At 41.7% G+C, this 113,555-nt stretch overlaps 1 protein-coding gene across 2 annotated transcripts; it reads left to right on the top strand.

The window, feature by feature from the left end:
* The first annotated feature begins 944 nt into the window (after positions 1–944).
* On the top strand, positions 945–112,389 carry Mboat2 (membrane bound O-acyltransferase domain containing 2). 2 transcript variants are annotated; one of them, XM_042680797.1, is made up of 13 exons: positions 945–1,057; positions 35,962–36,107; positions 42,704–42,781; positions 74,093–74,188; positions 84,563–84,618; positions 90,396–90,450; positions 96,124–96,307; positions 98,781–98,973; positions 103,629–103,732; positions 104,027–104,091; positions 105,214–105,346; positions 109,376–109,527; positions 111,119–112,389. In XM_042680797.1, exons 1-13 carry the CDS (start codon positions 983–985, stop codon positions 111,342–111,344), a joined length of 1,563 nt encoding a protein of 520 aa, XP_042536731.1. In that variant the 5' UTR covers positions 945–982; the 3' UTR covers positions 111,345–112,389. The 2 variants fall into 2 exon arrangements, with proteins under 2 accessions (XP_042536731.1, XP_042536732.1); XM_042680798.1 differs by lacking the exons at positions 945–1,057; positions 35,962–36,107; positions 42,704–42,781 and adding an exon at positions 46,328–46,370.
* Positions 112,390–113,555: the final 1,166 nt, after the last annotated feature.

Below are 113,555 nucleotides of genomic sequence, written 5' to 3'. Positions count from 1 at the left end.
TGCAAGGGGTGAAGAGATGCTCTCGGCAGAGGCGGGACAGACAGCTGGCCACCGGGACTGCCACTTCGACCCAGTGGAAGGACCTGTTTCCCTGCCGGCTCCCGGCAGGCCGCGTCGTCGGGCGTCGTCGAACCAGCCGGGCCTACGGGCTCCCGGGGGCCCAGGTCGGGCAGCAGGGGAGGGGCGGCCCCTTGGAACCCTTCCCAAGTTCGGGCTTCCCACACAGCAGGCCCGAGACAAAGGGACTTGTCGGCCAGGTCACTTCCCCGGTCTGCCGCCCTGCGCTCGCCAGCTCCCCGCTTTGTCCCCAACTTCCCGGGCGCTGGCCCCGCCGCAGCCCTCACAGCCCCTTTGTCTGGCTCCCACCCCACGCGCCTTTGTGGTCCCCGGACCCTCCCCGTGAGGGATGGGGCGCCGCCCACCCTCTGAGAGAAGAATGAAAGCGATGCTGGGGAAGTAGCCGCCCCCACACGCGCACCCCCGGGCCGGGAACGCGGCCCAGGCCGCCCGCGGGCGACGGCCCCACCCGCACCTCGGCCCCTCACTCGGGTCCTCGGCACGGAGGAGGGGCGCGGCGCGGCAGGCGTCCTCTGATTGGCTGAGGGCGACGGGGCGCCGCGCCGCGATTGGGCCGCGGGGCTGTCTGGCGCGCGAGCGCGCGAGGTGGGGAGGGGGCGGTGGAAGCTGCTGGAAGTTGTGGGGGAGCGGGGGATGCGCGGGGGCGGCGGCGCGGCGACGGCGGCAGGGACCGCGCGGCTGCGGGCGGAGGCGGCGGGCGCGGGCCTGCGGACGGGGGCGGGGGGGGGGGGTGGCGGCGGGGAGGGGCGAGCCGGGCGCCGCCCCCGGCCCCTCCCCGGCCCTCCCCGCGCCGCTCTCCGACCGCCGGCGGCCCAGGGGCGGGCGCGCCGCTGCATCCCCATCCTCCGCGTCGCCCGGCACGGCGCGAGCGGCGAGCGGGCGGGCGCAGCGCCGAGGCCTGGCCATGGCCACCACCAGCACCACCGGCTCCACCCTGCTGCAGCCCCTCAGCAACGCCGTGCAGCTGCCCATCGACCAGGTACCGGGGCTGCGCGCCCAGGCCGCCGCTGCCGGCGGCCGTGCCCCGGCCGGGGCGGGAGCGGAGGGTGGGGGCTGGGGCTGGGGCCGGGGCCGCGGCCGCTCTGCCCGCCGCCCGCCGGGCCGGGAGGGGGGCGGCGGGCTGTCATTGTCCCTCCCGCGGCTGGCGGCCTCCGTGCCGGGCGTGCTCGCCCAGCTTCCACCCCGCGTCCCCCCCATCGCGGCCCCGGGCGGGGGGGGGGGGGAGTGGGCGCGGGCGGCGGCGCGGGCGGCCGCCAGCCGGGACAAGCTCCCCGCACCGACGTGCGTGTGTGCGTGCGGTCGCTGCCCCCTGCCGCCCGGCGCTGGGAGCCACGGCGTCGCGGGCGCGGAGTGGACCCGGGCGCTGAACCCCCCCCTGCCCCTCCTGCCGCCCCCGGTGCCCGGGCGGAATGAGGGTGGGCTGGGTGCCCAGTGCCCCGGACTGCGGGGTGGATGGGGCTCCGCTCCGGGACAGTTCGAGCGTGGCTTCCACGAGAGGCGAGCCGTGCGCGGGGCGGACGGGGGTGGGGGGGCGGGAGGCCAGGCAGGAAAGTCGGAGCGGGCTCACGGCGCCGCGGTGGCCGGCGGCGAGCCCCCTCGCCCGCGGCGCCGCGCCTCGCCGGGTCCCCAGAGCGCCGTCCTCGCCGTCCGGGCGCGGCTGGCATTTAAACGTGTAAAGGGCCGCGGGGTTAGCCTCGAGCCTTGCGATACGAAGGGCTGCGCCATTTTCACCCGGAGGAGAAAGTTTGCTCGGATTTGGTCCTGCGTGAGAGGCGGGGGCCGCCGTGGGCGGGAGGGCCCCTCGCCCCGGCCCCGCAGGGAACCGCGTCGAGGTTGCGGGAAGGATGGTCCCCGGCGCGGCTCTGCCGGGAGGGGCTCGCGCCGCCGGGGGGGTGTCGCCCGGACGGCTCGGGACCCCGGGACCCCGTGCTAGCCGGCTTGTCCCGAGAGGCACGTCGAAGGAGTGTCATTAAGAAAGCTCCCAGCGTGGGTTCCGTTCCGTATTCATCCCGGCCACAGCTTTCGGCTCGTCCGGAAATAACTGATGCTCCCGAATCTTGAACCGCGGTTAGGAGTTAATGAAACGTCACTGCCAGGTGCCGCAGGTGCCGCGGGCAGTCACCCCGTCGTCCTCCCCGTCTGAACTGATCCGACCACACGGCTTGGGCTTCTCCGCTTCTCCGCACCCGCGCTGGTGCGCTAGCTGAAGCGCGTTACACCAGAGAGGCCGCGCCTGTGCCCCGCGCGTGGGGCCGACCCGGCCAACGCCTCCTCGCCGACACGCGCAAAGCAGGCAGCGGCTTAGACAAACCCTTCCTGTCTGTGAGGGAGGCGGGCATCGTTACTTCACCCACTTTTCTCTACCATGATGTTTTTAATTGTGAACGCTTCTAATTTTATGTAATGCTTACGCTTTTAAAAGCGATTTAATATGCAAGTGGCGCTGGGCTCAAGTGGTGGAGCGCCGCGCCTTGGGCTGAAGAGCTGAGGGACAGCGCCCAGGCCGAGTGCAGGCCCCATGACCGACCCCCAAAAAGAGGCTTAGTATGAACTCTTTGGTATACCTCAGTTGTCAAGAGAAAGTTCTTTCCTATGCTGAAAAGCGCAAGAGAGTCAAGGGAAAGTGATACTTCTTTTTTTTTTTTTTTTAATCTTCCAGCTAAAAATGGTCTTCATTTGATGTCTCGGACAAGCTTCATTCTCTTGCAACTACTCAAATCTGTTTAGACTTGAATTTGTATGGCCATTTGACCAATATTTTGGGTTGTTTTTCTGCTTTAAGCAAGTCTTAAGCGTTACTGGATTACTACCACATGAGCCTTAATTTTTTTTTTTTGGTGCTAAATTATTTCTTTAAAACATCAAAGACTTAGCCCTGTGCCAGTGGCTCATGCCTTTAATCCTAGCTCCTCAGGAGGCTGAGATCTGAGGATTGCGGTTCAAAGCCAGTCCAGGCAAGGAAGTCGGCGAGACTCTTATCTCCAATAAACCACTAGAAAACCGTAAGTGGCGCTGTGGCTCAAGTGGTAGAGTGCTCGCCTTGAGCTGAAAAGCTCAGGGACAGCGACCAGGACCAGAGGTTCAAGCCCAACGACCGACAAAAAAAAAAAAAATCAAAGACTTGACCCTTTTTATTAATGAAACTTGGAATAACCAAAAACTAGATGAATAGTTAGCCATTTTAAAATGGAGCTAAACAGAAAAATTTTATAAATGTAAGTAACTGAGTCCAAGTTGAGTGGAAACAAGAATTGATTGTACACAAATAGTGTGATTCAAGAGGAAAAAGACAAGGAAGTGAGAGGGAAAAATGATAACTTGTTAGTAGTTAATTTGACATATGCTAATTAACAATGTTTTGAAATTTAGGAAATTATAAAAGTAGTCATTTGAGGAAGAACTTTTGTGTCATAAGATCAAGTGGCGTATATAGTGTACAGTGAATAGTGCTAGAAATCACTGGCTTGTGTGGAACAGTGGGGTGCACCTTGCACGGCCAGGTAGCAGGGAAAGGAAAGGAATAAGGGTTGAGCAGTAAGGCTGAGGGAAGGAAGGAAGCAAAGATCTTATCTTGGACTCCAGGATTATTAAATCTTAATGAAGATTCCAGAGTGACCTTGAGTAGCCATAGTATTTTTCAGTAGGCTTGCAATTTAAGTAAATGTAGAAAATTTAGTATCGAGTAAGATCACCTGATGTTTTAAGATAACAAGTATCTAGCCTTCGGTGATTCCTTTTTCTAGGCCTTGCTTTCTGGAAATTTTATTTGTAGGGTGTGACTAAGTAAGAGCTGTAATCCCCATCCCAAAAGGATCAAAGTGGGATATATGTAGGCAAAATTATATTCTGGATTAGTTGCTGATATTGGTGGACTTTGAAGACTCCAAAGCAAGTACCAGAATGAAACAAGGAATAATGTCGCAGATAAGCCTTCTTTAAAAAAAATTAACATTATTAGTTGAGTGCTGGTGGCTCATGCCTGTATTTCTGGAGGCTGAGATCTGAGGATCTTGGTTAGAAGCCAGTTCAGATAGGACAGTTGAGAGGCTCTTATCTCCAATTAACCACAGAAAAGCTGGAAGTAGAGCTGTGGCTCAAGGAAGTGAAACTGTGGCTCAAGCACTAGCCTTGAGCAGAAAAGCTTAGGGATAGTACCCAGGATCTGAGTTCAAGTCCCAGGACTGGCATAAACACACACACACACACACACACACACACACACACACACACTATCATCATTGCATCTGTTACTTTTGATTTGCCTAGCTTGCTGCTCTTCCCCTTCTCTTTCTATTTTCTTCCTTTAGTTTGTATGATGATGTAATTACTAGTATGAAACGAGTAGATTACTATGGTGATGTGATATGAGGATGGCATACTAGACAGAGGGCTGATTAGGGGTGAGTTGTTGAACAGCTCTATTTTAAGACTGGGGTCATTGGTTTAGATAGAATATTCCCAACTCTTCGGGGCAGGGAGAGAGGGAAGAAGGAAATAATTGAAAGGTTTGGAGAAGAGTGAAGAGAATAGTGATTAAGTTGGAAGGACTGTTGTAAGTTACTAATGCCTCAACGCTGAATTCCATCTTACAGATGAAGGAATAAAGTGTAGCGCCTTTTAAAGAATAAACACACTTTTAGTGGAAATTGGTGATAAGTACAGTAAAACTAAGAATATTTTGATTTTGGAGTCTGGATTTGAATGTTTAGTTTAATTACAGGTTTCAAGGGTGGGTAACTTGTTTTCTTCTAATGGCCGTTTGGATATTTATAATAACATTTCAGGGCCATATGAAATTATCAGTACAGGCAGATATGGCTGGCAGCTAACAAGCAGCATGTGTTTCTGCCCCATTATGTGCCCGTCGTTTAAAAAATTTTTATTATCTTCAAGTAGTTGTACAAAGGAGTTGCCATTTAACAAAGTTGTTTTTGGATACAATGCATCTTGATCAGCGTCACTTCTTTCAACCTTCTCATCCATCCCTCCTTTACATTCCCCTTCCCTTACTCTTCTTCATTTTATGGAATAGATGTGGAGTTCTTGACTGTATTTTCCCATCTTCTCCTCTTCATTTGTCCAGTCCTCCCCTTGATCCCACTCCACCCTTTTCAAGTACCCACTTCCTGGTTTTGTTGAGCTTTGATTTTTGCCTTTCTAAGGAATTAGACTATTTGAGTTCTCCGTTGAATCTACCACACTTCATTTAATCCTTTTGTATACACTTGGATACTACCCATTGTATTAACTGGTAAGTGTACAAGCTAATTCTAGTTCCACTTAAAAGGGAAAACAAGCTGAGGGCCTTATATATCCTCAGGCTGGAGAGTGCCCTTAAGTCTTAGGATGCAAATACTCAGCTCTTTTGTCCCTTGACTGCTTTTATAACTATAATGAACATCAATCTCCATGGAGACAACTCTGTTCAAACAATTTGTGCAAGATTCCTTCCAATCAGGAAGGGATGTGTGGCTGGAATCACCCTATCCATTAACAGTTTTGGAAATGTCACTTCAATAAATGTTTCTTCCTGTGTGAAATATATATTGGGCTTAGATTTAAAATTCTGATTTTCTATTTAACTGGTAAGTTACTCTAGTTTTTTCTGGACTAATTTGGAGAGAATGTTAGTTAAAAGTTAGAGGAAGATCATGGGGACCAGGGTCTTGGTAAGACGTTCTGGAAGCCCTTCAGTTGCTCTCCATCCAGAAGAAAGGGTGGCATAGGCTCATTGACACCACATGTGGGTGGGAGGGTGGCGAGTGCTGAGTTTTACACACTGCCGATTGTTTGCATAGGGCTGAGATGCAGTCCACACCTAGGGAGGGTGGAAGGGAACAGCTTACACTGTCAGCAGGAGACTGCCTGGAAGCTGGTTGGCTATAGCAAAGGTGAAGGGCTGGGATAAGGAGTGTGTGTGCCACTGCAGATGGAAAGAGGGGCAGGGCCTACTCTGTATGTCAAGGAGGCTCAGTAAAGACTGCTTCCAGGGGCTTCAGCCAGGCAAGAGAAAGGAGGGCTGGAGTCTCCATAGTGGCCTTTGTAGTAACTCCATCCTAAGGCACGTGACTTGGCCCCTAGGTGCTGTGCAAGGGAGGAGGCAGGCAGGAGGCAGGCTGACCATGGTTGTGCAGAAGTGTGGTTCTGAGTAGCAGCAAGACCAGTGGACTCCACAGTTTGGATCAGATGGTGAAGTGCATTGATCTCACCGTTGATGGTGAGATAATGACTTCCTCCTGGCTGGAATGTTCTGGGTTGTCTTCTGATAATGAGGGAGAACAAAGGCACACAGCACTACCCCTGGGTGCAGCCACACGTGCCACAGTGATGAAAAGCCCACAGGCACAGCCAGGAGATAGAAAAGATGCAATGTTTACAGCAAGAAAAACACACCTGCAGTTCTCAAAACAGAGGGCCTCTCTAAACAAGCCGGGCTCTCAGCTGTGGGAGCACTTACAGCCTGGGAACTGCTTATAATCACAGCAACCTGGCTCACCACAAAAGGAGTGGGGCAAAGCACCTTGGATTATTAAAGTCATTAAAAAAGTTCAAAAAAAAGTTAGAGGAAGAAGGTGAACTAATGATTTTGGAGACATTTCTAATAGTAAAGAGTTTAGTTGAAAGGAATGGAGCAGGATCCCACCTGCTCTGAGAGTGCCCTTGCCGCAGCTCCCCCTGTGCCCCATTTGCCTTCACTCGCGATCAGGTGGTAGCGGAGTGGTGTAGCAGAGAGACATGATTAGGCTTGGAGACGTGCTGTGTCAGCCTTGGGCTCTGCGTTTTCTTTAAATCTTAGTTTCCTCATCTGTGCTAATAAGTAGTGTGCACCTGAGGGTCATTGTGAAGATTAAAACAATGACATCTGTGCAAAGTCTGGCTCCTATCAGATGTTTGACACATAGTTCCTCCTCCTGTATAAATTATGAAGCATTTGTATTTTGTTTTTTCCTTTGACAACATCTGTTCATATAAATTGCGTTTTCAGTCTTTGGGTTTTTCTTTTTATAGAAGGGGAAATAGAAAGCTTGGGTTTAGTTATAGGCCCACAAAGGGATCAAAGTAAGATTAAAATCTAGTTTTGAAGTTGAAGTTAAAAGTGGGTTTTCTGCCTCCTTTCTGCCTTGAGAGTTCTTTGTCTCCCTGACTTGAGGGCAGGTTTGGGAAAAAGCAGCAAGGGACAGTTTCCATGCCATGCACTCGATCTGAAGGAAGGAACGTCAAGAAGGTAACTGCAGATCCAGGCTGCGTGGCAATGGGGAGGGAACTATCACTTTTACTTGAGGAACTCTGCCAGCTTTCAGTGAGCAAGCCTGGGGCTTGTTGGGACCCTCTGGCTCTCTTCTCATTCTTGTGTCTGCCGCAGGGATCTCCTTCAGAGGACAGAGTGCTGCTTTGAGGAATGAAACGGAGAGCAGATACAGAGGGCCGTTTAAGTACTCCTGCAAATGATACACTTGCTGTGATATTACTCTTTTGTTTACCTGATGAACACAAGTGCAAGGCTCCAGGCAGGTTAAGATCTTTCCCAAAGCCAGGTACATGGGCATGATGAGCTGGGATTTGTTCCAGTCTCACAGCTTACATGATCAATTATGTAAACTTTTCTCAATACATTTCCCTACCAACTCTCTCCCTCTGATTAAGCAATTTTCTCTGAAATCCTCCTCCTTTTAGGGCTGGTCAGTCTTTTGCAACATGGAGCTAAATCCTGGGCTGTCTGAGGAAGCTCAGACAGAGGTGTCCTCTTGCCAGTCACTGGCCTTCTATTTTGGGCCTCTGATCTGTGTCTAGACATACATCTACTCTTAAGTATATATAATACTTGTGCTGTGGGCCCTGCACATTCCAGGTGTGCAGATAACTTGGAAGGCTTTCAAAGAGCTGCATTCTACATCCTCTGGAGCATTCTGTCATGAGGTCATGCTGGGAACAGACCGAGAGCAAAAGACAGCTGTACCCTGCCTGCCTCTCTCCTCAGTTTTGGACCCTCACCAGCCTGACACCCAGTTCTCCCTTTCTTGGGAGTGATTGGCAACATTCTCATGGGCTCCTGGTCAAATGTGGGTTTCCTCCCTAGGAAATCCACTCTAGGAGCAGTGCACACGGGTACTTCTTGAGTGCCCCAGGGACTTGACTGCCCTGTAGGTCAGGGCTCTGGGCAGTGGCCCCAAGCTTGTCATCCACTTTAAACTGCTCTTCTGGTCACACCTGTAGAGCATGATTGTTTTTATGTTTACAAGTCCTCTCACCAAGCTGGTGGTGTATCCCTTATGCTTAGACTGTGCCTGACTTGGAGTATATCTATCTAGAGGAGTGGCACTAGTATGTTGGTGGGCATAGGCTGGCTGGTTGCTGAGTTTTGTAAGTTTTATTTGCTTGTCTCTAAAATGGGTGGATCCTAACCTGGGAGTCCTGACTGCTAGGGTCCATAGCTGGGTCCAGGGTCTTTTCTAGTCAACCCTGCTTTTCCTCCTGGGACGGATAGTAGCTAGAGAGCTGGGATCTGGGAGTCCTGATTCAGGCGCTAGGAGCTGCTCTGTGCTGAAGCTACCCTGTTTTGGTGGTCAGGCTTTACTGAAGAACAGCACACAGATCTTTGTTAGGAAGAGGAAACCATATCTTCTCACGTGTTGCTAACAGCTGTTGTCTGTGAAACAGTGAGGAATTTTGAAAGGGGGGGGGTGTAAATGGCTGATTATCTGTGAAGAAATTAAGATAACTAAGATATTCTTAGCTAAAGGCACCTCTGGTGGAAAGATAGCTTTATCAGCATTTCAATCAACTGATTTAGATAAAAGAAGCCTTCAGATTATCCAGTTCCTTGTTCCTTTACAGAACAAAGGACTGCCATTTTTATTGTCCTGCCCCTTTCTACCTCAAGTAGTTGTTCTCACTATCCCTGTCAGAGCCTGGGCAGCCAGCTGATCCTCCCAGATTGGCTCAAAAGAGCAGTTGAGTTGGTGTCCTTGGGAGCCAGGAAGCCAGCAGGCTCCTCACTAGGTGGACAGCAGGTTTCTGATCAGCTTGTCTTGCTCTTGTCTAAGCATTAGATAGGTATCTACCACCCCAATGTAGTTTTTATTTTTTAAGTTTTTGGAAGTTTTCTTTGTTATACTATGCATTTGTGAAACATTAAGAGATATAGCTGATCCATAATTTAAGGTGTATTGACATTGTTCAGTTACATGTATGTCAAAATAGTTCCTTGCCTATGCAAACAAAATTCTAATTCCTTTTTGAACCTAAATTAGTGGCATAAATACTTACCTAAAAGACATCAAGTGACATTTATCCTGTTGAAACTGTCTGGGGAGAGGGCCTCCACCTTTTGTAAAACTGTTTCAAAACCATGTGTTTACTGGGTCTTCAACAAATAGTGATTAAACAGAATGTATCTAACCTAATGGTACTAAATTTCAAGATAAATGTAAAGATCAGCAGTGAAGGTTTAAGAAATTAACTATCAACAGAAGCTTAACAAAGATTAGCAATATATTATCCTTGTTTATTTTAGGGTGTTACTCATTTGACCATATACTGGGTTGATGAACCAGTTCAAATGCCCAGAGGCCATCTGGTGAGAATCAAAAGTGAGTATGAGCAGAGGTGCATTCCTTTTCTGTGGACTACACCAGGTCCATCTGGAGAGCCCATACTCACTTTGCTAATGATTGCTATAGAAGAATGTTAGCTTGGTGCTGCCTGAGGAAGCTGGAAAACTGGAATTTTTTTTTGTGAATGAAAGAATAGAATTTTAAATAATTGTGGCTGAAATCTCGTTTTCTCTTTTGGATCCCTAACAACTTATCTTTAGCTTATTGGCCACCAGGAATTAGGTATCAGTGTCTTGTTACTGCTTATGGTGGTCTGTCTAATATGAATGGTACTGTTCTGTTCAGGGGTTTGGGAACTTAAACGATTATAATCAGCCGGACACGCAAGGTCACAGAAAATGAATCTATGCAAAGGAGTTCCTTATATTTCATCATCTGGTCATTTCTTTAATTGGCCAAAAAAGCTTGCAGTTAATTTGTATCTCTGGTTCTTTTTCTTTTTTTTCTTTTTTTTTTTTTGATTGTGATTAAATGATTACATAATTTCAAAGTCACAAGTTCATTCTAACTTCCCTGGAGCAAATTGTCTACCACAGTCTGTAATATATAACAGTGTTCACATGTTATATACCATATTTGTGATCAGCAGCATGGGGATATTTAGTAGTGGTTCAGCCAGATGAGCGGGAGTTCTTTGTTTCTTAAGTCCTGTTAGTTTTATCGTATCACCTAACCTTTTGGATTTAGCATCCACTTATCAGGGAGACCATGTACCGTTTGTCTCTTCGTTCTTGGCTTACCTCGCTCAACATGATTCCTTCTAGCTCCATCCATTTCCCTGCAAATGCCATTATTTTGTCATTTCTAATGGCTGCATAATATTCCATTGTGTATAGATACCACAATTTTTGGATCCATTCATCTGTGGTGGGGCATCTAGGTTGTTGCCATATCCTGGCTATTGCGAACAGTGCTGCAATAAACATGGAGGTGCACGTGTCCTTGTATATTGGTTCCTGTTGTTCAGGGTAGATGCCTAGAAGTGGTATGACTGGGTCGTAAGGGAGGTCAATCTTTAGCTTTCTAAGGACCCTCCAGACTGCTTTCCAAAGTGGTTGTATAAGTGTACATTCCCACCAGCAGTGTAACAGGGTTCCTCTTTCTCCACATCCCCTCCAGCATTTGTCGATGGCTGATTTGTGGATGTGGGACATTCTGACTGGGGTAAGGTGGTATCTCAGGGTTGTCTTTATTTGCATTTCCTTCACCACCAGGGATGATGAACATTTCCTCATGTGTTTCTTTGCCATTTTTATTTCTTCATTTGAGAAGTCCCTCTTTAGTTCCCTTTCCCATTTAGTAATTGGTTTGTTAGGTTTGGGAGGGATTAGTTTCTTGAGTTCCCTGTATATACAGGATGTTAACCCCTTGTCTGATATATTGCTGGTAAATATTTTTTCCCAATTAGTTGGTTGTCTTTCTAGCTTAGTTGCGATAGATTTAGCTGTGCAGAAGCTTTTTATTTTAAGGTAGTCCCATTTGTCCAGTCTCTCTCCAACTTGTTGTGACCCTGGGACTCTGTTCAGGAAGTTCCTTCCTGTGCCTATTAGTTCAAGTGTCTCTCCTACTCTGTCCTGTAGTAGTTTCAGAGATTCAGGTTTAATGTTAAGGTCTTTAATCCATTTTGAGTTGATGTTGGTGCATGGTGATAGGCTGGGGTCCACTTTTAGTTTTCTGCATGTGGCTGCCCAGTTTTCCCAGCACCAGCGGTTGAAGAGGCTGTGTTTCTTCCATTGTATGTCTTTGGCTCCTTTGTCGAATATCAGCTGGCTGTAGGCCTGTGGATTTATATCTGGATCTTCTATTCTGTTCCATTGGTCTTCGGGTCTGTTTTTGTGCCAGTACCATGCTGTCTTTGTGATTATAGCTCTGTAGTAGAGTTTGAAGTTCGGCATGGATAGCCCTCCCATATTGTCTTTATCCCCTAGAATTGTTTTGGCTATTCTAGGTCTTTTGTTGTTCCATATAAATTTTTGGACTGTTTTCTGTATTTCAGTGATGTACGTCATTGGGATTTTAATAGGAATTGCATTGAATTTGTATATTAGTTTTGGAAGTATCACCATCTTTACTATATTAAGTCGGCCTATCCAGGAGCATGGGAGTTCTTTCCATTTCCTAGTGTCTTCTGCAATTTCTTTCTTTAACTTTTTATAGTTCTCATTAAATAGTTCTTTTACATCTTTGGTTAGGTTAATTCCTAAATATTTTATTTTTTGGGAGGTTATTGTGAATGGGGTTGCTCCCTTTATTTCCCTCTCTTCCTGTGCATTATCAGTGTATAGGAAGGCAACTGATTTTTGTGGGTTTATTTTGTATTCTGCTATTTTGCCGAAGTGACTTATGATTTCTAAAAGTTTGGGGATGGAGTTTTTGGGATCGTGGAGGTATAGTATCATGTCGTCTGCAAAAAGGGATAGTTTCACTTCTTCTTTCCCTATGCGGATCCCTTTAATGTCTTTTTCTTGCCTTATTGCCCTGGCTAAGGGTTCTAGGACTATGTTGAAGAGGAGTGGAGACAGTGGACATCCTTGCCTTGTTCCTGTTTTTAGGAGGATTGGTTGTAGCTTTTCCCCATTAAGTATAATATTGGCTATTGGTCTGTCATAAATGGCTTTTATTGTTTTTAGAAATGTTCCTTCTATTCCTATTTTCTCCAGAGCTCTCTGGTTCTTTTTATTTGGAGAAAGTCACATCTTGGACATGATCTTGAAAATTTAAAGTAGAAGGTTGGACTATTATACTACTATTTTTTTTTCTATGCAGTCATTTTTTTTTTTTTTTTTTGATGATCATGGGGCTCGAACTCAGGGTGTGGGTGTGGTCCCTGAACTTTTCTTCTCAAGGTTAGTGCTCTACTTTGAGCCACAAAGCCACTTCTGGTTTTGTGATGGTTAATTGATAAGAGTCTTGCAGACTTTCCTACCCAGGCTGGCTTTGAACGGTGAGTCTAAGATCTCTGGCTCCTCAGTAGCTAGGATTACAGGTGTGAGCCACCAGTGCCTGGCTCAGCCATTCTTATTAATTGGTTTAGCTTATGGATATGATATTGAAGAATAGGTCTAGCTGGTATGGAATAAAGTAATACTTTGGAAAGACCTTGATTGTCTTATAAATCCTGTCAGTATTTTCAGTTTTACTTGATTGTATATTGTTTTTTGGCGGGAATGTTTTATCGTGTGATAACTGTTCTGGCTTTAGAGTTGAAGCGTAATCCTCAGTCTGCTGCACTGTTTTTTTTTTCTTTTTTTTTTTTTTTAAAGGGATGTTTCTTTAATCAAGCTTAGTATTTTTTTTTCTGCTTATGTGGTGCTGAGGAATCGAACCCAGGGCTCATGCATATAAGGCAAGCGCTCTACCACTGAGCCACCTTCCCAGCCCCTGCTGCACTGTTTTAATACTAGGATGGACACAGCTGTTCACGTTAGCTGCTTCCTTAAAAGTGACGGAGACTTTTGGTGTCTGAGTAGAGACAAGAAGATGGAGAGGACAGTATGGAGAGGAACCCTTAGCACTTGGGGAAGTACTGTTAGCCAGTACTTGGAGAGGAGGTACCCTTAGTCAGTATTTGGGGAGGTACCCTTAGTGAGCCCTTGCTTTCTTTGGAGAGGACAGTGTGGGAAGTACCTTTAACACTTGAAGAGGTACCCTAACTCAGTTCTTGGTTTCTTTGGAGAGGACAGAGTGAGGAAGTACTCTTAGTCACTTAGTCAGTATTTGGAGGTACTCTTAGTACTTAGGGAATGCAGTTAGTCAGTATTGTTTTCTTTTTTTGGAGATAGTTAAGTGCTCCTTAGTAGAAAATTATAATCCTGGGTGCTGTAATTGTAGTCCCTCTATATTTCCTGCTTTCAGGCTGGTTACATCTTTACCTTTTGTTTTGGAAAATCTACTAAAGCCGCATAATAACTTGGTATCAAAGTATTGAGCTCCAGCCTTTCCATTAGATGTGAATAGTGATTCTGATGTACTAATGAAATTTGAAGAAAAGAATCTAGAATATTATTGAATTGTGTAAGATTTTTGAGACAAATTAATTAAAGGAATTACTTTCTGAAGACTATGTGTCTTTATAAAGTATGGGAAACATAAATGAATGGAGAAATATGAAGTCCCTAGAAGGTTTTGGCATAGACTCAGAGTTTTACTACATAAAATTGTAAAATCTATAATTTGCTTTTAAAGGAATATGGGATTGAGTTGGAAATGTTTGAGTAAGTTTAAAAAGCCCTATTTGGAATATTAAAGGTTAAAGAATGTTAGAACTATTGCAAGAAGGAAAAAAGAATACTAGAATAGTTCCAGAAAGCTGGTCTTGGATTGATTTTCTTTTTGTATTTACTGAAAGCAAGAATCTCTAGAAAATAATGAGCATATTCTATGACTTTTTTTGTGTGTGTGTGTGTGCCATTCCTGGGGGTTGAACTCAGAGCCCCAGTACTGTCCCTGAGCTTTGGTGCTCAAGGCTAGCACTCAAATACTTGAGCCATACCTCCACTTCTGGCTTTTTGGTTGTTAATTGGAGATAAGAGTCCCATGCCCAGCTGTCTTTGAACTGCAGACCGCACTCAGCCTCCTGAGTAGCTAGGATTATAGGCCTAAGCCACAGTGCCTAACAGTTTTTATGTAAACAGCACAAGTTGGTAGGTAGCTCTGCTCCACCTGGTTATACAGAGACCCATGTGTGTGTGTGGTTTTTTTTTTAGTGTGTGTGTGTGTGTGTGTGTGTGAAAATACAGTACAGAGGGGTTACAATTACATGGCAAGGTAATGAATACATTTCTTATCAAGCATTGTTGCCTCCTCCTTTGTTTCCCCTTCACATCACCCCCCTCCCCCAACACCTCCCCCCATGTGTTTTTCAACACATTTTATTAGTCTGGCCGATTCATTAAACAGATTGTTGTGTTCACATGGCTGTACGCATTTACATTCCCACTGCTCATGTGCAGAGAGGTCCTCTTTCTCTATGTCCTCACCAGCACTTGTTTTGTTATGTTGTTTTGATAGTGGATATTACTACTGGAGTGAGGTGATAATCTCATTGTGGTTTGATTTATGTTTCCCTGATGATTGGTGATGTTGAACATTTATAGTCCTCAAAACAATTAGATAGAACTACTATGTGATCCAGCAATCTTATTGCTGTGTAGTAGCATTTCATGAGATCAGTATATGGAAGAAACATTTCATATTCATGTTTATTGCAGCATTATTCACAATAGCCTCAAAAATTAAAAAAAGGAAACATCCAAATTGCCTATCAACTGATAAATGGGTAAAGAAAATACGGTTCTATATCCAAGGAAATACTGTTTAGGTATAAAAAGAATGAAAACCTGCTATTTGCAACAATGGATGGAATCAGGATTTAGTTGAAATAATCCACACACAGAAGGATATATACTGTGAGATATCACTCAGATGTGGAGTGTAAAAACTTTGATTTCATAGAAATTAAAAGTTGATGGTAGTTACTAGAGGCCAGCAAGAGAGGTGGGATGGAGGGAGAAGGAGAGGAGGAAGGAAAGAGAGATGGAGAAAGAGGAGGAGAATGAGTGAGACTAGTAACAGAGGTTGACACATGTGCTAAATTATATATAGGAGTTAGAAACTCTGGTTTGCTATTACACAGTAAGATGATTGTAGGTGGTGATAGTGGACTGTAACATTCAATGTTTTCACCATAAAGAAATGCTAAATAACCAGACCTAGTGGTATGTCATATCATATCATATGTGAATTCTAGCACTTGGGAGGCTGAGACAGGAAATCTTGAGGTCAGTCTGGAATATATATGTGTGTGTATATGTGTGTGTGTGTGGGGGGGGAGGGTTCTGATTTACTGAGCCAGGGTTGGGATCTATTTTTATGTTACTGCTTTACAGCTGATGTGAACACTAAAGAATTTTGGGAGTTTCCAGGCATCCATTTGGCCTTGTGACACCAAGACACAAAGCATAGCAAATAGCAGATATCTTTTATCTGTAAGTTAATCAATGAGGTGAAATTAGATATGCTTTTTTACTGGGGTAAGGTGGGATTCTCCTTTATAAGTATTGACTTATGTATACTTCCATTTGTTTTCATTGATGTAGTACAGTAGATAACTAAATTTACTTTGTATATTTTAGCCAATTAAGAATCTTATCCAGGGCTGGCTCAGTGGTAGAGCGCTTGCCTTGCATGCATGAGGCCCTGGGTTCGATTCCTCAGCACCACATAAGCAAAAAAAAAAAAAAAAGCCGGAAGTGGAGCTGTGGCTCAAGTGGTAGAGCGCTAGCCTTGAGCTGAAGAGCTGAGGGACAGCGCCAAGGCCCAGAATTCAGGTCCCATGACCGGACCAAAAAAAAAAAAAAAAAGAATCTTATCCAGATGCTGCTAGTGGCTCACACCTGTATTCTTTTTTTTTTTTTTTTTTTGGGTCTGGTCCTGGGGCCTGAACTCTGGGCTTGGGTGCTGTCCCTCAGCTCTTCAGCTCAAGGCTAGCGCTCTACCACTTGAGCCACAGTGCCACTTCTGGCTTTTTTTCTTTTTGCTTATGTGGTGCTGAGGAATGGAACCCAGGGCCTCATGCATGCAAGGCAAGCGCTCTACCACTGAGCCACCTTCCCAGCCCTCACACCTGTATTCTTAACTGAGATCTGAGGCTTGGAGTTTGAAGCCAGCCTGCGCAGGAAAGTCTGTGAGACTCTTATCTCCAATTAACCACCAAAAGAAACCAGAAGTGGAGGTGTGGCTCAAGTGGTAGAGCACCAACCTAGAGCAAAAAAGCTCAGGGCCAGCATGCAAGCCCTTGTTCACACTGGCACATACACAAAAAGGAATGTATTGCTTTTTTTGTTGTTGTTGCAAGTCCTGGGGCTTGAACTCAGGGCCTAGGCTGGGGCACTGTCCCTGAGCTTTTTTTGTTCAAGGCTAGTATTCTGTTGCTTGAGCTGCAGTGCCACTTTTGGCTTTTTCTATTTATGTGGTACTGAGCAATTGAACCCAGGGCTTCATGCATACTAGGAAAGCACTCTATGACTAAGCCATATTGCCAGCCCTATATTGCTTAATTGTATAAAATATGAAAATAGATGGATATAAAAAGTGTAAAAATCAACCTTTAATTTTTTAAAAGAATGTGTATATTTAGACAAGATTGGGCTCATACTGAATATATAATTTTTGGAAACTTTTGTTTAGAGAGTAATTTACAATTTTGTTAAATTGCTTCCTGAAAGGATAGGATTCCATTTCTCTGATGTATCCATTTATCCAAAGGTTGTTTCTAATTTTCTACCACCCTGACTTTGTACTACATTTCTTATATGCATCTTTGGTACATATACTTGGATGTCTTTGTTTTTTTTTTTGGAACAACATGGAAAAACACTGGTTTTTAGAGACTTCTGAGAATTTAGGATTTTCTTTTCAGCTAATACAACTTAACACAATATTCCTTTATTCCTCCTACTCACTCTACTTCTTGCCCGTTGGAAGTTTTCTGTTCCATGGGATCTGAATACATTCACAGGTGTGATAGGCTCCTGCCCCGCATAGTGGGCATTGGCTCCTGTCCAGGTGCGGTGCTTTCCCCAGGCCTGGGGTCTTCAGGGTCGGCCTGGATGGACTGGGCATTTCCTTTATTAAGTTGCTTGCAGCTCCCTCTGTTCCCCTCCGGCCTTGGCTGAGCTCAGTGATCTCTGTACTCGTGCTGGTCTGTGCTGGTTACTACAGCATTTCCCTTGTCCTGAGCCCTGTGGGTGCAGGTACTAGGTTTTGCTGCCTCTCTCTCTGAGGTGAGGCCTACCTCTGCAGGCGTTTGGCAGTGTTTGTATTGCATCTAAGTGTATAATGGTGAGATATTGTTCATGGTTAGAAATGTGGGACTAAGTTAATTTTTACTTAGAAAGCACTAAAGAATGTCAGTGCTCTGCTTATGGTGTTTGTAGGCTCTGACTTGTGCTCTGGGCTGGTTTCTCTTTGCAGTTCCTTGAGCATTGACAGAGACTTCCTGTAAAGGCTCCTTGGCCCTGGTGGAGCGGGCGCTGCTGCACAGGGAGTTAGGTGCTCACCGCAGTCTCGGCTCTGTTGCTGCCTGCTGCTGACTTGCCTTGAGCCATTCGTGACCAGGGGCTGTGGTCAGTGTGTACACACTCCATTTGGCCTTGGTCTTTTCTTAGCAAGTCCTCCTTGCTAAGATCCCTGCTCTTCCCTGATTTCTCACCTGTTTTGGAGAAGAAAGTAGAAATGAGCCCATTGTAAAGAAGTGAAGGCAGACATTTTGTGTGACTTGCACCCTGTCGCTCCCTTGCTTGGGGCCTCCAGGGAAGTCCTCTGCCGCGTCTCCTCCCGTTCCTTTGTCTTCTATTTCCCCAGCCCTGGCCCTCTCACACAGTTCCTTAACAAGGTCAAGCGTGTTCCCACCCCAGGGCCTTTTCACCTGCTATCCCTGCTGCTCGGGCACTTGGAAGACTTCCTCCTGTAGTGCAGCTTCCTCAGCACAGTGCCTCAGCGTGCCCATCTCAATACAGAGCCTCCTATATTCTACTCCTCTAGCCACACTTTAAAAAAATTGACCGGATACTGTGCTAGCTATTTTGATAGTAATGAATTCAAATACGTATTGTCTGTGCTGTTAGTAAAAAGCAGCCAGCCTCTGTGAGAGCAGGGCTTTGTGTTGTGTTTTCTTTTTACTGGTGTGCCTGCTGTGTTACACTGTAGGTGCTTGGTCAGCATTTATCTATGAGATTATATTGTTTATGGGCTATGAACGAGGTGATGTGGTTTATGTTAGGTCACATTTCATAAACCTAACTGAATATTCTTACTTGTTTTTGGTGCTAGTCCTGGGTCTTGGGCAATATCCCTGAGCTGCTTTGTCTCAAGGATAGCACAGACACTTGAGCCACAGAGCTACTTCACACTTTTTCTAAGTAGCTTATTGGAGATAAGAGTCTCATGTACTTTCCTGCCTGGTCTGGCTTCAAACCATGATCTTCAGATCTCAGCCCCTTGAGTAGCTAGGATTGCAGACATGAGCCACCAGGACTGAGCTAACTGGATATTTTTGATCATCAGCCCAATAACTTAGTTTAGCATTAGGGTCTCTTTTCTCTTTGGAGTTTCAACTGGAGATGACGGGATTATGCTCAGGGGTCCCTTTTTTTCCTGAAGGAACAGTGGGATCCAGTGTTGAGGATATAGCTTAGTTACAAGGAAGTCACTTAACTGCTCTAAGATGTAGGAGCCTCTGTTCTCTCACAAAGTGCAGATAGTCGTGATGTAGGAGTTTCAGGGTTTTAGTTAAACTCTCTTGCCTGATTTGGACTTAGGTGTGAGAGTGCTAAGTTGGATAGATAGGGATCCAGCTGGGCCAGAGAGTGTGACTAGATGTCTGCTACAGCCCAGCTCCTAAGACTTCACTCCTCAATGGCTGTGACTTGCCCAAACAGCTGAGCAGGGCATCTGCAGGCTTCCCCGGAAAAATTGGCATATACTGAAATGAACACTTTTTCAGGCCGCTGGGTCCAAAAAAGGCACGGTAGATTTAAGTCAGTCCTCAGATGGGGCAGCAGGGTGAGGGGTGGGATGGGGCGGGGAACCGTGATCTGGATCCTGGAAGTAAGTAAAACCTGGGCCCAGAAAACAGAGGGTGCTCCCCGACCAGTGCTTACTGTGGTGAGGGCCTCTGAGCAAGCTGCCTTGGGAAGAGGTCTGCAAGCAAGTTGGTACTAGGGAACTGTTAGCCAGTAGTATTTTTTCTGTGTATATATCACTACTTCCAGCATACTGGATTGTAATATTATTTTCTTGTTTCCTCATTGGACTAGAGTGTAAGTTCCTTGGGGGAGGAACTATTCATTATAGCTAATTTGGCTTATTAGTGAATAATTGTTGGAAATGAATGTCATTGTGGAAATAAGGTGGATTTTAGAGTCAGAAATGAAGAATTTTCCTTAAGTTCTTTTTAGACCAAGCAAGGATATGAAAAAGTAAATAGCAGCCGTGCACCAGTGGTTCACGCCTGTAATCCTAGCTACTCAGGAGGCTGAGATCTGAGCATGGCAGTTCAAAGCCAGCCTAGGTAGGAAAGTCTGTGAGAGAGACTCTTATCTTCAATAAACCACTAGAAAACCAAAAGTGGCATTGTAGCTCAAGCAGTGGAGCGCTGGCCTTGAGCTGAAGAGCTCCCCTTGAGCTGAAAAGCGTAGGGACAGCTCCAGTCCCAGAGTTCAAGCCCCATGACCAACAACAGCAACAACAAAAATAAATAACAAGAACCGCAAGTGGACTAGTACACATAGATAGTTAAAGGTTTTAACAACAGCAATTAAAATAGTTTCTGCTTAAAGAGCAGCTTCAAACAAAATAACCATATCAGGAGTATTCCCGCTGATAGGTATTTTACTGTGGAAGAAACTAGTGTTTAATGTAAGAATTCCTATATTGATAGATCCTTTTTTTTTTTTTTTGGGGGGAGGGGGGTCCGGTCGTGGGCCTGAACTCTGGGCCTGGGCGCTGTCCCTCAGCTCTTCAGCTCAAGGCTAGCACTCTACCACTTGAGCCACAGTGCCACTTCCGACTTTTTTTTTCTGCTTATGTGGTGCTGAGGAATCGAACCCAGGGCCTCAGGCATGCAAGGCAAGCGCTCTACCACTGAGCCACCTTCCCAGCCCCATTGATAGATCCTTATTATCAAGAGTGAGGCAGATGTTGGTGGCTCATGTCTGTAATCGTAGCTGCTCAGGAGGCTGAGATATGAGGATTGCATTTTGAAGCTAGCACTAGCAAGAAAGTCCTTGAGACTCTTATCTCCAGTAAACTATTCAGAAAAAGCCTGAAGTGGCACTATGGCTAAAGTGGTAGAGCGCTAGCCTTTAGCACAAAGAGGCTCAGGGACAGTGCCCAGGCCCTGAGTTCAAGCTCTAGTAAAATACTCAGTCTAAATACATACTAATCTTAAACATGCTTCAGCAACAGATGCTACTATAGGTAGACACTAACCTTTTACTTTTTATCTCCTCTGCCAGGCATCTTTTTTTTGTGGGTGTCAATACTGGACTACATACAAGTCTAATCCGTGGCCTGTCTCCCTGTCTGACCAAGAGTCCCATCAGTGGCCTGTCTCCGTGACTGACCAGGAGTCCCATCAGTGGCCTGCTTTCCTGTATAATACTGTAGCCATGGAGGAATTTAGAATTTAAGCTGTTGAGAAAAGAAATAGGAAAATTTAATCCCCTCTCCACCCCCAGAGCTGTGAGCACATATTCTGAATTTCAGGGACAGCCAGCGTACCAGCGCATCACACCTGCTCCTCCCTCAAGGGAAGCCAGTGGAGAGTGGGAGGCTGCTGAGCGAGTGCGCCTTGACGGGGCTGCCGGCTGTCTCCTGGGCTGGTGGGAGCGGCCCTGTCTACCTCTTCCTGCATCCTCCAACCTCTGGGAATAGTTGGCTCTCTTGTCTTGACCCCTCTCATTTTGATAATGAAGATAGAGAGATGATAAGATTTATTATTTATTTACTTATTCTTTGACTCCGTAATGGGAACTAAAAAAGTATCTGGCAGTCCTTCAGCGTTGCATAGCATTTGACCATAATCATTGACAACTTAAAATTGCCATGTAGAAGTTGACTTGTTGTTTAGAAAATAGAATTTTAGTTTGTATTATTAGAATTTTTTGTTTTCTTGCTTTTCCCTCCCTCCCCCATAGTTCTTTATTTTTAGAACTTTCTTGTACCAGTACATTCTCCATTTTCTGAGGAGTTGATTTCAAAATCAGATTTTCAGGAGAATAAATACAACCACATACACTTTTTGAGGATAATGTAAGCTACTCCCACACTTGAAATTCAAGAAAATTTCAGGCTCCTATGTTCTTCTTTTAGATCTCATTCTAGAGGATTGGCTTCTGGAATATTGGGCTTATTACCTTGCCTTTCTTCAGTGTTAACCTCAGTTGTATGTGTGTTGTTCTAAAAAGCACAAAATATGCCACTCTAGCTAGTTTTCAACATGTAGTTTAGTAGTAGTAAGTATTCGTATTGCTGTACAACAGATTTCTGGAACTTTTTCTTCTTGCAGAATGAAACTGTGTAACCTTTAAATGACTCACTCCAGGGAACTTTTTTTTTTTTTTTTTTTGCTGGTTCTGGGGCTTGAACTCAAGGCTGGGTGCTGTCACCTGAGCCTCTTTGTGCTCAAGGCTAGCGCTCTACCACTTGCGCCACAGTGCCACTTCTGTGGCTTTTTCTACATAGTTTATTGGAGATAAGAGTCTCACAGACTTTTCTGTCCGGGCTAGCCTCAAAATGCAATCCTCAGATCTCAGCCTCCTGAGTAGCTAGGATTACAGACTTGAGCCACTGGGCACCTGGGCAGAAAATATTGACTTTTTGTTTCTATGAAGTCAGCTATTGTAGATACCTAATATAAGCAGAAACCTATAGTGTTTGTCTTTTCTGACTAACTAACTATATATATTTAGCATGATATATAAAAGTTCATGTTGTCAAATGTGTCAGAATAGCCTTTCTTTTAAAGGCTGAATAAGATTCCATTGCATGAAGTTCTTGTTTAATGTGATTGAAATTGAAAACCTTTTGTTCATGATTTTTAAGTTTTTCTTCCTAGTTTACAAAGTTTTTAATTTTTTTTTTTGTCATGGGGCTTGAACTCTGGGCTTGGGCACTATCCTTGGGCTCTTCAGCTCCAGGCGAGAGCTCTACTGCTTGAGCCACAGTGCCACTTCTGGTTTTCTAGTGGTTTATTGGAGATAAGACTCTCACGGACTTTCCTGTGCAGGCTGGCTTTGAACCGCGATGCTCAGATCTCAGCCTCCTGAGTAGCTACCGGTGCCCGGCTCGAAGTTTTTAATTTCTGAGACCATAAGTTTATCCTCCTATGTTGCCTTTAAAATAAAATAACTGATTTTAAAGCAGTGTTATACTTAGCGGAAAGTTAAAATACAGGTTAGAGAACTTTTTTTGTGGGGGGGGGTCTAGTCATGGGGCCTGAACTCTGGGCCTGGGCGCTGTCCCTCAGCTCTTCAGCTCAAGGCTAGTGCTCTACCACTTGAGCCACAGCGCCACTTCCGGCTTTTTTCGTTTTGCTTATGTGGTGCTGAGGAATGGAACCCAGGGCCTCAGGTATGCAAGGCAAGCACTCTACCACTGAGCCACCTTCCCAGCCCTAGAGAACTACTTTTTTACCTGAACTACTTGCTGACTTGATGCTCATCACTTCTCATAACCCTGTCTTAGGCAGGGCCACCCCCATGCTTATATTACATCAAAGACAGGGTCACACCCACTGGCCTATTATGTCATAGACAGGGCCATACCCACTTTTGTATTATGTCATACACATGGCCACACATACTCTCATATAAGTCAGACAGGGCCACACCCACCCTTGTAGTGCATCATAGACAGGCTCCCACCCACTCTCATATCACATCCGTGATAAGAGTTTTACCCACTTTCATATTATGTTATAGATAGGGCTACACCACTTTTAGATAGGGCTTCGTATTACATTATGGACAGGAATACCCACTTTTGTATTATATCATAGGGTTGTGCCCACTTTCATATTATAGAACTATGGCATAAGTAGGTCATTAAAGGAAGCAGTAACTTGGTCAATGCCGGACCGAGGATTTATATTTCTGTTTCGTTAGTGGTAGTGAGCTGCTACTTTAGATTGGTGGTTGTTGGCCTGCTGTGATACAGTGGATGGAGTTTGTATGAGATACTGTGCACAGAAAACACATTATTTATTACATGTGGTTCAGGAAAATGGATTGTGTCTGTACTTTTTTCTTGCATTGTCTGTAGTATTAGGTTATATATGTATGGACTGTATTTTATTTTGATTTATATTGTATTTATTTCAGTAAAACCAGGTGCCAGGGGCTCACGCCTATAATCCTAGCTACTCAGGAGGCTGAGATCTGAGGATCAGCGTTCAAATCCAGCCCAGACAAGGAAAGTCTGTGAGACTCTTATCTCCAAACCAAAGCCACTCGAAAACCGGAAGTGGGGATGTGGCTCAAGTGGTAGAGTGCTCGCCTTGAGCTGAAGAGCTGAGGGACAGCGCCCAAGCCCAGAGTTCAAGCCCCATGACCGACCAAAAAAAAAAAAAGTTGGAAATATGAAATATGTTCTATTGTGTATTTGTTTTTTTCATGCTGGGGCTTGAACTTACAGCCTAGGCAATGTCCCTTAGTTTTTTTGTTCAAGGCTTGTGCTCTACCACTTGGGCCACCACTTCTGTTTTTTTGTTTTGTTTTGGTGGTTAGTTGGAGATAAGAGTTGTACGGACTTTTCTGCCCAGGCTGGCTTCAAACCTCGATTTTCAGATCTCAGCCTCCTGAACTGCTAGGATTGCAGGCATTAACTTGTATTCTTAATAGTTGACTCTGCTTGACTTTAAGCAGTCTCTTGAGACATTGTTCCCTCCCTTTGTTTTCAGTGAATTAATAGCACAGGTGGAATCTGGTACTTTACTCAGGGGTAGGAATGAATGTCTACATGACTAAAACTTGCTCCTAGGCAAGTTCAGTCTAAAGAGGAAGTCAGAGTCATAGACATACATGACAGTGCTTTGCTAAATTCTGCATAGCAGATAATTTTTTTTGATGCTGGTCCCAGGGTTTGAGCTCAGTGCCTGGGCTCTGTCTGTGTTCTTTATTGCTCTAGGCTGGTGTTGTACCACTCGAACCTCAGCTCCACTTCTGGTGGGTTTTGTTGTTGTTTTTTTTTGAATAGTTTATTGGAAGTAAGAGTCTCATGGACTTTCCTGCCCAGGCTGGCTTCAAACTGCAGTCTTCAGATCTTAGCCTCCTAAGTAGCTGGGATTATAGGTGTGAACCACTGGTGCCTGCCTTAAAACTTTTTGCAAGCCTTAAAAGTATGTACAAAAGTTCCCAGATTTCTCACTTGAGTTACCGACTGCAAGTAACCCTGTTAAAATATGGGAGTTAGGACGAAAATCTGGTTTCATGGGATGATGAGCTTGGTTGGTGTACAGGTGGAACAGAAAATTCTGATCAGTTTGGATGTGTCCAGTTTGAACTTTGTGCAGAGTATATAATCTATAGATTACTGATATAATATACTCTGGTAGTTCAAGAAAAAATATGTTCTGTATGTTGTAGGTTTGAACATTAGATCATAGTTATTGAATTAAATGTCATGATTGCTCTAGCAGAAGTGTTTATTTTCTGCTTGAAAAAGTTTTATTAAAATGCTATAGGACCTATGGCATTATCCTAGAAGTGCTTGGAAATGCTATATTCTTCTTTTTAATTTAATTTAATTTTATTGTAAATGTGATGTACAGAGGGGTTACAGTTACATAAATAAGGTAATAAGTACATTTTTTGTTGAACATTGTTACCCCCTCCTGCTTGTATTCTTTAAATTCAGTGAGATCAAACTAACATTGAAGATCTAGTGTTATAGAAATGAAATAATTAGGGCTAGGAAGGTGGCTCAGTGGTAGAGTGCTTGCCTTGCATGCATGAGAGGCCCTGGGTTCGATTCCTCAGCACCACATAAGCAAAAAAAAAAAAAAAAGCCAGAAGTGGCACTGTGGCTCAAGTGGTAGAACGCTAGCCTTGAGCTAAAGAGTTGAGGGACAGCGCCCAGGCCCAGAGTTCAGGCCCCACGACTGGACCCCCCTCCCAAAAAAAAAAAAAAAAAAAAAAAAGGAAAAATGAAATAATTACTATCTTAATACTGATGCTGGTTGCATTCATAAATTTGAAACCAAACACATAATAAATGACGGTGTTGGACGATATAAACAGAGTGAAACACCTTGAGAAGTGAGTCAGCCAGCCTGCTGCGCATTCTTCCGGAGGTTTTCTTTTCTTCGGTCAGTTGTGGGGCTTGAACTCTGGGCTTGGGCGCTGACCCTGTGCTCTTCAGATCAAGGTGAGTGCTTATGGCTTGAGCCACATAGCCACTTCCACTTCCGAGTGGTTTATTGGAGATAAGAGTCTTACAGACTTTCCTGCCCTAGCTGGCTTGGAAACCCGATCCTCAGATCTCAGCCTCCTGAGTAGATAGGATTACAGGCATGAGCCACCGGCACCCAGCTCTATATTAATTTTTTTTATGGTACTGAAGTTTGAACTCTGGGCTTATCCTTGTTAAGCAGATGCTCCACCACTTGGGCTATGTCTGCAACACTTCTTGTTTTAGTTTTCGTGTTGAGTCTCATATTCTTGGCCTGGGCAAGGTTTAGACCATGATCCTAACTTCCTATTTTGTTTCATAGGTGGGGTTATGTGTGTGCAAGGTTTGTTTTTGAGTTGGGGTCTTGCTAGTTTTGCCTATGCTGGCCTTGAACTATGATCCTCTCAATCTCTACCACTTGAGTAACTGGGATTACAAGCATGAGTCACTGTGCTCAGTATCTTTATTAATTTTAAAATCAAGCAAGGAAAAGGCTATTGATATTTTTGTTGAACAGGTGTGTGCGTGCGTGCGTATGTGTGTGTGACTAGAGATTGAACCCAGGGCCTACCACTGAGTTACATCCCAATTCTTTTTTGAAATTTAATTTAAAGACAGGATCTTGCTATGCTGCCCACACTGGCCTTGAATATCAGATCTTACCACAGCTTCCTGATATTCATGGTTTTTTTTTTTGTTTTGCTGTTTGACAATACTGGGAATTGAACTCAATGCCCTGAGCTTGCGAGGAAGGAATTGCACTGCTTGAGCCACTCCACCAACACCTTTTTGTTTTGGTTATTGATGGCCTTGCTTTAGGCCTGAGCTGTGATCCCTCTTCTGTGCTGGGGCTGAGGTGCATACCACCATGCCCAGCCACTGGTTAAGATGGAGTTGTTGTGAACTGTTTTCACTGGTCTGGGCTGCAGTCTCCTGATCTCATCCTCTCAAGGAGCTAGGATTACAGGCTCAAGTCACCTGTTCACTTTCTTCCTGTATTATTTAAAAATTTACTATGTGTATTTGTATTTCCCAGCCATGGGACTTGAACTCAGGGGGCCTGGGGACTGTCCCTGAGGTTTTCTGTTGAATGCTAGTGCTTTACCACTTGAGCCACACCTCCTATTCTGGCTTTTGGTCATTAATTGGTGATAAGAGAGTCTTATGGACTTTCCTGCCTAGGCTGGCTTCAAACTGATCCTCAGATCTCAGCTTCCTATGTAGCTAAGATTATAGCCAGGAGCTACTGGCACCCAGCTGTATATGTATTTCCCAGATTTTCAGTACTTTATATTTCTTGTTGCTTCTGTACATGGGATTTTGATATTCTATTATATCTTGTTACCAGGTAAAGATTGGTAAGTGGTTAATGATACTAATACCTAAGAGCAGTGGGTTTCTAAAGCCATTGTGCTACTTGATGTGTTTTCTTTCTCGATTGCTTGCAGTTGTTCTGAGCTGGTCCAGATCCTCTGAAGAGCTTTAGGGAACACTCAAAGAGTTAAAGCTACTTACATTGCCAACAAGAGCTGTATCTCTATAGTAGAGTAGTATTTATTTAAGTCTGAAAGTAAATCTTCATGGAATATTGTTTTTTTGTTGTTGTTGTTACTTCAGGTTTTCCAAAATCATTTGAAAATTACAAGTGTTTGAAGTTGATGAATGTGATACTTTGTGAGTCTATATTGAGTCTATATTGTGTAGACATAGTCTTAAGTGGCATTGGCTCTGACACTTGGTACACAGAAAACCTGTCAAGTTTTATTTCTATGTTTCCTAATAGACTACTTCAATTAGCAATTCCAAACTAGAAGTTTGGAAGCTATTCTGACACTGAATTCAGACACACTGTTTAAAGTATAGTGTTTAGTCAATGATGAGGTCATCTCTGAATGCTACTGACATTATTTGTAACATTTATTTCTAACTTGAAGTGAAAGTATTGCTTAAGAAGGAGTCTTAAACTATGAGTGAATGCTGAAGGCAATGGGTTCTTAATTTGAGAGCAATAATGTATGAGTAGGAATGGTGCTTCATATTTAGGACTTGTTGAAGATTTTAAGCTCAGTTTTCTGAGGAAAAAGAACAGTTTATTGTTTTGATACCAGGATCAGTGAAACATGATGTAAGGCCTTACTTTAACCATTGAAATCCCATTAGTGTTGAGACAACATAGAAAGTTCGTTTTCTCACTCTCTGAAGGAACACATTTGAAAGAAGAATTGGACTCTTTTTTTACCCTGCTTACCAAAGAAAATATTTAATTAAGATAAGCTTTTTTGTTGAGACTTTTTCCTTTCCCTTTGTAGTTCCTTAGAGCTTTTTACGGATTCTGAATATGTTTCCAATGTCAGAGCAAGTAATGAATTCTTAAGCAATGTTCTGTTTTCCACATACAGTTAATGTAGGATCCAATTGTGATGTTAATAAAATAATTTTGCTATTGTAGCATGAAGAAAATGTTAGATTACAGTACAGAAATGCAAGCTTTTCTTAGTAGTATACAGACCAATGTGGAAACAAACGATATGAAGTTGATGCATATAACATTAGCTAAATTGGACTGACCTAGAATGGACCAGGTGCTCTTCAGGTTTCCAGGAATTAGCCTCTGAGAAGGTGATGAGAAGGTTTATATCGGTACAGACACTGCAAACCAGGCTAGTTCCTCCAGTACCAGATACTGTGTTTCACACATAGAGTTTGGTCAGGAATCGTGTCTGTCCTTGAGCAGCTCATAACAGAGGGCAGGTGACAGATAGGACACCAGATGCTGTGGAGGAAAGAGGTGCAGGCACTGTGGGACCACAGTGAGGAGCACCTGTCTTGGTTTGGGGGCTGAGTAGAGGCAAGGTGATCAGCAAGGAGGTTCCAGAGGAAGGGACAGTGAGGCTGAGTGGTAGGTCTCAGAAATGAGAAGTAGACAAAGATAGCGTTGGGAGCACTGATAATTTGACTTACATAAGAAATAGATTGAGATACAAGTTTACTGCCAAAAGTGGACATTTCAGATTTTTCTGATTTCTCTCACTCAGCGATATACTCTTACTTGCATTATTTCCTCTTTTGTTTTGTTTTTTAAATAGCCCAGGAGTTACACAGATACATGTCTGTAGACTACAGTTGTATATATGGTGTCAGAAGCAAAAGCCAGAGAGTACACACCCCCAAAAGAAAATCTCTCCTAGAAGAAACTATGCACAAAGATGGAAGGCCAAGGATTCACTACAGCGCTGCCTACAAACAGTCTATCAAACAATGGGTTCCTTAAAAAAGTTAATGAGGAAAATTTAGTCCAGGAGACACATGAAAAATGCCTGGCTAGTTATCAGAGAAATAAACTAAAAATCGTGAGATAACATTATTTTTCACTCATTGTCTTGGTAAAATTACAAGCCTGACAGTACTAGTTGCTACCACAGAGCAGTGGGGTCCTGCTGCTGCGTGGGAGGGAGGCAGTACAAGCTAAGCTGCCTGCCAGAGCAGAGAGCACTGTCCGAACAGGTACCGGCCCTGGAAGTACTCTCCAGCTATTCACACAACAATGCTGTGCACAGGTTAGTAAATAAGGCAGAATTACAGTTACCACCTGTGTTAGAAAGAATTGCAGCAGCTTTCATTCAACGTTCGGCCATTTTAAACAAGTTGAATATTCACAGCAATGCCGTGTAAAATATGCCAGAGGTGAAAGTGAAGACGCGAAGGCTAGCATTTGTGGGATTGGCAGGGCAGACTGCTGGAAAGGAAGGATTCTCACGGGAGGTTTCATTGTATACACAGGGTTGGAAATACTAGAACAGTTCAAGTCCATGTCTTTCTCCAATTCCTTTCTTCCTAAAGGGGCCAGGTCTAATGGGTTGATGTCTAGATTTTCTGGGCTGGAGCATATGGAAGCTCAGGAGCCTGTGCTCTGGAGCCTGGGCTCTGGAGTAATGGTGCCTGTGTGGATCACCCAGCTCTCTTGAAAGCCCGTCACATAGCACTGTGCCTGCCACATACCAGGTGATTGCTGAGTGCTGACAGAGACGTATGGTGTATGTTCTTAGACAGAATGGAGACTGTATCAGTGTCAAGCATGTAGTCACTGCATAGCGGGCTCATCATAACCAGATCAAATACACTTTAAATGAATGTATGTATACACACATTGACTTGCCTCCTGTCTTATAGTTTATGCTTGTTACTTTAACCATATATCTTGATTTTCCAAATGACCATAATATATAGATCCATACCATTCTTCTTACTGCATTAAAATCATTTTACTGGAGTTCCTTTTGTGACTTGTACATTAGTTTCTTTCATGATGTTTTTCCTTTTTCTATTGGTTTTAGAAGTTCTTTGTATATGTTTGTATATGTATAGAAAGGACCTTTCACTTATGTAGTCTAGACTTAAACTCTTGAGTCTCCTGCCCCAGGCTCCAAAGTAGCTGGAGTTACAGGTGTCCCCAACATGCCAGGTTTGAGTACATTTTTACTACTAACCTTTCATTTTGTAGCTCATGGGTATATATTTCTTCTACATTGTCACAATATTTTTATCAAATTTTGTTGTATCATTTTAAGTTTTGTATAGGAAATCTGTTTTTAAATTATTACTTATAGGACATAAGATCATGCAATCTTACATTTTTATCTAGGCTATATTTATCCATGTATGTATATGCATATGTATTATTAGTTGTATCAAGTCAGGATAAGATAGGCTTTACTGCAGTAAGCCACCCCCGATCCTTCTTAATCACTGTTTAATCTCATGAGGCCACTGTTTTGCCTCACATCTGGAATGTTGCAGGCAAAAGGTACACCTGAAGATGCTCATTCCCGCAGCTGAGGGCTCTGGCCCAGAAGTAACACACAGTCCTTCTCACAAGGCACAGCCACTGAGGGGAAAAGTAGCTTCTTATTGACGGGATTAGCTTATCCGTCTTATGGTTGAGAGAGAATAGAGAACATTGTTCAGATTTTATTGGACGTAGATATGTGTAAATTGTTGTGCCTTTTAGCCCAGCTTTCTTTTGGGGTAGGTCATAGTCTTCCCATAGATATGTAAAAGTTCTTTATTAAGTGACTTTCATATCATGTCTTGAAAACATTTCCCCCACTTTTCACTGTTCTTTTGCCATTCTCTTTCATTTTGCCATATATAGTTTTAAAATTTACCACTTTTCTTTATGATTGTCTGCGTTTTAGCTTTTATAAGTTTTCAAAAAATGTGCAGCTGATGAAAAGTCTTCTTTTGAATAGCATGAGGTAGATTATAAGTAAATCTCAAAATAGCTAAGATTATATTTGTGTGTGCATTCGAGCATGAGTGAGAGAGAGAAAGTGTGTGTGTGTGTGCGCGGCGCGCGCATGCATGCGCGCATATGCTAGTATACTGGGGCTTGGACCTAGGGCCTCCTGCTTGGCTTTTTAAAAAAAATTTTTTTAATTATTAAAAAAAAAATTATGTTGGTTGTGGGCCCTGAATTCTGGGCCTGGGCGCTGTCCTTCAGCTCTTTAGCTTAAGGCTACCACTTGAGCCACAGCACCACTTCTGGCCTTTTCTGCTTATATGGTGCTAAGTAATCAAACCCAGGGCCTCATGCATGCTAGACAAGCACTGTACTACTGAGCCACCTTCCCAGCCCCTGCTTGGCTTTTTTACTCAAGGCTGACACTCTAATCACTTGAGCCATGTCTCCATTTTCTCTGTTACTTGAAGAAAAGAATTTCATAGATTTGTCTGCCAAAGCTGACTTTGAATTATGATCCTTAAATCTCAGCTCCCTGAGAAGCTAGGTTTACAAGCATGAGCCACCAGTTCTCAGCAATAGCTAAACTTTTTCATCTTTGGTCAGTCCTTCTGTGTTCTTCCTGCTCTCTAAACCTACTTCCGAATTACTAAAGGTAATTTATTTGAAGGCACATCACCTTACATCCAGGTAACTTTAGTAAGATACAGTCACCCCCTGGGATCCAGGAGCAGGGAATGGGTTCCAGGACCCTTCTCAGATGCCAAGATCCGTGAATGCCTAAGTCCCACATATAAAGTAACAATACGTGCAGATAACGTAGTTACCTTCTTGTACATTTAAAAATCCTCTTTTGAATGACTTAAATACATAATACAATGTAAATAATATGCATATCATTGTTATGCTATATTGTTTAGGGAATAGTGATGAGAAAACAGTCTCGACATATTCATCTTTCTGTTGGTTGCATCTCTCAGTGTGGAATCTACAGATAAGGAGGGCTAACTGTGTTTTCAAGAAGATAGTTTTGTCTAAACACATTTCCACAAAGAAGAAAGTTGGCCTGCAGCAAGCCAAATATCCTAGTGGATATAAGATTTTTTAGATGGCCTTTATTAGCTCTATGAAGCAGCATATGGTGATATTTTTCTGAAATAGGATGGAAGTGTCGGGCAGGTAACAGAATCTCTTTCAGAACCTTGCCTTTAGCATTTGTGTTTGATCTGAGGTGGGCTGTGGAAGTAGAGGCTGGTTCCATAAGGTTTGGGTTCTAGTCTGGGTACCACCCCTTGCTATATGTGACCTTGGTCTTAGTGCCTAGGTTGGTTGAGTAAAATGGGGGAGCAGCCTCCTGTCCTAAGGACTGAGACAGTTGGTGTGAAGTACCCCGCCCATGACGGGTAGTCATGACTGGTATCTGTGTTCATGTTCAGGACAGCATCTCCTGTTACATCTTCGGAGACACAAGTCACCTGTGTGCTTGTTCTCCAGGATTCTGTGCTTCTGCAGCCTACCCTACCCGTGAGAGAATAAGTACTATGTGGCTTCCATTTGGAAAAGCTTTATATTCTGGGCCTTTCTCAAGAGCTATTTGAATATCTGGATGTGTGTCTTCTAGTCTTTTCTAGCAAAGTAACAGACAGTCTGGACTTCTTCATCACGGTGTCTACAAGTCCTTTTTGTTCTTTTTGGTTGGTTGTGTGGCTTGAACTTAGTGCCTGGACAAAAGTCCCTGAGCTTCTTCAGCTCAAGGTGAGCGCTCTACCACTTTGAGCCACCATGCCACTTCTAGTTTTCTCACCGTTATTTGGAGATAAGAGTCTCATGGACTTTACTGCCTGGGCTGGCTTTGAGCCATGATCCTCAGATCTCAGCCTCCTGAGTAGCTAGGATTACAGGTGTGAGCCACCAGCATCCAGCTGCTTCTGCTTCCTCCTCTTCTTCTTCCTCCTCCTCCCTGCCTCCTTTCCTCCATCCCTGTTTGTTTGTTTGTTTGTTTCTTTCTTTCTTCTCTCTCTCCTTCCTTCCTTCCTTCCTTCCTCCCTTCCTTCCTTCCTTCCTTCCTTCCTTTCTTTTTTCTTTCTTTCTTGCTTTCTTTCTCTCACTTTCTTTCCCTTCCTTCCTTCCTTCCTTTCTTTCTTTTTTTCTTGCTTTCTTTCTCTCTCACTTTCTTTCCCTTCCTTCCTTCCTTCCTTCCTTCCTTCCTTCCTTCCTTCCTTCCTTCCTTCCTTCCTTCCTTCCTTCCTTCCTTCCTTCCTTCCTTCCTTTTCTTCCTTCCTTCCTTCCTTCCTTCCTTCCTTCCTTCCTTCCTTCCTTCCTTTCTTTCTTTCTTTCTTTCTTTCTTTCTTTCTTTCTTTCTTTCTTTCTTTCTTTCTTTCTTTCTTTCTTTCTTTCTTTCTTTCTTTCTTTCTTTCTCTTGTGCTGCTGCTTCTTCCCAGAGTTCCCACCGTGTGGTCTGTCCATTTCTTGTCCTTTATTGGTCAATTCTAAGGCCACTTCTGTTCCAGGGATGCCATTGGGGCTTCCCTCTGGCAGGGGAGGCACTGTCCTCCCTGAGCTTCTGGAGCTGGAGCTCCTAGTTGTGACTCAGACTCACTGTGTTTTCTGAGTACCATCCTTTCTCCTGCACAGTTAGCCTGGCAATTAGTGAGGGAGAAATGTGGGTTATTCTTACTCTGTATGGTTTTAGTCAGGTCCCCTAAATACCAAGACTGTTAGCTTGTCTATAAAATCTGGCTCTGGGGAGTTTCAACTACTCTTATTGGTTACCAATAAGGCTGGAATCACTATATTAGGTGCAGCTTGATTCAGTGCCTTATAACATCTGTCAGTGACCATTCTTGAACAGCAGACACCTGCCAACCTCCCCACCAGGTCTGCTCACTCCCTGACACTTGACTTGATGGTGGGTGTGAGCATCACAGATCTTGATTTTCTGTGGTTTTCTTAAAGCTATGTCCCTGATTCCCAGATTTGCAACTCCAGTCCTGTTTTTCTGAGCCACATTTGGAGCGTGCACACGTGGCCTTCTGCAGACTCCCACACCAGGCATACCTGAGACAGAATTTACTTTTCCTTAAACTGTTTTTGTTTCCCTTACTTGGTTCACAGTGCAGCCCTCCATCCGCAGTCGTCTGCATTTTCCGTTCCCTCAGCCATGGTGGCTGTTTGGATTGGTTTGTTCCACCCTCCTCCCAGCAGCCCCAGGCTTCCTGTTCTACACATGCTACTCCTGCTCCTTCTTTTGCAGAGAGAGGGTGGTCACAACATTTTCCTGTTTGACAAATACCAGTGCTTTTTTTTTTTATCACTATAAAATAACTGCACAGCATAGGAAGCTCCTGGTGAACCTCCCCACTCTCACGTCACCTACCGTGCTGTGCTCGTCTGTGTCTTCACACCTGAGTCCTCCCCCTTAGAATGCGTCCCCTTATTTTCCAGCACCCTAGTTCCAGTGACTTGAGCTTTACAAGAACCTATATTATGCTCTTTTAATACAAACTTCAGTGTCAGGGATTTTGATTCCATGTCTGGAGTGAGGCCTGATTTCATTTTCTTGACCTGAAAGACAACAATATTGAGAATGAGTGATTACAGAAATAAAATTCTCTGACATTAGTCCAAGGAGATGTCTATAATAATCATACTGTACTTTTCATCATATAAATCTACAGCCATGGGAGGCACAGAGGATGAAGAGGGGAAGGGAAAGAGAAGCTAGTCAGATGGTGCTGGAGTCTTGCTAGGACAGGAACAGGAAGCCAGTTAGTGTGTCAGCCGTTAAAGATGTCACTCTGTAACGTCACCCTCAGGCTCCTTCCTTCTGCTGCTCCTAAAACATTTTGGTGAAAACTTTTAAAAAGAAAACTTTTCATGTTGATTTAATTTCTTATGTGTGTATTTTTACTTTTCTGTTCAATTCTGAACCAAACCTGGGTTACTTCTGGGACTAAATTTTCAAGAGTTCCCATATTTTGCTTTACAGATTGAGACATTTGAAAGTTTTTAAGCTAAATGAAACTATGCAGGTGTGAATAGCTATTAGTGTCAAGAATACAAATTTCCCTGATCTATTTACTTCTGGCTTAATTAAAAGAATCTCTTGGGAACCGTTGGGGAGAGAACAAGTGCTCAAAGTATTCGAAAAGTCATTTTGCTTGTGCTGAGTGTGGTTCGGAGAACAGTGGTCTCTTAGACAACACACTACAATGGCCAACTGTTTTTTCCTTGTACTGCAAGACAAGAACCTACTTGTTTGTGCCTTTAGGAAAAGGTACCTTTTATAGATTTTCAGACACATTTTTCTTCTTTCGGTGAGACTATGCCTCACAGAAGAGAGATGGAGATTTTCCTTCAGCCTCCACAGACACCCTTGCTGTCAGCCATGTCTGTGGAGAAGGAGCAGCCACAGGGTGTGTGCACTCTGCCAGTGGAGACTGCCTGTAACTTGGTGAGGGCGTCAGCTGATGACCCTGGTCGACTGGGTCTCTCTCCCCATGCACCCCTGCTTTCTGAGGGAAGCCTCCTTTGTAGTCATTCATCCTTACCATCCCTCTACGACTCTGGAGCCCATGGTTCACAGTGGTGATGTTAGATCACACCATGCCCTCAGCGCTCCACAGTTCTGTGGCCCTGGGACCTTCCTTAGCTTTGGGAGGTCTGGGGTAGCTCCACCCTGTACATTGTGCATTGTGAGACACTTCGAGCTCTTCTTTTTCACCTGCTCTAGGGGCTCTTGAGTCATTCAGATAGGTTCCTCTATTCCTTAAAAGCTTAGGGTGTCCTGTGCTTTCCATCTCTGTTATCCACTGTTGTCCAGGTTCTTTGTCCAGGTGCTTCTCTCCACTTCCCCCATGTGGAGACACCTGAGCCCTGCCAGGAGGTAGTTTGAGTGGTCTAGCACTTTGAACTTGAGGTTCATCCACGGGAAGGCTGCTTATTGTTGCTTTGTTTTTGGGATACTAGAGATCTTGATTTTATGTAATCATGGTGTTTTTGTCCTTATAATTTAAATGTAACAGCAAATGAAAAGTTTTAAGTGTGTTGCTAATACAAAATTTTAATTTTTCTTTACAGGTCAACTTTGTAGTGTGCCAACTCTTTGCCTTGTTAGCAGCCATTTGGTTTCGAACTTATCTACATGCAAGCAAAACTAGTTCTTTTATAAGACACATAGTTGCTACCCTTTTGGGCCTTTATCTTGCATTTTTTTGCTTTGGATGGTAAGTAATTATTTGATCATGTTTAAATGAAGACTTACTGGGATAGATTTGAGAACTGAGTGTGTAGAAATAACGAATATAGGGTTTTATTCTTATAAAGTAGTCTCTCATGGCTAACTTTAATTTTTAAATACAAGAACAAGAGAAGAGGAATGAGTTCTGTCTTTAGTTTGTTCTTGGAGAGGAATTTACTATTTATAATTTATGAAGAGGGCAGTTAAAAAGCATATGTAAATATGTTTTAATCTGTCATGCATAATTCTTTTTATCTATTCTGCATTTTTTCTAGCGTGATAAACCCCATTTTAAATGTTTTTGTTAACCAATAACAAAAACAGACATTGGTTGCATGTTTGCCAGATAATTAGTTTTTTATACAATTGGCTCTGTGTGTGTGTGTGTGTGTGTGTGTGTATGTGTATGTGTGTGTGCGTGTGTGTGCACGCGCACGCGCGTGCAGGCATGTATGCATGTGTGTGCATGTGCTAATACTGGGGCTTCAATTCAGGGCCTAGACACTGTGTCTTAGATTTTTCACCCAAGGTTAGTACTCTACCATGTTAACCACAGCTCCTCTTCTAGCTTTTTTAATGGTTAATTGGAGATTAGAGACTCATAGACTTTTCTGCCCAGTCTGGCTTCTGACTGTGATCCTCAGATCTCAGCCTCCTGAGTAGCTAGGATGGGATAGTGTGAGCCACCAGCACCCAGCTGCAATTGGCTTTCTTTTTCTTTTGAGGAAAAAAAAAATTTTTTTTTTTTTGGGTCCGGTCGTGGGGCCTGAGCTCTGGGCCTGGGCGCTGTCCCTCAGCTCTTCAGCTCAAGGCTAGCACTCTACCACTTGAGCCACAGCGCCACTTCCGGCTTTTTTTTTCTTTTTGCTTATGTGGTGCTGAGGAATGGAACCCAAGGCCTCATGCATGCAAGGCAAGCGCTCTACCACTGAGCTACCTTCCCAGCCCCTGAGAAAAAAAAATTTTTTTAATATCTTTTTGTTCTAGTTCTTGATTATTTTATTATCAATCATATAATTGTACTTTCTTGAATTGTTCTTTAGTATTAAAATAAGCAACTAATAATTAAAGTGTTTTGGTCTGCAGTTGGCTTTTAAGAATGTGGTAAACTCAGTTTTTATATTCTACCATTTCTTTGCAAAAATAAAATTTGTTTTTGAGAAAAATTAGTTAAGATGGAACACTTTTACTTGTGATCTTCCCATGAGATTGCATGTCATTCCCTCAGCCTCTTCCTCATCAGGCTGACAGGATAGAAATACTGACCTTCTGAGGTTGGGAATGTCTTAGTGGTAGAGTGCTTGCCTTGTATGCATGAGGCCCTGGGTTCGAGTCCTCAGTACCACATAAGCAGAAAAGGCTGGAAGTGGCTCTGTGGCTCAAGTGATAGAGCTCTAACCTTGAGCTGAAGTGCTGAGGGACAGCGCCCAGGCCCAGAGTTCAGTCCCCACAACCAACCAAAAAGAAAAGAAAAGAAAAGAAAAAGAAATACTGACCTTCCTGTTAGGTAGCTGTGGTGGTGTCTGATAGAAGGAGGCCGGACAGGAAGGAGCACACTCTTGGCAAATGAACATAAACTCAGTGGAAGGGCTCTTTGTGACTTCTGAGTTTTCCTTTGTCTGTGTGCTGCAGTGTTTGTGAGGACTCGTTGGCCTGTCCTGTGGGCTGATGTTTGACATGAGAGAGTTAAATGTACTTGCTTGGTCTGTGCTTTGGTAGTTTCTGTTATAGAGTAATAGAATCTCTGTGTGGGTCCTAGGTTGATAGTTTTAGTTCTTATGAGGACTGGGTAGCATTAGTGGTTTTTAATCTACTTTTTGCCTCTGGAAATTGAAAATGTTTCCTGGATAGTCATGAAAAATCAATTAAGATAGATTCTGTAGATAGGTAGGGACCAGCAGGAGGGGGTTGGTCTAGTGGGGAGGATAAAGGAAGGTGAATACTGTGGAAACTATTTGCATCGATGAAAATGAAATATTGGGGACAGGAGAAGAGTCCTTGTGATAGAGGGGGTGAGATTGATTAGAATATGATGTAAGCATGTGTGGAGATACAACAATGAAATCCCCTCCAGTATAATTAATTTAAGCCAAATAAATAATCAGTTGAGGATAATTTATTATGTGTCTACTCCATTGTTACCAGCATTCTTTTCAGGTATAGATTGCCACTGGTAGGAGTGTGTGGTGTTGAGGTTTGACAGACCTGAGTGTAGTCTTTGTCATATTCTTGACCACATCAAGTTTATGTCATTAGTGAGTTTTTTTTTTAGCTTTCTATTAAAACATGTTGTCTGGGGTAGTAGATATTTTTTTCAAACACAAAAGTACAGAGAATGATATGATGAACCTTCATAGCCTGTTATCCAGCTTCAACAATAACTGTTATTATATCATTCTTATTTTGTCCTTTTTCTGGCTTCATTTTAAAGCATATCTGTCTCAGTCTACACATTCTCTAATAAACAACTTTGCTATTGAGCATGTGTTTGTAGCATGGTTTTCTAAGGGGTGGAGAAGGCTTGTGTTCAGATTGGCTAGCAGTCCTACTTCACTTTGTGGTCTGTGGAAAAGGAGAGAGCCCCTCAGAGGTGAGGATGGTTTTCTTTACTAGTTATCCTTTAGTGAGCAGTTCTTTCTCATAAAATATTCTTAGATGCCTGTAACGTGGCATCCAACAGTAATGTTGAGTAGTCTTAAATATTTCAAGTTGTGTAGTAGCATTTATTTTTTCTTTTTGCTGGTCCTAGGGCTTGAACTCTGGGTCTGGGTGCTGTCCCTTGGCTTTTGTCCTCAAGGCTAACGTTCTATAGTTCCAAATCTGGCTTTTTGGTAATTAATTGGAGATAAGAGTCTCATGGACTTTCCTGCTGGGCTGGCTTTGAACCACAATCCTCAGATCTCAGCCTCCTGAGTAGCTAAGATTACAGAAAGAGCTACTGGTAACCAGCAATACAAGTTACTTTTTTTGTTGTTGTTGCCCATGGGTGTCTCTACTCAGCTTTTTTGCTTAAGGCTGTTGTTCTACCACTTTGAGCCACAGTTTCATATCCAATTTTTTTTTCAGGTGGGTAATTGGAGATAAGAGACTTACGGCCTTTTTTGCCTGGGGTGGCTTCAAACCAGGATCTCAACCTCCCGAGTAGTTAGGATTATAGACATGAGCCACCAGTGCCCAGATACCAGTTACTTTTAACTGAAAACCAATTTAAATTTATATATAGGGTAATGAAATAAAACATAGACTTAGAAGTCAGAAAGAGCTGGATTGGGTCAAGGTCCCTTGCTTTGACAGCTATGTGACTTTGAATTATAATTTAACCTCTGGAATTTACCTTCCTCATCTGTAACATGGAACCAGAATTATTGTGAGGACTAGAAGCCCTCACACTACAGAAAGCATGGCATAGAAACTAGTCATCCTCAGCAGGGATTGTTATTCAGGCCCAGCTGTCTGTTACAGTTTTGGGACCAAAAGTGTTTCAGATTTTGGAGTGTTTCAAACTTTGGAGTATTTGCATAGATCTAACTGGTTCTGTATTTTTTTTTCATAAACCTGCAATCAAGAATTCTCCAAAATCCAAAACATCTGGGGTGGATTTGTGGGTCAGGGATGCTTAAGCCATTGCCATCCTCTGGTTGGTGATCCAGGTTGAAGTGGAATCTGAAGTAAAAGCCTTGTGTCTGCTGAGCTTGCTTGCTCGGCTGGCAATCTACCTTTGTTCCACACCTCCAACCTGGGCTTTCGCTAGTTATTTTAGAAATGAAGTCTAGTTGACTACTCTGTCCTAGCTGGCCTTGAATCACTGTCCTCTAGACCTGAGCCTTGTGAATATCTATGATTGCAGGTGTGTGTCACTGGCACCTGTCTTCAGAATGGATATTTTTGTGTTTATCCAATCTTTCTGTTTTTCTTTTTTTTCTTTTTGGAAGTATTAGAACTTGAAATCGGGGGCCTTTATACTTGCTTGGCAAGTGCTGTAGCACTGGAGCCAAAGACAGCTCTTTGTGGCTTGAATCATTTTTCAGGGACAGTTTTGAGTGTTTGCCTGGGACTGGATTCAGATCATGATCCTCTTACCTACAGCCTCCTGAGTAGTAACTGCCTCATAGGTACATCCACTCTACCCAACTTATTGACTGAGATGGGGTCTTATCAACTTTTTGCTGGAGCTGCCCTCAAACCTGGATTCTCCTGACCTCCACCTCCCATGCAGCTGTGATCACTCACATAAACCACTACACGGAAGCTCAGTGTTTTTCATATAGTATTGAAGAAGCTACTGCTAGTGCATCTCTTTCTAGGCTGCAAGCTCTCTGAGGATAGAGACTGTTCCATGTACTGTCCAGTTGAGTAATTTTTCAGAAAACTCATTCACTAGTAAGGGGTGTAGCTCAGCAGTACAGTGCTTGACTGACATGTAGTAGGCCTTGGGTTTGACCTCCCAGCCCTGCCAAAAACAAAACAGAAAAATGCAGATATTCAGTAGAGATTGGTTGAACAATTAGTAGGAGCTTTTGAACTTTTAAAAACTTGTGCATTATTTTGCTAGAAATACATTTTATATCTATCTGTAGTGTGACTTAAAATACAGCATAAATAAAATGTATTATCTGAAAAATGACCTTTTGGGACAAGCATTTTTATTTTTTAAGTCTTAAGCAGTTTGGAAGATTGTGATATACATTTTACCATATCCCACCCCTTGAAGAACTGGCCAGTGATACATTGGCCAGAAACAGCTGGAGTTTTTATGTCAGTCAGGATATGTGATCTTAGCAACTGTGAAACAGTGTGGGTTAGATAGAATGTATCTTAAAAGCCTGTTTAAGATTTGTTTTAATAGTACTTAATAGTTGGGTGCTTTTTGTGACAAACAGCCCAGTGAACATTTTTCATGAGTTTTCTCATAACCCTGAAACAGTTTCAGTGGCTATTATGTATTTATGCTGTCCATATTTCTAATTAGGACAGGCTGAATAGCTTAGTACAAGAAAGTTGAAAGCTCAGTGCTGTAACTGAATAGAAAAGTAACTTGATGCTTGATGTGGAGGTCAACAAAACAGAGCTGACTGCAGAGCAGGTCAGTACTGATAAACTTGCATTATCACAGGGGCAGAGGCTTATCTGACAGCCAGCTGCCTGAATGTTGCCCTGCCTCCGGAAGATGGCCAGGCACGCCCTCCGAGGCAGTGCTGCTTGCTGGAGAAGCAAACTGCAGCTTCAGAGTGGTCCTGGTCCTTGGCTTATAATCCTTGGCTTATAGTGACATTTTACTCATCCTGAAAGAAAAATTCCCCAGCAGCACTCAATCATGTTTTCATTTTGTAAGATAAGTAACTTTTATGAGTTCTAACCCATTTTCAGAGTCCTTAAAGAAATATCCATCAGTCCCCCTTTCCATGTTCACATGTGTTAGTGAATTGTTAGTGTTAGAGCAGTGAAGAGGAGGTAATTTTCAAAAGTATTTTAATCATGAGGAATTTGTTTTCAAAGCATCTTTCTGTTTCCGTTTGTGCGTGTATAAGGTTTTCTGCGTCCTCCTAGCCCTCTGATTATAGCAGCACTCTAGTTAAGTGTGGTTTTCTCAATGTGTGTGTGTGTGTGTGTGTGTGTGTGTGTAGTACAGACAAACTTCTCTGTCTAATAGTGAAGCAGATTTCTTCTGTGAATCTGCTTTGGAGTGTATTACTCCTTGTTTATGATGTGTCTGGAGTATAAAAATACAGCTTATTTATAATGTCAAAAATTTAAACAACTGGGGTTTGTTAAACCTGGAGGTGCTGGTTATTACATAATGAGTAAGTTAAAAAGTTATTTTAACTATAGGTTAAGACCCTTATTAATAAACTGTGTATAATGATTTGAAATTTTTATCATAAACTGTGCCATCAAAGTTAGAAAGAAAATTGAGAGCATATATCTCCCCCTACCCCCAATTATAATTGCAGTGATAATTCAGATTGATTTTAGTCCCTGAGATTCAAATTGTACTTTGCCTAAATTTTGTGAAGTATTTAATGTTTGATTTCTATACCAAAATATTAGAAAGTACTGTCATAAGTTAGAATGTTGTTATGGACCTACAATACAGAAAGTTAAGAAATGACTAGATTTATGTTATAGTTTGAGGATAGATTTGAATATTTCTTAGAAAATTGTAATACTTAGTTCTTTTTGTTGTTCTTTGAGTAATACTCAAAATATAAAAGCAGATTATAAAGCACGTATAGGAAAAGTTTGGAGAAATAGCAGGTATTCTGTCAGAGCTTTTCTGAAATCCATGTTTCTTGCTTTTTTTCTAAGTCATTGTTTCTTGAGTTATGAAGAAAGCTGTAATCCTTGAACCACATAATCCCACACTGCTTTTGTGTTGCTAGGTGATGTGGATTCCCTGGGCACAGCTTGGGGTTGGTTTTATTTGTCTAGCTCTTAGGGCCTGTGGTATGAGACGCCTTCTCCAGGTGTTCCCTGCTTTTGAACATAGGAATGTTTTGGCTAATACTAAATACTTTTTATCTTCAATTATTGGAACCTGATATTTGTGACTTCTTCTTACCATACTCTTCTTGCCTTTTCTAGGTATGCCTTACATTTTCTTGTACAAAGTGGGATTTCCTACTGCATCATGATTGTGATAGGAGTGGAGAGCATGCACAAGTGAGTGTTCAGCTTGTTCACATGTACATGTGCATTGCATTTTAATAGCGTGTTACTTATTACACTCAAACATAGTTATGGGTTATAATAGTTTCTTAAGGAACTGCCATTAATATAAACACTTGATATACATCATTCCTCTGCTTACTTAAACTTTTCAATCACAGTACTGCTGACATTTTAGGATGGATATTCTTTGATGTTCAGGACTGATTGGATATTATGAGATATTTAGTAGCGTTCCTGGTTTCTACCCATTGGATGTTCTAGCATCTACAGCTCCCCCGAATTGTGACAACCAGAAGTGTTTCTAGATGGTTTTAGATGTCACTTGAGGGCAGGATTGCTTGTAATTAATAACTACAGGCTTAGTCCATAGATGATATCAGTGGAGATATGGACTGAAGTGAATATACTGGAGAGAGGTTTAGAAGGAATGAGTGCGATAGGTAGCACAGGAAAGTGTCGAGGATATACCAGGTTCTCCACTTGAACAGTGAAGGAGACACAGCCCTGTTTCCTGAGGTAAGAAATTTGTTGAGCAGATAGAGCATTTTAGGTGGGTATTCAGTCCCTAACACAGTAATTTTCTGAGTAAATGAATGTTGACTTTAAGGTAGCTGTGAGTTGCATAATAGAAGCTGATACCTAGTTAGACAGGTGGTAGGAAATAGGTAGCTGGTCTGGACATGCAAATTTGGGAGCAGGGTTATAAAAAAAGATACTTGCTTGAAACTCAAGGACAGAGTGTACAGCATTCTAAATATTACTGACATGTGATACTTGACAAAACATTATTTCTGAATTCTGAAACACATGGCTATAAGAGTTTTACATAAGGAATCAGATCCATTACTAGAAGCTGGACTGTGATGCCCATTGGTGATAGCATTAGATGTGCCCACTCGGGAGAATGGAGCGAGCTTGTGCTTCTGACTTCCTCCTTTCTCACTTTTGTGTCTTTATTTGTGTCTTCTGTCTTTTGATATTATTGGCCACCTCCTCTGTGGTGCTGTGCTTTCATGTTAGTTGGGCTTCCCTAGAGGAACAGAGGTACATGTGGGTCATAAGAAGGATTAATAGAGTGGCTTATACTGTTGGAGGCAGGATAGTCCTTCAGTGACTGTCTGCATGCTGGAGAAACAGGGAATCCTCGTATCTTCTTAGTCTAAGAAGCTAGAAGCTTCAGAACAAGGAGGACCCATTGATGCAGCCTTTGTCCAAAGTTGCAGAGCTGGAAGTTGCCTGGAGAATCACTGGTGAGAGACTGTGTTGACTGAAGAAGCTGGACTGTGATGCCCATAGGTGATAGCATTAGATGTGCTCACTCGGGAGAATGGAGCGAGCTTGTGCTTCTGACTTCCTCCTTTCTCACTTTTGTTCCATCAGTGTCCCTAGCCTACGGACAGTGTTATCCACATTCAGTGTTTAGTATAACTAGAGAACTGAATGATAATAGTGATAACTTATAATTAGACGCCAAATAATATGATGATTATAATTATTTTGGGATAGAGATATTATTATTGAGGTAAAGAGATAGGCATTATTATAATTATTTTTGTGCCAGTCTTGGGGCTTGAACTTGGGACTCAGGCACTGTCCCTGAACCACTTGAACCATAGCTCCACATCCAGCTTTTTGTGGTTATTGTAGATAATCTGCCTAGGCTGTCTTTGAACTGCGATCCTCGGATCTTAGCCTCCTGAGTAGCTAGGACTACAGGAGGAAATGTGAATGGGGCACCCCAGGGGAAGCTGGGTGTGGTTAGTCTTAAATAATTAAACACATCCTGACCTGTAGTCTAGTAACAGTGTTCCAGAAGGGATGAAAGCCCATTCCATACCAGTGCTATTTATACTACCACAGAGTGTAACAACCTGTGGCTATGTGCTTCTATAAACCTGGGCACATCCTCGGTATGGAGTATTACTGAACTAGGAATATGTTACAACATGAATGAATCTCACAAACTACATGTGAAATGAAAGAAGCCAGACACAAAATACTGCAGTGTGTGTGGTCCCATTTATATGATATTTCTATAAAAGGAAAGCGAGTGATAGTAGACCAGAGATTGCTGGGTGCTGGGCTGGAGATAGGAATGAGGCTGCACATAGGAATGAGGAAATTTGGGGGGATAATGGAAGGATTCTAAACCTGGAGCCTGACTGGCAATGAACTAAGATCACTGGATTGTGAACTTAAACTAGGTGAATTCTACAACATGTAAATTTATGCCTTATATAAAGCTGCTAAAAATAAGGTAAACTTTTTTTCCAGTCCTGTGGCTTGAACTCTCAGTGCCTGGGCACTGTCCCTGAGCTTCTTTGGCTCAAGGCTAGCACTCTGCCACGTGAGCCACAGCTCCACTTCTGGCTTTTTCTGTTTATGTGATACTGAGGAATTGAACCCAGGGCTTCATGCATGCTAGGCAGGCACTCTACCACTAAGCTGCATTTCCAGCCCCGTAAGATGAACTTTATAAACGTTAATACAATAAGGAAGATCAATGTTCAAATGAAAAGTTTTTAAAGTTGGTTCAAGGATTTTAAGCAAATACATGGATGTTCATAACCAACCACCGTTTTCAGTGTTAAAAGAATAAAGGGTCAGAAAGAATCTTGACTCTGAAAGGAAGGAAGCTTCCATATCAAAGGTGACTGGTGATCACTCCCTTTCAACACTTGAGTGTTGAAAGGGAGCAGGTTTGCTCTGTCTTTGGATTACTGAGGTAGAATTTGCTGCCATTAGTTGAAATGTGAAAGTGCATATGTTTGTCTCAAGGAAGAACACCATTAGTAATGGTGAGAATGTTTGATAATGTGGTGTGTAGAATATTGTGCATGATCTTGGAGATGATTAAATACGTGCCTAGAGGACCATTGATTCAGATTCTGTAGGAGATAGTACTGGCTGATTGTACATTTTCTTTGCATGGCAACACTTGACAAGCCACAGTGGAATTGTTGGAGCCCCAGAATGTGTGATATTTATGAATGAATTTTCCCCTTACATCCATACAATCTGTCAGTTGTGGGGCCTGAATTCTGAGCCTGGCGCTGTCCCTCAGCTCTTCAGTTCAAGGCTAGTGCTCTACCGCTTGAGCCACAGTGCCACTTCTGGCTTTTTCTGCTCATGTGGTACTGAGGAATCAAACCCAGGGTCTCATGCATGCAAGGCAAGCACTCTACCAATGAGCCACCTTCCCAGCTCCAACTTCTTTGTTCTCAGTACTGACTTTCTCCCTTTTATCTGCTTTGTTTCTCTGGATAGTAGTATCACCTTAATGCTTTCTGCCTCCCCACAGAATCTGGGGAAAGGAGAGATTGCTGGCTTGGCATCTGCTGAAGGCCTTACCACTTCAGAGGACTGGTGCCTGGCTTTATGAATGGACAGCTCCAGCCAGGCACTGCAGCCAGATGATGGTGACTTCAATCAGCATCTCTTTCAGTAACTTTGTTTCATTTGCCTCAAACTCATCCACATTATTTATCACAGGTAGTTTGTCCTTTATCTTGTGTGAAATAAAGAAATAATAGATATCAGCAGACATGAGAATCTTTCTGGAGAGGTAGGCTGAGAAAAAGTAAGTTGCTCTCCTTCTTCAGGTTTTGACAACATCTGTTTTAGAACTGTCTCCAAGTTTATATTCAGTTTATATTCATTGACTCTCATTCATATACTCCCTCCCTCCCTCCTTCCCTCCTTCTACCCCCGCCATGTGTCATGCATTCTGGACAGCAGCTGCAGGCCTTCTGGGGCCCATGAAGTGCCAGGCCCAAAATGTGTTTGTCCTGGTTCTCTCTCTGAAGTGGCGCTTGCTTGTGTCAGCTCAGGACCTGAAGGGAGCCTCCCGTTTATCCATCTGTCACTAGACACTTTCCCCTCTGCTGTGCCCTGGGGTCAGTTCCATCTGATGCCATCCTGTCAGTTTCTTTGACTTCAGTCCCTCACAGGACATCTGATGCTGGGGAGAGGGACTGACCATGGGGTTTGCCTGACGACCAGATTTGCTCAGGCTTCAGACTAGCAGGTTTTGCATAAGGCATAGTGGGGGACAGGTGCACTCCATCAAGGTGAAGAGAAGAGTTGAGGTTGATTTTCTGAACTGCACTTGTCAACCTCAATCTAATGCAAGGTCACTTCCTGGTTTTTTGGCAGAAAGGAGTCCTATAAGGACTGTTTATTGGTTTCTTGACTCATGCTTATATTAATTTTATTTTTTTGACCAAACTTCCACTTTGTTCTGGACCCTGTCCTGCAGCTTCTTTCCTCAAGGACTTGGGCTGGTGAAAAGTGTGTGAAGTCTCCCCCAGTCCTGGGGCCTGAACTCAGGGTCTGGGCACTGCCCCTGGGCTTCTTTTGCTCAAAGCTAGAGCTCTACCACTTGAACCACAGTACCACGTTTGGCTTTTTCTGTGTATGTGGTACTGAGGAATTGAACGCATGCCTTCATGTATGCTAGGCAAGCACTCTACCACCAAGCCACCTTCCCAGCCCTGAAGTCTGTTTTAATGTCATGTGCCAGGAGCTCTGATGAGTGGCGAGTTTGTAGGAGTAACCCACCTAGCAGCAAGACCTTCCTGGACAACATGGTATGTGAATTTGAGTCAAGGGCCCTAGCTAGCTGAAGAGGTAGCATGGATACCATGCATGGTACAGTCAGCTTGCTAGATAGGGGGAATGGAAGGATGGTGAGGAGGATGGCTGCGTGAGGGCAGGAGAGGAGACCCAGCGCCTTCCCCTCCTTGGTTCTTTGTTCTTTTGAAGCAGTCTTTCTATATGGCTGGCTCAGTCTAGCCTTAAACTTATGATCCTACCTCATTCTCCTGAGCGCTGGGATTATAGTTATGTATTACACGCCTGACTTTACATTCTTTTTTATATCTAGCATTTACCTAGTATATATGATTTAGAATGAATGTGTCATAAAACTATGATCTGGTTATGAGAATAATCCCTATGTGTTGGAATGCTTTCATTAATATATGATGAGACTAGCCATCAAGTGTATTTCCCCCTAAAATCTCCCCCTCTCCATCCCCTGTCCCGTCCCCCCCCCCCCAACCTGTGCCTGCAGTCCTCCTTCCTCTACCTCCCAAGTCACCAGGGTACCTGTATGTAACACTGTGCCCTTCTCCTGGCTTACTTTTCCATCTCAAGGGGACAGCAGAGTGCCTGGCACGTGGAGGGTACTCAATAAGTATTTGACCAAATAGTCAGCGTAGGGTGAAGTCTGCTTTCTTCATCCTCTGCCAATCTCTCTTCCTCGTTCTCATGGCCCAGCTGGAGAGCATTCTGTCTCCTCCTTCGACAGGCTTTCCCCTCTCTGCCTTCGGTCTAGAGTGTTCTTCCTCTCCACTTCTTTCTTTCTTGCTGATCTTTGAGATACATGTTGCTTGAGCCTTCAAATTACGCCATAGCAGTCATACCTTGCTTAATTTGTTTTCTGGGTATGATACAGTACTAGGAGTTGTGTTCTCAGTATTCATCACTGAAGGAAAGAAGGGGCAAAGTGCTTGACTGTGTCAGGTGTCCTGGAGCTCCTGCTGTTTGGCCAGTTTTTACCTCCCTCCCCTGAGCCACTGGGCCCTAGGAGGAATGTCATTAGCCACCACTTACTCCCTGTCTCCTCCCACTCCTGAGCGTGTCTCCTTTAATGGGATGCCTAGTGCTACACTGCCATCCCTGTTCTCAGAGATGAGCCCAGCCCCCACTCTTCCATCTCTGTTTCAGGGATAATGATGAGTTCCACCCCCTCCACACTTGTATCTCTTTCTCAGGGCTAAGGATTGGTTCCCCCCCCCCCACTTCTATCTCTGTGTGACATGAGGACGGAGTCCCCTGCCCCTCTGCCTCTGATCTCAGACATTAGGCTGGGGTCCCCTGCCCCTCTGCCTCTGATCTCAGGGATGAGGACGGGGTCCCCTGCCCCTCTGCCTCTGATCTCAGACATTAGGACGGGGTCCCCTGCCCCTCTGCCTCTGTTCTCAGGAATGAAGATAGGATCATGGGGTACCCCTTTCCACCTTATTGTAGAAGAGGGAGGGAAGAGGCATATGCTTCAGGCACACCCGTTAGCCTTAGAACAGCATTTTCCCCAGAGAAAGGGCACCATGAGTCTGGGTTTTGGTATTCTAATGTGCTAAATAATTCCTTTGTGCATGGGTGTGGGAACCAAACAGCCTTCTTGTATTTCATTTTTTTGTTTTTTAATTTTTCTGTGGGAATAAATAACCTCACATTTTTAAAATAGCAAGAGAACTGCTATTATTCATATAAATAGAAATGTGGAATGGTTAAAACAAAGAATGGGAAAGCCCACTAGCCTTGAGCTGTTAAGCTAAAATATTTTCTTTATAACTGGAGGTTTTCAAAGAACAATTCATGACCTCAAGAAAAGAACATAACTCTGTAAGAGTTCACAGTAAAATTGCACATGTCTCTTGTGTTGCCACATTGTGTATCGTGTATTTTGTAAGAGGATTTTAAACCTCCCATCATGTGGTTCAGCACCCATCTCCCCTAATTTGGACCAGCCTCATTGTGCACCACAGGTTCAGATCTCAGCAGTAATGGTGATGCCAGCCATCCCTGCTCTCAGAAACAGTGAGCTGGGAATGTTAGCAAGTCATCCAGACAGCAGCTAGCAGTGATGCTGGGATTCTGTGATAACTGAAAGAGACTGACTCTGTCACTTCATGGAGCTTAAGCCAGGCTGCCGCCACAGTGTGATCACTGAGGGCTGAGAAGGAGGGGCAGCTGACTGAGAGGAAATCAAGCTGTGTGTCAGCCACTGACTGGTAGGATGAAGCAGTTTGAAACATTATGCAAAAGTGCCATTATTTTAAAACATTGGGAAGTATTAATGAGATATTTTCCTCAGAAGTCTGTTAATAAACTTGGTGGCAGAGTAGAACCCAAGAAAATATCAAATTCAACCTGTGACCTCCATCAGGTAACCTTAGTGGCTGATTTTGTGAGCCCTGATTTGGAATGAGACACATATGAATTGAATTCATATAGCTTTGGGACTTTGACCTTGTGGGGCTTGGTTGTATTATTTCAGTCTCTAAGCTGAGTAGCACAGTGCTTATATACATTACGTGGTGGGAGTCAAGGGAAACTTTTATTCGTATAAAGGATTTGGACACCAAGGAGAGGTATTTAAACTCTATGAGATTTCAAGGATCACTGTTCTTGGTGATGTTATGTCAGAGCCTATAAACATTGAACCTGTAGACTTTACCTCCATGAACTGAGCTTACTTTGGTTCAGAATCTGAACTCTTGGCAGAATAGTTGACTCACCTTTCTTCCAGTGAGTTCAGTAAGTGGGATTGTCGGCTCTCTTTCATGCTACTAGGTGAATATTTGTGGCTTTTACTTTTGAACCTTGTTTTGAAAATCTGGTTGTTGTTGTTTGTTTGTTTGTTTGTTTTTGGCTGGATTTTAGTCCTGGTAGTAAAGAGATTTCCAGGCAGTTTGTTCATTCAGGCCATGTTCCTAGATCCCATGCTGTCTGGGACTGTTTGTGTGGCTTTGTGGGAATGCTCTCTGCCTTTCTTCTTACTTTCTGCTTCCTGAGCTCACCATAGAGCAGCAGAAAAGAGGTGAAGGCAAAGTGGAATGGAGTTAGGGAACGAAGAGGCAGCTTTAGCTGATGTGACCTAAGTCTCATTCTACCATATCTGGAAGGGGAGACAGTACCAGGATCCACTTTCATATTTTCTGCCGGTTCTAACATGCCTCCTACACCGTGGCTTCCTAGATTGAAAAGCAAATACATTGCCTCTACTAGGAGTGAAACATAGTTTTGGAATTGCTACCTGGTCATCAGAAGCTGCAAGCAATTTGAGGAATTGTCCCATGAAGTGGCTTCCTAGATTGAAAAACAAATACATTGCTTCTACTAGGAGTGAAACATAGTTTTGGAATTGCTGCCTGGTCATCAGAAGCTGCAAGCCATTTGAGGAATTGTCCTATGAAGCTGATGAGTAGTAGTTAGTTGCTCAGCAGGAACTCCATGGGGAAGATATTAATTTCTCTAGGGAGTTCTGTGACTTCATGAGTGATTAAAAAGTAGCAGGAGGGAAAGTAGACAAGATTTTTTTTTTCTTTATGGACCATATTCCAAAGTGATATGGGATTGCTGGATTTCAGTAGAAAACTATAATTCTGAACTCTTAAAGTGACTTTTAATATTACTGTATTCTCGTAATAATTCATGTTTCAATAGTTACTTTGTACCAGTCATTGAGCTAAGCCCAGTGACTGTCACTTTGCCTAAGCCACAGCCCACAAGGATGGGGCTGATACATTCGTTTCACTAATACATTCATTTCCCTAGAGTAGAGGCTCTAGGGTTTGAAATAGATGGATCTAATTTCACCTGAGCTCATTCTTTTTTTTTTTAACCATTGTACCATATTATTTTTAAGCATGAACTGTTAAAATTACACGAATGTGTCATTGACTAAGTACCATACACCCTGGGCCCTGTCCCTGAGCTCCTTTTGCTCAGTGCTAGCACTCTACCACTTGAGCCACAGTGCCACTTCAACTTTTGTGAGTAGTTTTTTGGAAATAAGAGTATCATGGACTTTCCTGCCCAGGTTTGCTTTGAACTGCCATCCTCAGATCTTTGTTTCCTGAGTAGCTAGGATTACAAGCATGAGCTACCCACCCTTATGTAGTACTTTAATGTTAGTTGACTAAAAATATTACTTTAAAACACTTTTAGATAAATTACCTTCTGGGAAAAATAGTGACTTTTGTTGTTATTAACTTAATAAACAGCCCTTTTTGTTTTATTTTTTGAGACATGGTCTCTCTGGGTATTCCAGGCTATTCTGAAACCTGGGATGTGCATGTCTCTGCCTCCTAAATGCTGTAATTACAGGCAGGCGCCACTATGTCCAGCTAAAACAATATTTACATAGAGAATATTTATGGAAAGAGATAAAGTGACATAGCGGGAAATTTAACGACTAAGAACTGTCTGTGCTTCACCTTCCTAAGGTTGACTCAACATTTGTACAGCATTTGATATAGTACCTAGCATATAGTAACCCTTTGGTAAGAGGGTTGATCTTTTGCTGCTGTTGTTTCTCTCCTGATACCTTAGGTGCATTATTTCCCTGCGGCTCATTTGTTCATTGTTTTTGCACTGGCCCTCACATTACAAGCTGGTCCTCTGACCTCTGTTTAGTCCTGTGCCCTGCTGCCCAGGTGTTCTTTTTGGTGTCTGTGTGATCTTGCCTCTCTAGGGCTTTAAACTCTGGACTGGCTCCTGTTGAGGGCCCCAGCCTGCCTTTCCACTCTGTTTCTAGCATGGCTCCTCAGCCTTGTGGTCATAATGAGCCATTTGTAGTTGCATACACATTGCTACTGTTTTACACTTGGTTTCTTTGTGCCTCCACGTGAGTTCATGCTGTCTTTCCTAGCCCTGTCCATCTGTGACCCTGTTTGAAGTCCTTTCTCCCTTCCCAGGGGAGTGGATCTTTGCTGCTTACAAAGCTGGGTATGTTCCCATTCTATGCTGAATGATCTGCACTTGCTCTCAGGGTCAGCTAGCCCCTATCTCCACACTACCTTCTCATCCTTACATCATTAGCTTGATCACTGCGTTCCTATTGCCTAGCTTCTTTTCTAGCCTCAGTTTCCCAATTTGTTAGTTGGGAGTGGTAATAATACCTCCTAGGATGGTAGTGAAAATGAAAGAAGACACTATCTCATTAAATACAAGATGACCTTGATTTTTTTTAGCTGTATCACAAAAAATGATCAAACACCATCAGTTGTATGGCGTTCTTAATTTCACTGTTGTTAAAATGGAAAAATATGTGTGAGGCTGAGTGGTGTGCCACCTGTGTAGCAGAGTCTGCCTCCTGGGCTTGCATGAGTCCTGTACCATGTTACCTCCCTAGGACCTCGTCCTTATTACAGTGGTAAATGATTAAAATACATGTTTGAAGCCAAGGGAAAGAAGAACTCTACACCTACACCCATGCTCATCATTTTCCTAGTACATAATTCTTCCGTGCTCTGGTTTCTGAGAGGCTCTCCCTAGCTCAGCATGTGGTGTCTTTTTCTTCTTCCCACCTCCTGGATCATTTGCAATATGAACCAAATAAAATGTGGGCTGCAAAGGACTGAAACTCATGCAGTCTTTCTGGTTGCCCTTGCCTTTAGGATTTAATGTTGTTATTTTAATTTTTTGTTGTTATTATAGAGGTGATGTACAGAGAGTTACAGTTCTATGTCAGGTGTACGTACATTTCATTTTCTTTTTTTGATAAAGGAAGTATTTTTTTTTTCCCCAGAGAAGTAGCAATGCAAATAGCCTGAAATCTAATGTGTCTTTGTGCATAAATGTCTCTTGTGGTAATTGTCAGATGTAATGTGGTCTTCTTCCTGATCCTCATCTCAAATTACCCAGGACCTCATGAATATTGGGTGTATACTCTACAACTTCAGACACATCCCAGTTGGATGTAGTTTGTTTTGGCAAAACTGAGGTTTAACTCAATGTCTTGCTTACTTGCCTTGCTTGTAGGACTGGTGCTCTACCACTTGAGCCACGCCCCAGCCCTATCTTTGGTTGGCCATTTTGTACTTTTCTGCCTAGGGTAGCCTTAAACTTTGATCCTCTAAATCTCAGCCTCCCTAGTAGCTAAGAATTTCAGGCATGAGAGCCTCATGCTCAGTTGAATATAGCTTTTGTTCTTGTCAGTTCTGGGGCTTGAACTCAAGGCCTGGGCTCTGTCCTTGAGCTCTTTTGCTCTTAACACTTGAGCTATAGCACACTTGCAGTTTTCTGGTGGTTAATTGGAGCTAGGAGTCTCACAGACGTTCTTGCCCGAGGTAGCTTCAAACTCCTCAAATCTCAGTCCCCTGAGTTGCTAGGATTACAGATGTGAGCCACTAGCGCCTGGCAGGCAAGTGTAGTTTTTGGTGATGCTAAAAGCTTTAACTTTTGTACCTGTATGTTGAGATACTAGAGGCTGCTATTCAAATGATATTTTTAGATTATAGCCAATGGTCTTGAGTCTTGATCTAAACTATGATATATTATTATTGTATGTTACTGTTTTATCATCTGAAGGACAAATAATCTTATTTAAGGCCAACAGCTAATTTTATTTGTGAACTGGAATCAACTTTGAAAAATTTCTTTGTAAACAATTCAATGACTTTATTACATTACTCATCTAGGTGTGGGAATGAAGAAATGTTCCATTTCTAAAACAAAGCAAAGCACTGAACAACAGCTAGGTAGCTTGTTTCATTTCTTCATCTGGAGACAAAGGGACTTGAGAAAAGAATCTATTGACTTCAAGTGTTAGTGTCATATTGTGTCTTGTATAGTGAATATAGCTAAGCTCCTTTCTTTTTTCTAATGGCTAGGGGTTTGTAAAAGAACAAAATCCCTTTTGGCTTTTATTACTTGTGTAAGTCCTAAAATCCCTTTGTTCTTATGAGGAAACACCTGGTCAGAATAACCCAGCAAGCCATTGACTTCCTAGGGATAGCAGTTTTTGTTAAGGGACTGTAAGATGATATGCAGATCTCCAGGAAAGATTCAAGTGTGTCAGTAAATACCAGAATCAGTCCATCTATTCAGGGAAAAGTACTGATACCTGTTCATCAGCAGTTTTGTAGATACATTTTCCCATTCAGAAGGTGGATTTTTCACTCTGTTGATTATTTTCTTATGCAGGAGGTTTTTTTTTTTCACTTTGATGAAATCCCATTGTCTGTTTTTGCTTTTGTTGCTTTGCTTTTGAGGATCTTAAAAAAAATAAAAATAGAACTGTCATATGACCCAGAGTCCCATTACTAAGTATATATCCAAAGGAAATAAACATCAATCTGTCAACTATCAGCCAGCCTCTGGTTGCTCATTTCTGTAATCATAGCTACTTAGTAGGCTGAGGTCTGAAACCATTCCAGACAGAAAAGACCATAAGAGGGGCTGGGAAGGTGGCTCAGTGGTAAAGTGCTTGCCTTGCATGCATGAGACACTGGGTTCCATTCCTCAGCACCACATAAGCAAAAAGAAAAAAGCTGGAAGTGACGCTGTGGCTCAAGTGGTAGAGCGCTCGCCTTGAGCTGAAGAGCTGAGGGACAGCGCCCAGGCCCAGAGTTCAGGCCCCACGACCGGATCCAAAAAGAAAAAAAAGAAAAGACCATAAGACTCTTATCTCAGATTATACAGAAAAAAGCTGAAAGTAACAAGTATGGCTCAAGTGGTAGAGTTCCAGCCTTAAGCAAAAAAGCCAAGTGAGAGTGCAAGTCCTTGAATTTAAGCTTCAGTCATAGCATGCAAGTGTACACACACACACACACACACACACACACACACACACCTATCCAATATATGTTAGATTACTGCAGCTATTCATGATAGCCAGATGTGAAATCAACATGTTAATCAACAGATGAGTGGTTACAGAAACTGTGGGATATATAAGCAATGCAATACTATTCATTTATAAGAAAGATTGAAGTATCCTACAATTTGTGGGAAGCTCATCTCAAACACAGAGAATAGAAGAATGGGTAGTAAAAGCTGAGGATGGGGGGCGGGTGGGAAGAGATTGTACAAGTTACACAGGAGAAGTAAATTCTGGTGTTCTGTTGCTCAATAGGGGTATGTTGAATATTTCAAAAGAGTGGGAAAAGAAGATTTGGAAATGTTTTTACCACAAAGAAATAATAAATGTATGAGGTGATAAATATTGCTATATTTAGCAATAATTTTGATGTGATTATAAACCAAATGTATAAGCATACCAAAGCATCATACTATGCCTCCTGAATAAGTAATTATTCAGTGTCAAATAAAAACAAAGTATCGTGTGATCCTGGAGAGACTTTAGTTACCCTTCAGAAGACAGCAGCACTCTAGAGTGACTGGGAACCAAAGAAGGGCCTCTGAATCTCTGGAGATGGCTGGACATTCTTACAACTGCAAAGCAAGTGAAGATGGCTGGGCAGTCTCACAATGGCAAAGCAAGTGGGCTTGAGTTTTTCTACTAGTGTAGCAAACTCAGAGATGGGTTTCCACCTGTAGACCTTGGTTTCCTCTCCCTCTTGGCATCTGGCAGTCTTCATACCTCTTGTGTAAGTTTCTGACCTGCAGGATCTTTGGTGGGACTTGGCTTATCTCCCCCAGAAGTGGTATATCCATGCTATGCTATAAAAACCGTTCTACTTGACAGGTTTTTTTTTTTTTTTAAGATATTGGTTAGAAAAGTTGGTACATTTTCTTTTCCAGAAAATATCTCTAAAGCTGCATCAACTCATCCAAACCATTTGGGGGCAGGTCAGGCCATGCATGTGGTGTCTTCATTGTCAGAGGTGATTGGCTGGACTTGGAGTAGAGGGCAGAAAGTGTACACTGGCTGAGCCTTGGTTCCTACGTTTCACAGGGAGAGCCTTAAGACTGCCATCTCCACACAACACTTGGGACTGCAGGAGTCTGAGAGGCTCCAGTGGGGGAGAGTAAGAGCTGAGCTGACTTGAAAAGGTTGGAACTCTGGATGAGCGCCTACCACGCAGATCCTTCCCGGAGGCAGGCCCCTTACTGGCTTGAAGTATTCAAACACAGCTCTTTACTTGCAGACATAGGGCAACCTCCAGAGGAAGGCTCAAAAGTAAAAGACTTCAAAGCACTGAGCAGACCTCAGCTGCCATGTACTCTGGGTGTGATATTCAGCAGATTACCTTCAAGTTAAGAAACAAAACCCAGCACAGAGTCAGAATACAGAATAACTACACTAGATAATCCAACATAGTCAGCTATAGATATAGATAAAGATGGAGATAGAGGTGTATATGCACATACACACATATGTGTGTGTAAATATGTGAGAAATAGGTTGAGAAAAAGCTGTCTATTGTCCATTAAACTTTTTAGATTGCATGGACATTGGATTTACTAAAAATATGAAAACAGCTGTTATAAATACATTCAGAGGCCAAGTGCTGGTGTAATCCTGTAATCCTATTCAGGAGGCTGAAATCTGAGGACCACTGTTCAAAGCCAACCTGTGAGACTCTTGAGAGCTTGTTTGGAGGTTCTAGCAGGGGAGCGCAGCTACTCTTATCCCTTGACCAGACTGGTCCTCCTCTATGGGGGATGGTCGTCCTTTTCGACCAAGCCCAGCACGCAGCTTCGGGAGGGATGTACATGGAGCGGTGAGGGAAGATGGGGACACCCGCCTCGCCAGCCAGATCAGCCCAATCAACCCTGACCATCAGTGGGTGACAGATGTCGCAGCCAGATCACCCTTACATCTGCTGTGAGATTCTTTATCTCCAGTTAGCCAGCAAAAAGCTGGAAGTGGAGCTGTGGCTCAAATAGTAGAATGACAGTCTTGAGCAAAAGAGCTCAGGGACAGCACTCATGCCCAGAGTTCAAGGCCTAGGACTAGTCTCCCCCACCCCCCCCCCCCCAAAAAAAAAATTAAAGACAGCAGTCCCCCCATATCTGTAGTTTTACCTTTGGAGGTCTTAGTTACTTGCTCTGATCTAAAATATTGAATGGTAAATTCCGAAAATCATTCCTTGTCTGAACTCGTGCTCCTTTCTGAATCGTGTGGTGCAGTCTGGTTCCGTGCTGTCTCCACACTATGGTGGAATCGGCTTTCTCCAGAGTGTCTACACCTTGCTACCCACCTTGCTACTCACCTAAGGGCTGCTCTGGTTGTCAGAGTGGCTGTTGTGGCATTGCGGGGCTTGAGCTCAAATTGAAGTAATGGCCCCAGAGTATAAGAATGAATGATGCTGGCAGTTTGGATATGTCAAAGAGAAACCATAGTGTACTTCTTTAAGGAAAAGGTAAAAATGGTTTTACTTAATAAGGAAAGAAAAATAATTGTGTGCTGAGATTGCCAAGATATATGATAAGAACAAATCTTTATGGAATTGTGAGGAGGAAAGAAAAGTTATACTAGCTTTTCTATTATACCTCAACTTGAAAAAATTAAGACAGAAAAACATTGTGTTTTTATGTATAGGAAAATATTTTATGTGTGTAGAATATGATGTGTGTATATATATTACTTTCTAGGGTTTTAGGCATGCACTAGTAGTCTTTGTATCTTCATTGGATGAAGGGAGCTGACTATATGTGCTTCTAGTGAAAGACTCAGTCTATTTAATAACTCAGCCTCCTGAGTGCTGACTGTATTTTAATGGCTGGGATACTTCCTGAGCAATGCATTGTTTCTGTAAGCAGCGTGTACTTCACAGGCCAGTCACTTGATGTGGCACTGAAAACAGGAGAGCTATGGTGCTACTGCCAGTGTCACTGGCAGGCTTAGAGGCTTTTGTGTACAGAAGGAGTACGCTTTGAAGTGCTGAACTGCATGGTGTTGAACATGTATAAGTTGGTAACTTCATCATTTCCTATCATTATGTAGGACTGTGTACTACACATAATTCTGTTGCTAGACTTTCTGTGACTAGCAGCTCAGCAGGGTTGTTTACACAAGCACCACTGCAAGCACCACAAATACCGAGGAAGTCTCATACTAGACATTATTATGGCTGCAGTGTCTCAAGAGTATAGGAGTTTTTTAGCTCTATATCATGGGACCATTTTTTCATGCACTCTGGTTTTGACCAAAACATCAGTGTCTGTGATGCTTCACTGTGCGCGAGTGAGCGCACACACACACATACACACACACACACGCACGCACGCACGCACGCAGAAGAGGAAGTTTGTAGTTTTTTTCCTGAGAAGGTAACTAGTGATTTTTAGGTAATAGAAATTGTTTCTTTAGTTTCTTATTTTTTCTATCTCCAGTACTTCAGAATAAAAAGCAGTTATTTAAAATGTATACTATACTTTCTTTGTTTAGCAAAGCCTAAGGGATCTGATTAAAGGTTTCTTTTCCACACTGCTTCCCTTCTTCCTCCAAGCAACCAAAATCCTTTCTGCTGAGAAAAAATATATACACAAGTTTATTTAGAGGGTTAAGTTTTGAACCTAGTATTTAAAACGAATGAGGCATAAAGACTAGTAACTATCATGCTCTATATTAATGCAATAGCTGATGCATTTTGTGCAAAGAACTACGTGGTAAGTGTTTGGAGCTTGATTTCAGCTCTGACATTGAACAGAGAAGGCAGATCCCAGAGGAATGGGTATAATTATGACCCAGTGACATTGAGGAAAAACTAAGAAGAAGAAGGCCATGGCTAGTATTAGGGCTGGAGTTTATCCACCTCGTGTTAGAGTATTTTTGTCATATTCTCTAAAAATAGCCAGTTTGTATCCTCCTGAGCCTAAGGTTCAATATGAATCCTAGGTTTGTACTCATACTCTCAATTATGGTCAAGTTATTTGTGTCTTATTAGAGGTAAAATCCATGGCAGGCAAAGGCTTTCCTGTTCTTTTCCATTCAGTTTTTAGTAATTTAAGTATTCCTTACTAAAAATATATTACTTCTGACTTGAAGTACAGCTTCTTCATATGTCTTTACCATAGGACTATATTGGTTTCAGGTAGACCTAAGTTTAATGTGTCTATCTCTTGGCTTACATGATCATATAAGAAGGTTCTGCAGAAAGGCAGGTAATTTTAAAAATGCTTTAATCAAAAATTTCTCCTATAGTGGTAAAGATAGGTCACAGTTCATCATGCTATTCTTTATTGTGCAGATACAAAGAACAGATGGTTTGTGAACAAATTGTGTGTCTATGTGTCCATCTGGGAGGTGAAAAGGGCTGCAGGTAGTGCTCATGGAGCTACAGCAGATGTGCAACCATCACCCCTTCTACTGTCTCTTTGTTCTAGGAATTTTCCTCTCCTGAGCTCTCCCTGCACAGGGGCATTCCAGACTCGGGCTTTTAATCCCAGCAGTCTCTTCCTGTGTTGTGTCTTGCTGTTTTTCACCAAATCTGTGGGAAACACAGGACCCTGTGGTAATCTGTCCCATCTTCCTGCACTTGTTTCTGCACTCTCTGCCACCTGAGCCATGCCTCCAGCGTAGCTTTTTTGTTGGTTATTAATAGAGACAGTCTTATGGATCTACTCAGGAGTGGGCCACTTGTGGGTGCTGACCATGTTTTCATGATGTGCAATGTTTTGCTCTTTGAATTGTAAAAACTGTGCATTTGAGATTGTCATAAAAATACAGAAGGGGATAGCTTTTTTAGGGATGGTGATTCCAAATAGCAGCATGCATGCAGGCAGGCTTAGGACACATTCAGACAGTATCAAAGAATAATCCCTCAGATATATTGCACAGAGTCATTTGTGAACCTGGCAAACTTCATTAATCACAAATGCTTTTAATAAGAAATGAATAATTTTAAGCAATCATCTTTTTAGTCTTTGATGGTTTTACTAAAGATTCTATTTCGAGATATACTCAGAAACAGAATGTTCAATTTGTTTCTTTTATTTCATTCATTCCTACGTCAATAAATTCTTTTTATGTCTACTAATTACATTTTTAGTAACATGGTTCATATTTTTAGAGTAAAACATTTTGCATAGTACATATTTACCATTTTAGCAAATTATTGTCATATATGTCGCATAGTTATTCTGTTCTAAAGATTCTGTGACTTATTTATTGAGTACTTTTCAATCCAGTGCCACTTTTGGGGTTAAATCCAGTAGATTCCCATAATACCTTTCTGCCCCTTACTGCCACTGCTACAATATTTACTGCTTTTTGATTTACATAGTTTGAAGCTTATATTTATTGCTATTCTGTATTTATGGTTATTGCTATTGGCTCATGCTTGCAACCCTAGCTACTCAGGAGACTGAGACCTATAGAATTGCAGTTTGAACTCAGCCCAGAAGAAATGGCTAATACCTGTAATCCTAGCTACTCAGACCCATAGAATTGCAGTTTGAACTCAAGACCAGGAGAAAGATCTACTAGACTACAACTCCAAGTAACTAGCAAAATACTGGACTGGAAATGTGGTAGGACTGTGAGCAAGCCAGTCAAGTGAGAGTATAATTCCCTGAAACAAAGCCTTGGTACAAACAAGAAAAGAAAAAAGGAAAAGAAATAGAAGAAGGAAAGGAAAGAATGGAGAGAGGGAGGGAGGAAGGAGCTAGCATGTGGTAGCATGTGCCTGTATCCAAGCTTACAAGGAAGATTGAACTTAGACAATCAGTGGATCGGGCTGGGAAGGTAGCTCAGTGGTAGAGCACTTGCCTTGCATGCCTGAGGCCCTGGGTTTGATTCCTCAGCACCACGTAAGCAAAAAGAAAAAAGCTGTAAGTGGCACTGTGGCTCAAGTGGTAGAGCGCTAGCCTTGAGCTGAAGAGCTGAGGGACAGCGCCCAGGCCCAGAGTTCAGGCCTCACGACCGGACCCCCCCCCCCCCCCCAAAAAAAAAAAAAAAAATCAGTGGATCCATGAAGTTTGAGACCAGCTTGAGCAAGACATTTTCTCAAAACAGACAGATATAGTAGGACTAGCTAGATTGGATGAACTATAGTTTTACTTACTTAGTTTTAAATATTTTCTAGAAATAGAAATGTGTAACTGCATAGAAATTTTAGACTGGATTTTGAGAGGACTGCCCTTAAGATGTAGATTTGGAGTTACTTACTTAGAGATTAGACTACCGAGTATAAAATTAGCTAACTACAATAAAGCTTGTGTGCCAAGAGGTTAGGAGTGAGGTTTCACCATAATAAGTTGAATAAAACTTAACCTTCTCTTAAAGTTTTTTTTTTCTCTCTTAAAGTTTTTATAAGGCACTAGCAATTTTAACTTTTCTTTTCTGTTTACTGTGTCCACTGAGCAGTTCTAAAGAGACAGAAGGACAAAAAGGGAGGAAACAGATGAGACCCAGGATAGTTCAGCAAGAAGCATGAAGGAGGGGTAACAAGTACAACAAGAAATGTACTCACTAGCCTGGCACTGGTGGCTCATGCCTGTAATCCTATCTACTCAGGAGGCTGAGATCTGAGGATCATGGTTCAAAGCCAGCCCGGGCAGGAAAGTCCGTGAGACTCTTATATCCAATAAACCACTAGAAAGCCAGAAGTGGCGCTGTGGCTCCAGCAGTAGAGCACTCGCCTTGAGCTGAAGAGCGCAGGGACAGAGCCCAAGCCCAGAGTTCAAGCCCCACAACCAACGCCCCCCCCCAAAAAAAAAAAGAAATGTACTTACGATCTTATGTAACTGTAACCCCTCTGTACATCACCTTGACAGTAAAAAAATAAAAAAAGAAGCAATAAAACAAAACCAAAGTTATCTTAAAAATAGAATGAAGCAAATCTAGCACAGATTGGAAATCATAACCAACTTGAGATGGCATTTCAGTACTTCCTGAAAACTGCTGAAATTTCAGTGGTCTGCTTGAGTGACGGGTGCTGTGTGTGTTGTAAAGCTTCTCAGAGTACTGAGTTTCTCTAGTAAATCTGAATTTATTGATTGTTATAAAAATTGAAGTGTACATAAATGTATACCAATTATTTATAAAGACAAAAGAAAAGATTTATTCTAGGGCATTCTTAAACTTGGATTTCACTGAGTGTGTGGTGGGTAGCAAGTTTGAGCAATGTGTGTATGTAGTGAACAGCAGACCAGCGTGAAAGGGAGGTCCCTGCTACACTGCTCCTAGTGGGGATTTGCTTCCAGGGGGATTACTCAATTTAGGGAATTTTTTTTGTACATAGATTTGAATATTGGTATGAGTGGCATGTGATATGAGAGATGAAGATTAATTTGGAAATTGGGTGTGGAGATTGGATGATCATTAAGATAGATTTAAAATGATGTTAGTATTTCAGGCACAGCAGTGTTAAGGTAGAAGAAACTATAGGAGGAGAGAGGGGAAAAGTTTTCATAAATTCAAGTTATTTTTTTGCTTATTGGCAAGTTTGAGATGCTAAGCTGAAATGTAAAATGACTGGTTTAGGAAACATGTCCAAGCTAGAGAGACAGATCTGAGAGCTATCATTAATGATCAGGTGTTTTAAATCATAGGACTGTTAAAATCCTCCCAGAAGTGAATGGAATTACAGAATCCCCAAATAAGAAAGAATCTGCAAAGGGATTCTGTAAAATTTAATAAATACGAAATAGTTGATTATTTTTTAGTCATCTTTACTTAGGTATAGCTGACCTAAAACAAAATAAAGTTACCTAGCCCATGAGTTTAAAAAATGTAAAACAATGTAATTGCTGCCCACATCTAGATAATGGGACATTTCTCTGATGCTAGAAAGACCCTTTGTGTCCCTTTGTGGCTGACCCACCTGTCCTCTGCAGCCAGCAGCTCTCTTCTGTCACAGTTCTGTCTGTTCTGGAATTTCATACAACTGTATCATAGAGTATCCAGTCTCCCCGTCCTTTAGCATTATATTTTAAAAATGCATCCATATTGTATTTATCAAATTTGTTCCTTGTGTTGTTGGACAGTCTACTGTTGTGTGCATATACTACAATTTATGTATCCTATTAATGAACATTTAGTTTATTTCAGTTTTGGCATTTAGGAAAAACTTCTAGAACACTTTTTTTAAGTTTGAAGACATTTTAATTTTCCTCATATCCCTGGACACAGGTCTAGCCATGTGGAACCCTGTGCCGTACCTTCTTCAACATTCTTTTTTTTTTTTCTTTTGGTCCGGTCGCGGGGCCTGAACTCTGGGCCTGGGTGCTGTCCCTCAGCTCTTCAGCTCAAGGCTAGCGCTCTACCACTTGAGCCACAGCGCCACTTCCGGCTTTTTTCTTTTTGCTTATGTGGTGCCGAGGAATCGAACCCAGGGCCTCAGGCATGCAAGGCAAGTGCTCTACCACTGAGCCACCTTCCCAGCCCCTTCTTCAACATTCTTGTAGGAGTCTTTTTTGTGGATATGTTTCCTTTTCTTGTATAAGTATATACAAGAAGAATTGTAAAAGCATAGGATAAAAGTATTTTAGTTGAACCAGGTGCTAGTGGTTCACACTATAATTCTGGCTACTCAGGAGGTTAATATCTGCAAGATCACAGTTCAAAGCCAGCCTAGGAAGAAAAATCTGTGAAACTCCATCTCTAAAATAAAAATTAAAAAAAAAAAAAAAAACTGGGCTAGAGGTGTGGCTTAAGTGATGGAGCTCTAAACCAAGTGAGTTTGAGGCCCTGAGCTTAAACTTCAGTATCACATAATAATAGTAGAAGTAGTAGTAGTAGTAGTAGTAGTAGTAATATAGGCATAAAATCACACACATACATTGTAAATATATGTGTATCTTAGGCACACCGCAAATCATGATACTTTCTCCATAACTTTAATGTTCTCTCTTGCAGGGTAGGAATACCAGTTGATGTACCACATGGGTTTTGTTTTTGTAGATTTTTCTTTCATATACTAATTGCATAAAACAATGAGTTTCACTGTGATATTCCCATAATTATATATTTATATATGTATATATTACTTCCCAAGTCATCCCTCTTTAGACTAAAGAGCCCAGAAATAAAGGCACAGATACATGGTGCTATTATGGTTTGCATCTGAAATGTGTCCCAAAGGCCATGTATTAAAGACGTGGTTCCCTAAGTAGCAGTGTTGGGAGGTGGAGGCCTAGTGAGAGGGGCTGTGGAGGCCTAGTGAGAGGGGGCTGTGGGGACCCAGCCCTCCTCCTCCTCCTCCCCTCCAACTTACTAGATGTGTTTTCCACTATGTCCCGATGCTTTCCTCCACAGGCCAAAAGCAGTGAGGCCTGTTGATCATAGGTAGAAACCCCCAGAAGTGTGAGGCAGAAGCTTCTATTTTTCTGATCTTATGACATTACCACTCTTAATCTTAAAATCAGATAATATAATTCCTCTATTTTCCCTTTAAAAGAATATACAAAGACACTTGAAACAAAAGTACATAAGCAAAAATCTTGGAAAGCATAGATTGAAAGGGGGAAATTAAAGAGAAAGTTAAATTAGTATTCAGATATTCAGACCTTTTGTGCAAGTGTACCTGACTTTAGATGGAAAGTAACTTCTTTTTTTTTTTTTTTTTTTGGTTGGTTGTGGGGCTTGAACTCTGGGCCTGGGCGCTGTCCCTCATCTCTTCAGCTTAAGGCTAGTGCTCTACCACTTGAGACATAGCACCACTTTGGGTTTTCTCATGGTTAATTGGAAATAAGAGTCTTACAGACTTTCCTGCCCAGGCTGGCTTTGAACTGCGATCCTCAGATCTCAACCTCCTGAGTAGCTAGGATTATAGGTGTGAACCACCTGTGCCCGGCTAACTTTTTTTTTTCAGTCATGGGGCTTGAACTCAGAACCTAGGTGCTGTTTCTGAGGGTTTTTTTGCTCAAGGCTAACACTCTATTATTTTGAGCCACAGCTCCACTTCCAAGTTTTACATCATTAATTGGAGATAAGAGTCTCATAGACTTGCCTGGGCTGGCTTCGAATCTCAGCCCTCAGATTATCACCTCCTGAGTAGCTAGGATTACAGGTGTGAGCCACCAGCACCTGGTGGGAGTAACTTTCTAAAGATCACACATGTTACATGATGGAGTGTTACTTACATCTAAGCTTGAGAATTTCAGAAAACTAACAGTTTAATTTGAGTACAGCACATTAGAACAAATATTCATTTGTTAGGTTTTGCTTTTTATTTCTTAACACAATTTTGAACCTTTCAAGGATGTTTTCCTTGTTTGAGAAGAATTTTTTCAGTTTTGTCAGCTTCTCTAGTTCATTAATTCCAGTAGACTCCGAGCACCTTGTATTTCCCTGAACAATTTCTACTCTGATACCTAAATGAATAGATATTTGCAATATAGTTTCACTTTTGGAAATGAGGCAGTGATTCAGCGTTTTTTAATGAATAAGAAAAAAATGTTCTGTTGTGGAGTTACACATGGTTGTGGCACTTACACCCATGGCAGCAGCACACTAAGCTTCCCAAGCGCTCTGTGTTGTGCTTTACTCCCCAGTTCTGTCATGTGACTCATAAGCCAGTCAGGTACAAGGAGGCTGGCAGCTCCTCGCTGGCGTCACACTAATGAGTGTCCATGGGTGCTGAGTCCACGGCCTGCTGTGTGAGAGAGCACACAGAGTGATAGGGCAGTTAGTCAAGTCTAGTTCAGGTCTGTCTGGATTTCATTTGCATGTACATTATTGTATTTGAGGGCATTCAATGAGACTTACACAGTGACCTTAGCACTGAACATAGTATTGTGTTGTACAAATATTTGTCTCATGTCTACTTGGACTAGTGATGTAAAACTCACCATATGTAAAAATCTAAAACTTTCAAAATAAAAAACTCTAGTGATGTAAAAATCACAGGCTTTCCCTAACATGCCTCCCTGTAGACTTAGGGCTTTTGGTTGGAGATAGAAAAGAAACTTACCACCTGCAACTTTTTCTGGTGTTACAGTTGTCCAGAGCTAGTGTTAGAGTTCAACAATGTCAGTAAAGAAGCAGGTTCCTGCCAGGCATGATGGTGAATAGCTGGAATCCTAGCTGTTTAAGAAGTAGAGGCAGAAGGATCATGAGTTCAAGAACAGTCTGGCAAGGTTAGTAAAAGAAAACTCACAACAACAAAAAACAACATGGTTTGGAGCCTGGCTCAAGTAGTAAGGTCCTGCAGCTCAGTTCCCAGTAAGAACAACACCACCAGCAACACACATGCGCACGCACGCATGCGCGCGGGCACACACACACACACACACACCCCTAGCATTGGTGGGCGCGCGTACACACACACACACACACACACACACACACACACACACACACACACGTGTTCCTTGTCTGCTATGCCATCCTCAGCCTGTTTCTTACATCGTATGTGGGGATGATGACTGCAGCAACCATCAGACCCATGTGCAAGACCAAATGAAAGCATGACAGAAGTGTGGGAAGTCACACTGTCTTGCTCCATGCCCTACTCACTGCTTTTGTTCAGGAACAGCTAGCATCATGCAATAGTAATATGTGACAGATGCAATTCCACCACTTGTTGTTTTATTTGTTTGTGTTTTTTTGTGAATATATAAGCGTGCACATGCATATGTTGGTACAAAGGCTTTAACTTGGATTTATTGCTCATAGCTGGTGCTCTACCACTTGAGCCACATTTCTAGTCCAACAATTGTTATTTTTAATAATTTATGTAGTATATCTAAAATATCACTTAAAAAGTGTATTTTTTGTTTTGTTTTCATACTTAGTCTTGAAAATCTGGGGTATATTTCCTAGTTACAGAATATTTTGGTTCAGCCACATTTTAGGAACCCATAGAGGTTTTTCAGCTTGGCAGTAAATGTTTAACAACGAACTACTTTCTGGGGAAAATGTCCATGTAAATAAGCAGCCAGCCTTCCTTATCAGTGAGTTCAATACCTGTAGATCCAGCCAACTGAATAGGAAGTACTTGAAAATAATTACATCTGTACTGAACAAATGGTGTCTTTCTATGTCATTGTTCCCTAAGTAATATAGTACAATGATTATTTGCATAGCATTTGCATTGTTAGGTTATTAAAAGCAATGTTGAACTGATTTACAGTATACAGGAGAATGAGTGGGTTATGTACAAATACTGTGCTAGTTTCTATAAGGGACTTGAACACATGGATTTGAGTATCTGGGGATTCTGTAATCAATCCCCCAGGAAAACTGAGAGTCAGTGGTATATATGTTTATTATAAAACTTGTAAACTTAGTAGATTTGTAGTACCTAACTTTAAAATGAATAAAATATGTACTTCTCTATTGTAAATTCCATGTACACAGTTGATTTCAACAAAATTTTTGACTTTTGCCAAATTTTTGTAGCTACTTTGGTTACATCTCAACTGTGATGTGATGAAATCAACTACAAGTGCTTAGGCACTGTCTGACTCAGTAATGTCATTGGGGAATTAATGCAGTTTCAATATGAAAGCTGGTTGATATTTTTGTTTATGTTAATGAAATGATTATTGGTTTTCTTGTTGCTATTTATAATATAATGGCTACAGTTGTGACACTTTAAAGTTTCGTGTGCGTTATTACTGTTTTTATCATCACTTTAATTCTAAATTAAGGTCAGGGAACTTTTTCTATACAGGGCCAATGGAATATATTTTCTGCTTCCAGGGCCTCACTGTTATTGCAGCTGTAAGGCAAAAGCATCCATAGACTACAAACATACAAATGGGCATCATTTAGACAAATAAGAATTTATTGACAAAAATAGACAGTGGGTGAGATTTGGTCTACAGGCTCTCGTTCAGAATCTTGGTTAAGTGGTCAGATTTTTAGTTTGTCAATTTCAATCATGTAAGGACTTCTACAATGACAAGATTTATTGTTTTTTGCAATGGATTTTTCTTTAATATTAATGTTTTTATATTGGTATTTTTCTTTACTGTAATGGATTTGTTTCATTGTTTATGTTCAAATGTGCATATAATGTACTTTGATCACCCCTCAATTACCCCTTCCACCAATCCTTTCTTCCCAAATAGTCCTTCTCTAATGTGTTTGTGTATGCACATCACTTTTACTAGATTTTTTTTTTTTAGCTAATGGCTAGTGCTCTACCACATGAGCCATACCTTCAGACTATTTTTGCTAGTTACTTGGAGCCAAGAGTTGAGGATTTGTATGCCTGGGCTGGCTTTGATCTATGATCATCAGACCTAAGCCTCCATAGTAGCTAGGATTAGAGACAGAGTCCCCTAGTATTGTCTTTTTAAAAAATCTAGATACCAACTATGAGAAAAAAAAAAGTGTGATATTTATGTGAGTCTGGTTTTTTTCACTTAACATGGTGAGCTTCAGTTTCATTTTCCTGAAAGTGACATAATTTAATTCATTATAGCTAAGTAAAACTCCACTGTTTATTGTAAATCACATTTTCTTTATCTACTCATCTGTTGGTGGTCACTTAGCTGATTTTATAACTTGGCAATTGTGAACAGTGCTCCACTAAAAATTAAAATATCTATTGAAGGACAAATTATATTTTTTAATACTATACCTAGGAGTGGTATAGCTGGATTCACATATTAGTTTTATTTATAGTTCATTCAAGAACCATTGTACTGATTTCCATAGTGGGTGGACTAATTTCCATTCCTACCAACATTGTACGAGGAGTTAGATTCCATGTACATTTGTTACATACTCATTTCTTTACCCATCTTTCCCAGCACTTACTATAACCATTCCAACTGGGATGATACCACACTATAATTTTTATTTACACTTTTGTGAGGTTAAAGATATTGAACATTTGTTTCATGAATTCATTGGCCATTTGTACTTCTTTTGAGAAACGTCTGTTCCATTCATGTGTTCACTTACTGATTGGATTATTTATTCTCTTTTGAGTGTTTTACTATAGGTTTTGGATATCAGTCCTCAGTTGTATGTATAGCTGGCTATGGTTTTTTTTCCCCATTCTGTAAACTGTCCCTTCATTCTAGTAATTTTACCTTTGCTGTGCAGCAGCTTTTTAAATTTGATGTAATCCTGTTTGTCAGTTCTTGCTACTATTTTCTGAGTAGTTGTAGTTCTTCAGAAAGTCATTGCCTATGTCTGTAGCTTGATGTGTTTTCTCTGCAGTGTGGTACATTTGAAAGCTACTATACTAACTGAAGGCCATGAATGAATTGGGAAGAAGTTGGGAAGAAATGCTTTGTAGTTCAGCAACACAACATTGTATAGTATTTCTATCATAACGAGACTAGTCTTTATATTCCACAGCTTTTTCATATTTGTAATAAATGAAAGAAAGTAAAATGGGCAGTTCAAAGAGTATGTGCAAATCCCAATGTGTATTGCAAAATCACCCACTCAATATAGACTTGAAAATTTCAGCTTTACCCACCATGTTTGAGACAATCTGTGTCCCCTGGCCAGTATGGGTATCGTCTACTTTTAAACTTTTTCTGTTGTATGCACACAAATATTGTCGTTCTGATCTGCTTTCTCCTATCACTCTTGGTTATTCCTTGCCCAAATCTCATTTTTCTAAATGAATTGGCTGTTATAATTTTTTCCATAATTTGTTCATTGATTTTTCTCATCTGCTTTCCACTTGAATTCATAATCTTTCTTACTGATTGGTGTAATTTTCTGTTTGGGATTATTTTTCTTTTTTAGTATATGTAGTAAATTCTGATAAAAGTTTTTGTTTTGTCATATAGAAGTATCTGTTTATGTCATAAGTATTTGTCAGACTTCATCTTTAAGGCACTTGTAACTTTTTTGTGCTTATGAGGTTATCTCAACTCCAGGATTTTGAGATCATTTCTCCTTGTATTCTTTTTTTTTGTCGGTCATGGGGCTTGAACTCTGGGCCTGGGCGCTGTCCCTCAGCTCTTCAGCTCAAAGCGAGCGCTCTACCACTTGAGCTACAGTGCCACTTCCAATTTTCTGGTGGTTTATTGGAGATAGGAGTTTCACGGTCTCTTCTGCCCGGGCTGGCTTTGAACCGCGATCCTCAGATCTCAGCCTCCTGAGTAGCTAGGATTACAGGCGTGTGCCACCAGCGCCCGGCTTCTCCTTGTATTCTTCATGGTATCATTTTTGATATCTGACTAGATTTTTTTTTTTTTCTTGCTGGTTCTGGGGCTTGAACTCGGGGCCTGGATGCTGTCCTTGAGCTTCTTTTGCGTAAGTCTAGCACTCTACCACTTGAACCAGAGCTCTACTTCCAGCTTTTTTGGGCTTAATTGGAGATAAGAATCTCATGAACTTTCTTTCCCAGGTTGGCTTTAAACTGTGATCCTCAAATCTCAGCCTCTTGAGTTAGCAGCTAGGATTACAAGTGTGAGCTACTGGTGCCAAACTGACTAAATACTAGATACTTTTTACATGTATGTCTGATGTTACCTGGAAAATTATTTCTGAAGTGAGAGATGATTTTAACCTCATTTAACCTCATTCATCTTCTCACTGACATAATATGTCAGTGTTATAATAAACCTCCCATTTTGAACTGTCTCCTATATGGTTAATCTTTTGATCTATTTTTGAAGTCCCCCTGACAGTTTTCTATCTATCAGAATGGAGAAAGTCTTCTTCATCATATTTATTTCGCTTTCTAGGTGTTAAAAAATTGTGTGCTTAGACTCCACCAACAATATTGTTAGGATTTTGATTGGGCATATGATGCTAGAGTTAGAGATCAACTTTAAGAGACTGGGTTTTAATATTTGAGTTTCCAGTTGCAAACCTCTTTTCCATTCAACACTTTTTATCTGCTTACTTTACTGATTCCTGAAGGCTGAGAAGGCATTGTTTAATGTTAAGTATCCTTTTTCTGCCGGTGGCTTACCCCTGTAATCCTAGCTACTCAGGAGGCTGAGATCTGTGAGACTCTTATCTCCAATAAACCACTCTAAAACCAGAGTGCTCACCTTGAGCTGAAGAGCTCAGGGACAGCGCAATTTGATTTTATTTAACTTGATTTAAAAATGATTTGGATATCTTATTTTAAAATAACAGTTTCAGTGTGCTTCACTTTTATCAGGAATTATTCCAGTCTGTTGCAGCAAAGAAAATCACCTCAGTGTAAGGGCTGCCAAAAGGAGATCACCACATGGTTCGGGCAGAAAAGATTTTATTGGGAGGGCCAAACCACAGGGCCTTGCTCAGTAGGAACTAATGGCAGAAGGAGAGAGTATATAGGGGAGAGAAGGAGGTGTGACTGGAGCTGAGGAAGTGAGCTCCCAGCCTGGGAGACCTCCCCCTGACCCACAGGGGCCAGAGCCCAGTTACCTGGCTATTACAGGGGCTGGGTGGGGACTTCTAGGGAGGGCCATGTGGAGTTTTGCACAGAGAGAACAAAGCAGGAAGGGGTCTATGTACATGAACAGAAAACAGGGAAGGGATCATTTTTCCTGGGCAGACCTAACACTCAGATTTCCTGAGAGAATAGTTGATTGTCAGGGTCTGTGTGTATCCTGGGCTCAGCCATGCAGTTTTACTTGGGGGTCTTTTTTTTTTTTTGCCAGTTGTGGGGCCTGAACTCTGGGCCTGGGCACTGTCCCTCAGCTCTTCAGCTCAAGGCTAGTGCTCTATTACTTGAGCCAGAGTGCCACTTCCGGCTTTTTATGTGGTGCTGAGGAATCGAACCCAGGGCCTCATGCATGCAAGGCAAGCGCTCTACCACTGAGCTACCTTCCCAGCACTTACTTGGGGGTCTTATGTATGTTTGCTGTTAAATGGTGCCTGAATCTGCAGTCTGTTTTTGGCACCCAAAATGCTTGTTACAGTAGCACCCCACATAGAGTTACCAGCTTGGGTTCTGTTATGTCACAACATCAGAATACAGTGGCTGATATACTGCGTTGTTATCTTGCTTATGATTTTGTGGCTCAGGAACTCAGAAAGGGTTCTGGTGGGTCTTTAGATGTCAGTTTCTTCACTAACACATGGAAGGACTGATGCTTCTTGGTATGCACTACCCACACAGCACTGTCTCTGTCTTCGTCTCTCTACACACGATCTCTTTGTTCTTCAGAGTCTCCCCATACAGTGGTCTCAGGTCACACTTCTTTCATGACAGTCAGCTTCCAGAAAGCAAGAAGTAGAAACTTCCAGGCCACACCTAACATTAACAAATTGTTGCTTTGGAATAACCTGATGACTGGCACAGTTAGAAGGCCAGCCTGGATTCAAAGGGTGTGTAGAAGTAGGCTCTTCTTGTTTGGGAAGTAGGTCAGTGTGCAGAAGAGCCTATATCATGGGAATACTGTTGTGAACATCTTAGGAAATACAGACTTCCCCATGATATTTAGAAATGATTCCTTCTGGTTTGCCTATAATTTTCTGAATACATCTGCACATGTATACTGTTTTGTCAGGTGCTGTGATTATGAAAATATTCACTTGGTTTACCATTTGAATCAGGAAGCTTTCCTCCCTTACCCTTTGTTCAAAGTTTTTAAGAATGTTTTCGTAAAACCACCTGAGCTGCCTACATGACAAGCTTACGATTTTAGTTTAAACAAATATATTGTTTTCCCTTTGATGTTTTATGTATAGAAAGTCCTCCAATTTGAGAACATTTTAATATAGTTCTATTTGGTATGATTTTATATTTTATCTTCTATTCATTTAAAATCATTGTAGCATGAGATCAAGGCATACTACAACTACCTTCCTTTCTACCCAAGTTGGCCAGTAATGCACCTCTCCCCAGCAATCCCCCTCTCCCCAGCAATCCCCCTCTCCCCAGCAATCCCCCTCTCCCCAGCAATCCCCCTCTCCCCAGCAATCCCCCTCTCCCCAGCAATCCCCCTCTCCCCAGCAATCTCCCTCTCTCCAGTAATCCCCCTCTCCCCAGCAATCCACCTCCCTAGCAATCCACCTCCCCAGCAATCCACCTCCCCAGCAATCCCCCTCTCCCCAGCAATCCCCCTCTCCCCAGCAATCCCCCTCTCCCCAGCAATCCCCCTCTCCCCAGCAATCCCTCTCCCCAGCAATCCCCCTCTCCCCAGCAATCCCCCTCTCCCCAGCAATCCCCCTCTCCCCAGCAATCCCCCTCTCCCCAGCAATCCCCCTCTCCCCAGCAATCTACCTCCCCAGCAATCCCCCTCTCCCCAGCAATCCCCCTCTCCCCAGCAATCTACCTCGCCAGTAATCACCTGTCCTCAGCAATCTACTTCCCCAGCAATCAGCCTCTCCCCAGGGATCTACCTCTCCCCAGGGATCTACCTCTCCCTAGGGATTATCCTTTCCCCAGCCAGCTACCTCTACCCAGTAGTTTGCACTGCAGCTTTTATCTCATATAATGTTCCAAATCCTATAGTATGTTTCTAGGTTCCTATTGTCTTACTGAAATATAAATTATTTTTTCCATATTATGTTTTCATTATTATTTATACTATTTCAAACATATTGTTTCTGGAAGACACTAAAATAGGTCTGTGATGTGTAAGTACTGCCTGATGCAAGTGTGTGTCACAAGGGAATGCATGACAACCTGCTTTTCAAAGTTCAAAATACATTGTCAAAGGATTGCTCATATCGAAGCTATGGGATTGTTAGCATATAGCTGAGCCAGGTATTTTCATGGTAAATTTGGTTTTCTGGTAAGCAACAATTGAAACCCAGGTACCAAAAATCACATTGTTATGCATGTAATCAGGACTTAAAAATGTGCAATTTGATGTATGGATATCTTTTTAAAAAATTGAACAAAGGCAATAGTTAAGTAAATGAGGTGGTATTTATTAAATCAAGTTATTTGTAGAGTAAATCAAGCAGTATTTAATTACTAAGCCATATTATTTAGTTATTAAATAACTTGAAACTGAATGACTTACCAAACGAATCTCTTAGTTTCACTAACCCAGTTTTCATTTGGTTTTCAGATGCTGTTTTGTGTTTGCTTTAGGATATCTCACCGTGTGCCAAATTACTAGAGTCTATATCTTTGATTATGGACAGTATTCTGCTGACTTTTCAGGGTAAGATTAAAACTTTGATTAAATGACTGTGTTATCTATTCAAACAGATGGTTAAAAGGCAAAATATAGTTTTATTTAGTATTTCCAGTGAAAAGGCATTAAGCATTCTCGCTGAAAATTGCTTTGTGAAGTTTTTCTTATGATAGGTCATTTATAATACTACAAAAGTCACAAAAAAACTTGTGCTCATAATTTGTCTTATTTCTAAGTATATAGCAATGAAAATTTTCATCTGACATTCTGGTATCAAAAACATTTTTTCTAATTCTGGTAGAAATTTCTACAAGCATTTGTATGAAAAGGCAGTCCTCCTCAAACCTTCATTCTTGCTATTGATGCTTCTTCCCTCCCTTCCTCTCTCTTTTCTTTCTTCTTTTCCTTCCCCCTTTCTCTCCTTCCTTTCCTCCTTTTTTCCTTCCCTCCTATCCCGTCTTAGCATTGCTAAATCTCATTCTGTAACAAAGCTCATAGAGTGTCTGTTATGGATAACTGTGGCAAGGCACATATGAACTAACTTGCTCCCATCTTTGTAAGAGACATGTGTTAACACCTTGGAGCCAGGTGGGCAGTTGAGGCTTTTATTCCTTTTTTGTTCATCATATCAAGTCTGTTAGCTTTCCCCATTGAACAGGCTGCAGAAGACTTGCCTTTATGTCAGTCTTGAGCATTCTGGGCAGCCTCAGAATGAGTAGTCCATCTAATTTGGGGATAAATTACATTTTTCAGTAGGAAAAAAAACTGTACAAAATAATACCTCTTTAAAACATGTTCAACCATAAAATGGACTAAAGTTACATGAGAAAAAATTAGCTCATATAAGAACAAAAATTTTAGAAAATGGAATATCTTTTTCTCCCTAGTGAGATAAAAATGAATTTTATTACAGAGATTTAAAAAGTAGGCTTGGATGAAAGGAAGTTGCATCCAAAACCAACAACAAATGTATAAAACCAAGCCAAAACAAAAGGAATATAGTATACTAGAAAACCTAGTTAATCAAATTATCACAGTTTGAGTGAATTTGAGACACACACCTGGAATGCAGGGATGGAAACAGATACTGACAACTCAGCATACAACAGTGCATGTTCCTGAAGAACTACTGGACAGAACCAATGCATACGGGGTCACTGCAAAAATCCTTAGTGAATTTGAGGAGGCAGCCAGGTCATGTGTTGTTGTAGTGTAATGATGTTGGAAACTAGTTGTGGAAGTTTAAAAGTGTCACACTCACTGGGAAACCTAACTGTCCTGGGAATAGCAACCATATTGGTAGTGTTCCATTGGTTTTCCTCAGTGCTTAGCCCATAGGGGCACTACTTACTGAATCAGTAACAGTAATTCAATTAAAAAAGGATGATTAAAAACACATTGGGGAAAAAACAGACAACACAAATAGGAAAACCTGAGCTGTGGTTCGCAAGAGGTATTTCCCAAGATACAAATTCATAATTTTCAAAAGCTGTGTATAATACATGAGATGTGTAAGCAGTTAATATAAAATACAAACCAAAAGAACATTCTGAAGTCAGTTTGTAACTGTTGATAACAGAAACATTACTATTAGCAACTAGGAGTTTGTGATATTGCAGTCATGAGATTTGAAAGTAAACTTTGGACCTGAGAGTTCTGTACTCGATATAGGCAGGTGGTGGAGGAGCCATGTGGCTGTGAGTCCCTCTAGTCTTAACTTTATCCACATCTTTCTTTAGTTTATATGTTGGGGTTTAGCATGCTGTTTCATTGTCAGGTAACTTAGGGGGCAAGTAGGGTTGAGATAGATAGGGTGGGAGGAAGATAGAAGTGGTGACACCGATCAAGATGTAACCCTTCTGTACAGTATTTTCACAAGAAAAAGAAAAAGAAAACATAGAAAAGATGTATTGTACTCATAAATTGACACATTGAATTGAAGCCTTTTTGCACAATTACTTGAAGATAAAAAATATTCTTTCTTGAAAAAAGTGTGTTTTGCTTTGTTCTTTTAAACTACCAGATATAAAAACGCAAAATGTAGCATAATGAAATTGAATTGATTACACAACTGTAAAGGTTGGTACGAACACAAGTTTGTGAGTCTTGTTCAGTTGGATCTTTGTCATCAACTTTTAATGTCATTCATCTGCTATCCCAAACTCCTGTCATTCTCTAGTTCTTTAGGTAACATCATTCTGTATTAGTTAGGCATTGGCTAACTGATGCTAAAATAGCCTTATAATTTCAGCAAGTCAATATTTAATGACCAAGGAACCTTGCTTCTTGTGGGTTTACCTCCTTCAAGCTCTCTAGAATCTTCTTGAGTCAGCTGACCGAGGGAGGGCCCGGGCTGCTGAGTGGAAGCAGAGGGAGCATATGCCTGCTCATGACTCTGCTCACATTCCGTTGGAAAAGACCCTTACACTGGGCAAAAACTAGAGCAGAGTTTAAATCAAGAGCATAATGCCTTTTAAAAAATGGAGTTATAGCCGTTTAAGCCAGGCACTGGTGGCTCACGCCTGTAATCCTAGCTACTCAGGAGGCTGAGATCTGAGAATCACGGCTCAAAGCCAGCCGGGCAGGAAAGCCCATGAGACTCTTATCTCCAATAAACCACTAGAAAACCGGAAGTGGTGCTGTGGCTCAAGCAGTAGAGCACTCACCTTGAGCTGAAGAGCACAAGGACAGCACCCAAGCCCAGAGTTTTCAAGCCTCACAACCGACAAAAAGAAAAAATAAATCCAGTTATAGAACCGCACCTGTAATTCTAGCTACTGAGGAGGCTGAGATCTGAGGATCACAATTCAAAACCAGCCCAAGCAGTAAAGTCCCTGAGCTGCTGGTAGAACAGCAGCTTTGATCAAAAAGCCAAGTGAGAATACAGGTTCTGAGTTCAAGCCCTACACCCCCCCCCCCACACACACACACACACATACACAAAATTTAAGATTTCTCTTAAGTATTTAAATGTAATCTTGTTGCTGTTGTTGTTGGTCATGGGGCTTGAACTCGGCCTGGGCACTGTCCCTAAGCTCTTCAGCACAAGGCAAGTGCTCTACCACTTGAGCCACAGCACCGCGTATGGTTTTCTATGGGTTAATTAGAGGTAAGAGTTTCATAGCCTTTCCTGCCCAGGCTGGCTTTGAACCATGATCCTCAAATCTCAGCTTCCTGAGTAGCTAGGATTACAGGCGTGAGCCACCAGTGCCTGGCTTAAACATAATTTTAGACATTTAAATATGTGAAAGGAAAATAGTGTGGCATTTTAAAGATAGAAAACCTATTTCTAATACTCCCAGCTTAATGTATAATCTTTATCCTTTAGAAGGAAGTATTTGACCAATGTAAATGAACTGGTGGAGATTAGACACAGGGATGAATCAGCTGAAGAAGGTGCCCCAGGCAAAATGAAGTTAAAGCGCTCACTGTTTATTTTTATTTATTTTATTTGTCTTTTTTATTGTCAAGGAGGTTACAGTTACATAAGTATGGTAATAATGTCAGACTTGTTACCTCTTGCTCACTCTTTTTAAAATGAACACAGGTGGGAATGTAAATTAGTACAACCACTATGGGAGTCAATGTGGATAGTCTTCAAAAACACTAAAAACAGAACAACCCTATGACCCAACAGTACCCTTGGTGAGCGTTTATCCAAATATTCTCAAGTCAGAATAGAATAAAGACCCTAGTACACCTGTGTTTATTGCAATACTATTCATAATAGTCCAGGTGTGGAAACAGCCCAGATACCCTACAACTGAGGGAAAAAATGTGCTGTCTGTATACCATGACATTTTTATTCATCTATTAAGAATAATATTTGGGTAGAACTGAAAAAATTCATATTGAATTAATTAAGTCAGGCTTTGAGAAACAAGGGGCATATGCTTTCTCTCATATGGCCAAGTTAGACCTAAAAGAAAACATACATAAACGTACATAGAGGGGGATGTGTGTGTGCACTTGGTGAAACTGACTGCAGTATGTCTACTCAGGGATGGTTTCCATAATGTAACCCCTTTGAACAATTAACAGATAGCTTAACAAAATGAATGCTAGGAAGTGAAAATGGCAAGGATATGGGGAGGGATGAATGAAGAGAGGAAAGGAATACTCAGTGTACATACATGAAAATGGAAGTAGGAAACTTGAGCTGGGGTAGATTGCCGGAGGACAGTGGTCAAGGCAGAGATGCACTGTACACATAAATGGGTATGTCAAGTTGAAACACCTTTGTATAACCATTTGAAGGTAATTTAAAAAATGAAATGGACCCACAAAAGAAAGAGTCACTCGTGGGCATATGCTCCCTTGATGAAGCCCTCAGGCATGGGGACCCTTAAATACATTCTCAAACATGAGCAGAAAAGGTCCTTAGGATCCTTAAGTAGGTTAGTATTGCAGCTAGTCAATGAAATAATTCATCCTTGGTGCTTAGCTGTCCCATGCACTAAGGCTGGAAAGCACAGGAAATGAAGCCCAGCCTTTCATTAATGAGCCAGCATGAAATCGGTTTTGTATAGGACTGATTTACTTTCACAAGGTATGGAAAAGCTGTGTGTGTGTGTGTGTGTGTTCAAATATATTTTGTTAGGTTCAGGATATTGATTAAATAAAAGGGATTCTCCTTAATAGCAGTTTTTCTATTTTCAAGAAGGTAAAAAACCCAAAGTTTTTTTTTATTTTTATTTTATTTTTTATTGATTTTTTTGGGGGGTCAGGTCATGGGGCCGAACTCTGGGCCTGGGCGCTGTCCCTCAGCTCTTCAGCTCAAGGCTAGCGCTCTACCACTTGAGCCACAGCGCCACTTCTGGCTTTTTTTCTTTTTGCTTATGTGGTACTGGGGAATCGAACCCAGGGCCTCATGCATGCAAGGCAAGTGCTCTACCACTGAGCCACCTTCCCAGCCCCAAACCCAAGGTTTTATAAGCCTGGTGCATGTCTATAATCCTAGCTACTCAGGCGGTCGAGATCTGAGAATCTAGATTCAAAGCCAGCTTGGGAAAGAAAGTCCATGAGACTTACTTCAGTTACTACCAAAAAGCCAGAAGTAATACTGTGGCTCAAGTACTACAGCACCAGCTTTGAACAAAAAAGCTCAGAGACACTATCAAAGCTCTGAGTTCAAGCCCCAGTATTAGCACAAAATAAAATAAAATTGTTAGATAACCACATTTACTTCAGAAAAGAGATGCAGGAGATGTTTAAAACCAGTAACTTTCCTTCATATAAGCATATAAGTTAGTATAAGATAAAAGACTTGAATTTCAAAAGTAAAAAACTATGACAGGAACTAAACTGTAAAACCTTACTATAGGAAATGGAACAGTAGTAACTTGAGAAGCAACTGGTTACTTAGATAGTAGAATTTGGTCTTTTAAAGTTGCAATTCCATTCAAGTTAACCTGTCTATTCTAGAATAGGTTTTTTAGAATATGCTTGAGAATAGTGAATTCAACACAAATATATGAAAATGTTACTACTATACTAAGGTTTTCTAAAATATGGAACCTTTGAAGAAATAGACTAATCAAGGAAGCTGGAGATTTAGAAGCAGATTTTTATAGAAAAACAATGGTAGGATTATAACTCATTGGTGAAACCCTGACCAATTCTTTGAGAAATGTAATGGGGCAGTAGATAGAGCAAAGAAATGTAAATCCTTGTGTCACATGTGTAAAACTAGGTTGTAATGGTAGGCTAGAGTAGTTCTGTCAGAAACATAATGAGTTCTTAATGGGGATATGTGATGTCAACCAAAAAGAAATCCATGTGAAATAGTTTTCCATTCAAATCAAGACTGTATCTTAGCGCTAAGTAGATAGCTTAGAAGGTGCCAGTAGTCATGTGTGTCCCCTCAGCTGAGATAATCATGGGCAGTGCAGGTTGCAGGGTGCCTGCATAGGTAATAGTTCTTTAAGCATAAACTGTTGGTCTAAAAACAAAGATACAATTGTCATTTGAAGTCCAGAGTTTAATTTTGAACATCTGTCCAGTGAGTCATGAAGGCCTTTGTTGTTCTTCATAGTCTTCCTCTCACATTCTTGTCCAGTAATCATGTAGTAAAATAGAGATGTGCAATTTATTCAGCCACCCACAAACTTCAAGTTTCATTCCTCCTAGTTCATCCTGCAGGGAATGTCTCCCAACCCTTTGAGGTACCTGCATCTAACTCCAGGAAACATGCTATGTAGCTGCTGCTAGTGTGGTTCAAGTTACCATGTGTAAACAGACCTGGATCTGTTTATGATGTGCTTTGTCTGTCCCCCACCTCACCCTTGCCTTTTCTTCTGAATTTCTGTATGCTCACTGAGCAATGTACCCTACGTCTATCAGAAACACGCAGTGCCCTCCTCACTGTGGCCACCGAGTCCTCAACCGTGTGTCTGTCCCACTTCTTAGCCTGTCTTCTCTGGACTTTCTTCTTCAGCACTTTGACTCACCCTATTCTTTCTTTTTTTTTTTTTTTTTTTTTTTATTGTAAAGCTACTATACAGAGGGTCACAGTTACATGAGTGAGGTTATGAGTACACTTCTCACCCTATTCTTTCTTCAGAGCACCCTTGCAACTATATTTGTGTGTTCAAGCCCTGAATCTTAAAGGCTCAGAGTACATGATTTGTTTAGAGTCCTTCCTCAGCAAATTCAGTGTATATTTTCCCTCTTCTCTACACATTTATTCAGAAATCTTATTTGTTTCATCTAACAATTATTTATGTAGTTACAGTGCCCCTTTATCCATGGCAGATATAATTCAAGAGCCACAAGGAATGCCTGAAACCACCACAGTTCAAACACTATTTATATCGTGTGGAGTTTTTTGAATATGTAAATAGCTACAGTAAACTTGCATATTCACTTAAACAACTTAAGATTTCTCTTTGGCATATCTAGGAAATGCCAGCATCACTACTCTTGCACTCAGGGCCATTATCAAATGAAATAAAGGTCATTCAAGCATGAGCAGCATGGTACTGTGACAGTTGATCTGATAGCAGGTGCCTTTTGAAGGCCAGTGGATACAGTGCATGATGTATGGGAATTGCTGGACAAAGCAATGATTTGTGACCCAGGTGGGGCAGAATGGATATGCATAAGATTTTATCATGCTACTCAACCGTAGCACACAGTGTAAACTTAGGAATTTGTTATTTCTGGAATTTTCCATTTAATGTTTTGACTATGGTTGAGTGTGGGTAACTACTCAAGAAAATAAAGCAATGGCAGAGAGTGTCTTCAGAAAGAGTGCTTCCCTTTTAACTATTGTGTCTCTCAGTGCCATGTGCTTCTGAGCAGCTCCAGCATTTATGAGGGGAAGGTGTGGAGGTGAGAGGGGACTGCTCTTAGCAGCACCTGCTATGTCGCCCACGATGCATACGGTATTTGTCACAGTGCCATTTTGTTGGCTTCACGTAGTCGCACTGTTACCTCCATGTTATAGGTAGAACTGCTTTGAAAAATGGAAAGTAACTCCCTACTCTTCCACCAGGGTACATGGTAGAGCCAGGGTTTGTGTTTGGGCCAGCTGTCTGTTCTGTCCCCTGACCTCTATTGTCTGATCGCCACTATGCACTGAGGACACTATGCTGAGCTGCTGGTGTTCTGTTTCCCTGTTGCTTTTGTCCATTTCTAGGCAGAAAGTCCAGAGTTTTTATTAAAAAGTCTTCCCTTCCGATGAGCATTAGCTGTTCTCTATACTTTCTGCATTCTTAGCCATCTCATGGAAGAAAGTATTTGCGATACCAGTGAGTAGAGTGATGTCCTGTGAAAGGAAGAGGAAGTGTCACCTGAGGCACTGCCTCCCTCAGTGGAGGTTCTGAAGCCTGCTCCCCACTCCCGACCCTGCCCACTCAACTCCTTGCCTCCCCCTGGGGGACAGGAGATGGTCTCGGTGCTGGCAGGTGAGGTCAGCCTTCCTGGAGACTTAGGAGGGAATTGGATACAGGAGTGCCATTCATTACAAGGTCAGCAGAGTTGAGGTGTCGGTAATGGTGTGAATCACTCTGAAGTGAGATGTCCTGTTAAAACACACTGCAGCCAGACTCATTGGAACCAAGTGAATGTATGGGTTAATGACCATCCCTAACTAGAAAGAAAATGACAAAAAGATAACATATATTTGTAAACCAAGCAGTACTTGGAGTGCAGACCCTGTGCCAGGTTCTGAAGGCTCAGACAAATGAGGCAGTGTTCCTGCTGCTGAGGAGCTTGAGGCATTTTGGGGTGACCAAAAAGCAAACAGTTGGTTGTAGTACAGTATGGTGATTACTGTTTGATGAGAATGGACAGAGTAGCAGATTTTGACTAGACACCTACAGATTCCGTCAGGAACAGGCAGCTCAGTTACTCGCCCTGGGACTTTGTAAAGAGGGTGATACTGGCTGGATGCTAGGTCCTCAGGAGGTATCTTACCTCAGTAGACACAAAGGAGTGAGAACGAAATGAAGAGCGAGCCTGTGCGTGGACTCGGGACCGCAGAGCTGCTCCAGTAGGCCTCCTGGACAATGCAGCACTTAGGTTGAGGCCTGAAGAAGGTGTGGTGCTCTGCAGATGAGATCCAGGAAGAACAGGCAGAGTGAAGCAAAGCAGCACCTGCAGAGTCTGGAGCCTGGTGTCTGCTCCCGGCCACCTCCCCAGCTCAGGCTCCTTTAGGGGTTGGGGCTCTCTTGGAATCAGCACCGTGCCTTTCTTCCTCTCAGCCCACTGCACTGTCCTAACAAGTTTTGTGTCCTTTGAGCCCAAAGAAAAAGTTGCATGGATGTGAGGGGCACAGTAAAGACACTGAAAACAAGCACATATCTGCATTTCTAAAACGTCTTCACTTAGTATGACTAACAGCTTAATATGTCATTGTGGTAAGTTTAATAACTATTGTATCAGTTTTAATGAGATGTGCATGGCAATTCAAGTTAGAACTACAGGAGATGTTATAATTCACTGATAAGCTAAACTATAAAGTATTAGGCAGGGGAAGAAACATGGCCCTCCCTGATCCCACACCAGGGAAGTGAAGGATGTAGGGCATTTTTATAATCCTTCAGGGTGTGGAGGCAGAAACACCAGGCAACCAGGGGTTCCTGGCAGATTTGGGGGACTAAGTTGTCTGAGAAGGGATTTCCTTGGAGTGAGTAGTGTAAATAGAAGAATCGGCTTTAAGGGAACCAAGAGAAATCTCTGGAAATTTTAAGAGCAGCCCTCCTGTGACCTTGCCTGTTTGGGGGCATGTGAGAAGCAGACTTGCACATCTGCTTCCCAGTGGTGAGATGTTGAAAACAAGCTCTGGTAGCCCTAAGCTGACACTGAGAATCCATGCCTTCCTTGACTCCTGGCAAGACCACTGTTTTGCCAAAGGCAATGTTGGACGGTGTGATTGGTGGGAGACCACAATAGATCTGCCCTTCGTGACCAGGCTGCACAGTTAGGGTGTGGAAGGAGGCACCCATGTGACCTGCTCCGAGCATGCAAAGTGCGCATTCTGCCTTTAGAGAAAACATGACTCCCCACTTTTCTTGCCGTTTTAAGAATTAACCTGTTGGTTGTTCTTTCATCCATCTGTAAACTGAGGCGACAAAGGATAAAATGAAATGCATCCTGGGGCTTTATATAGTCTATATTTTTTCTTCCAAGTTACCCATTCAGTTAGAGTAATTTAAAAAATAGGAAGAAAGCTGGGAGCCAGTAGCTCACACCTGTAATCCTAGCTACTCAGGAGGCTGAGATCTGAGGATTGCGGTTCAAAGCCAGCCTGGGCAGAAAAGTCCATGAGACTCTTATTTCCAATAAACCACCAGAAACCTGGAAGTGGCGCTGTGGCTCAAGTGGTAGAGCGCTCGCCGTGAGCTGAAGAGCGCAGGGACAGAGCCCAAGCCCAGAGTTCAAGCCCCACAACCGACCAAAAAAAAAAGGGGGGGGGGGGGAGAAAATGCTGCCTTTTTTTTTTTCCCCTTGACACATTCTTTTCAAGTTCTCTTTTCTTGAAAATATACCAGGGTTCCTGGGCTGCAGGTGGCTGACCTGGCATGCCCTGTTTTCAGGATAGGGAGGCAGCACTCTCCCCTTCCCTTTCTCCCTGTTTCCCTATCCTGTCTGGCTCCCCACGCTTACACTTCTCACCCAGTGTCTTCTATTTCCTACCTGTCCCCCTTTTCCCAGGCATTTTACTGTTCATCCTTGTGGCAAAAGGCAGTGGTATCTCAGAAGAAGTGCTCATCAGTTGGGTCCTGGGCTTGACTGATGACAAAGCCTCGGATACCTGTCTCTGAAACCTCTGGATGGTCTTCTTTTAGGAATTTATTGATTTTGTTGGCATATAAGCTGAACAAAGACTTTTTTTCATATGTAACAGTATTTTTAAACTTTTTTCACTTAAAATATTTAATTTTTGTCTTATCACAGCCCAATGATGATCATTACCCAGAAGATCACTAGTTTGGCTTATGAAATTCATGATGGTAAGAATTCTGAAACTAATTTTTCATTGCTCAAAATAATCCTACTCAAAAAATCTTTTGCTTGAAATAGTATCATAACAGTTCTCTGTAGAGCAAGAAAAGGGATGGAGCAAGGTAAGGAAAACGTTTAGCTTTGCTTAGGTTATTAAAGTGTGCTTGTCATTTATAAGATTATTTCTTTGTTACTTTGTATGTTCCCCCTCCCCCCCACAGTATAACCCCTGCTTTCATTGTATTTGATGTCGGTATAATTTGTGGAGGGGAAGGGAAAAAACAAATTGTTTAAATAGGGATACAGGTGGACCCATTGCAACAATGAGATGTACAAGTCGTTATGTCAAAAATGAACTTCACAACTTTGGTGGGGGGGACAGGGAGGATTGGGGGGAGGATGGGAAGGGGAAACAAAGGAGGAGGCTACAATGCTTGATAAGAAATTACTCATCTTGCCCATGAAATTGTAACCCCTCTGTACAGTATTTTCACAACAAAAAAAATAAAGTGTGCTTGTTTCCCCTCAGTCTTCTATCTTTTTTGAAAAATAATTATTATCTTTAGTTCAAAAGTGGGGTTTTAATTCAACCTATAAATTTATGAGTGCAATGCATTTTGATCAGTTTCACCACTTCCATTGTTTTCCCTTATTAGTCGCAACTACATTTATCTTGATTTTTAATTTGATCCAATGACAAAAGATAAAATAGTATGATCTGATCATGTAACCCACATTTGTGGCAATTTGAAATATAAAAGAAATACACTTTCAGCCAGGTGCTGGTAGCTTATACCTACCTATAATGCTATCTACTCAAGAGACTGAATGCTGAAGATTGCTGTTTGAAGCTAGCCCAGGCAGAAAAATCCATGAGACTCTTATCCTGAGTTAAGCACCAAAAAAGCCAGAAGTGGCCCAAGTGATAGAGTGCTAGAGGGCAGTGCATAGACCTTGAGCTCAAGCCCCATGACTAGAACACGATGAAAAAACGTAATAGACTTTTGTCCTAAATCAAATTTCATTAATTCCTATCTCATCTGCTGTAAATTTGTATTCATCTTCCTCCTCCCCTGTATATTCACAATGCACATATTTGCATTTACAAAGATCTTTTTAGTATAAATATGTATAACTATCTTTAGTGAGTAGACCCCTTACTCTAACAATTAGGAAATGCCAACCACCGGGATTCTGAGTCTTGAGATTCAGGCTCTTGTTTCTTCAAAAATGGAAAGAATATCCCTGCTAGGGTTGTCTGTGTAGACCCACGTGCCCCATCCTGTGCCTACTTCCTGGTCAGATTTCCTCACCCATATTCAGAAGACCAGCCTTGACTTCTGGAGAAAAAGTAAACAACTTTCCATTTTCACTACTGACAACCAAAATAATTTTGGAGCAGGAAATTGATTTCTTTTAAATACCTTTGATGGTTGTTTAGTCAAATGTGCATGTTCAACAGCAATTGTGTTTCTGCCCTTCAAAAACTAGAGCACCTGCACAGAAGACAAATTCTCCCTAGAGATGTGGCATGGGCAGGGACTGTGCAGGTAGACTCAGGCTCCAGGGTGCTTCCCCAAGTAAGCCCACCATTTGATCCACTTTGTAGGGTCTTTGTATGAATTACAATTGGCATATCATGTCTCATAGTTCTTACATCCTGAAAAATGAAGTGGACAGAACTCCACCAAGTATGGTATAGTTATATGGCTCATACTTTCTCATTCTGTCAGATGCTGCCAGTGAGAATGTACAGTTGTATTTAGGTGCTAAGACTTCTGTGTTATGCTGATGATGGCTCAAGTAGGAGAATATAGGGAAGTCATGGCTCAGGGATACAATTTTGCCTATTAGTCTAGAAGCATCTGATGACATAGAGCACTTCAGATATATATTAGCTGTCTAATGTCTGAATTGTTCTGAATGCTTTAGTTTTTCAAGATGTTTCCTCCCCCATCCTGGTATCAGACATCCTGCTGGCCATACCCCATACCACCTTCTACTTCATACTGCAGGCTGGAATGGAGGAATGGTTCCTTATCTGTTAGGGGGACCCTAAGCCCATCCCTGGTTTGGTAATTTACAGGATTCCGCATGCAGTACTATTCGCTAGTAAGATTAATTAACATAAAAGTTCCAAGCAAAATTAGTAAGATAGAAATGCCTCTAGTGAAGTACAGAAGAACCAAGCACATGTTTCCAAGAGTCCTCTCCTAGTGCAGCACAGAAAATGCTCTGATTCCTTCAGCAACTAGTGTGACAGCACTTGTGAAGGACTAACTGCCAGGGAAGTCATTTGAGACTCAGCACTCAGGGCTGTCACCTGGAGGCTGGTCACCACACTTCTAGGCTCACAGAAGGAAAGCAGGGGTTCTGAATAATCATACTTTGGCATAGACAGTCTGGGTACAAGGAACTGTATCTCTGTTGAGACTGTGGGACCTTCTGATGCCCACCTTGTCAGGTGCAGCAACGCTGCAGAGCCCATTGGATCTGGGCCTCTGCTGTAGCTATTTCTCAGCTATCAGGCCAGCAGCAGCATTCATTCCACAGCATCAGGAGCAGGTGTCCTTCTGTAGTAGGAAAATTCTAGGCAATATTTGAGACACTTCATCCCTCTCACAGAATTGAGTCTTTCTTTCTACCTTTTTAATTTTAAACTGTATATGCAAGATCTTTGGGAGATCACTATAGCAGCCTGGGTGTGTTTGGTGATTATGAAATCTGACTTGTCTCACCAGCAGCCTTGCTGGATGCTGATACCTCATGTGGAAATAGGAAAAGTCTTTTCTCATCCATCATATGCTAAACTATATATACTGTCTTGGTTAGTGTTCTTGCTTTTAAAAAATGCTATCTTGACCTTAATCTGTTGTAAGTCATTCTGTTTATAAGTACCCAGATTTTGAACTGAGAAGGAAGACTGCTTGTTGTACTTGTACACTTTCCACACCAAATTGTTTTATGACAGTCTGTCTCTTAAGCTGTATGTCTAATTGTCCTTGGCTAGTTTTCAGTTCTAACATCATCATAACCTCTCTGGCCCAAATGTCAGACTATACTGACATAAGTAGTCTACCTTAAACCAAACACTTAGAAATGCTGAATTAATGCCCAACAAAATGTATATATACCAAAGTTTGACAACATGGATTTGGCTATTAACAAGGCTCTTTCCTAACAAAAGGAAGAGACACAGACTCAGACATATATATGCACACCAAGAGAGACATACACACATAGACATACAGCACACACATAATGTATTGATTTTTTAAAGTTACTTATGGTCATCATTTCCAAAGAAAGCCCTTTGTTTTGTGGGCAGAGTAGATAGCAGTGTCTGTCGTAGAGTTGTCTGGAGTATAGCATTCCTCTCTGTGGACTCCCTCTTGATCATGTGCTTCCTTTCCCTTCTCTTCAGTATTTTTTTACCTGCTTTCCTCTTCTGACTACAAAGAAGTAGACCTTGCTCATTGAAGAGACTTTGGATAGTACAAATAAATACAAAAAAAAAAGTGACAAGTCCTCTGTGTTTCCAGTTCTCCTCAGAGCCATACTTACTAAAGCTCAACTTCTTCCTTCATCTTCTTCCAAGATCTGGCTATCTATTTACATAATTGTCAAAAGTAGATACATAATTATTTTTCTTTTCCCTAGTTGTTGTATGTATAGGCAATTAAATTTTTTGTTATTGTGTATATGCTTGTCATACCCTTATCATAAGTTTCAAGTCAGACCTCTATATTATTATTTCCTTAGTTTAGATTACTAAGGTTAGGAGACAGAAAGATTTTCTCAAGTCTTTGCTGTACTGGTTTATAGAAAAATCATATAGGCTGGGTGCCGGTGGCTCACGCCTGTAATCCTAGCTACTCAGGAGGCTGAGATCTGAGAATCGCGGTTCAAAGCCAGCCTGGGCAGAAAAGACCGTGAGACTCCTATCTCCAATAAACCACTAGAAAACCGGAAGTGGCGCTGTAGCTCAAGTGGTAGAGCGCTCGCCTTGAGCTGAAGAGCTGAGGGACAGCGCCCAGGCCCAGAGTTCAAGCCCCATGACTGACAAAAAAAAAAAAAGAAAAATCATATAAATTCCTCTTAGTAGCTCATTAATATATATTCTTTCTTCCTACTAGACTATAAGTTACAGAAGTAGTAGGAATTTCTTAAGGCAATAATAATTTTCTTCCTCTTTTGGTAATGTGTGTATTGTACATAAAAATGTGTATATGTTGTCTAATACCGAGACCATGCTATATGAATAAGAGCCTTTAAAAATTCTGTGTACTATAAGTGAAAAATACCATCCTCTTAGTCTGCGTTTCTCTATTTACTGGGGTTCTTTTGCAGGGAAGGATGGAGACGGTGAACAGCTGCGGCTGATCTGCTCCCTAGGTAGCCTAGTCTGGCCTCAAACTCGGTCTTTTTGCATCAGCCTTCTAGAAATTGTTTTACTAATTAGTCTTTTTTCATTATTCATCATGAAATTAATATTTTATGTATCAATTAGATACTTGTATTTTATGACTTGTTTATGTTTTCTGTTTCTTCTCGGTGCTTCTTAATTGCTTTCATTGTGATTAGGGAGGAATATTTACGTTTTATTTGCTATAAATATTTTCTAATTGTGTTATTTGCTTTAAATTTAGTCTCTCTTTAGTCTCTAAGATGAATTTAGGGTTTACTTTTTAAAAAGCATATGGGTGTAGTAAGTGTGATCATAGTAATATGTCTTGTGTGGGAGGAAAAGGCAAATTCATGGACAAAGATGATATATTTGAAGTTAGTTTTCATTCACTGGAGTCATGGAAGAGAGAGAGATTGTTCCTTGCTTTACCTTGAGTAAATAAGTGAGTTATTTACCTTTTTTTTTTTTTTTTGGTTATGGGGCTTGAACTCAGGGCCTGGGCATTATTGAGCTTTTTTGCTCAAGGCTAATGCTCTACCTCTTTGAGCAACAACCCCACTTCTGATTTTTGAGTCATTAATTGGAGATAAGAGTTTCATGGGGACTTTTCTGCCCAGACTGTTGAACTGTGATCCTCAATTTCAGCCTTCTGAGTAGCGACAGTTACAGATGTGAGTCACCAGTGATTCATTGAGTTAGTTATTTAAATCATCCATTAATTGAAACTTTTAAATGCCTCTTTTTGGCAGGTCATAATTTTTACAAGTAAGGATAATTTTTTAAAGTACTAGCATTTGGAAAGTTTTATTAAATAGTTTTCATTTTAAAGATGAATACATTTCTTCTTGGACAGTGTTATCCCTTCCCTCACTTTCTCCCAGTTTTTCACTCCCATTTCTGTCCACATGTTGTATAGTTCATTTTCAACATAGTATTCAGTAAGTACCACTGCTGCATTTGTTCACCTTTCGTCATTCCATTTCTGTGGAGTTTTCTTTTCTTTTTTGGTCTGAGATTGGGACTCGAACTCAGTACCTGATGCTTTTACTCATTGGCTAGTGTACCACCAGCTGAGCCACGCCTCTAACCCTTTGGAAAATTTTCTGTAAAATAATTTCCTTTAGAGATAAATGAGATTCGTGGCTTTGTTTTTCCTGTAATGTGATATTTACGTACACAGACTTGGACATGTCACATTACATGATGGTCCTTTACATGATTTAGTCCGTTTTGCCCTGAAAAGAAGAGTGGTCATTAGATCAGAATTGGAAATATAGCATGAATTTCAAAGAGGAATATGATGAAAATGTGAATGGAAAAGATGTCATTCTTGTGAGAAATCATACCTGATAAGAGCACTTGTTTTCTGTTTCTCAGGAATGTTTCGAAAAGATGAAGAACTGACTCCAACACAGAAGGGTTTAGCCGTAAGGTATGTGTCTTTGCATCATGTCTTGCTATGGTTTAAGCACATATTACTCTTGTGGATGAGGCTTCTTGGTCCTTCCAGATCATGCCCTGGATCATGCTGGGCTAGGCATCCCTTTTAAGACTTGCTCACACCTTGCCTGTGTGCTGGAACAGTGTGCACCTTCTGTGGACCACAAGGCTTTCTGCTAGATTTTTTTGCGACAAGGCTCTGAGTTCCTTAAAAATAGGAAAGTAGTATGTCTACCAAGTAGTAATTATTAGTACCAGCAGCTTCCATTTCTGGACCAATAATGTGATAGCAGGGATTGGGCGAGGATGTGTCACGTTAACTTATCTATGTCTGTTAGTACATAGACATGATATTTTTGAAATAATGAAAAACTACTCAGATAATGATTATGCTTATTCGAGGAATTTTATCTGGGATAGGTTTCTGTTTCGTTGGCTATAGGTACTCGAAAGAGTCACCTAAGGAATGGCTTAATTTCTTGACAAAGTCTTGTCAATAGAATTAGAAATTAAAATACACAGCTGCTAGAAAAATGCAAGTGACATTGTGACTACCTATGTCAAGTGTTCACCTTTGATCCCAGGTAGCTTATCCTGGGGATATTCTTCTATTTTTCCCATCTTTAAGAATATTGTGTTTACATATTCTCTTTAGCGTGTCTTCACACATATAGGTAACCGTCCATTCGAATATACTTAACTGATGAAAAGTTAATTTGACCTGGTTCTCTCTTCCCTCGGAGTCCTTGGTCCATACAGCCCCCAATCACTTACAGTCACTCAGCTCAGTTTTCCCTTTTCCCACTTGGCAAATTCCCAGACCTAATTCAATTAATTTGTTACTTACTTGAACTGTAGAAGAAACCTGATGCAAAGACAGTCTTGATGGCTCAAATCATTTTTAATTTGTATCCCCAATTTAAAAATTACATTCCTGCTGAGGATTGTCGGCTCATGCCTGTAATCCTAACTACTCTGCGGTTTGAAGCTAGACCAGGCAGGAAAGTCTGTGAGAATTATTGCCAATTAGTCCCTAAAAAGCTGGAAGTGGAGCTGTGGCTCAAGTGCTATAATGACAACCTTGAATGAGAATACTAAGGGACAGGCCCTGAGTTCAAGCCCCAGTACAGGCACACACATTAAAAAAAGTATTTTCTTTAATATTATTTTCTTAGTTCTCTATCTTACCAGACTGTATATCCTCCTTTCATAATGGTAGCAAATTTTAGTTTTTGGAGAGAATAAGAATAACTGCTTCATTCTGTAACCACAAAGTCTCCCAAACTGCCTCAATCGTTACAAATACTTTCTTTCCTAGTACTGAGTTAATACTCATAGTCCAATAGTCCATAGTCCAATATAAGGGCAACTTTTTACTTCACTGAATGTGATTTCTTTTTTTCCTTCCCTCTGCTGCTGCTGGATCACTTTCTCCAAAATAAAGAAAAATCCTGCTTTACTGTGTGTTCTCGTCTAGACACTCCCTTCTGTGTAACAGCCCCACTTCTCTCTCCACGGCCTTTTCTCTCCTTCTCCCTTCTTCTTCCCTGTAGGCAGATTGTTGTTTCCACTCTCAAGTTTCCCTTAAGCTCAGCAGATTTCAGCCCTCCAGTGTTGGCCAGTTGATCATTCAACAATGAGGAGAAGTCATCATTTGCCTTCCAGGATGCTGGAATCTTTTGGTTCCCTTCTTCTCCCACCCACCACCCATTCTTACTCTGTCTCCTTTGCCTCACCTCCACACTATTGGTGAACCCGAGCTCAGACCTGGACTTTTCAATGTTCTCATGTGTTGCCATACAAATCCAGTGGCTTCAAATGCTGTGTTCACATGTTTGACATTGCCTAAATTTATGTTCCTACCTAGATTGCTCCTTAGCTCCAGCCTCATATATCCCTAATCATTTCATTTTTTTTGCGTTGATACTGACAGGTATGTCTAAAACAGATCTCTTGATTTCTGCTTCCATCTTCCTCCCTACCCTTCTGCTTCCATCTTCCTCCCTACCCATCTAATATATTTCTCTGCAGTATCACTTCCTGGGTTAATAATTATACTATTCATCACCTTCTCACTACAAATCCAGTCTCTAGTAAATCTAGCTGGTCTTCCTTTCCAGCAGTTCTAATCTGACCACATCTCTCTATTCCCACTCTAGTCTCTGTCCAGACCCTCATTTTACTCACTGCTTTCATGATCATTCTCCTTGTTTTTCCCTCCTGCCTTCTATAACCTACTTTAGCAGCCAGGGATCCTTTGAATATGCCTTGGATTATTTGTGTATTCTAATTCCTTGATTAAAAAAAAACAAAAACCATGCCTTTCCACGTAATTTAAAATTTCAAACCTTGGATAATTGCATGTAATAACCACCAAGAGCTCAGAGTTCTAGACTCTTCTTCACTCATCCTATTTTTGTTTTCCTTTTTGAGACAGTGTCTTACTCTTTATCCCAGGTTAACCTGGATCTTTGCCTCCCTAGTGCTGAGACTTTAGTGTTTGTCCCTATGATTAACAACCCACTCTTAACTATACAGACAACTCTATCAGAAAAGTACTCCCTCTCTACAGTCAATTTCTATCCCTTTGCCCTGCCTTGATATTCTTTATAATATATCTTAACCATTGGATGTTACATAATATATTGGTTGTTCTTACACTTAACTCCCAAATAGAAAGTCATTGGGAACAGAAACTTTGGTTTATTTTCATGTTCCCTTCAACTAAATAGTGGTTTAACACTGGGAGTGTCTTCGTACATGAGACATATACACTGCATGGAGACATTTTCAGTGGTCAAAACAGGGAAGAGATGCTGCTACTGACAGCTAGTGCCAGAGGCTCATGAATCCTCCATAAGTCCTGCAGTGTACCAGAGAGGCCCCTGCCACGAAGAATTATTGGCCCAAATGTCAGTAATATTACAAAAAAAAAGAATATTACAGTAGACTTAAGGTCTCATTTTTACTGGCCAATACTATATCTATTGACCAAAGTGCTTACAATGAGTTGCTTGGTATGACAGTTGAGCAGAAAATTATGTCACCAGATTTCTTAGATAAGAATTATCTCAGCTAGGGGCCAGTTGTTCACACCTGTAGTCTTAGATATTCAGAAGGCTGAGATATGAGGATTGCAGTTCAAAGCCAGCTTGGGCAGGAAAGTCCATGAGACTCTGACCTCCAGTTAACTAGCAAAAAGGCAGAATGGAGCTGAGACTCAAATGATAGAACTCAAGCGAAGTGCTAGTTTCAAGCAAAAAGCTCAGGGGTAGCACCCAGGCCCTGAGTTCAAGCCCCAGGACTAGCACACACACAAAAAAGTTTTCTCCAGGGGCATACACAAATAGAGGGAAGAATAGTAAACAAATACAGTCATTGTATTCAATGTACGTTATATAAAAACTGACTACATAACTTGGGTAAGTATGGGAAGGGGAAAATGGGAGAGAAGGATGGAAGAGGTTTATACTAATGTTTTGTACTTATTACCTAATTTATGGAATTGAAAACTCTGTTCAGCTACTTAATACTAACAGAGCTATCTCCTGTCCTTGCAAATTGTGATACACAGTTTGACTTGGTAAGATGGAGCTGTGCTGTGACAAGCTGACATTGTGTGGGGTCTGTGGTGTTGGAAATGAAGCTCTTTGCTAGAGTGCAAGGAGTTCTGTGATTGCAAGGTGCTTGTCTTGATATCCAGCGCACAGAGAAAGCTTCCTGCTCTGGGTTATTTACATAGGAGGAACTAAATAAGAAAATCTGCCAAAAACACTTTCCCTCCTCAATTTGATATCCAAAGGGAAATAATTAGGATTTAAGACCCTTAAGTATAGGAAAAACACTTCTAGAAAAGTTAGAAAAGGAGTGTTAGCAGAGTGTTTCCCCAGCTAGTTCCAGAAGGAGGGGGGGTACACAGTGTTGTTTTCCTGTTATCTTTACATGAAGGTGATACCTAGTATATAAGGATGTCCGTTTAGGGCTGGGAAGGTGGCTCAGTGGTAGAGCGCTTGCCTTGCATGCCTGAGGCCCTGGGTTCGATTCCTCAGCACCACATAAGCAAAAAGAAAAAAGCTGGAAGTGGTGCTGTGGCTCAAGTGGTAGAGTGCTAGCCTTGAGCTGAAGAGCTGAGGGACAGTGCTCAGGCCCAGAGTTCAGGCCCCACAACTGGACCCCCCCCCCCCAAAAAAAAGGATGTCCCGTTGGCTTTTATCCATACATAGTGTGTTTTTAGGGAGTTAGCATTGTATTTAGAGAGGAAGAAGCATGTTCAAGAAGGCTGCTTACCATCTCAGGTTCTTTTGTCACTTGTGGTTATTGACCAAAAATGCTTAGTCAACATTAGGGGGCTGTGTGCCATGGGGCCAGTCTTCAAGGTAGCAGGATCACAAATGTTTTGAGCCATCCTTTCTTCTTTCCATCTCAGACCCTACCTCCGATCTGCGAGCAACCTCATGGCTCTGCTGCCAGCATCTGTGCAGCTGCTGTCCCTCCTACCCCAAGGCAGTCAGCCCTGCTGGGAATGCTGCTGCTCTGTCCACATGTGGGCTCAAGTGAGGCCTCTGCAGCACACATGCCTTTAGACTTTACTGTGGTTTTTAAACTCATGAAGAACAAAATCTACCATTCCTTCCATGGTTTCTGAGGCCCCACATTATCTCACTTCAGCTCTCTTTTGCCTGCGTCTGTCCAAGATCAGTCCGATCCAGTCTTGTTGCTGCTTTGGTGCCAGTCAGCCTCAGCCTCTGCCCAGTATCCTCACCACTGACATCATACAACTTCTCATGTCCTACTGGTCTCTGGCCTGCCCTGTCTCACTGGGGGCCTTCTCCAACCTGTTAATATAATAAAACACCTTTTCCTTATAGCACTTAACATCTCTGAAAATATTTATGTTGTAAATATATCTGTGTGGTTCATTGATTGTTCTTTGTAACTGATATGTAAGATGGATAAATGCAGAGTTTCTGTTTTATTATGTCTGCAGGCCCTGGACCTGGCCAGACATGTGGTTGGTGCACACATGTGTGATCAAATAACTGGGAAATGACTGGTAATAGAGGGTTCTCCATGGCGTGTCACAGCTATGTTAGACATCTTCCATCATAAAATCTTAGTAAAAACTGTAGTTGCTTATACAGGTCTTAACATTTTCTATTTTGGCAGCTATGGGGTTTGAACTAAGGGTCTCACACTACCACTTGAGCTGTGTCTTCAGTCCTTTTATGCTTTACTTGTTTTTTAGTTAGGATCTTGACCTTTGGCCTAGGGCTGGCCTTAAACCATGATCCTCCTATCTCTGCCCACACTGGAACTGGAATTACAAGCATAAACTGCCATGCCCAGCTTGTTCTTTGAGAGAGTCTTTCTGCCTCAGCTAGCCTCAAACCACACTCTTCCTGTCTACACCCCCTAAATAGCTGGAATATAATTGTGAGCCACTGTGCTTGGCTCTTTATAAAGGTCTTTGTATTCTCTTACTGAAAACTGTTGTTGAGCATTACTATGTCCCTGTCTTTGTGAATCTTATGTATGTATACCAATGAAAAGTATGGCTTGTTTTCTTTTAGAAATATGAAGGCAGTGCAGTACATGGCATTTTCTCATGAAAGTTTCTGGAACCTGCTGTCACATGTCACAAAAGTTGCATGTCTTTCCATTGCAGGCGTATGCCCAGCCTTCTGGAGTATGTAAGTTACAACTGCAACTTCATGGGCATCCTGGCAGGCCCGCTGTGCTCTTACAAAGACTACATTACTTTCATTGAAGGCAAGTCACTCCACATGCCACAGTCAGGTGAAAATGGAAGAGAAGAGGTGCAGCATGAAAGAACAGAGCCCTCTCCAAATGTAAGACCCTAGGTTTAACTCAAGAACTCACTCATTTATTTAAACATGGGAATGTTGTCATGTTTTGAATTGCCCTGTCTCTTTGTAACTCTTTTTCAAGATAAATGACTGCACCCTAAACCTAGTAGCAATGCCTAGTAGAAATGCAATCATGATTAAAGACTTAAGAATAGGTTACGTAGAAGAGCCTTGTGCTAGATTTCTCCATGAGACGAATGCTGTGCGTGATGAGCTGTCTCACACCCAGCCAGCCCTCCTCATGGACTCGGCCAGGCCGCTTGTCCTGGCTTTTTCCTAACCTGCACCTGTGGAGACTGGGTCTCTTTCCTTCCCTACCTGCCCTCTCTTCTTCTCAGTTGTTTCTGGCTGAAATTTTACTCCTCTGAAGGCTTCCTTCACATGTCATCTTGTCCACATTTCTATAGTCAGCTGCAGTCCTGATAGCTTGCTCGAGGCTAGCCCTTCCCTCATGCCAGGTCATTTCAAAGCTCTGCGTGCAGCGGAGAGGCAGGTGCTGCCCTCACCATTTGTCAGGAGGACAATGACTTAGAGGCTCTGTGGTTTGAGCAGGCTTCCTCAGGGTGGCAGGAGAAGAATGGGAACTCAGACCCAGGCAGTGCGGCTCTGGAGACTGTGCTCAATCACTTCACAATTGAACACAGCACATTTGTTCTTCCTTTGAGATGCTGCTTCATAAGGCAGACTGAGGAAACTTCCCAGAGGCTGCTCCTGCTGCAGTTGGTCTGCTGCAGTCTAGATACCCAGGAGAAATAGGAAGCAAGGCAGGAAGTCTGTGAGGTGGAGACCAGGGCTGTGTGTTTCTCCTGAATGAGGACTAGGCAAAGTTTCACGTCCTTTCTTTGGCACACCCGCCATTTTCCATTTGTATAGGCAGTGAAGAGTGAATGAAGAAGAGTGTGTCCATTTGCAAAAGCTGTTGCATCACCTTTTGTACTGTACGGTTCATTGTGTCTTGTATTGGGGTGTTTTTGTCATGCTTTCCATTATCAGTTAAGTGTTCCTGGAGAAGTTACCATGTCAAATTAGGTTGTAGTTCAGGCTTGAAGTCAGTGTCTCTCTCTTCCATTGACAGTTTTTTTGTATGTGCAGACTGAGAAATAAACTTTTGCTGGGGGGCGTGGGGGGACAGTACTATGATTTGAACTTAGGGACTAGAGTTTGCTAAGCAGGTTCCCTACCACTTGAGCCCCTTTCTTCTGGACTCAGCCCTTCAGAGGTCTTACTGCTATAACAGAAAGTTGAAGATCCTGTAGTCAGCCCTCTGCTTCCAAGATTCTGCATCCACAGATTCAACCAGCCACAGACCAAAGGGACTTTAAGAATTGTATCTGTGCTGAATATGTCCAGGCTTTTTGTTGTCATTATCCTTTAAACAATAAAATATAACAGGTATTGACATAGTTTTTACATTGTATTAGATATTACAACTAAGCTAGGGATTATTTAAAGTATTTGAGGATGTGCTTATTAGCTTAAATGCAACTACTACACCATTTTGTAGAAGGGACTTGAACATCTGCTAGGTATTTCAGAGGAGGCCTAGAACTAGTCCTAGTAGATACCAAGGAACAAATGGATCTGACTCTTACTGTTGAGCCTTTCTCATAGCACTGTTACATAAAGTATTAATATATGGATGTTCCTTTATAAATTTAATTTAGTTAAATTGACTATGTGTCCTTTAGGGCACACTCTAAATCCAGTATACTTCCTATCTTTCCATCCATGGCCCTATATGATCTCTTCTAAGCACAAATATACCACGAGTGTGAAAATACCAGCACCATGAGCTGGTAATTGACTCTCATCACAATATTGTAGTGTTGCAACGAATGATCTCTTCTTTCCATCAATCCTTCATGCAAACTTTAGTCTTCTCAGGCATGCAGCTTTTCAGTGTTCTTGTTAGGTTTTGGTGGGGAGGGCATGGGGTTGAATTACTAGATCTTGCTCGTGCTAGGCAAGCTCTCTACCACTTGAACCATACCTCCAACCCTTAGTTTGATCCTTCTTGAAAGCTGAACTCAAGACCTTTTAGAGTTAAAGGGACATGTATTGTTTATTGCAAAAACAATGTCCATGAAATGTCTAGCATTTAAAAACACAGAAAAAGAACAGAATATGAATGTATGTTACATAGCATACGTTAAACTCGATTTTCATTTGAAAATCATGAAATCCACTACCAAAATTTTTCTGTGTATTCGTTTCTATGTACACTTATCCCTTGCTTGTGTTTGCTTTAGATTTTTATTCTCTGAAAGTTCTCCATACACAGTCTGAGTAAGTTGTAGATAGCTTAATAATGTTTCTGCCATGGGGTTGTGGAGGATCTGAACTGCTGGTGCAAGGTAGCTGTCCATTTTTGGTCTAATAGTCAGTAAGAACAACCTGTGCAGAGTACTAAAGGGAATGCAGATGAAGCTCACGACTTGTGTCTTGACTTTTTTAGCCGGCAGTCATTCAGAAGCTCATAGTCTGTGGACTTTCTTTATTATTTCACTTGACCATCTCCAACTTGTTACCCGTGGAGTACAACATTGATGAGCATTTTCAAGCCACAGCTTCATGGCCAACCAAAGTTACCTATCTATATGTCTCTCTTTTGGCTGCCAGACCTAAATACTATTTCGCATGGACTTTAGGTAAGTAATGTAAGTAGACTTATGCTGTTTGTGTTGAGTTGTATCTTAACTTGTAGGAGATCATATAAATAATTTTTTTTTTCCAGTGGTGTGGTCTCCATGTGTTACCCAGGTTGGCCTCAAATTCTGGGCTCAGCCAATCCCCCAGACTCTACCTTTCCAGTAGCCAGTAGTTGGTGCTATTGGCATGCCACCCACCAAGCTTGAGAGTGCCCCCTTGAGGATACAGAGTTAAACACCAATTAGAAAAATTAGTGTTACTCATGTAGAACTAAAAGTTTGTGTGTAAGGACAACCAAAAAACTAGATCAAGGCCCATTTTATTGTAAGATAAAAATCAAGGAATCGTTGAAATGACAATGTATTTATTGAATGCTTGTTGTGCTAGATTCTATTGTAGGAAGAATAGCCACTAATATATGTAACATATATCCTACCCTCATGACACTTGAAATTTAGTTTAATTGGGGCTGGGAAGGTGGCTCAATGGTAGAGTGCTTGCCTTGCATGCATGAGGCCCTGGGTTTGATTCCTCAGCATCACATAAGCAAAAAGAAAAAAGCCAGAAGTGGCGCTGTGGCTCAAGTGGTAGAGCACTATCCTTAAGCTGAAGAGCTGAGGGACAGCACCCAGGCCCAGAGTTCAGGCCCCACGACCGGATCCCTCCCCCCCAAAAAATAGTTTAATTGTATTAAAATTACCATATGATAACTTGTTTATTACTATATTATCAAATTACTATATGATAAACTTTTTTTTTTTTTTTTGTCGGTCATGGGGCTTGAACTCTGGGCCTGGGCACCTGTCCCTCAGCTTTTCAGTTCAAGGCCAGTGCTCTACCACTTGAGCTATAGTGCCACTTCCGGTTTTCTGGTGGTTTATTGGAGATAAAAGTCTTAAAGTTTTTCCTGCCTGGGCTGGCTTTGAACCATGATCCTCAGATCTCAGCCTTCTGAGTAGCTAGGATGACAGATGTGATCCACCGGTGCCCGGCCTTAACTTTTAACCATAGTATAAACTATGATCAGTGTCTTATCCATTCACTGTAGAGGGGGTTGTCAGTGATACCTAGTAGGAGGAGGATTAGGGGGAAACGGACATTCTGTTGAGCCTTCATGATTGAATTTCAGTGTATGGAAAATAGTTTACATCCATGATCAAATAAGATTGAACAAATAAGATCGGAAGTCAATAGTTTTTGCCACAGATATGAAAGAAGGAAGGAACCAGGAAGGAGACAGGTCACTCCCAACCCCTTTGCTGACTGCTAAATAAGCTTCATGAGGCTTCAGTTGACCAGTGCCTTAGACTTTGAGTAGTAAATCTAGCTGCATCTTGAGGGATGGACTAAAGTTAAATGTCACTTCATGGGAGAATTGAATCCTCCTTTACATGTGCCTGCTTCCCTTAGAAGCGTCTTTATTCTTCAGATTCTGTCTTGTTTTCCTTGCTCATATTTGATTTAAATGAATGTGCAAAGAAACATTTCAGCAAAGCACAACTCATGACAAGGCCCAAGGTCTAGCATTTTACTGTTGGCTTTTACTTCAATGAAGTATAGTTTGGGACCAGAATCTGTTTTCACTCTTAATAGCATCATTAAAAATTACTCTAGCTTGATAACTTATTTGCCAATAAAAATATAATTTTAACTGGTATCAATATTTTTTTTTTGCTGTTGTTATTGAGAACAGTGTCTAGCCAGGTGGACCAGGCTAGCCTAGAATTGACAAACTTCTTGCCCACACTTCCTGAGTGCTGTAATTGCAGGGTGTGACAGAATATTCACCTTCATAGAGCTGAAACTAATACTTCTTTAAGAATTGTGGGTACTGGTTAATCATGCCTATAATCCTAAGTATTCAAGAGGCTAAGATCTGAGCATTGAAGTTTGGAGCCATCTAGGAAAAAAAAAAATCAGTTCCCCTGTTTTCACCTTAAGGAAATAAAACATTTTGAAAGTGAGCTACTTTCAAATTGTCAAGAATTTTAAGAATTCTTTACCTAAGCCTATTCAGTTCATTATATACTTTTATTGTTTCTGTACTATAGTGGACCTAGTAATAATAGTTAAGATCCAAGTCCATTGTTGGAATGCTGGGTCAATAGAAAAGCAGAATTTGAGCCTCATTTCACCCAGCCTCACTTCACCAGGTCACACATCCATTAACTCCTCTCTCCATTGCTTTGTTTAAACACTGCCCATTTGTTCTTTTTTTTTTTTTTTTGGTCCAGTTGTGGGGCCCGAACTCGGCCTGGGTGCTGTCCCTCAGCTCTTCAGCTCAAGGCTAGCGCTCTACCACTTGAGCCACAGCTCCACTTCCGGCTTTTTTCTTTCTGCTTATGTGGTGCTGAGGAATCAAACCCAGGGCCTCAGGCATGCAAGGCAAGCGCTCTACCACTGAGCCGCCTTCCCAGCCCTAAACACTGCCCATTTGGTTGTCAGATTGTAGCTTGATGATCTGTGAACGTCCGAGAATGTGTCATCAGGATTCCAGGAGCTCCAAAGTTATTCTTTCCTTGTTTTTGCTTTTGAGTTTTGATGATAATTTTAAATGAGGAGTGTGTTCTAGATCCTAATTTTTTTTTTTTTTTGGCTGGAGGCCAAAATGAAGGAAAGAAGGAGCAAGAGATAGTGTCAGGAGGGAGGTATGACTATTCAGTAGCAATTTGTAGGGCTGTGCTGTATGTGTTATTAAAACCATTTTTCTATCTAATCTATCTATCTATCTATCCATCTATCCACCCATCTATCTACTTACTTTCTTACTTATGGTGCCATTCCTAGGGCTTGAACTCAGCCTGGCGCTGTCCCTGAGCCTTTTTGCTCAATGCTAGCACTCTACCACTTGAGCCACAGCTCTACTTTGGCTCTACTTTGTTTTTTTTGTAGTTATTAGAGATGAGTCTCATGGGCTTTGCTACCATTGATAGCTTTGAACCACAATCCTTAGATTTCAGCCTCCCAGGCACCCAGCTCTATAACTGGATTTAAAAAAGAAGACTTTTTGTCAGTCATGATTCTTGAACTCAGGGCCTGGGCACTGTACCTGAGCTTTACTTCTCATGTCTAGTGCTCTACCACTTTGAGCCCCAGCTCCACTTCAGGTTTTCTGGTAGAAAATTGGAGATAAGAGTCTCATAAACTTTCCTGCCTGGGCTGGTTTCGAACCACTATCTTCAAAACTCAACCTCCAGAGTAGCTAGGATTACAGGCATGAGTTACCAGTGCCCGGCTTATGACTGGGTTTTTTAAAAGGCATTATGCACTTGATTTAAATTCTGCTCTAGTTAGTAGACCCATGTCTTTTCCAACAGAGTGTGAGCAGAGTCATGAGCAGGCATATGCTCCTTCTGCTTCCACTCAGCAGCCTGGGCCCTCCCTCAGTCAGCTGACTCAAGAAGATTCCAGAGAGCTTGAAGGAGGTGAACCTACAAGAAGCAAATGCCTGGTTCATTAAATAATACTGGTTTTATTTTTAATTCTATTAAACATAGATGTTATTATATTAATGGGCTTACCTTAACGTTGTATAAATACTTGACCAAAGGCTGCTGATCTCATTCAACTTGAGTGGTAAATCTTGCTTGTTTTTGTCCACAGGTATAGTTTTCCTAAATTCTGTTTAAGGGTACTAAGACAGTAATTAGGAACCATTTAAGGATAAAACTTAAATGTTGCATACTGACTATATTTAATATGCAAGCATATTATTTAGCAGGGTTTTGATGGATTTCAGTTGTTTGTTCTCTCGTTATAGACCACACAATAGAAAGCTGAGCATTTCCCATTGCTTATTTGAGGCAGAAACTTCATTTGAAGCTTGTCAAGCAGGTATATAAGGCAAAGGTGACAAGGTGAACATTGTGATGCAAAACATTGGAAAACAAATTTTGTAAACAGAATTGTAGAGTCGGTTCTGATAAACAGAAGGAAAATATTGTTAAAACCTGTTTCACACACTCTTATTTATAAAAAGGTCAACTACATGAATGATAGCAACATGGCAAGCCCAAAGCAAAGCTTCTTCCGAGTAATTCCTCCCTGGGTGGCTGAGCACTCTCTGTTGCATTCCATTGAAGCACTCTTAAATTGTTTCCTACACAGTCTATACCTCTGGAGAGCCAGTGGTCTTCTGAACTTTTAGACACTACCGATGTTCATTCATGCCTAATGTCTGATGTTTTACTAGCTAACCAAAAGTCTTTGTGCATTTTCATTATATGTGATAATGTTGTTGGTCTTTCTTAAAAATTAGAATAAATCTACTTAAACTATTTAAAATTATTTAAAACTATTTAAAAATAAAAGTTATAAGCTGGGTGCGAATGGCTCTTGCCTGTAATTCTAGCTACTCAGGAGGCTAAGATCAGAGTATTGCAGTTCAAAGCTAGCCTGGGCAGGAAAGTCCGTGAGACTTTCCATGGTGCAAAAGACTGGTAGTTAGTCCCTGATTAACTACCATAAAACCTGAAGTAGAGCTGTGACCCAAAGCGGTAGAACAATAGCCTTGAGCAGAAAAGCTCAGGGACAGTTTGGAGACCTTGAATTCAAGCCCTGTGGACCAAAAAAATAAAGACTTAGTATATGACAACATACATTATCTTGGGAAATAAAGTTATAAAGTTTCTCTCTCTTTTTTGCTTTGTTACAGCTGATGCGATTAATAATGCCGCAGGTTTTGGTTTCAGAGGCTATGACAGAAATGGAGTGGCTCGTTGGGATCTAGTTTCCAATTTGAGAATTCAGCAAATAGAGGTTCGTGAATCACTAACAAGTTAGTTGCCAGTGATCATTTATGATGTGCTGTCCCAAGAGTGGTATGGAAAGATTTTTAATTACAGTAATATCATTCTGTCTCTTAATACGTCCTCATCATGGACCATGTGCCTCAGCCACCAAGGATGCAATGAGCAAGGCCAGTGAGGACTGTGCCTTCAGGGCTGTGTGTGTGTGAGAGTGTGTGAGTGTGTGTTTTACACAGTAAAGTATTACTATTAATATTTAAAGCTTCTATTGCTGGCCAAACAAAAAGGTTTCTTTGTTTTTCAGATGTCAACAAGTTTTAAGATGTTTCTTGATAATTGGAATATCCAGACAGCACTTTGGCTCAAAAGGTATGTTCCACAGGAACACTCTTTACTTGGCATTTCGTGTATAAGGTTGACCTTCACTGAGTTCAGATTTTGTTACGTTTATAGTGTGTTGAGTGACAATGGTAGCTTTGGTATTATCCAGAAAGAACATTAGCGTCCACCAAAGGAAGTGTGCTAGACTTTATCAGAACAGTTGGTGCTATGGGAAGAGTATCCCCAACCCACTGCCCTCCGCCTGCCTTTTGCTTGGCCTTATGGGGGATCCCCACTGTCCTTTGTGGCCTCTACTCTTATCCACTGGAGATTTATGTGGGGAAAAATAAAAGCCTGTACACAGTCACTCTGCATATGGCCCTGGATTTCTGGAAGCGTTCCAGTTTTGGGCTTTCTAAGTTAGGCACAGGATACACAGGACACAAGATGAAAAGGCTCAGTTCGACCCAGCAGTCACAGAAAATGGTGAAAATATTGTTGGAAAGACAAGTTTGTGGTGAGACACACGGCTGTTCTCTATAGTGAGGATTATGAGCAAGGGTAGGAACAGTGAGTACAAGACAAGCTTCTCAGAAGTAGCTGGAACTTGAGCCAGGACTTTGTTAGGAGACAGAAGGCAGGAAGGGAGGGTGCAGATACCCTTGGCGTGATCCATCTTGAATTTACTCCACAGATCCTGCCCCTGTACAGGCAGTGCTCAGAGCAGACTGCTTTGTGTTATCCTTTGTAAAATGACAACTGAGTGTCTTTATTCCTTGAGATGTTCCAGATTGCCCTCTCATCACTTCATGATCCTAGCCAGTCTTCCAAAGGCTTTCCCTTCGAAAATTGTTTTCACCTGAATTTTGCACTGTGTTATAGGACTATTAGACTAAGGACTCCCATTGCCAAAAACAGTCATGCTATTAGCTCAAAGTTCTTCGTGCATTGAAAGTGGTTATATATACCAGTAAGAATGAAATTTATGCTTCTAAATTTGACACAAAATAACTACAATTTCCCTGAGGTTGCAGACCAAGTTAGTGCTCAAGATAAACGGTGTTGCTTTCCTGGCTACCCTAATCCCGCCAGGTAATGCAAGGATTGTTGCTGGGTTTGTGAACTCAGATCTGCTCACTGCTCTTGGCTCTCTGTGTGTTTTGTTTCCAGGGTGTGTTATGAACGTGCATCCTTCAGTCCAACCATCCAGACATTCATTCTGTCTGCCATTTGGCATGGGGTATACCCAGGATATTACCTCACCTTTCTAACAGGGGTATTAATGACATTAGCAGCGCGAGCTGTAAGTATCAAGAATTTACTTTTATAATTCAGTAAGACTTTTGTATAAGGTAGACAGTATCTCCTTGGCTGTGATCAGCCCTGATCTGCCCACTCAAAAGATAGATATATAACTGTGTGCTTACCACATTCCAGGCTCCATGCCTATGTGTCTGAGGAGATGTGTCTTCCTTCCTGTGCCTAGCGCATAGTAGGCACTCTCAAAATGTTACTTATTTTTACTGAAGGTTCTGAAGAGATAAAGCAGTTAAGTAAAGGTGATCAGAGTGGTAGATTTATTTTAAACAATTTCCTAGAAGGTATGTAAAGTGTGAGTATCACAATCTTAGCAGAGGGGATGGACCATGCTTGGAGAGGCGTCATGTTAGAAACATGGCACTGTTCTTTAGAATAGTTGCTTGATTGGAAACTGGGCAGTGTGTTGGAAAACAACTGAAAGAGCTTGGTAATATGGGAGAGGAAGGAGAAGAATAATTTAGCATAAGGAAAGTCAGAAGAAAGTGGCATGAGTGAAAGTTTTTTAGGTTTTCTTTGCCAGTCCTTGGCTTGAACTCTGGGCCTGCACACTGTCCTTGAGCTTCTTTGGCTCAGGGCTAGTGCTCTACTACTTGAGCCACAGCACCATTTCTGAGTAGTTTATTAGAGATATGAGTCTCATGGACTTTCCTGCCTGGGCTGGCTTCGAACTGCAATCCTCAGGTCTCAGCCTCCTGAGTAGCTTAGGATTACAGGTGTGAGCCACTCCTGTCCAGCTTGTTTGAAAGTATTTAAGCAAGGTTTTTGTAGTATTTTTAGCTAAGATGCTTTCATTTAACAAACCAACAGATGTTTACCAGTGTTTGACTGTATTCAATTTAAGGTACTTGGGGAATATATAAAGGAAATACCAAGAAGTATTAACTTGATGCTAATTATTCATGAAACTGAGATACGGAGGATTGTGGTTCAAGGCCACCCTGGACAAAAAAGTTTGCTAGACTTTCTCTCTAAAGTAACCAGCAAAAAGTAGGGCTGGAAGCATGGCCTATATTATAGAGTGCCAGCCTAGTAAGTGCAAGGCCCTGAGTTAAAAAAAAAAAAAAAAAGTATTAACTAAGGGCTATACTCTTCAGTAGTTCATAATCTACTTAGGGGTATAAGTATGTGCACATGCATATATGTTTATGTGTATTCTTTGTGTGTATGTACATACCCACACATGCCTCACAGATACATGATAGACTCCATGATAGACATAGGATAAAGACAAGTCTTTCTTGCTTAGGTTCAGCAGAGGTATCCTCATTATGAAAGTGTTTAGATCTGAGCTTTGAAAAATGGAAATTTTTGCAGTGTTGAGTAAATTAGGAAGAACAAGACATGAGTGACGAGAGAAAAGCTAAATGGAGCGAAGAACGCATGTGTGCATGGGGAGTGAGCAGCACTGTACATGAAATGGGGAAAAGAAGGAGGGACGAAGGTAATAAATAATAAAAAGAACTTGAACACCAAGCTGGTAACAAGCTAAATGTGGCATGGAATGCTGAAAACCTTTCTGGAGGAAATGGATTTATCTTTGGACAGAATGGACAGGAGTAAGTGGCCTAGAAAAGAATTGTGGAAGAATTCACATGTTCCAGGATTTGGTTCTGGCCACTAAGAATGATGATCTCTAGATGGAAAACCATTGTATAAATGAACCCACCTCAGAGAAAGAAATCCATGCAGCCTTACGTGGCACATCACACAAGAAAGAAGGATGCAGGAAAAACTGGGAGAGAGTGAAGGAGGAGTGCCATTGTCTAAAAAGAAATACACTAGCCAGGCACTGGTGACTTACATCTGTAATCCTGGCTACTCAGGAGGCAGAGCTCGGAGGATCACAGTTCAGAGCCAGCCTGCATAGGAAAGTCCATAAGACACTTACCTGCCATTAATCACAGAAAAAAACTGAAAGTAGAGCTGTGGCTAAAGTGGTAGAGTGAGTCAGTGAAGCGTGCATGCAGCCCAAGGCATCTAAGGGCATCACAGCCCTGTTATTGCTGAATCTCGGGTGGCTGAACACCACGTGTCTACACAAACCTTCAAAACAAAGACAGTCTGAATGGTATAATCCAAACAAGATGAAAAATTCTCATCCAAACTCATCCACCCAGTGAAACTATCATTTACATTTGATGGTAAAAGCAAAACCTTCCATAACAAACAAACATTAGAGGAATTTATGATCACTGAACCAGCATTACAAAGAATTCTGAAGGGAGAAAACAATCAAAATCAAGAAAACACATCAGACAAAAATCACTAGATCAATTTAGTAACCACAGGAAAAGGAAAAAACAAAGTACAGGAAATCAGGAAAATGGCAGGAAGCATGACACATCTCTTTAGAATAACCCTAAATACTAATGGACTCAATTCTCCAATCAAATAACAGATTGGATAAAAAATAAGATCCTTCCATTGTTTGCATTCTGTTTTAGGTTATTGTTGAATTGATTAAAGCTTCCACCAATTATATGTCTTAATATATTACCTGTATGTCACATTTATTGAATAAATAAAAGATATTAATCTCTGATCTTAGATAAAAGAATTCAGATACAGATATTTGCACAAAATAACATACCTTTAGGTATCCAGAACATCATAAAGGCCACCAAGCTAACTTAAAATAGAAACAGCCTTATTGCAAAGAAAAAGAAGAGAGCCCAAGGACAGCCTTGGAGCCTAGAGTTCAAGCCCCAGGACCAGCAAAAACTAAATAAGTGTATTCTTTACCTGACTTATGCAACTGTAACTCCTTTATAATAACAATAAAAAGTTAACTTTAAAAAAGGAGGAATGCAGTGGAAAACAAAACCATGTTTAGTTAAATCTGCACATTCTAAAACTGAAATATTATGACCACTTCAAAAGCTTTTCTAAAAAAATTATAAAATTATGGATATTAGAAAACAGCTTCTTTTGTCTGGGGATATAGCTCATTGGTAGAGCGCTGATCTATTATGAATGAAGGACTGGGATCAAGTCTGACACAAAAAACAGGAAAGAAAACTTCTGTATATAGACCTTTTGGTCTGTCACAGATGTAGAAGTTGAGCTGGAGGTGAGGATATCTGCTCCATAGTGGTAGAGAGCGTCAAATAAATAAACGAGAGAGAGAGAGAGAGAGTGTGTGTGTGTGTGTGTGTTATATAATTTACCAGGTAACACATTGCCACACTGCTCTTTTGGGAAACTTCTCATTTTAATACAATTTTAAATAACAGAAAAATGTCAAAGAGCCTGTTTCCATATACCACATCTTGCCCCCACACAGCCTTTTCTTCCCTGCCACACCTGTGTTGGTTTTGTGGGAACCAGCTTTCTTCTTTTATTGTTATATTACATTTACATAATTCAAGTAATGAGTACATTTCTTTTTGGACAGTGTCACCCCTCGCCTTGTTCTTTCCCAGTTTTCCCTCCCAACCCCTCCTGCAAGTTGTATAGTTCATTTTCAGCATAGTGTCTAGTGAGTACTGCTGCATTTGTTCACCCTTCTTCCTTCCATTTCATTTTTTGTTTTTGTTTTGTTTTTGGCCAGTCCTGGGGCTTGAACTCAGCCTGGGCACAGTCCCTGTTGCTCAAGACTAGCATTCTACCACTTGACCCAAAGCACCACTTCTGGATTTTTCTATGTATGTGGCGCTGAGGAATCGAACCCAGGGCTTCATGCTCTAGACAAGCACTCCACCACCTAGCTCTGTCCCTCCATTTCTCTGCCCCTCTTACCCTCCCAAAGACAGGTGACTGAGTAAGACAAAAATAAAAGAAAACCTACAACAAAGGAAAGAAAAACCTTTTGTTTCCATTTTCTGGAGTTCATTTTGATCAGTATTATTTTATGTGGTCACAGAGGCATACAGGGAACCAGCTTCCTGCAGCAGATGCAGTTAGAGTCCCACCAGAGGTGAGAGTGTTGTAGTCAACACCCTGAGACCAGGATCATTTAATAAATAATGTTAACTTAAAGATGTTACAGATGTTTTTTATTTCTTTGTTTCAGATGAGAAATAACTGTAGACATTATTTCATCGAACCACCCCAACTTAAATTATTTTATGATGTCATAACATGGGTAGTAACACAAATAGCAATAAGTTACACAGTTGTGCCATTTGTCCTTCTTTCTATAAAACCATCGTTTATGTTTTACAGGTAAGTGTTACTCTTTCTTAAAAGGTGTCAGGTGGAGTAGCTATTTTTAAAAGGAAGTTCTTCTATTGGATGGTACTTGTAGCATAGCCTTGTGGATTACCAGTTCCTATTTCATCCTCAGCTAAGCAGTCACGAGTTTCTTCATGGGTTGACTCATCCCACTCAGCCCAGAGTGGGACTTGCCCTGGCAGAGGTTACTGGGTGAGTGGCCACACTGGAGAAGACGACATGTAATTGTTAATTACCTCAAGTAAGGATTGAAGAAAAGTTCTCATGGTTCTAACCCCTGTCTAGTAAGGGACTTTGAATTTCATCTGTCTCTGTCTCTGTCTTGTCTGTCTATCTAGCTATCTAGCTATCTATCTCCTTTCCCCATTCCACCAAATTCCCACCCCCCAAATTTTGCTACCTTAGAGATAAAAAGTTGTCTGTTCGTAAGTTTTTTTTTTTGGGGGGGGGGCGGGGTCTGGTCGTGGGGCCTGTACTCTGGGCCTGGGCGCTGTCCCTCAGCTCTTCAGCCCAAGGCTAGCGCTCTACCACTTGAGCCATAGCACCACTTCCAGCTTTTTTTTTCTGCTTATGTGGTGCTGAGGAATCGAACCCAGGGCCTCATGCATGCAAGGCAAGCGCTCTACCACTGAGCCATCTTCCCAGCCCCTGTTCGTGAGTTCTTTGTTAGCATAAGATGTAAGAGTGACTTAGCACAGTATATAGTAAAAAATTGTGGACGCAAATATGACAATAATCATACAAGAACACATGACACCACTGGTGAAATTCTCATTTTAACAAAATTACTTACTTTAAAAAGCATCTGGGCAGGTCACTGGTGGCTCATGCCTATTTGAGAATTGACATTGGAGTAAGCCTAGGTAGATGAATCTTCAAGATTCTTTTTCTCCAACTAACAGCAAAAAAAGCAGGAGCATAAGGGCCTGTGTTCACACACACACACACACACACACACACACACACACACACACACACACACACACACACACACACACACACACACACACACACACACACACACACACACACACACACACACACGAGCTGTTCAGATTTTTTTAAATCTCGATACCTCTTTTAGAAGCACTTGAACTTCCAACTATTGGAGCTATTTGGGTCATATTTGGTTTGTTCTTAACTTGGGGGATGATGTTTCTAAAATGATTTCTAACGATGTGTTCCTTACTTGTGGAAGTCACCATCAAACAGCGTTGCTTCTGCACCCCTGGCCTTGTCACTTCAGACTGCTGCGGACCTCAGGGGAGGCAGCAGGCCCCCTCTGCTGCTGTTCCCTGGGCTGATTCAGCCCTTGATCAGGGCACTTGGGGAGATGATTTGCAGTTTGTCCATGTGCTTTAATAAGCACTTTTTTGGGTATGTCTGGTTTAGCTTTATGACCATTACAAAACAGTGATTTAGTTTGATACCTAGAAGCAGTGTGGTTTCTATAATGTTTTATAATTTTTTTCAGCGTACACTGTAGACTTCATCTCCTGAGGGGAAAACTAGAATAATAAACACATCCTAAGAGAGTAATGGTAGTGTGATTACAATTTAATAAACTGTTCTTCTTTTTCAGCTCCTGGTGTTACTGTCTTCACATTTGTGGCATCTTAGTATTATTGTTGTTGCCGGTGAAAAAAACTCACAGAGGAGAGAATACACATGAAAAAGCTCAGCTCTCACGATCCAAAAAATTTGATGAAAGAGAAAATTCTTTGGGACAAAACAGTTTTTCCACTGCAAACAACATTTGTAATCAAGACCAAGATATAGCCTCTAGACATCCGTCACTCAAGCAGTGACGGGAGGACGCCCTGGTGACTGTTTTCCAGATGTGGACAGAAACCAATCTTAGCACCTTTCCAGGGGGTTTGTATTTGTTTGAAAAGAGGTTATCTGAGGGAAAAGGGACTGTGATCGATAAGGAGGTTCCTGTGTACCAGATTGGATATGGAATGAAATAACCCCACCCATGCCATGTCCCTGTGGGTCACGCCTTATATAAAAATATTCCCATATTTCAATGGGGCACTCCGACCTCAGCATATGTCCTTAAGGTCATATGTGTGCCCTGTTGCTGAATGTACGTTGCGTATCCCAAGGCACTGAAGAGGTGGAAAATAATTGTGTCAATCTGGATGATTGAAAGATTCACTTTTCAAAATGAATGTCTTGCCTTAAACCTTCTATTTCCTGAAATAATTGTTTCTACATGGTATTTTCAAGTGTAATATTGTGAGAAGACTATCTCAATTTTGATGTTGTATACTATAATGGAATTTAGGAGGAATTTTAAACAGATGTTTAAGATAGTGGCTACTTTAAAATGCAATAAACATCTCAGTATTTGAAGGGTTTTCTTAAAGTATCTCAAGTGACTATAATACGGAACAGTAATGGATGCCAAATTATAGGCAGCTTGTTCTGCTGGACAGCTTAATTACCTGTGTCAGAGAGCCCTTCCAAGAGGAGTTCCTTCAGCATAATTAAAGGTTGACAGTATAATATTTTAAGTTGATTTCCTTAAAAATAAGTAAGGGAGATGAGGCCAGAAGGTGCTAGTGAAGAAAACATTGTGTGGCTGGAACTAGAGGCAAAGGTGTTCTCTCCTGTGTCCCAATTCTGTATGAGACATAAAAGTTAAATAACTGATAACTACATGGGACTTGTAGATGAAATTTATTGGGCATAAATTACGTAGAATTAGAGGAGATTATGAGAGTAACAGTGATAGATGACTTGAAGGTTTGAAAGGAATCTCTAGTAATTAAGGTTACTATCTGCCTAATCAATTTCTTGTCCTTACACTTTAATTTCCTATTTGGGGAAGTCTTAAGGAAATGAAAATTTAGTCACTGAGTCTAAATGATGTTTGTTTGTTTTTTTAGAATAAGATAGTTTCCAAACTCTAACTCTCACATTAAAATTTTTCTGTTAACACTTGTTAAATGAGTTTTAGAGTCTATAAAAGGAAAATGGGCTATTTCACCATGAATAACTTGCCTTGAGTTATTAGGTGTCTGTGTTAACTCCAAGAGGAGTGTTGTGCGGGCAGGTGCCGCTGCAGGCACTGACCTCAGCCACACGGACCAGGTCATGCTCTGTGGGAGGGGAGGGGCAGGGCCTGTAACTTCACTGTTGTTTAACCAATCTTTTGTGGAATTTGTTTTCTTTCTGCCTTAACTTTTCAAATGAAATGAAAAGTGTCTATGCTGAGTCTCTCTCTTGTTGATGAGTAATATGTTTGCAGGCAAAGTTAAGGAGGAAACAAAAATGTGATTTAAACTGTCTCAACTAAAGAAGGCAAAATCACTATGCTTTGGGTGTTCTGAAGTCTTGTCTGCAAGAATGACAGTACATTGTTTCAGGACTTTGAGAAATAGCCTCACCTATTTTCATTCTTTGCAGACAGAAACTGTTCCCGTCAGAAGAGGTAACCCCTTCCCATCTCTCCCAGGAAAAAATAAATAGCTGAACTCTAGATTTTCTTAGTGTTGTTACCATGCACTAGAGTTCAGGTGGCTATACAATCTAAGAGGATAGAAAAGAGTGCTTGTAGAACAGAGAGGCCCCAAAATGTGTCCTCAGTTTACTGAGTGCTGTAGGGAATCTGATCACTATTAAAGAAGGAGAACAAACCCAGTGTTGAAAGGGCAGCCTCAGGCATGTCATAAGTGAAACCCAGCAAGCTCAATAAAAGCCTTTGGGTATTTTATTGGTTTAGTTTATCCAGCCACTTGCAAAACTAATCACCATTCATTTTATTGCCTGAATATATTTTATTTCTCAGTCTAAGTCACTATTAGCCTCCTTCTTGCCCAGTGAATATGCAGTTGAGACCCATCCACAGAGCAAGACACATTGGGTGCATCTTCTAGCTACTTAGAAGATGATACATCTCTTACTCTCATCCCCCTGAATCTGCTCATTGCTTTTATGAAACCGTTTTTGTATAGCTGTTTTCTGGTTTGGAGAAATAATCTCAAATACAAAATTCAAAAGGAAAGCTCAAG

The sequence above is a fragment of the Dipodomys spectabilis genome, unplaced genomic scaffold (assembly GCF_019054845.1).
Source record: "Dipodomys spectabilis isolate Male_0828 unplaced genomic scaffold, ASM1905484v1 ptg000066l, whole genome shotgun sequence".
Taxonomy (NCBI): domain Eukaryota; kingdom Metazoa; phylum Chordata; class Mammalia; order Rodentia; family Heteromyidae; genus Dipodomys; species Dipodomys spectabilis.
Note: the sequence above shows the minus strand (reverse complement) of the source record. Positions and strands in the feature narration are given on the sequence as shown.

Excerpts from the sequence above, each read along its gene's own strand:
- Mboat2 (XM_042680797.1), top strand. The coding sequence starts at position 983 with ATGGCCACCACCAGCACCACCGGCTCCACCCTGCTGCAGCCCCTCAGC. Across the intron at positions 42,782-74,092 it reads GGAGTGGAGAGCATGCACAA|ATGCTGTTTTGTGTTTGCTT; the intron begins GTGAGTGTTCAG and ends TTTGGTTTTCAG. Across the intron at positions 90,451-96,123 it reads CAGAAGGGTTTAGCCGTAAG|GCGTATGCCCAGCCTTCTGG; the intron begins GTATGTGTCTTT and ends TTTCCATTGCAG.